The 144,179-nt window shown below is 41.8% G+C and overlaps 4 protein-coding genes across 5 annotated transcripts; 2 read left to right on the forward strand and 2 right to left on the reverse strand.

The window, feature by feature from the left end:
* Positions 1 to 11,505: 11,505 nt before the first annotated feature.
* On the reverse strand, positions 11,506 to 44,884 carry LOC149971467 (UPF0606 protein KIAA1549L-like). Its single transcript, XM_090221654.1, has 8 exons — positions 44,879 to 44,884; positions 41,300 to 41,532; positions 38,142 to 38,274; positions 31,483 to 31,884; positions 31,218 to 31,315; positions 30,482 to 30,852; positions 30,069 to 30,220; positions 11,506 to 15,659 (listed from the first exon to the last, which is right to left on the reverse strand). The coding sequence occupies exons 1-8, from the start codon at positions 44,882 to 44,884 to the stop codon at positions 15,390 to 15,392; spliced, it is 1,665 nt and encodes a 554-aa protein (XP_090077780.1). The 3' UTR covers positions 11,506 to 15,389.
* On the forward strand, positions 43,238 to 62,791 carry LOC149971468 (uncharacterized). Of its 2 annotated transcripts, XM_090222898.1 has the most exons (13): positions 43,238 to 43,372; positions 44,058 to 44,143; positions 57,479 to 57,540; positions 57,915 to 58,205; positions 58,331 to 58,426; positions 59,867 to 60,014; positions 60,118 to 60,419; positions 60,500 to 60,707; positions 60,802 to 60,933; positions 61,024 to 61,166; positions 61,271 to 61,483; positions 61,582 to 61,817; positions 61,976 to 62,791. In XM_090222898.1, exons 3-13 carry the CDS (start codon positions 57,506 to 57,508, stop codon positions 62,608 to 62,610), a joined length of 2,439 nt encoding a protein of 812 aa, XP_090079024.1. In that variant the 5' UTR covers positions 43,238 to 43,372; positions 44,058 to 44,143; positions 57,479 to 57,505; the 3' UTR covers positions 62,611 to 62,791. The 2 variants fall into 2 exon arrangements, with proteins under 2 accessions (XP_090079024.1, XP_090079025.1); XM_090222899.1 differs by lacking the exon at positions 43,238 to 43,372 and having other exon boundaries at positions 44,020 to 44,143.
* Positions 62,792 to 100,274: 37,483 nt separating this feature from the next.
* On the reverse strand, positions 100,275 to 102,337 carry LOC149971469 (uncharacterized). Its single transcript, XM_090222901.1, has 2 exons — positions 102,162 to 102,337; positions 100,275 to 101,615 (listed from the first exon to the last, which is right to left on the reverse strand). The coding sequence occupies exons 1-2, from the start codon at positions 102,238 to 102,240 to the stop codon at positions 100,705 to 100,707; spliced, it is 990 nt and encodes a 329-aa protein (XP_090079027.1). The 5' UTR covers positions 102,241 to 102,337; the 3' UTR covers positions 100,275 to 100,704.
* A 9,226-nt stretch (positions 102,338 to 111,563) lies between these two features.
* On the forward strand, positions 111,564 to 119,903 carry LOC149971470 (uncharacterized). The gene is made up of 11 exons (XM_090222902.1): positions 111,564 to 114,652; positions 115,027 to 115,317; positions 115,443 to 115,538; positions 116,979 to 117,126; positions 117,230 to 117,531; positions 117,612 to 117,819; positions 117,914 to 118,045; positions 118,136 to 118,278; positions 118,383 to 118,595; positions 118,694 to 118,929; positions 119,088 to 119,903. Exons 1-11 carry the CDS (start codon positions 114,618 to 114,620, stop codon positions 119,720 to 119,722), a joined length of 2,439 nt encoding a protein of 812 aa, XP_090079028.1. The 5' UTR covers positions 111,564 to 114,617; the 3' UTR covers positions 119,723 to 119,903.
* The last annotated feature ends 24,276 nt before the right edge of the window (positions 119,904 to 144,179 follow it).

Genomic DNA, 144,179 nt, shown 5'->3' on the forward strand with positions numbered 1-144,179 from the left:
ATGGGGTGGAGGTCAGAGAACTGGCAGTGTGGTGCCAGGACAACAACCTCTCCCTCAATGTGAGCAAGACAATGGAGCGGATCGTGGACTACAGAAAAAGGCGGGCTGAACAGGCCCCCATTAACATCGACGGGTCTGTAGTGGAGCGGGTCGAGAGTTTCAAGTTCCTTGGTGTCCACATCCCCAATGAACTGACATGGTCCAAACATACCAAGACAGTCGTGAAGAGGGCACAACAGGAGACTGAAAATATTTGGCATGTGTCCCCAGATCCTCAAAAGCTTCTACAGCTGCACCATCGAGAGCATCCTGGCCAGTTGCATCACCCACCTGGTATGGCAACTGCTCGGCAGCTGACTGCAAGGCGCTACAGAGGGTAGTGCGAACGGCCCAGTACATGGGGCCATGGCTGGCAACTTTCAGTAAAAAACCCACAGTGTAATCGTACATATAGCACATCAAACGGCCTGTAACAAACGGGTTCCTACCCTCCTGTATGTCCTCAGCTCCAGCAGGCATCTAACAACTCTGCACTATATGTAGTTTAATTTAGACTTCTAACTTTTGCTGATGATTCTTACTTCTTGAGAGACAAATATGTTGATAAAAGTAATCTGGTATGAGTAAATTTAAGGTGTCAAATGATTAACCTATCAGAGTTCTACAGAATACATATTACTAGGAACTGTATCTTTCCTCCTCCACAGACCACACCCCTCCTCTAGTCATGTCTCAACCTGTCCATCCAGTACCCAGTTCATTATTAAGGTGTAAAATTATTAACCTATCAGAGTTCTACAGAATACATAGAACTAGGAACTGTATCTTTCCTCCTCCACAGACCACACCCCTCCTCTAGTCATGTCTCAACCTGTCCATCCAGTACCCAGTTCATGTCTCCTTCTGACCCTGACCTGAACGTTGGAATCCATAGAGGTGAAACTGCCACCTCAGTTTGCGATTTACAACAAAGACATGAATTCAAACAACAAAGACAAAATAAAATTGGAGAGTATGTACTATGATGTATTTATTTTATTTAGATATACATCTTCTTTTAGATGGTAGATCTCATTTAATATTGCAGAGAGATTGTGGCTTCTATCAATGTAATTATCTGCACCATTTCCAATACCCCATATATATATATATATATATATATATATATATATATATATATATATATATATATATGTTTATTGTATTTTATGACTTTATTATTTTCCCCTAAGCCTGCCACCCCACTCCAAATTGGAGTAAACGAATGGACAACTCTACTTCCAGCTTATACATAATATAAACATTTTACATGAGTTATCTTTTTGTCCCACCATTAAGCTACTCAAAACTCCTCTCATCTATCTCTGAAGACCATCACGTTTTCATTTCTATTTGCCATATATTTTTCAACTGTGCTGTGATGTTTTAAGAAGGTTATGAACCTTTCCATTCTCATAGTTTCTACAGATTATCTTTAATGTACAAACATTTTGCTAAAAGTATGTATTATTATATTATTGATTGATTGACTATGACTTTTAAATCAACCAGCAGTGATATTTGCAGAGTTAGCTCCAGGTAGTGGTTCCCGCGGCTATCGATAAGCATCTTGGCTTTGCCGTTTGAGAAGAGAATAAATACTTTTATCCTACCGAGACATGAGAAGGGCGCCAGACAAGTATAGCTGGAGCGTACCTGACTGGTAGGACTAAGCATGAATAGTCATGGAAAATGGTGAAAAACATATCCTACTACTGTACAATCTAATAAAAGTTAGGTGAGAAACAGAGTGTCATATCTGTGTTCTATACAATACATTTCTACATTCTGTAATGTTTTTTTCTTCTAGTAATGATCACATAAGACAAAAACCAGGCTGACACTGACATTTTAGGACTGGAGTTGTGCATCTCTGGTTTAATGCACAAAATCCCCAGGATTAATTGGCACAAGGTCCTCTAGTAATTATAATGATACGATACTGTTACGTTGGACAGTGGTGGACTGGGACACTGTTAACTACATAGAGATTGGTTTGACCTTTGCAGACCAAGGTGCTCTGTCAGTAGTGCATTCTTGTGAATGTCGATCCCAAAGAGTTTGATCTCCTCCTTGATTGTTGTACTTCAAATCTTTGTTTTTAACGAGAACCAGTTGAAATAATTTTATCCTATACAGTGGGGAGAACAAGTATTTGATACACTGCCGATTTTGCAGTCTTTGGAGAAAATCAACACCCTTCATAAAATCTACTGACTTCAATTGTACCTAATGTGTGGTCCAATATTACAATCAGATCATGTTGTTTTCAAACTGCTTGAAATGAGACGTAGAAGACATGGCTGAGCACAGGAAAAGGGAATCTGACTCAGATCTCAATTATCATTGAAGAACATAACAAGGTAAATCACCTCTCAGTCAGTGGATGGAATACCCAGGGCCATTGGAGATGACAACAAAACAGAAGTCAGTCTTTTAGTTGAAATGGAGCTAAGATACTTGGCATCCCTCTACGATGCTTATATATACATTGTGATCTAACCAGAACTCTTCTGAAGTGTTTCGACCTTTGTGCATGAACATATGACGACACCCTCTGCCTCATCAATTGTTGTTCATGTATTGGTTTTGTTTCATACTCCTCTGTGTGTTGCTAAGGTTATTGTCTTGGTTAGAGAAACACTCATCTTTCATTAGTACAAGTCTTTAGATGTGGGAATGACATATGTTCAATGTAAATGAACAGGTGGTGTAATGTAACTTTAGAGTCCTCGTTAAGAAGAGACGACTGACTCCAAAATAAGAGCATGGTCGTGAAACACATCAGAGCAAAGTGGTATTTTCCCACCATGAGAGAAAGACAGTGAGAGAGACAGATAGAGAGAGAGACAGATAGAGACAGAGACAGATAGAGAGAGACAGATAGAGAGAGACAGATAGAGAGAGAGACAGATAGAGAGAGAGACAGATAGAGAGAGACAGATAGAGAGAGAGACAGATAGAGAGAGAGACAGATAGAGAGAGAGACAGATAGAGAGAGAGACAAATAGAGAGAGACAGATAGAGAGAGACAGATAGAGAGAGAGAGGAAAACAGAGAGGCTTTCCACTGTAGAGTTTTTGTCATCTTATCATTGATGAGAATGTCTCAGATGACAACCGAACTGACATTATATTCATTAAGTACCACAGCATATGTTTAACTGGTCGGATTACCAGAATATAGTTCTTTTTTTTTCTTTGTTTCTGGTTATTTTTTTCAAATTCAAAAGGTATTATCATTACTGGATAAGTTTGCTGGGTGAACATTGTCTCTCTTCCACGTATTTCACATATATTCAAATGAGGGAAAACAAGGGAAAATATACACAAGCACATTGGGATCAAACTCACACGAGGAAAGAAATATATATATATATTTTAAATGAATATCTGATTCAAACTGAGCGTTTGAACTCTACTTATGGGTTACTTTAGAATGTGGACATGAGATGTGCATGAGTGTCTGATTCTACACACAACTAATCAAAGAAAGATCAGAAAGAGAAGAGCTGTGTCCACTCAACGCCAGCCATACATTCAGTTCAGAAAACGGTTTCTAAATTACACTGGTTCTGTAAAAAGGCACTGCGTGAAGGCATCTGGTTGAAACAGGCAGACAAACATGGATAACAATAACATTCCATACAGAGGAGAGACCAGTGAGGAGAGGGGAGGTCACATGGGCAATAACAGATAGACAGAGGGGGAAATGGAACCCGTTTCATGTTGAGGATAGGGGAGGTCACATGGGCAATAACAGATAGACAGAGGGGGAAATGGAACCTGTTTCATGTTAACAGACAGAGAGAGAGAGAGAGACAGAGAAAGTATTGTGAACCCAATCCTGCTCAATGGTAGATGAGGAAAGAGCAATATGATATGTTTTTTCAGATCATTATCAATCCCTGATATGGCTCTCTGCAGAGGCCGTCATCAATCAAAGCAAATCAAATTGTATTGGTCACATACACATGGTTAGCAGATGTTAATGCGAGTGTAGCGAAATGCTTGTGCTTCTAGTTCCGACCGTGTAGTAATATCTAACAAGTAATCTAACAATTTCACAACAACTACCTTATACACACAAGGGTAAAGGAATGAATAAGAATATGTACATATAAATATATGGATGAGCGTTGGCCAAACGGCATAGGCAAGATGCAGTAGATGGTATAGAGTACAGTATTTACATATGAGATGACTAATATAGTGCATGTAAACTTTATATAAAGTGCCATTGTTTAAAGTGACTAGGGATACATTTATTACATCCAATTTTGAATTATTAAAGTGGCTAGAGATTTGAGTCAGTATGTTGGCAGCAGCCACTCAATGTTAGTGAGTGGGGTTATAGAAAAAAAGAAGCAAACATGTTTGGTGTTTGCCAAAGGGCATGTGGGAGACTCCCCAAACATATGAAAGAAGGTACTCTGGTCAAATGAGACTAAAATAGAGATTTTTGGCCTTCAAGGAAACCACTATTTCTGGCGCAAACCCAACACCTCTCATCACCCCATAAGAACAACATCCCCAAGGTGAAGCATGGTGGTGGCAGCATCATGCTGTTGGGATGTTTTTCATCGCAGGGTCTGGGAAACTGGTCAGAATTGAAGGAAAGATGGATGGCGCCAAATACAGGGAAATTGGACGGAGGTTCACCTTCCAGCAGGACAATTACCCCAAGCATACTGCTAAAGCAACACTCGAGTGGTTTAAGGAGAAACATTTAAATGTCTTGGAAGGACCTTGTCAAAGCCCAGACCTCAATCCATTTGAGAGTCTGTGGTATGACTTAAAGATTGCTGTACGCCAGCAGAACCCATCCAACTTGAAGGAGCTGGAGCAGTTTTGCCTTGAAGAATGGGCAAAAATCCCAGTGGCTAGATGTGCCAAGCTTATAGACATACCCCAAGAGACTTGCAGCTGTAATTGCTGCAAAAGGTGGCTCTACAAAGTATTGACGTTGGGGGGGGTTAGTTATGCATGCTCAAGTTTTCTGTTTTTTTGTATTATTTATTTTTTGTTTCACAATAAAAAATATTTTGCATATTCAAAGTGGTAGGCATGTTGTGTAAATAAAATGATACACACCCACAAAAATGATATTTTAATTCCAGGTTGTAAGGCAACAAAATAGGAAAAATGCCAAGGGTCAAGTTGGTTAAGACATCTACTTTGTGCATGACACAAGTAATTTTTCCAACAAATGCTTACAGACAGATTATCACTTATAATTGACTGTATCACAATTCCTGTGGGTCAGAAGTTTGCATACACTAAGTTGACTGTGCCTTTAAACAGCTTGGAAAATTCCAGAAAATTATGTCATGGCTTTAGAAGCTTTTGATAGGCTAATTAACATCATTTGAGTCAATTGGAAGTGTACCTGGGGATGTATTTAAAGGCCTACCTTGAACTCAGTGGCTCTTTGCTTGAAATGTAGACCTGCACAAGTCTGATTCATCCTTTGGAGCAATTTCCAAACGCCTGAAGGTACCATGTTCATCTGTACAAACAATAGTATGCAAGTATAAACACCATAGCACCACGTAGCCGTCATACTGCTCAGGAAGGAGACGCGTTCTGTGTCCTAGAGATGAACGTACTTTGGTGTGAAAAGTGCATATATTGACATAACCCGAAAGGCCGCTCAGCAAGGAAGAAGCCACTGCTCCAAAACCGCCATAAAAAGCCAGACTACGGTTTGCAACTGCACATGGGGACAACGATAGTACTTTTTGGAGAAATCTCCTCTGGTCTGATGAAACAAAAATAGAACTGTTTGGCCATAATGACCATCGTTATGTTTGGAGGAAAAAGGGGGAGGTTTGCAAGTCCAAGAACACTATCCCAACCATGAAGCACGGAGGTAACAACATCATGTTGTGGGGGTGCTTTGCTGCAGGAGGGACTGGTGCACTTCACAAAATAGACGACATCATGAGTAAGGAACATTATGTGGATATATTGAAGCAACATCTCAAGGCATCAGTCAGGAAGTGAAAGCATGGTCGCAAATGGGTCTTCCAAATGGACAATGACCCCTCCAAATGGACAATGACCCCAAGCATACTTCCAAAGTTGTGGCAAAATGGCATATGGACTACAAAGTCAAGGTATTGGAGTGGCCATCACTGACCTCAATCCTATAGTACATTTGTGGGTAGAAAAAGCATGTGCAAACAAGGAGGCCTACAAACCTGCCTCAGTTACACCAGCTCTGTCAGGAGGAATGGCCAAAATTCACCCGACTTATTGTGGGGAGCTTGTGGAAGGCTACCCGAAACGTTTAACCCAAGTGAAACAATGTAAATGCAATGCTACCAAATACTAATTGAGTGTATATAAACTTCTGACCAACCGGGAATGTGATGAAAGAAATAAAATATTAAATAAATCATTCTCTCTAATATTATTCTGACACTTCACATTCTTAAATAAAGTGGTGATCCTAACTGACCTAAAACAGGGAATTGTTACTCGGATTAAATGTCAGGAATTGTGAAAAACTGAGTTTAAATGTATTTGGCTAAGGCGTATGTTAACTTCCGACTTCAACTGTACATGTACATATTACCTCAATTACCTCAACTAACTTGTACCCCCGCAAATTGACTCAATATCAGCACCCCCTGTATATAGCCTCGTTATTGTTATTTTATTGTTGCTCATTTATTTTTTGACTTTAGTTTATTTAGTAAGTCTTTTCTTTAACTGCATTTTTGGTTAAGGGCTGGTAAGAATTTGGCGCATGTGACAAATAAAATATGATTTGATGTGTGGCTGTTACCTTTCCTCTCCTCCCTTCCTGAACCACATCCCCCTCTCCTCTCTTGACCCCACCCCAACCCTCTCTCGTCACCCCACTCCCCTCCCCCTCTCCTGACCCCACCCCCCTCTCCTCTCCTCACTCCCTCACCTCACCCCACTCCCCTCCTCCTCTCCTCTCCGGACCCCACCCCACTCTCCTGACCCCACTCCCCTCCTCCTCTCCTGACCCCACCCCCCTCTACTCTCATCACCCCACTCCCCTCCTCCTCTCCTGACCCCAACCCCTCTCCTCACCCCACTCCCCTCCTCCTCCCCTCACCCCACCCCCTTCTCCTAACCCCACTCCCCTCTCCTCACCCCTCATACATGTACAATTGGCCTACATAAACTCCCATCAAAAGGGATTGTATTGTCGCCAACTTGGTTCTCGGTCTCTTTCGTGTGCATGTGAAACAATCTTGGTCACAAGGATTGTGGTGTACACATGCCATCTCTGCTGAAAACATTATGTATTTGATATGGGACAAAAGAAAGCCTGATATTGATTTTTGCATTCACATGTAAGAATACAACCATATTGTAATACATAAAATCAATGATTAGTAGGCATAGGAGATAACAGAGACTCTAAATCCAAAGCATATGAAATGTATTTATTTCAGAGTAGGCCAACAGACTAATGTTTGGATTTGACCCCTTTCACCTGTTATATTCAAAAGAACTGCTTAACCCTGGTCTGTACAGTTAGTCTAGTGCTAAAGTGGTGAGTGTGTATGTGTGTGTACATCAGAGACATGTGTACTTTCGTAGAGCTTATGTCAGCTTTCATGGGAACTCTCTCTTAACCTCAGCTATTCAGTTGGTCTGAAAGAGGGAGAGCATTTCCTGTAAGTGCAAAGTTTCAAAGACCTGTTTCCTCATATTTGTCCTTTGTTAAAGGTTTCATGTCTCCTGAGCAAACAAAGGGTTTATTTATGACCAGAATCCATGCCAGATACGTTTTTAATTAAATATTGGATAACATGACTTCTAAAAAAGTTGGCTGGGGTGCATTTGGTTACTTGGAAGTTCAGGGGATGGTGTTGAAATCTCAAAACACATGTCCACCAGGATTGTGTTAATTATTGTTTATTTAATTAACTAGGCAAGTCAGTTAAGAACAAATTATTGTTTACAATGACAGCCTACCCGAGACGATGCTCTGCAATTGTGCTCCGCCCTATGGGACTCCCATTCATGGCCAGATTGTGACACAGCCTAGAATTGAACCAGGGTCTGTAGTGATATCTCTAGCACTGAGATGCAGTGCCTTAGACCACTGCGCCACTTGGGAGAATCTATTAGAAGCAATGCAGATGAGAGCACTGTTAAGATATTATATGACATTTCCCAATGGTTGTTTTTCATGATTGGGTTTTGTATTTTGGGATTTTCTTTGGTGTATTTCCTATGCTACTATCCTTCCATTTAGTTGAATTGTTGTAGAATTGTGATAAGCAGTGCTCCGTTGGAAAAGAGACCTTGATCTCCTTTGACACTACATTCTGCCAGTGACAGATGTACATAGTAACAACAACAACAACTGACATCGAAACGCCACATACAATAGAATCCAACTTTAGAATCCATTTGTTTTATTGTTGTGACCAAAGTGTTCTTTGAAAAATACATGTCTGACATTGTACTGGCTATAGTTCACAGTTGAAACTTCTTGTCATGGTCCTTGGTCCATTTCATGGGTACATTGAGCTGTGCTTTGTCATTAAAGTGTTTTACTAAACATCTCATGTAAACCATTAGCTATCTAAAAATACAGATGTTTACATTGTCGTGGAAATTCATAGTTGGCTAGCTAGCAAGCAAGGGATAAGAACGTTGCCAGCCAGTATGATAATGGAACATTTAGAACGAACGTCCGAGTCACGTCCATAGATACAGAACAATAAACGACTGGGTCGTGTCTCCAGCAACCAAAACGATACAAATGACCAGCCAGTTCTGGTAGCAACCATAGATTTGTTTCAGGACATTATGAAGTGTAAGTTTGAAGAAATTCATTAAAATAATGTTTTTTATGAAAATATATAAACCTCCACTTTGTTTTGGGCCTAACAACGCCCGTGCCAATATATCCTCCAAACACTTGCTTCTCGGGCATTATCACTTAAGTTACTTTATCAGAATAAAATTTGCAGCAGGGCATCTACATGTAAGACCTGTGGTTTCAGTGATACAGTATTGTAGATAATCCTGACTTTTCTCATAAAGGAAGGAGACATGATGATAAATGATACAGTAGGTCATTGGTGACCTGGAAAACTCATGTAAACTGGATCCTGGACTTCCTGACGGTCCACCCCCAGGTGGTAAGAGTAGGCAACACCAGGTCTGTAGCGCTGATCCTTAACACTGGGGCCTCTCAGGGGTGTGTACTTTGTCCCATCCTGTATTCCCTGTTCACCCACGACTGCGTGGCCAAACACGACTCCAACCCCATCATTAAGGTTGCTGACGACACAACACTGGTAGGCCTGATCACCGACAACGATGAGACGGCCTATGGGGAGGAGGTCAGAGAACTGGCAGTGTGGTGCCAGGACAACAACCTCTCCCTCAATGTGAGCAAGACAATGGAGCGGATCGTGGACTACAGAAAAAGGCGGGCCGAACAGGCCCCCATTAACATCGACGGGTCTGTAGTGGAGCGGGTCGAGAGTTTCAAGTTCCTTGGTGTCCACATCCCCAATGAACTGACATGGTCCAAACATGGTCCGAACTGACATGGTCCATACCAAGACAGTCGTGAAGAGGGCACAACAGGAGACTGAAAATATTTGGCATGTGTCCCCAGATCCTCAAAAGCTTCTACAGCTGCACCATCGAGAGCATCCTGGCCAGTTGCATCACCCACCTGGTATGGCAACTGCTCGGCAGCTGACCGCAAGGCGCTACAGAGGGTAGTGCGAACGGCCCAGTACAATAATTTTGCACGCCCAATTTTTCAGTTTTTGATTTGTTAAAAAAGTTTGAATAATCCAATAAATGTCGTTCCACTTCATGATTGTGTCCCACTTGTTGTTGATTCTTCACAAAAAAATACAGTTTTATGTCTTTATGTTTGAAGCCTGAAATGTGGCAAAAGGTCGCAAAGTTCAAGGGGGCCGAATACTTTCGCAAGGCACTGTATCTGGTTCGGATCCCGGAAAATAAATGAATGTGTTTGTTCAGGAGAGATTGCTCCTTTAACGGACAAATATGACAAAACATGTCTTTGAAAATTAACACTTACAGGAAATGCCCTCACTATCTTTCATTACTCAATATTTGAGATTAAGATAAAGTTGCAAGGACATCTGCTAAAGTTGCTAAAGCAAGGACATCTCCCCCCCCCCCCCCACTAAACAATTATTTATATTATTACACATTAAAGGGGTAAAACACAAATATTAGGCCTACTGTTGGCCTACAAATCTTTAAATAAATACATTGTTCCATATGCTTTGGATTTAGTCTTTCTGTTATCTACCATGCCTACTAATCATTCATATGATCCAGTACAATACGGTTTTATACTTACATTTGAATGCAAAAATCAATATCAGGCTTTCATCTGAATTCATGACCTACTGTTTAATGACATGGTGTGTGTGTGGGTGATTGCATTTATCTTTCATGTACGTGACAAGGCCAGTCTGCCAGGTCTGGTTCGCTGGAACTGCACAGTTCATTTGAATCTAAACCAACAATTCTACAGTTATTGATTAGTGATTCAAAGGAACCTTCTTTTGTTATGTGAAATTCCCTTCTGTGTAATTCCAAAGAATGTCTGTGTTTTACAACAGTAATATTGTGACATGATATCTTTGGCCTCCTGGGTTGTTGACGCTGATCCTCAGTCATTTGAACGTGTTAATGTCATGTGTTTACATATAAATAAATCTTTCAAATCCAAACAAATCTGATTTCATGACCTACTGAAAAGTGAAAACAAGATGAATGCCAACAAATCCAGATTCTTCCCCTCTCTCTATGACCAGTCCAACGCATGCGGGGATATTTGGACCTCCATTTTGCAGGACCATAATCATTGCAATGCGCAGCAGAAGCAGCAGCAGCCTGTTAGAGACACGGAGCGGTGGCCTGACACGGGCATCCTACTGGTGAACAACTACCAACCTCTGGAGGTGTTTAGTCCTCCGACCGGTATCCATGTAGCCAGGAGGAGCGAAATGGACGAAGTCAACGAGCTGGCTATCCTGATGATGGAGTTGGAGTTGGGAGAGCAGATGGGAGAGCCTTTAGATCACGGGAGATGTAAAATACAGCGCTATTTTTTTCATATGACAATCTGACTTCCAACGCGCTGTTTCGTATTGTAGACCTAGTAGGTCTATGTGACAGACAGACAGTTTGGGGCGTCTGATGCTGTTGTCTATTACAATGTTAGACCTCTTTGGAAAATTAGTGCCAACACTTTTATAAATTGATTGATTCTCTTTCCCTCCCATTATAGATTACTTCCTAAACAACCTTCATACATCTGTCATCCAACAACTGAGAAGAGAAGGATTCAAATCAGGGAAAAAACTATAATTATTGTATCAAAATTACCTTGACTAACAACTATTTATGTTCATAAATAAATCATATATTAAAATCACAAACCACATTCTTCATCAAACAGCCAATCTGTCATCCCTTTTATTGAGTTAATCTGCAAAGATTCAGATCACATAATCTGCCATCCTGTTTCTCTCTTCAGACTGATGCATCAGCATTCACATGTGAAAAGTGTTCATTTCATCACAAAACTGGTCAGCATCTACAGAACAGACAGAAAGGGTTTCATTTTACAATACTGCAGCTACATGGTAACATAACCGTCCATCCTCAACCATGAGTGTTGTCAGTCCATCAGCAAAAGAGATGCTGGAAACAGAAAAGCAACAGAGTTCTGGTTTGGAGTTACAGTAAGAGAGAGTATTCCTCTCCTATTTACACTCAGACACACAGGACGGGCTGGAAAACCCAATCTCCCAGGGTGCATCTGAAAACAGAAACTCTACTGTACAGGGGGTCAGTAAAAAAGGAAATCAGGGTGAAAGACTATGACCTACATCTGAAATAATGCAATAATGTGTCGTCATGATAAACACAGAAGGAGAAAATATGTTACATTTTTGGGACAATTCTTCATTTTAACAGTTTATTTTTGTGTTGCAATACCACCTATGATGTGTGAGGTGATATGCTCTTCCACCCATCCTTTGGTATACTGTGACCAAAACGATTACACTCTTCCCCCTCTCACTTGTTCCTCTTATCAAAGATAATCAAACCAGGCTCATCTCAGCCTTGGTTTCCATGTGTAGACTCATGCATGCCATGTCCACCCATTAGAATACCAAGAGCCACTGTATGAATACTGTACTGAAAAGGACCTTCAGACAAGGTGTGTTCCCTCACTGGGAACGAGAGAATAAAAGCCAGAATCCATGGAGAGGACCAAACTTAGGACTGGGAGCTGCCCTAACCTTTTCACCTTCCTGTCCAGCAACAGTTAACATAACAGACATATACCTATAGGATAAAGTGCATTTGAGCTGGTTCTCGTTAAAAATAAAGAGTTACAGTACAATCATCAAGGAGGAGATCAAAGTCATTGGGATCGACATTCACAATATGATGTAAAGAATGCACTGCTGACAGAGCACCTTGGTCTTTAAAGGTCAAACTAACATCTATGTAGTTAACAGTGTCCCAGTCCACCACTGTCCATATGGACTGTATAGTATCATTATCCCTACTAGAGGACCTTGGTCTTCAAAGGTCAAACTAATATCTATGTAGTTAACAGTGTCCCAGTCCACCACTGTCCATATGGACTGTATAGTATCATTATCCCTACTAGAGGACCTTGTGCCAATCAATCCTGGGGATTTTGTGCATTAAACCAGAGATGCACATCTCCAGTCCTAAAATGTCAAAGAGTCAGTCTGCTTTTTGTCTTATCTGATCATTACTAGAAGAAAAAACATTACAGAATGTAGAAATGTATTGTGTAGAACACAGATATGACACTCTGTTATATAGAATCATTACAGTGCAATACATACTTTCTCTAACATTTGCTGAGTGGATTCTGTGGCCAATTTATGATTTCTTTATGATTTCTAAAGATTTGTAAAGAAAAGAGAAATCTAACTGAGCACTGTGTCAGCATTTAAAGTGTCCTCTCTCCTTTCTGTTAAGAAACACATTACATTTACAGTTGTGTTAAACCCAGTCCAACCCAGTGCCCAAGAAAAGGGCTACAGTACTGGATTTCTGATCATGTTCACGTTGTGAAAGGCAGTTTGGAGGCATCGCCAAGAAACAAGTGAAATTGTTGTTGGCATCCTTCAGATTCAAGTGTTTGTCGACACAATAATCACAGTTTATGAGGCACATGTGTTCTGACAGGTGTGTCTTCCAAACATGGTGTCAGATCTCAACTCACCATTCATATCCATTCATATACAATACCAGCACCTCCTTTTCATAGGAGAAAATCAACACCCTTCTTTAAATCTACTGACTTCAATTGTGCCTAATTTGTGGTCCAATGTAATTTGTGGTCATGTTGTTTTCAAACTACTTGAAATTATACTTAGAAGACATGGCTGAGCACAGACAAAGGGAATCTGACTCAGACCTCAATTATCATTGAAGAACATAACAAGGTAAATCCCCTCTCAGTCAGTGGATGGAATACCCAGGGCCATTGGAGATGACAACAAAACAGAAGTCTCTCTTTTAGTTGAAATGAACTTGTTCTATAAAAAGAGCTAAGATACATGGCATCCCTTTACATGCTTATATATACACATTATACAACGGGTGGGTCTAATCCTGAATGCTGATTGGTTAAAACCGCATTCCAGCCAGTGTCTATTCCACAAGTTACCACCGGCTAAATCTATGATGTTAAAATGTCTATTTACTCTGTTCCATATGACTGCGCAATCCACTGTCTCATCATCCCAGCCAAGCAATTTATAAACTTAATCTCCACTATAAAAAGCATCTAGACATGATCTCCCATTTCCTTTAGACTAACATTTAGTTTTCAACAGCAGAGTGTTGTATTAACCTTGCTCTCTGTCTCTCTGACATTTGCAACATTGTTTCAATATTCAAATTCAACCTCCAGCTGTCCCATAGTAATGAACATGTCGGGAGTCGGGACAGGACAGACAGGCAGCGTTTCTCAACAAGTCAAAATTATGAATCAGCTGGTATCGTTTTTATGGATATATACAAAGAAATGTAAATTGAAAAAAGGTCAAATGAAACGAAGTGCAGCTAGTTTGCAGTCTTTCCAGCTTCAGTTTGAAGTGATTGTGTTAGCTGTGTTGTTGGTTAGCCTCTCTGAACAACAGTGTCCTGACAAATGAGCACATTTTGTATGCCAGGACAAATCGAGCCTCAATAGCTCATTGTTATGGATTAATCCTAATAAATATCTCTAGAAAACAGCTAAAACAAATGCAACTACTTTGCTGTTATTCTAGCTGTAAGTTAGTCTTAGTTGGCTAACAGGAAAGAAAAGGATAAGAACGTTGCCAGCCGGCATGGAAACAGAACATTTAGAACAAATGACTGGGTCACATCCATAAATACAGAACAAAAAGACTGAACGACTCTGTGCTTCTCTACTGTAGCAACCGAACTGATAGAACGAACGACAAGCCGGCTAGATTTGTGTCGGGACTATATCTTGTAGAAGGATGTAATAGTATGACTAAATTAATTTTAAAAAATTATAATAATGAACATATGTCAATCATTATTTGAATATGTTGGTAACACTTCGTATAAAAGTGATGCTCTCGAAACCGGTGTTTGGAGAATATAGTGCCACTGTCTGCCTGCCCTCGAAACCAGTGTTTGGAGAATATAGTGCCACGGTCTGCCTGCCCTCGAAACCGGTGTTTGGAGGATTTAGTGCCACGGTCTGCCTGCCCTCGACTTCGTCTCAGGCCTAACAACAACCGTGCCAATATATCCTCCTAAAACCCTTGGCTCGTTATCACTTCATTCTGATGTTCTGAAGTGGTTGGACCTTTGTGCATGAACATGTGACGACTCTCTCTGCCTCATCAATTGTTCTATTGATGTCATGACATACTCCTCTGTGGGTTGCTAAGGTTACTGTCCTGGTTAGAGAAACACTCATCTTTCATTATTACAGGTCTTTAGATGTGGGGATGACATATGTACAATGTAAAGGAACAGGTAATGTAACTATAGAGACATCGTTAAGAAGAGATGACTGACAGTTTGAGATAGAACACTTTCACTCTTCAGTAACTCCAAAATAACAGCATGATGATGAAACACATCAGAGAAACGTGGGATTTTCCCACTTTGAGAGAGGTGGGGGAGAGCGAGAAATAGAAAGAAAGAGGCTTTTATCAGTCTTAATATACAAATGTCAAAAAAGTTGAGTTTGAGAGTTTGTTTTGTCTCTAGTGTTACAGCATGTTCAGAAAAGAGAATGCTGCAATTCCACCTCCCGGCCACTAGAGGGAGGGATTACACCTGGAACTCAAACATGTCTGTCTGCTTCTTGGCCAGCTTTGCCACCTCCTGGCGGATGGCCTGGACCAGGGCGGATGTGGAGAGACTGCTGAGGGGGACTCTGTCTCTGGGCTCCCCCGCATCGGGCAGGCTCTGTTGGGACGCGGCGGTGGTCGGGGTGGGGGGTGGCCCCATGGCCTGGCCGTAGTGTAGGGGGAGTCTGGGGGAGCTGCCTTGAGGGTAGCGGGGATGAGGGAAGGCCTCCACGTACCCTGGGAGAGCCACCTGGAAGAGAGGGTAGGCCAGGTGTCACCAAAACTACCACACAGGGTTTGATACCCACCAACACGACAGGAAATACAGCTGGTGCTTTGTTTTTATTTTCCAAATTCAACAACATATTATCCTTATTGGATCAGTGTGCTGGGTGAACATTGTCTCTCTTCCACATGTATTACACATATTCAAATGGCTGAAAACAAGGGAAAATATACACAAGCACACTTGGACGAAACTCACACAATAAAATAAATTAACAAGTAAAAATTAAAACGGCGATTAAAATATCTGTGACTTTTAAAAATGGACTTTCGATTCAAACCAAGCATTTGAACTCCACTTATGGGTTAGTTTAGAATGTGGACATGAGATGTGTCTGACTCTATACACACAACTAATCATAGAAATACCCAAAAGAAAAAAGAGAAGAGGTGTTCATTTAGGAAATGTGCTCAACTACCCCGGTATTTTGCTGTGTCCACTCAACGCCAGCCATACATTCAGTTCAGCAAATGGTTTCTAAATGACACTGGTTCGGCAAAAAGACACTGCGTGAAGGCATCTGGTTGAAACAGGCAGACAAACAGGGATACAAAGAACATTCCATACAGAGGAGGAAAGGCCAGTGAGGAGAGGGGAGGTCACATGGTCAATAACAGATCTGACAGAGGAGGAAAGGCCAGTGAGGAGAGGGGAGGTCACATGGTCAATAACAGATCTGACAGAGGAGGAAAGGCCAGTGAGGAGAGGGGAGGTCACATGGTCAATAACAGATCTGACAGAGGGGGAAAGGCCAGTGAGGAGAGGGGAGGTCACATGGTCAATAACAGATCTGACAGAGGGGGAAAGGCCAGTGAGGAGAGGGGAGGTCACATGATCAATAACAGATCTGACAGAGGGGGAAAGGCCAGTGAGGAGAGGGGAGGTCACATGATCAATAACAGATCTGACAGAGGAGGAAAGGCCAGTGAGGAGAGGAGAGGTCACATAATCAATAACAGATCTGACAGAGGGGGAAAGGCCAGTGAGGAGAGGAGAGGTCACATGGTCAATAACAGATCTGACAGAGGGGGAAAGGCCAGTGAGGAGAGGGGAGGTCACATGGTCAATAACAGATCTGACAGAGGGGGCAAGGCCAGTGAGGAGAGGGGAGGTCACATGGTCAATAACAGATAGACAGAGGGGGAAAGGCCAGTGAGGAGAGGGGAGGTCACATGGTCAATAACAGATCTGACAGAGGAGGAAAGGCCAGTGAGGAGAGGGGAGGTCACATGGTCAATAACAGATCTGACAGAGGAGGAAAGGCCAGTGAGGAGAGGGGAGGTCACATGGTCAATAACAGATCTGACAGAGGGGGAAAGGCCAGTGAGGAGAGGGGAGGTCACATGGTCAATAACAGATCTGACAGAGGGGGAAAGGCCAGTGAGGAGAGGGGAGGTCACATGATCAATAACAGATCTGACAGAGGGGGAAAGGCCAGTGAGGAGAGGGGAGGTCACATGATCAATAACAGATCTGACAGAGGAGGAAAGGCCAGTGAGGAGAGGAGAGGTCACATAATCAATAACAGATCTGACAGAGGGGGAAAGGCCAGTGAGGAGAGGAGAGGTCACATGGTCAATAACAGATCTGACAGAGGGGGAAAGGCCAGTGAGGAGAGGGGAGGTCACATGGTCAATAACAGATCTGACAGAGGGGGCAAGGCCAGTGAGGAGAGGGGAGGTCACATGGTCAATAACAGATAGACAGAGGGGGAAAGGCCAGTGAGGAGAGGGGAGGTCACATGGTCAATAACAGATAGACAGAGGGGGAAAGGCCAGTGAGGAGAGGGGAGGTCACATGGTCAATAACAGATCTGACAGTGGGGGCAAGGCCAGTGAGGAGAGGGGAGGTCACATGGTCAATAACAGATAGACAGAGGGGGAAAGGCCAGTGAGGAGAGGGGAGGTCACATGGTCAATAACAGATAGACAGAGGGGGAAAGGCCAGTGAGGAGAGGGGAGGTCACATGGTCAATAACAGATCTGACAGAGGGGGAAAGGCCAGTGAGGAGAGGGGAGGTCACATGGTCAATAACAGATAGACAGAGGGGGAAAGGCCAGTGAGGAGAGGGGAGGTCACATGGTCAATAACAGATAGACAGAGGGGGAAAGGCCAGTGAGGAGAGGGGAGGTCACATGGTCAATAACAGATCTGACAGAGGGGGAAAGGCCAGTGAGGAGAGGGGAGGTCACATGATCAATAACAGATCTGACAGAGGGGGAAAGGCCAGTGAGGAGAGGGGAGGTCACATGGTCAATAACAGATCTGACAGAGGGGGAAAGGCCAGTGAGGAGAGGGGAGGTCACATGGTCAATAACAGATCTGACAGAGGAGGAAAGGCCAGTGAGGAGAGGGGAGGTCACATGATCAATAACAGATCTGACAGAGGGGGAAAGGCCAGTGAGGAGAGGGGAGGTCACATGGTCAATAACAGATCTGACAGAGGGGGAAAGGCCAGTGAGGAGAGGGGAGGTCACATGGTCAATAACAGATCTGACAGAGGGGGAAAGGCCAGTGAGGAGAGGGGAGGTCACATGGTCAATAACAGATCTGACAGAGGGGGAAAGGCCAGTGAGGAGAGGGGAGGTCACATGGTCAATAACAGATCTGACAGAGGGGGAAAGGCCAGTGAGGAGAGGGGAGGTCACATGGTCAATAACAGATCTGACAGAGGGGGCAAGGCCAGTGAGGAGAGGGGAGGTCACATGGTCAATAACAGATAGACAGAGGGGGAAAGGCCAGTGAGGAGAGGGGAGGTCACATGGTCAATAACAGATAGACAGAGGGGGAAAGGCCAGTGAGGAGAGGGGAGGTCACATGGTCAATAACAGATCTGACAGTGGGGGCAAGGCCAGTGAGGAGAGGGGAGGTCACATGGTCAATAACAGATAGACAGAGGGGGAAAGGCCAGTGAGGAGAGGGGAGGTCACATGGTCAATAACAGATAGACAGAGGGGGAAAGGCCAGTGAGGAGAGGGGAGGTCACATGGTCAATAACAGATCTGACAGAGGGGGAAAGGCCAATGAGGAGAGGGGAGGTCACATGATCAATAACAGATCTGACAGAGGGGGAAAGGCCAGTGAGGAGAGGGGAGGTCACATGGTCAATAACAGATCTGACAGAGGGGGAAAGGCCAGTGAGGAGAGGGGAGGTCACATGATCAATAACAGATCTGACAGAGGAGGAAAGGCCAGTGAGGAGAGGGGAGGTCACATGGTCAATAACAGATCTGACAGAGGGGGAAAGGCCAGTGAGGAGAGGGGAGGTCACATGGTCAATAACAGATCTGACAGAGGGGGAAAGGCCAGTGAGGAGAGGGGAGGTCACATGGTCAATAACAGATCTGACAGAGGGGGAAAGGCCAGTGAGGAGAGGGGAGGTCACATGGTCAATAACAGATCTGACAGAGGGGGAAAGGCCAGTGAGGAGAGGGGAGGTCACATGGTCAATAACAGATCTGACAGAGGGGGAAAGGCCAGTGAGGAGAGGGGAGGTCACATGGTCAATAACAGATCTGACAGAGGGGGAAAGGCCAGTGAGGAGAGGGGAGGTCACATGGTCAATAACAGATCTGACAGAGGGGGAAAGGCCAGTGAGGAGAGGGGAGGTCACATGATCAATAACAGATCTGACAGAGGAGGAAAGGCCAGTGAGGAGAGGAGAGGTCACATAATCAATAACAGATCTGACAGAGGGGGAAAGGCCAGTGAGGAGAGGAGAGGTCACATGGTCAATAACAGATCTGACAGAGGGGGAAAGGCCAGTGAGGAGAGGGGAGGTCACATGGTCAATAACAGATCTGACAGAGGGGGCAAGGCCAGTGAGGAGAGGGGAGGTCACATGGTCAATAACAGATAGACAGAGGGGGAAAGGCCAGTGAGGAGAGGGGAGGTCACATGGTCAATAACAGATAGACAGAGGGGGAAAGGCCAGTGAGGAGAGGGGAGGTCACATGGTCAATAACAGATCTGACAGTGGGGGCAAGGCCAGTGAGGAGAGGGGAGGTCACATGGTCAATAACAGATAGACAGAGGGGGAAAGGCCAGTGAGGAGAGGGGAGGTCACATGGTCAATAACAGATCTGACAGAGGGGGAAAGGCCAGTGAGGAGAGGGGAGGTCACATGGTCAATAACAGATAGACAGAGGGGGAAAGGCCAGTGAGGAGAGGGGAGGTCACATGGTCAATAACAGATAGACAGAGGGGGAAAGGCCAGTGAGGAGAGGGGAGGTCACATGGTCAATAACAGATCTGACAGAGGGGGAAAGGCCAGTGAGGAGAGGGGAGGTCACATGATCAATAACAGATCTGACAGAGGGGGAAAGGCCAGTGAGGAGAGGGGAGGTCACATGGTCAATAACAGATCTGACAGAGGGGGAAAGGCCAGTGAGGAGAGGGGAGGTCACATGGTCAATAACAGATCTGACAGAGGAGGAAAGGCCAGTGAGGAGAGGGGAGGTCACATGATCAATAACAGATCTGACAGAGGGGGAAAGGCCAGTGAGGAGAGGGGAGGTCACATGGTCAATAACAGATCTGACAGAGGGGGAAAGGCCAGTGAGGAGAGGGGAGGTCACATGGTCAATAACAGATCTGACAGAGGGGGAAAGGCCAGTGAGGAGAGGGGAGGTCACATGGTCAATAACAGATCTGACAGAGGGGGAAAGGCCAGTGAGGAGAGGGGAGGTCACATGGTCAATAACAGATCTGACAGAGGGGGAAAGGCCAGTGAGGAGAGGGGAGGTCACATGGTCAATAACAGATCTGACAGAGGGGGCAAGGCCAGTGAGGAGAGGGGAGGTCACATGGTCAATAACAGATAGACAGAGGGGGAAAGGCCAGTGAGGAGAGGGGAGGTCACATGGTCAATAACAGATAGACAGAGGGGGAAAGGCCAGTGAGGAGAGGGGAGGTCACATGGTCAATAACAGATCTGACAGTGGGGGCAAGGCCAGTGAGGAGAGGGGAGGTCACATGGTCAATAACAGATAGACAGAGGGGGAAAGGCCAGTGAGGAGAGGGGAGGTCACATGGTCAATAACAGATAGACAGAGGGGGAAAGGCCAGTGAGGAGAGGGGAGGTCACATGGTCAATAACAGATCTGACAGAGGGGGAAAGGCCAATGAGGAGAGGGGAGGTCACATGATCAATAACAGATCTGACAGAGGGGGAAAGGCCAGTGAGGAGAGGGGAGGTCACATGGTCAATAACAGATCTGACAGAGGGGGAAAGGCCAGTGAGGAGAGGGGAGGTCACATGATCAATAACAGATCTGACAGAGGAGGAAAGGCCAGTGAGGAGAGGGGAGGTCACATGGTCAATAACAGATCTGACAGAGGGGGAAAGGCCAGTGAGGAGAGGGGAGGTCACATGGTCAATAACAGATCTGACAGAGGGGGAAAGGCCAGTGAGGAGAGGGGAGGTCACATGGTCAATAACAGATCTGACAGAGGGGGAAAGGCCAGTGAGGAGAGGGGAGGTCACATGGTCAATAACAGATCTGACAGAGGGGGAAAGGCCAGTGAGGAGAGGGGAGGTCACATGGTCAATAACAGATCTGACAGAGGGGGAAAGGCCAGTGAGGAGAGGGGAGGTCACATGGTCAATAACAGATCTGACAGAGGGGGAAAGGCCAGTGAGGAGAGGGGAGGTCACATGGTCAATAACAGATCTGACAGAGGGGGAAAGGCCAGTGAGGAGAGGGGAGGTCACATGGTCAATAACAGATCTGACAGAGGGGGAAAGGCCAGTGAGGAGAGGGGAGGTCACATGATCAATAACAGATAGACAGAGGAGGAAAGGCCAGTGAGGAGAGGGGAGGTCACATGGTCAATAACAGATCTGACAGAGGGGGAAAGGCCAGTGAGGAGAGGGGAGGTCACATGATCAATAACAGATCTGACAGAGGGGGAAAGGCCAGTGAGGAGAGGGGAGGTCACATGGTCAATAACAGATCTGACAGAGGAGGAAAGGCCAGTGAGGAGAGGGGAGGTCACATGGTCAATAACAGATCTGACAGAGGGGGAAAGGCCAGTGAGGAGAGGGGAGGTCACATGATCAATAACAGATCTGACAGAGGGGGAAAGGCCAGTGAGGAGAGGGGAGGTCACATGGTCAATAACAGATCTGACAGAGGGGGAAAGGCCAGTGAGGAGAGGGGAGGTCACATGGTCAATAACAGATCTGACAGAGGAGGAAAGGCCAGTGAGGAGAGGGGAGGTCACATGATCAATAACAGATCTGACAGAGGGGGAAAGGCCAGTGAGGAGAGGGGAGGTCACATGGTCAATAACAGATCTGACAGAGGGGGAAAGGCCAGTGAGGAGAGGGGAGGTCACATGGTCAATAACAGATCTGACAGAGGGGGAAAGGCCAGTGAGGAGAGGGGAGGTCACATGGTCAATAACAGATCTGACAGAGGGGGAAAGGCCAGTGAGGAGAGGGGAGGTCACATGGTCAATAACAGATCTGACAGAGGGGGAAAGGCCAGTGAGGAGAGGGGAGGTCACATGGTCAATAACAGATCTGACAGAGGGGGCAAGGCCAGTGAGGAGAGGGGAGGTCACATGGTCAATAACAGATAGACAGAGGGGGAAAGGCCAGTGAGGAGAGGGGAGGTCACATGGTCAATAACAGATAGACAGAGGGGGAAAGGCCAGTGAGGAGAGGGGAGGTCACATGGTCAATAACAGATCTGACAGTGGGGGCAAGGCCAGTGAGGAGAGGGGAGGTCACATGGTCAATAACAGATAGACAGAGGGGGAAAGGCCAGTGAGGAGAGGGGAGGTCACATGGTCAATAACAGATAGACAGAGGGGGAAAGGCCAGTGAGGAGAGGGGAGGTCACATGGTCAATAACAGATCTGACAGAGGGGGAAAGGCCAATGAGGAGAGGGGAGGTCACATGATCAATAACAGATCTGACAGAGGGGGAAAGGCCAGTGAGGAGAGGAGAGGTCACATAATCAATAACAGATCTGACAGAGGGGGAAAGGCCAGTGAGGAGAGGAGAGGTCACATGGTCAATAACAGATCTGACAGAGGGGGAAAGGCCAGTGAGGAGAGGGGAGGTCACATGGTCAATAACAGATCTGACAGAGGGGGCAAGGCCAGTGAGGAGAGGGGAGGTCACATGGTCAATAACAGATAGACAGAGGGGGAAAGGCCAGTGAGGAGAGGGGAGGTCACATGGTCAATAACAGATAGACAGAGGGGGAAAGGCCAGTGAGGAGAGGGGAGGTCACATGGTCAATAACAGATCTGACAGTGGGGGCAAGGCCAGTGAGGAGAGGGGAGGTCACATGGTCAATAACAGATAGACAGAGGGGGAAAGGCCAGTGAGGAGAGGGGAGGTCACATGGTCAATAACAGATAGACAGAGGGGGAAAGGCCAGTGAGGAGAGGGGAGGTCACATGGTCAATAACAGATCTGACAGAGGGGGAAAGGCCAGTGAGGAGAGGGGAGGTCACATGGTCAATAACAGATAGACAGAGGGGGAAAGGCCAGTGAGGAGAGGGGAGGTCACATGGTCAATAACAGATAGACAGAGGGGGAAAGGCCAGTGAGGAGAGGGGAGGTCACATGGTCAATAACAGATCTGACAGAGGGGGAAAGGCCAGTGAGGAGAGGGGAGGTCACATGATCAATAACAGATCTGACAGAGGGGGAAAGGCCAGTGAGGAGAGGGGAGGTCACATGGTCAATAACAGATCTGACAGAGGGGGAAAGGCCAGTGAGGAGAGGGGAGGTCACATGGTCAATAACAGATCTGACAGAGGAGGAAAGGCCAGTGAGGAGAGGGGAGGTCACATGATCAATAACAGATCTGACAGAGGGGGAAAGGCCAGTGAGGAGAGGGGAGGTCACATGGTCAATAACAGATCTGACAGAGGGGGAAAGGCCAGTGAGGAGAGGGGAGGTCACATGGTCAATAACAGATCTGACAGAGGGGGAAAGGCCAGTGAGGAGAGGGGAGGTCACATGGTCAATAACAGATCTGACAGAGGGGGAAAGGCCAGTGAGGAGAGGGGAGGTCACATGGTCAATAACAGATCTGACAGAGGGGGAAAGGCCAGTGAGGAGAGGGGAGGTCACATGGTCAATAACAGATCTGACAGAGGGGGCAAGGCCAGTGAGGAGAGGGGAGGTCACATGGTCAATAACAGATAGACAGAGGGGGAAAGGCCAGTGAGGAGAGGGGAGGTCACATGGTCAATAACAGATAGACAGAGGGGGAAAGGCCAGTGAGGAGAGGGGAGGTCACATGGTCAATAACAGATCTGACAGTGGGGGCAAGGCCAGTGAGGAGAGGGGAGGTCACATGGTCAATAACAGATAGACAGAGGGGGAAAGGCCAGTGAGGAGAGGGGAGGTCACATGGTCAATAACAGATAGACAGAGGGGGAAAGGCCAGTGAGGAGAGGGGAGGTCACATGGTCAATAACAGATCTGACAGAGGGGGAAAGGCCAATGAGGAGAGGGGAGGTCACATGATCAATAACAGATCTGACAGAGGGGGAAAGGCCAGTGAGGAGAGGGGAGGTCACATGGTCAATAACAGATCTGACAGAGGGGGAAAGGCCAGTGAGGAGAGGGGAGGTCACATGATCAATAACAGATCTGACAGAGGAGGAAAGGCCAGTGAGGAGAGGGGAGGTCACATGGTCAATAACAGATCTGACAGAGGGGGAAAGGCCAGTGAGGAGAGGGGAGGTCACATGGTCAATAACAGATCTGACAGAGGGGGAAAGGCCAGTGAGGAGAGGGGAGGTCACATGGTCAATAACAGATCTGACAGAGGGGGAAAGGCCAGTGAGGAGAGGGGAGGTCACATGGTCAATAACAGATCTGACAGAGGGGGAAAGGCCAGTGAGGAGAGGGGAGGTCACATGGTCAATAACAGATCTGACAGAGGGGGAAAGGCCAGTGAGGAGAGGGGAGGTCACATGGTCAATAACAGATCTGACAGAGGGGGAAAGGCCAGTGAGGAGAGGGGAGGTCACATGGTCAATAACAGATCTGACAGAGGGGGAAAGGCCAGTGAGGAGAGGGGAGGTCACATGGTCAATAACAGATCTGACAGAGGGGGAAAGGCCAGTGAGGAGAGGGGAGGTCACATGATCAATAACAGATAGACAGAGGAGGAAAGGCCAGTGAGGAGAGGGGAGGTCACATGGTCAATAACAGATCTGACAGAGGGGGAAAGGCCAGTGAGGAGAGGGGAGGTCACATGATCAATAACAGATCTGACAGAGGGGGAAAGGCCAGTGAGGAGAGGGGAGGTCACATGGTCAATAACAGATCTGACAGAGGAGGAAAGGCCAGTGAGGAGAGGGGAGGTCACATGGTCAATAACAGATCTGACAGAGGGGGAAAGGCCAGTGAGGAGAGGGGAGGTCACATGATCAATAACAGATCTGACAGAGGGGGAAAGGCCAGTGAGGAGAGGGGAGGTCACATGGTCAATAACAGATCTGACAGAGGGGGAAAGGCCAGTGAGGAGAGGGGAGGTCACATGGTCAATAACAGATCTGACAGAGGAGGAAAGGCCAGTGAGGAGAGGGGAGGTCACATGATCAATAACAGATCTGACAGAGGGGGAAAGGCCAGTGAGGAGAGGGGAGGTCACATGGTCAATAACAGATCTGACAGAGGGGGAAAGGCCAGTGAGGAGAGGGGAGGTCACATGGTCAATAACAGATCTGACAGAGGGGGAAAGGCCAGTGAGGAGAGGGGAGGTCACATGGTCAATAACAGATCTGACAGAGGGGGAAAGGCCAGTGAGGAGAGGGGAGGTCACATGGTCAATAACAGATCTGACAGAGGGGGAAAGGCCAGTGAGGAGAGGGGAGGTCACATGGTCAATAACAGATCTGACAGAGGGGGCAAGGCCAGTGAGGAGAGGGGAGGTCACATGGTCAATAACAGATAGACAGAGGGGGAAAGGCCAGTGAGGAGAGGGGAGGTCACATGGTCAATAACAGATAGACAGAGGGGGAAAGGCCAGTGAGGAGAGGGGAGGTCACATGGTCAATAACAGATCTGACAGTGGGGGCAAGGCCAGTGAGGAGAGGGGAGGTCACATGGTCAATAACAGATAGACAGAGGGGGAAAGGCCAGTGAGGAGAGGGGAGGTCACATGGTCAATAACAGATAGACAGAGGGGGAAAGGCCAGTGAGGAGAGGGGAGGTCACATGGTCAATAACAGATCTGACAGAGGGGGAAAGGCCAATGAGGAGAGGGGAGGTCACATGATCAATAACAGATCTGACAGAGGGGGAAAGGCCAGTGAGGAGAGGGGAGGTCACATGGTCAATAACAGATCTGACAGAGGGGGAAAGGCCAGTGAGGAGAGGGGAGGTCACATGATCAATAACAGATCTGACAGAGGAGGAAAGGCCAGTGAGGAGAGGGGAGGTCACATGGTCAATAACAGATCTGACAGAGGGGGAATGGCCAGTGAGGAGAGGGGAGGTCACATGGTCAATAACAGATCTGACAGAGGGGGAAAGGCCAGTGAGGAGAGGGGAGGTCACATGGTCAATAACAGATCTGACAGAGGGGGAAAGGCCAGTGAGGAGAGGGGAGGTCACATGGTCAATAACAGATCTGACAGAGGGGGAAAGGCCAGTGAGGAGAGGGGAGGTCACATGGTCAATAACAGATCTGACAGAGGGGGAAAGGCCAGTGAGGAGAGGGGAGGTCACATGGTCAATAACAGATCTGACAGAGGGGGAAAGGCCAGTGAGGAGAGGGGAGGTCACATGGTCAATAACAGATCTGACAGAGGGGGAAAGGCCAGTGAGGAGAGGGGAGGTCACATGGTCAATAACAGATCTGACAGAGGGGGAAAGGCCAGTGAGGAGAGGGGAGGTCACATGATCAATAACAGATAGACAGAGGAGGAAAGGCCAGTGAGGAGAGGGGAGGTCACATGGTCAATAACAGATCTGACAGAGGGGGAAAGGCCAGTGAGGAGAGGGGAGGTCACATGATCAATAACAGATCTGACAGAGGGGGAAAGGCCAGTGAGGAGAGGGGAGGTCACATGGTCAATAACAGATCTGACAGAGGAGGAAAGGCCAGTGAGGAGAGGGGAGGTCACATGGTCAATAACAGATCTGACAGAGGGGGAAAGGCCAGTGAGGAGAGGGGAGGTCACATGGTCAATAACAGATCTGACAGTGGGGGCAAGGCCAGTGAGGAGAGGGGAGGTCACATGGTCAATAACAGATCTGACAGAGGGGGAAAGGCCAGTGAGGAGAGGGGAGGTCACATGGTCAATAACAGATCTGACAGAGGAGGAAAGGCCAGTGAGGAGAGGGGAGGTCACATGGTCAATAACAGATCTGACAGAGGGGGAAAGGCCAGTGAGGAGAGGGGAGGTCACATGGTCAATAACAGATCTGACAGAGGGGGAAAGGCCAGTGAGGAGAGGGGAGGTCACATGGTCAATAACAGATCTGACAGAGGGGGAAAGGCCAGTGAGGAGAGGGGAGGTCACATGGTCAATAACAGATCTGACAGAGGGGGAAAGGCCAGTGAGGAGAGGGGAGGTCACATGGTCAATAACAGATCTGACAGAGGGGGAAAGGCCAGTGAGGAGAGGGGAGGTCACATGATCAATAACAGATAGACAGAGGAGGAAAGGCCAGTGAGGAGAGGGGAGGTCACATGGTCAATAACAGATCTGACAGAGGGGGAAAGGCCAGTGAGGAGAGGGGAGGTCACATGATCAATAACAGATCTGACAGAGGGGGAAAGGCCAGTGAGGAGAGGGGAGGTCACATGGTCAATAACAGATCTGACAGAGGAGGAAAGGCCAGTGAGGAGAGGGGAGGTCACATGGTCAATAACAGATCTGACAGAGGGGGAAAGGCCAGTGAGGAGAGGGGAGGTCACATGGTCAATAACAGATCTGACAGTGGGGGCAAGGCCAGTGAGGAGAGGGGAGGTCACATGGTCAATAACAGATCTGACAGAGGGGGAAAGGCCAGTGAGGAGAGGGGAGGTCACATGGTCAATAACAGATCTGACAGAGGAGGAAAGGCCAGTGAGGAGAGGGGAGGTCACATGGTCAATAACAGATCTGACAGAGGGGGAAAGGCCAGTGAGGAGAGGGGAGGTCACATGGTCAATAACAGATCTGACAGAGGGGGAAAGGCCAGTGAGGAGAGGGGAGGTCACATGATCAATAACAGATCTGACAGAGGAGGAAAGGCCAGTGAGGAGAGGGGAGGTCACATGATCAATAACAGATCTGACAGAGGGGGCAAGGCCAGTGAGGAGAGGGGAGGTCACATGGGCAATAACAGATAGACAGAGGGGGAAATGGAACCTGTTTCATGTTAACAGACAGAGAGAGAGAGAGACAGAGAAAGTATTGTGAACCCAATCCTTCTCAATGGTAGATGAGGAAAGGCCAGTGAGGAGAGGGGAGGTCACATGGTCAATAACAGATAGACAGAGGGGGAAAGGCCAGTGAGGAGAGGGGAGGTCACATGGTCAATAACAGATCTGACAGAGGGGGAAAGGCCAGTGAGGAGAGGGGAGGTCACATGATCAATAACAGATCTGACAGAGGGGGAAAGGCCAGTGAGGAGAGGGGAGGTCACATGATCAATAACAGATCTGACAGTGGGGGCAAGGCCAGTGAGGAGAGGGGAGGTCACATGGTCAATAACAGATAGACAGAGGGGGAAAGGCCAGTGAGGAGAGGGGAGGTCACATGGTCAATAACAGATCTGACAGAGGGGGAAAGGCCAGTGAGGAGAGGGGAGGTCACATGGTCAATAACAGATCTGACAGAGGGGGAAAGGCCAGTGAGGAGAGGGGAGGTCACATGATCAATAACAGATCTGACAGAGGGGGAAAGGCCAGTGAGGAGAGGGGAGGTCACATGGTCAATAACAGATCTGACAGAGGGGGAAAGGCCAGTGAGGAGAGGGGAGGTCACATGATCAATAACAGATCTGACAGAGGGGGAAAGGCCAGTGAGGAGAGGGGAGGTCACATGGTCAATAACAGATCTGACAGAGGGGGAAAGGCCAGTGAGGAGAGGGGAGGTCACATGGTCAATAACAGATCTGACAGAGGGGGAAAGGCCAGTGAGGAGAGGGGAGGTCACATGATCAATAACAGATCTGACAGAGGGGGAAAGGCCAGTGAGGAGAGGGGAGGTCACATGGTCAATAACAGATCTGACAGTGGGGGCAAGGCCAGTGAGGAGAGGGGAGGTCACATGGTCAATAACAGATCTGACAGAGGGGGAAAGGCCAGTGAGGAGAGGGGAGGTCACATGATCAATAACAGATAGACAGAGGAGGAAAGGCCAGTGAGGAGAGGGGAGGTCACATGGGCAATAACAGATCTGACAGAGGGGGAAAGGCCAGTGAGGAGAGGGGAGGTCACATGGTCAATAACAGATCTGACAGAGGGGGAAAGGCCAGTGAGGAGAGGGGAGGTCACATGGTCAATAACAGATCTGACAGAGGGGGAAATGGAACCTGTTTCATGTTTAACAGACAGAGAGAGACAGAGAGTATTGTACAATAGAAAATTAAGAACCACATTTTGCTTAGTGGTAGATGAGGAATGAGCTCACTGTCAATCCCTGATTAGGCTCTCTGCAGAGGCTGTCATGAAAATGTCTTCATATTCACTGATGAGTCACATTTTGGTGTCTTACAAACATCCAGGAAAACACATTGAGCTCTGTAACTTTCCATTAGTTTACATAACAACTCTAAGACCTGGGGCAGGATTGGGCTTTCCCTTGTGTGTGGTGTGGTTGTGGCTCGAGGTAGAACATACCATTAAGCACAGATTTAGGATCAGAATATTTCACCCCCATCCTAACTTTACCATAAGGTAACGTATCTGTCCCAGGATCAGTGGTGTTAGCAATTTTTGTTACTCTTCAATAACACAAACCCCAAAGCAAATCAAGGGGAGGAAAATAGGTTTATTCAAAGAGGCCAAATCATAGATGTTATGGTCATTCTCCCCTGTCCTCAGTGATTCTCTCCAGTGGTTCTCTCCCCAGAACAAAGGGACAGCATGTAGTTTTATAACCCAGCCCTAGCCTGTGCTTGACCAATTAGAATTCCTTGCAATTAAACTAGCCAATGGCCAAATAACAAGTATCCTATTTCAGAAGACATATTCCTCCCATGTCTCTGAACCATTGAGCAATAATTCCCTATTACGGAAAAAACACTATTCCCTTCATCATTATTACTCTATTGACTTCTCGTCCTTTTGACCTCTCATCCTCTGTCTCTGCGTTGTTTATTTATCTTTGACCTATTCTTACAGTGGGTAGCTACTTCTACCTACGAGGTGAGTGTGGAGAGTAGGGGGGGTTCTTACAGAGTCAGCCCACTGGGGGGGCACGTCCTCAGGCTCGGGGGGGTAGGACATCCAGGATGGGCTGTGGTAGGAGGACGGGGGCGTGGAGGCAAAGTACTCAGAGTAACCCGACCGCGAGGCTGGGATGGCGTACACCGCTGTGATGGGGTTTCCTGTGGGGGGGTTAGGAGGTCGTTATACAGGGGAAATACTACAATGACAACCGCCATTACTAGAAGAAGAATCAAGTTGTTCTACAATTGTGACAAACAACAAAGTTAACCTAGACCTAAACCTAAATCCTAACCCTAATTCTAACTCCTAACCCAAACCCAAACTCCTAACCCAAACTCCTAACCCAAACCCTAACTCCTAACCTAGACCCTCACAAGGATAATAAAATAAATTTCAAAAACAGACAAACAGGTTCTGACCTGAGTAGGTGGACATCGGCTGTTCTGCTGTGACTGAGGGGAGTGCTGCTCTGGAGAGGGGGACTGAGGGGAGTGCTGCTCTGGAGAGGGGGACTGAGGGGAGTGCTGCTCTGGAGAGGGGGACTGAGGGGAGTGCTGCTCTGGAGAGGGGGACTGAGGGGAGTGCTGCTCTGGAGAGGGGGACTGAGGGGAGTGCTGCTCTGGAGAGGGGGACTGAGGGGAGTGCTGCTCTGGAGAGGGGGACTGAGGGGAGTGCTGCTCTAGAGAGAGAGACATAGGGGGCGCTGCTGTCATTATGCTGGGTCTGCATATCCGTCATGTTGGTCCCAGACTCTGAGATCCTGGCCGTGGACCCCAGGTCAGGCGACGAGCTGAGTCAGAGAGAGAGATAATGCTCACGTCGCAAAATCACATTCACATGCAACACATATTCTTCACCACAAGAGGACAGTGGTGCTCCATATAAGACCCACAGTGACACTGGATTCTCATTGCTATTCATGTCATCTTCCTCTGCACTGATTCTGCTTTCAAATGTGCAGTATACACGACTGAGATCAGTCTGGCCACACTGCATTTCCCTGGTGAATATTACCATGTGAATGTTGGGGAGTTCAGTGATTCATTTTTGGTTGAGAGTGAGGTGTTGCAGCTTTGATTCATTCGAGGAAAGAATAGTGTTATGGGGGCTGTGTGTGTGTGTGTGTGTGTGTGTGTGTGTGTGTCCTGGCCGTACCGTCTTAGAGAGGTCCCTGGAGGGGGGCCGGTGCGAGGGGGAATAGGGGGTGGAGGAGAGGTCATAACCATGTCAGGAAGCTGGGTGAACCTAAAGGCCTGGAAGAAGACAAGTCAACACACACATGAATAATATACTGTGGGTTGATGTTTTCTGATAGGAGAAAGTGTCTACTTGTTAAGGTTTAGTCAACTAGAACCAGTACAGTAGTACATTTTGACCTAACATAACCATTCCCAGAGGTTGTATCCTTCCACCCACTCACAGGTTTGGGGAGGCTGCACTGATACATGTCTGCTCCGTACGCCGGCACCCACTGCAGCCCTCCTCCCCGGCCACGGCTCATGGTTCCCGGGGCACTGGTCACCACGTCAGAGTAGGGCAGGGGTGGAGGTCCGGGGCTGTAGTGGCCGTGGTGGTAACCGTGGTGGGGGTGGGGATGATGGGAGTGGTGGTGGCGTCCGGCTGTGGAGGAGTGTCCCCCTGAGGCCAGGCTGAAGGCCTCCTCCAAGAGCAGGTGCATCTGCTGGCGTACCTCGTCGATGGACGGCTGGGAGCTCAACGTGGAGGTCTCTGAGTGACCTTTGACCCCTCTGGGGCAGACATAACCCCCCCGCGGGCCAATCAGACGATCCACGTTGGTCTCCTCAATCAGCTCCGGTTCAGTCTGAAACACAGAGAAAAAGAGGGGAATTGGTTACGCACACACACACACACACACACACACACACTGCCCAGGAGGTTGGTGGCACCTTAATCAGGGAGGACAGGCTTGTGGTAATGACTGGAGCAGAATCAGTGGAATGGTATCAAACACATGAAACACATGGCTCCATTGGCGCCGTTCCAGCCATCATTATGAGCCGTCCTCCCTCAGCAACCTCCACTGATACACTGTTCACACTTCATTTCCAATTAGTACTAGTAGAGCTAATACAGTTCAGACCTATCAGAGTAGAGTCATTGTCTCCCAGACCTATCAGAGTAGAGTGTCATTGCCTCCCAGACCTTTCAGAGTAGTGTCATTGTCTCCCAGACCTATCAGAGTAGAGTGTCAGTGTCTCCCAGACCTATCAGAGTAGAGTGTCATTGCCTCCCAGACCTATCAGAGTAGAGTGTCATTGCCTCCCAGACCTATCAGAGTAGAGTGTCATTGCCTCCCAGACCTATCAGAGTAGAGTGTCATTGTCTCCCAGACCTATCAGAGTAGAGTGTCATATTCTCCCAGACCTATCACAGTAGTGTCATTGTCTCCCAGACCTATCAGAGTAGAGTGTCATTGTCTCCCAGACCTATCAGAGTAGAGTGTCATTGTCTCCCAGACCTATCAGAGTAGAGTGTCATTGTCTCCCAGATCTATCAGAGTAGAGTGTCATTGTCTCCCAGATCTATCAGAGTAGAGTGTCATTGTCTCCCAGATCTATCAGAGTAGAGTGTCATTATCTCCCAGACCTATCAGAGTAGAGTGTCATTGTCTCCCAGATCTATCAGAGTAGAGTGTCATTGTCTCCCAGATCTATCAGAGTAGAGTGTCATTGTCTCCCAGATCTATCAGAGTAGAGTGTCATTGTCTCCCAGATCTATCAGAGTAGAGTGTCATTTTAGTGCTCTCTTAGGCTCAAACAAAAACTCTTCATTCACTTTATTAGCACCCTGCAAACTGGTGATGCTGCCCCGGTTTAGGGAGCCATGTCCTTTACACAGAAACACACCACAACTCCAAAGACACTCGTGCCAAGTACTTTCTCTTTACAGCACTGAAGGACTATCCCACAATGCATTGCAACCCCCCCCCATTTCATGATTTACGAGCACAGTGCTACAACGGTAAATGAACAGTCCCCTGATAGCTGGGTGGAATGCCACTGACTCAACCAGAGATGGTCAGATGAGAAATGTTCAAGTGGCTTTAACGATTCAGGAAGCTATACTAGTTGTTGTTGACAAGATGCTGACTAAGTTAGCCAGAGCTGCTTGATGGTACACTGTAGTCCTGTAATATCTCACATGAATAGGTGTTCAGTATTCCTCCAGTGGAACTGCTGTCTCTCTGGTTGGTCTCTGCAGGGTAGAGTGCTACCGGGACAGTTTTGTATGGAGTGTGAGTTGTGTTTCTGTTTATCTCTCCATCTCCTCCTTCCCTCTCCTTGTCCCGCCCCCCGTAGATTCATTGTGGCGATAAACAATCCGGCAAATCACTGTAGAAGTAATTAAGCACTGCGGTAAACTACTGGAGGTCTGTGTGTGTTAGCCTACTGTTATATCTCTCTCTCACTCTCTCTCACTCTCACTGTCACTCTCTCTCTCACTCTCTCTCCTTTCCTTTTCTCACCCACGCTCTGTGCTCGCTCTGCTCTCTCTATATCCACCTCTCCCTCCTTGCTTTCTCCCTCCAGCCTCTCTCTTCCTCCATCCCACTCTCTCTCAGGGTGATAAATGAGTTGGATCTGAGGGTGCCCTACTTCCTGTGCGAGTGGATGGGAGCAGCCACAGGAGACCTGGCGCAGCCGCCTCATAAATCAGTTCCCTCGCAACACGGACAGGCAGAGACGTGGATCCGCAGTGATATGGCCCGCAGAGCAAGCGTTCCCACTGTTCCGCAGTGATATGGCCCGCAGAGCAAGCGTTCCCACTGTTCCGCAGTGATATGGCCCGCAGAGCAAGCGTTCCCACTGTTCCGCAGTGATATGGCCCGCAGAGCAAGCATTCCCACTGTTCCGCAGTGATATGGCCCGCAGAGCAAGCGTTCCCACTGTAATCAATAGAGCCAGTCCTTCTGCAAGGAGCTGACCGAACACGCTAGCACCGGATTCTTTGCAGGTTGCAGGTTTGACACGGTTGTTACGGTTACTGCAGGGAGGCTATGATTCACTCCCACGGGAGGTAGAGAAGGGAGCAGAACAGTGGAGGGAGGAGGTGGAGGAGGACAGGGAGGAGAACAGTGGAGGGAGGAGGTGGAGGAAGACAAGGAGCAGAACAGTGGAGGGAGGAGGTGGAGGATGACAGGGAACAGAACAGTGGAGGGAGGAGGTGGAGGAAGACAGGGAGCAGAACAGTGGAGGGAGGACATAGAGGAAGACAGGGAGCAGAACAGTGGAGGGAGGAGGTGGAGGAAGACAGGGAGCAGAACAGTGGGGGGAGGAGGTGGAGGAAGACAGGCGGCAGAACAGTGGAGGGAGGAGGTGGAGGAAGACAGGGAGCAGAACAGTGGAGGGAGGACATAGAGGAAGACAGGGAGCAGAAGAGTGGAGGGAGGAGGAGGAAGACAGGGAACAGAACAGTGGAGGGAGGAGGTGGAGGAAGACAGTGAGCAGAACAGTGGAGGGAGGAGGTGGAGGAAGACAGGGAGCAGAACAGTGGAGGCAGGAGGTGGAGGAAGACAGGGAGCAGAACAGTGGAGGGAGGAGGTGGAGGAAGACAGGGAGCAGAACAGTGGAGGGAGGAGGTGGAGGAAGACAGGGAGCAGAACAGTGGAGGGAGGAGGAGGAAGACAGGGAGCAGAACAGTGGAGGGAGGAGGTGGAGGAAGACAGGGAGCAGAACAGTAGAGGGAGGAGGTGGAGGAAGACAGGGAGCAGAACAGTGGAGGGAGGAGGTGGAGGAAGACAGGGAGCAGAACAGTGGAGGGAGGAGGTGGAGGAAGACAGGGAGCAGAACAGTGGAGGGAGGAGGTGGAGGAAGACAGGGAGCAGAACAGTGGAGGGAGGAGGTGGAGGAAGACAGGGAGCAGAACAGTGGAGGGAGGAGGTGGAGGAAGACAGGGAGCAGAACAGTGGAGGGCGGACTAGAGGAAGAGAAGTATGAAGACAGGTTGGTTGGGAGGAAATGATGCTTCTCTATGTAGAGGATATTGACAATAGACTCAAAGAGTTGTTACTGTCTGTGGTAAATGTGATACATATTCTATTAGATGTAATATGTGGTTATTGTTAAAACCAATGTCTGAGATGATTAGATAAAGGAGAGAAAGACACTATGCTGTTCTGTTTGTAAAGTAGGAGCTTACTGTAAAACTACCTCGTTCTCTTTGTTTGTAAATGAAAGGTTAAAGGTTATAAGATATTAACAGTGTCTTAGAGATAATTGTGGTGTTTGTTAAGTAGTGATCTGAAACATGACTTCAGGGAGCTGCTCTTTAGCCTCTTGATATTCTAACTGCATCTGTCCAGCATCATCTACGCAGCAACAGTATCACACCACAGGAGAGGAGAGGAGGGGCGAGGAGGCGGGACGAGGCGAGGCAAGGAAGAGGAGAGGAAGAGGAGAGGAAGAGGAGAGGAGAGGAGGGGCGAGGCGAGGCAGATGAGAGGAAGAGGAGAGGAAGAGGAGAGGAAAGGAGAGGAGGGAAGAGGAGAGGAGAGGCGAGGCGAGGAGAGGAGGGAAGAGGAGAGGAGAGGCAGAGGAGAGGAGAGGAGAGGAGAGGCGAGGCGGAGAGGAGAGGAGAGGAGAGAAGGGAAGAGGAGAGGCGAGGCAGAGGAGAGGAAGAGGAGAGGAGAGGAGGGGAGAGGAGAGGCGAGGCGAGGAGAGGAGAGGAGAGCAACATGTCTGAAAGGTATCATAAACCACAACTATAAAGAACACCTTATGAATCTACCACTATCATCCATTAAGCAACTCCTTCACTGCAGTCTGATGTGCTTAACTTCAACCACACCTGTATGTGGACAGTCCAGTTCCTGTCTGAGACTTTGACCCCTGGAGAGCTCTATTAGGGGTGCATTCAGGATTGCAATATGCTGTGATGTTGAATGGAACTCACCTCTACACCTTAAGACAACTGCCTTGACTGCAACAGTACCCTGCCAGAGGTACTACAAAACAGACAGTTCACTACCCAGTGATGTGTCTGTTGTGAAACATGCACTAGTCTGAATCCTTCCAAGTCCACTTTTTACAGCAAGCAGTGAATGTGTTTGTGTTTATTTTGGCCTCAGCACCATACAAAACATTTGGAGCGTGCAGGTACATTGTTTGTTTGTTTGCAACAGGAAGCTGTTGTCTCCAGTCACCTGGGGATGTTAGCTATTTTTGGATAGTAAATCACCTGTAAAATGAGTGGTTTTAACGACTGTGGACATGTAAGCTACAGATACAGTGTCAGGAAAAAGCATTTGCCCCCTTTTACATTTTCTCTATTTTTGTGTATTTTTGATACTGAATGTTGTCAGATCTTCAGCAAAAAACTAATGTTAGATAAAGGGAACCTGAGTTTACAAATAACAAAATAAACATACTTGCATGCAGGACTGCTTTAACTCAGCAACATTTGTGGGTTTACAAGCATGAACTGCTCGTTTCAACATTGTTTCAAAGCCCACCCATCTGCCACTCCAAACCCCACCCATCTGCCATTCCAACCCCACCCATCTGCCACTCCAAACCCCACCCATCTGCCATTACAACCACGCCCATCTGCCACTCCAAACCCAACCCATCTGCCATTACAACCACGCCCATCTGCCACTCCAAACCCCACCCATCTGCCATTCCAACCCCGCCCATCTGCCACTCCAAACCCCACCCATCTGCCATTCCAACCCCGCCCATCTGCCACTCCAAACCCCACCCATCTGCCATTACAACCACGCCCATCTGCCACTCCAAACCCCACCCATCTGCCATTCCAACCCCACCCATCTGCCATTCCAAACCCCACCCATCTGCCATTACAACCACGCCCATCTGCCACTCCAAACCCCACCCATCTGCCATTCCAACCCCGCCCATCTGCCACTCCAAACCCCACCCATCTGCCATTACAACCATGCCCATCTGCCACTCCAAACCCCACCCATCTGCCATTCCAACCCCGCCCATCTGCCACTCCAAACCCCACCCATCTGCCATTCCAACCCCGCCCATCTGCCACTACAAACCCCACCCATCTGCTATTCCAACCCCGCCCATCTGCCACTCCAAACCCCACCCATCTGCCATTACAATCACGCCCATCTGCCACTCCAAACCCCACCCATCTGCCATTCCAACCCCGCCCATCTGCCACTCCAAACCCCGCACATCTGCCACTCCAAACCCCGCACATCTGCCATTCCAAACCCCGCACATCTGCCACTCCAAACCCCGCACATCTGCCACTCCAAACCCTGCACATCTGCCACTCCAAACCCCGCACATCTGCCACTCCAAACCCCGCACATCTGCCATTCCAAACCCTGCACATCTGCCACTCCAAACCCCGCACATCTGCCACTCCAAACCCCGCACATCTGCCATTCCAAACCCCGCACATCTGCCACTCCAAACCCCGCACATCTGCCATTCCAAACCCCTCCCATCTGCCACTCCAAACCCCGCGCATCTGCCACTCCAAACCTCGCCCATCTGCCACTCCTTACCCCACCGATCTGCCATTCCAAACCCCTCCCATCTGCCATTCCAAACCCCTCCCATCTGCCATTCCAAACCCCACCCATCTGCCACTCCAAACCCTGCCCATCTGCCATTCCAAACCTCACCCATCTGCCATTCCAACCCCACCCATCTGCCATTCCAACCCCGCCCATCTGCCACTCCAAACCCTACCCATCTGCCATTCCAACCCCGCCCATATGCCACTAAAAACCCCACCCTTCTGCAATTCCTTACCCCACCGATCTGCCATTCCAAACCCCTCCCATCTGCCATTCCAAACCCCAACCATCTGCCACTCCAAACCCATCATGCTAGAGCAAATGCTCAAAGTAACTGAAAGATTTGAAATAGTGTTTGAACCCGTCTGCTTCTGAGACCCAGAACACCAGTTCAGATAGGGCCAGTGGGAAAGGACCAGGGTCAGGACCAGGGTCAGGACCAGGGTAAGGACCAGGGTAAGGACCAGGGTCAGGACCAGGGTCAGGACAAGGGTCAGGACCAGGGTAAGGACCAGGGTCAGGACCAGGACCAGGGTCAGGGGAGTGGGACTCACGTCATAGCCGCTATTCCTGATGCCTCTCCTGGGTCTCTCCCTCATAACCAGCAGGTCCATCTCTGTTCCTCCGGTACTCGGGCTGTTCAGGCTCTGCCTGCTCCGATAGGTCCGCTGCCTCACCTGAGAATGTCTGCCAATCACAGGGTGTTACAGAGCTCAAATCAATCAGCCAATAAGAAGAGGAATGTGTTAATCAAATGAGTGCAACAAACCGCCTTAGACAATACAGTTAACTAGGAGAAACTCCTGGTTTCATTATCATTGTCGTGGTCATCGTTTTCTTCGTCATCAACCTCATCATGATCAGCAGCAACTTTGTCATCATGAATCAACATTCTATTATATTCTATAGGCCTTTCCAGCCACACTACCGTTCAACAGTCTGGGGTCACTTAGAAATGTCCTTGTTTTTGAAAGAAAAGCACATTTTCTGGTCCATTAAAATAACATCAAATTGATCAGAAATACAGTGTAGACATTGTTAATGTTGTAAATGACTATTACGGCTGATTTTTAATCAAATATCTACATAATGTCTACATAGGCCCATTATCAGCAACCATCACTCCTGTGTTCCAATGGCACGTTGTGTTAGCTAATCCAAGTTTATCATTTTAAAAGGCTAATTGATGATTAGAAAACCCTTTTGCAATTATGTTAGAACAGCTGAAAACTGTTGTTCTGATTAAAGAAGCAATAAAACTGTCCTTCTTTAGACTAGTTGAGTATCTAGTTGAGTATCTGGAGCATCAGCATTTGTGGGTTCGATTACAGGCTCAAAATGGCCAGAAACAAATAACTCTCTTCTGAAACTCGTCAGTCTATTCTTGTTCTGAAAAATGCTATTCCATGCGAGAAATTGCCAAGAAACTGAAGGTCTCATACAACGCTGTGTACTACTCCCTTCACAGAACAGCGCAAACTGGCTCTAACCAGAATAGAAAGAGGAGTGGGAGGCCCCGGTGCACAACTGAGCAAGAGGACAAGTTCATTAGAGTGTCTAGTTTGAGAAACAGACGCCTCACACGTCCTCAACTGGCAGCATCATTAAATAGTACCCGCAAAACACCAGTCTCAACGTCAACGTTGAAGAAACAACTCTGGGATGCTGGCCTTCTAGGCAGAGTTGCAAAGGAAAAAAACATTTCTCAGACTGGCCAATAAAAAGAAAAGATTAAGATGGGCAAAAGAACACAGACACTGGACAGAGGAATATTGGAAAAAAGTGTTATGGACAGACGAATCTAAGTTTGAGTGTTCAGATCACAAAGAAGAACATTCGAGAGACGTAGAAAAAATGAAAAGATGCTGGAGGCAATGTGATGGTCTGGGGGGCTTTGGCGGTGGTAAAGTGGGAGATCTGTTCAGTGTAAAAGGGATCTTGAAGAAGGAATGGTATCACTCCTATTTGCAGCTCCATGCCATACCCTGTGGACGGCGCTTCATTGGAGCCAATTTCCTTCTACAACAGGACAATGACCTAAAGCACAGGTCCAAACTATGCAAGAACTATTTAGCGAAGAAGCCCTTGTCAACATCTTGACTATATTTCCTATTCATTTTGCAACTCATTTCATGTACTGTATGTTTTCATTGAAAACAAGGACATTTCTAAGTGACCCCAAACTTTTGAACGGTAGTGTATGTCTGAACATAATATCTCCTCTGCCAGATTGATTTGACATAATTGTGTGTTTTTCAATTACTTATCCCTGCCAGCCAATGCTGAAACTCCTAAAACGGCATCATACTGAGGACGTCTTAGAGAGGAGGTAATATGTATGATAATATTGATACATATTTTTCATTCTGTTGAACAAGATGCAGTGATGCAGATCAGTGAACATGCTCTGGGAGTGCTATCTCATCACTCATCACAGTCCTATCAGCAGGCTGAGCATGACTGGAGAGTCTGTCAAACATGTCTCTATGGGAAACTTCACCAGAACCAAAGATGATAGAGACAGGAGAGAGCAGACAGAAGAGAGCAGACAGAAGAGAGGAGACAGAAGAGAGGAGACAGGAGGAGGACACAGGAGACAGAAGAGAGGAGACAGAAGAGAGGAGACAGAAGAGAGGAGACAGGAGAGAGGAGACAGGAGGAGGACACAGGAGACAGGAGAGAGGAGACAGGACACAGGAGAGAGGAGACAGGACACAGGAGACAGGACACAGGAGAGAGGAGACAGGACACAGGAGAGAGGAGACAGGAGAGAGGAGACAGGAGGAGGACACAGGAGACAGGAGAGAGGAGACAGGAGAGAGGAGACAGGAGAGAGGACACAGGGGGAGGAGAGAGGAGACAGGAGAGAAGAAACAGGACACAGGAGAGAGGAGACAGGAGAGAGGAGACAGGAGACGGGACACAGGAGACAGGACACAGGAGAGAGGAGACAGGACACAGGAGAGAGGAGACAGGACGAGGAGGGCAACAAGCAGTGAATATGAAGTTTGGTTCTCCAGAGAAACAGAGCAATGAAAATCACAAAACCATCACCTAAACAGCCAACATCTGCCTTTCCTTTCTCCTCCTGTACAGTGTGTGTGTGTGTTTGTGTGTGTGTGCGTGTGCGTGTGCATGTCTGTGTGCGTGTCTGTGTGCGTGTCTGTGCGTTATGTACGCATATGTGTTTTTCCCTCATCGGCATCCATAACAAACCACAACTATTCTCTCTCTGTCTACATCAGTAGCAAATGATGGCACGACAGAGCAGGGCAGAGCCGTCCCAATGGAGAGCCCCTTATGGGCTCCCCTGCTCTGAGACAAGTACACCAAATCCTCTTATCTCCAGACTGAAGGAGCAGAAAACCAGAGGACCAGGGGCCAGAGCCCAGCACCATCCCAGAGACAGGAGGGGATTAGTCTGATTAAAGAGGCCTGATGAGACCCTCCTCTGGATCACAGAAAGATGATAATGAAACAATTAGACAGACAGACTGCCGTGCTGAGGGAGCATTTATAGAGAGGGAGGGTTAGATGAGGGCATGGAACTGCAGACAGACAACTGGTCAATGAGGCTGCGTGACAGACACAGAGAGAGTGCCAATCAATGTCCTTGAAAAGCTTTGGAGGAGGGACTATTAAACTACCCACCTACAACTCAACATATATCCCCATCCCCTCCTCTTTTCCCTCACACCCTCCCCCATCTCACCTCCTGCTGGACTTGACGTAGGTGGATGCTCGGTCTTCATCAGGCTCCAGTGGTGGGCCATGCTCTCCAGGTGCCCTCTCATGTCCGTGTCTCTGCCTCTGTGCCAGCGCCCTGCTACCACTCCCGCTGCCATCCGCTGAGGGGAAGTCATAGTACCCTTTCCTCTTAGCCTTCAGCCTCAGCTTGTTCCTGTAGTGCTCTATGTCGGACTTCTGCTTCAGAGCTAGGTTCACCTGGAGAAAGAAGGAAGGGAGGGAGGGAGGGAGGGAGGGAGGGAGGCAGGCAGGCAGGCAGGCAGGCAGGCAGGCAGGCAGGCAGGCAGGCAGGCAGGCAGGCAGGTAGGCAGGCAGGCAGGGAGGCAGGGAGGCAGGGAGGCAGGGAGGGAGGGAGGAGAAAAAGCACAGACATGTAAAAAGTGTGTGTGTGTGTGTGTATGTGTGTGTGTGTGTGTGTTGTGTGTGTGTGTCTCACCTCCAGTCCTCTCACCTCTGTAGGTGATATGCCATTCCTCTCTCAAGGTGATGACCATGGGGGGCTATTTAAAGATATTTTTTGGACATTTCGAGATGACAGATGTTTTTGTCTGGTTTAATAAAGTACATGTGAGTTGAAATTTTTATCATTTTTGCATTTTTGACAAAATGAGCCCTCCTGGAATGTGCTAAAAAAGTGATCTAGGTAAATGATCAGCCTAATCTATTTAAAAACACTTTTTCAACATTTCAAGATAGCAGTTAGTTCAGTTTGATCTTAATAAAGACAGCTGCAACTTTTTTTTATTAATTTTCACAAAATTTTTTTGACCAGAAAATATTCTAAGTCAAAACACACTATTTTTGCACTATGTTTGAAGGCTGTCGACCTCAGCTCAGGAGATGATTCCCACTTTCAAGTGGTTGTTGTTGTTTAGCCCCGGTGAGGGCTAGCTCTCCAGCCTAGTCCCACTCAAGGTAAGGGTCGCCTGTGAAGGTGAAGACCAAAAAAATTGGAACATTTTATGGAAATTTTTTTTTTTTTTAACCTATTTTTTTTTTTCATACATTTTTTTTTTTATTATTTTTTTTTTTTTAAATATTTTTTTTTTAACCTATTTTTTTTTTTCATACATTTTTTTTTTTATTATTATTTTTTTTTTTTTATTTTTTTTTTTACCCATTTTTTTTTTCATAATTTTTTTTTTTTTATATATATATTTTTTTTAACCTTTTTTTTTTTTCATACATTTTTTTTTTTTTTTTTTTTTTTTTTTTTTTTTTTAAATAATTTTTTTTATTTTATTTATTCCTGTGGTTGAATTGTTTTTCTAGCCTCAACCGCTGTAACCCAAAAGCACCTTACATTTAGGTCAGGATTAATTCTGGGCCTACTTTTTGGTCTTGGAAGAAAATGGCTGCCTGCTAACTTTATAAACATTTCAAGATGGTAGTTGCTTCAGTCTGATCATCTCATGTACTGCTGGAACTATATTTGGATAATTTTCACGTTTTCATAACATATATATTTTTTTTTTACAAATTCCAGTGTCTCAGTCATTGCACTATGTTGAGCCATGTGTCTGGTATTTGAAAGAGTTACTTTGTGAGTTTTTCAATATGGTTCTTAATGGATTCAGTGCCATGCTGGGTTCAATTGCATGCTAAGAGGCAACCCCCCAGCCGGGTTCAGCCAACAGGGGGTGCACTCACCCCTGTAATAAAACTGACTGTGTATAGGCTGTTAACCTCAACTCAAGAGGTGATTGACTCAGTCTTTCAACCATTGTTAAATGATAGAATGCTTATTTTACACAACATTTCAAGATAGTAGTTAGTTAAGTCTGATCCTTCCATGTTTTGATGTATATTTATTTGATTAATTTTCATTTTTTTTTGCTCCTGTCTACTTTGTGGAACGACAGAGAAGTGGGACTGACAAGCTCTCTCATTGATCTCGGGTTCAGCCACCAGGGGGCACCCACCCTCTATGGCTCAACACCCTGACAAGGTTACCTCATCCCAGGAGATGACTCAACCGTTCAACTGTTTTGAAATGATGGGATGGCTATTGAACACAACTTTAACACCTGGTTTTCTTGTATGTACCGAATTATGAGGGTTGTCTAATCACACATATGACATTTTGGAAAGATGTGACCTTTTTAACCCATCAAAACAACACCTATGACCCCAATGTAAGGCACTTCCGGTTGTCACAGGAAGCTGTAATTAAACACATTTCCTCACTGGGACACCATTTTACATAATCCTGAGTTTCATGTTCATCCTGAGCGTTTATGTTAAAAACTGATTGATTTACAGAGAGGATTGCATACAGTGTTTTGCAAAAACTGTAGGCAGTGAGTTTTCATTATTATTGGGGGGGGGGGGACAAATTCCAGTGTCTCTGTCATTGCACTATGTTGAGCCATGTGTCTGGTAATTGAAAGAGTTACTTTGTGAGTTTTTCAATATGGTTCTTAATGGATTCAGTGCCATGCTGGGTTCAATTGCATGCTAAGAGGCAACCCCCCAGCCGGGTTCAGCCAACACTCACCCCGTGCACTCACCCCATGTAATAAAACTGACTGTGTATAGGCTGTTAACCTCAACTCAAGAGGTGATTCACTCAGTCTTTCAACCATTGTTAAATGATAGAATGCTTATTTTACACAACATTTCAAGATAGTAGTTAGTTAAGTCTGATCCTTCCATGTTTTTATGTATATTTATTTGATTAATTTTCACAATTTTTTCCCCCTGTCTACTTTGTGGAACGACAGAGAAGTGGGACTGACAAGCTCTCTCATTGATCTCGGGTTCAGCCACCAGGGGGCACCCACGCTCTAAGACAACTTAATGTTGATAGGTGGGTTACCTTCTCACAGGAGATGACTCAACCTTTCAACTGTTTTGAAATGATGGGCTGGCTATTGAACACAACTTTAAAACCTGGTTTTCTTGTATGTACCAGTGTATGAGGGTTGCCTAATCACACATATGACATTTTGGAAAGATGTTACCTTTTTAACCCCTCAAAACATCACCTGTGACCCCAATGTAAGGCACTTCCAGTTGTCACAGGAAGCTGTAATTAAACATATTTCCTCACTGGGACACCATTTTACATAACCCCGAGGTTCAAGCCTTTATGTTAAAAACTGATTGATTTACAGAGGGTTGAATACAGGGTTTTGCTCTAACTGTAGACAGTGATTTCAAAACATGTTTTAGGGTCATTGCCAAAGCAAGTGAGGTAGATAATATATAAAGTGAATATATAAAGTGAAATAAACAATAAAAATTAACAGTAAACATTACACATACAGAAGTTTCAAAACAATAAAGACATTACAAATGTGATATTATATATATGCAGTGTTTTAACAATGTACAAATGGTAAAGGACACAAGATAAAATAAATAAGCATAAATATGGGTTGTATTTACAATGGTGTGTGTTCTCCACTGGTTGCCCTTTTCGCTTGGCAACAGGTCACAAATCTTGCTGCTGTGATGGCACACTGTGGAATTTCAACCTTTTTTTTGGCCCATTTCCCCAATCACTAGGCCCAGAGTTGGACCTTTAGGTATTTATGTGTACTCTCATGCCCAGAGAGAGAGGCCTGTTCCTTGATAGGGAGTTATGGCCTTTATGCCTGTATGTGTTCTCTCATACCAGGAGAGAGAGGCCTGTTCCTGGATAGGGAGTTATGGCCTTTAGGCAGGCATGCAAATAGCCTGTAAAACTACAACTCAGTGGTGTGAAATTCTTTACCATGATGATCCTCTGACCTCAACATAACAATGACCTAGGCACCCACCTTGGATGGGCAATCTATGCAAGCAGCATGTACAGGTGAATTCTGAAGACTAAAAGCAAATGTCCTGTCTTAGGTCAGTGTAAACCCAAATAAAACAGGTTTTAAAGTTGTGTTAAATAGCCATTCTATCATTTGAAAATAGTTAAAAGGCTCAGGAACCAGAATTTACAGAATGAAAGGTACCAGGGCTGAGCAGGGACTTCATTTGCATTTGTCCTTTGGTTCTTGGGCCTTTAAGGTCAGAAAGTCCATCAAATTCACATACTTTAGTGTAGACATTCATTTATTTATGATTTCATGACTGTTTGATAGTTGATAGTAAACTTCTGACCCACTGGTTAAGTGATTAAGCAAATCAAGCTGAAATAAATCATTTTCCCCTCTATGCCTAATCACACATATGACATTTTGGAAAGATGTGACCTTTTCAACCCCTCAAAACAGCACCTATGACCTCAATGTAAGGCACTTCCGGTTGTCACAGGAAGCTGTAATTAAACACATTTCCTCACTGGGACACCATTTTACATAATCCTGAGGTTCATGCCTTTATGTTAAAAACTGATTGATTTACAGAGGGTTGAATACAGGGTTTTGCTCTAACTGTAGGCAGTGATTTCAAAACATGTTTTAGGGTCAATTTAACCACTTCCGGTTGCTACAGGAAGCTGGAAATCAACACATGTAATCCTTATACTAGCCTGATTAGTTGTGATTGATGGTAGGTGTGTAGGGTAACCCTAACCCACTTTGTCATCCAGTTGAATTTAGAGCAGCAGGCAATGCATTCCTAAGGGAAGAGAAAGAAGGCACATTTAGGAATATATTCACTGTTAAGGGTTCATGTCAAATGGTCTGAGTAAATAAGGAGGACCTCCTGTTAAATAGTTTAGGCTAGTGTTATCAAAAGAACTCAGTTTTTGAATCCACTAATCTGTCCTTAGTCTGTCTGAGTGTTAAAGACCACACTTTGTTACAACCCTATTCTAGTTGAGTGTATGTAAACTTCTGACCCACTGAGAATGTGATTAAAGAAATACAAGCTGAAATAAATAATTCTCTCTAAATTCTCTCTCTCCTCCTCAAATAGAAGTGTGTTTGTAGCACAATATATCGTACAGATAGGCAGGCCAATTTGACCACATCCGGTTGTTCCAGGAATCTGAAAATCAACACAGCTGCCCCCCCTCTCCAACAGCCATCAGCCATCATCATCATTCACTGTTTGCAAACAATGGCTTCTGCCCTTGCCAGGTCTCAGTTGTAAATGAGAACTTTTTCTCAACTGACTTACCTGGTGAAATAAAAAAATGTAAAAATGATCAAGGTTATATATGATCCTCTTATTATATCAAAACATCTCAGAGAAGCAAGAGAAAAGTAAACACGATTATACTATCGGTAAAATGCACCTAAAATACAGTAAACTGAATACAATTCTGTTATGTTAGGTATACTTTAGAACCTGGTTTTCTTGTATGGACCGGTTTATGAGTGTTGCCTAATCACACATATGACATTTTGGAAAGATGTGACCTTTTTAACCCATCAAAACAGCACCTATGACCCCAATGTAAGGCACTTCCGGTTGTCACAGGAAGCTGTAATTAAACATATTTCCTCACTGGGACACCATTTTACATAACCCCGAGGTTCAAGCCTTTATGTTAAAAACTGATTGATTTACAGAGGGTTGAATACAGGGTTTTGCTCTAACTGTAGGCAGTGATTTCAAAACATGTTTTAGGGTCATTGCCAAAGCAAGTGAGGTAGATAATATATAAAGTGAATATATAAAGTGAAATAAACAATAAAAATTAACAGTAAACATTACACATACAGAAGTTTCAAAACAATAAAGACATTACAAATGTCATATTATATATATACAGTGTTTTAACAATGTACAAATGGTAAAGGACACAAGATAAAATAAATAAGCATAAATATGGGTTGTATTTACAATGGTGTGTGTTTTCCACTGGTTGCCCTTTTCGCTTGGCAACAGGTCACAAATCTTGCTGCTGTGATGGCACACTGTGGAATTTCAACCTTTTTTTTGGCCCATTTCCCCAATCACTAGGCCCAGAGTTGGACCTTTAGGTATTTTTGTGTACTCTCATGCCCAGAGAGAGAGGCCTGTTCCTTGATAGGGAGTTATGGCTTTTATGCCTGTATGTGTTATCTCATACCAGGAGAGAGAGGCCTGTTCCTGGATAGGGAGTTATGGCCTTTAGGCAGGCATGCAAATAGCCTGTAAAACTACAACTCAGTGGTGTGAAATTCTTTACCATGATGATCCTCTGACCTCAACATAACAATGACCTAGGCACCCACCTTGGATGGGCAATCTATGCAAGCAGCATGTACAGGTGAATTCTGAAGACTAAAAGCAAATGTCCTGTCTTAGGTCAGTGTAAACCCAAATAAAACAGGTTTTAAAGTTGTGTTAAATAGCCATTCTATCATTTGAAAATAGTTAAAAGGCTCAGGAACCAGAATTTACAGAATGAAAGGTACCAGGGCTGAGCAGGGACTTCATTTGCATTTGTCCTTTGGTTCTTGGGCCTTTAAGGTCAGAAAGTCCATCAAATTCACAGACTTTAGTGTAGACATTCATTTATTTATGATTTCATAACTGTTTGATAGTTGATAGTAAACTTCTGACCCACTGGTTAAGTGATTAAGCAAATCAAGCTGAAATAAATCATTTTCCCCTCTATGCCTAATCACACATATGACATTTTGGAAAGATGTGACCTTTTCAACCCCTCAAAACAGCACCTATGACCTCAATGTAAGGCACTTCCGGTTGTCACAGGAAGCTGTAATTAAACACATTTCCTCACTGGGACACCATTTTACATAACCCTGAGGTTCAAGCCTTTATGTTAAAAACTGATTGATTTACAGAGGGTTGAATACAGTGTTTTGCTCTAACTGTAGGCAGTGATTTCAAAACATGTTTTAGGGTCAATTTAACCACTTCCGGTTGCTACAGGAAGCTGGAAATCAACACATGTAATCCTTATACTAGCCTGATTAGTTGTGATTGATGGTAGTTGTGTAGGGTAACCCTAACCCACTTTGTCATCCAGTTGAATTTAGAGCAGCAGGCAATGCATTCCTACGGGAAGAGAAAGAAGGCACATTTAGGAATATATTCACTGTTAAGGGTTCATGTCAAATGGTCTGAGTAAATAAGGAGGACCTCCTGTTAAATAGTTTAGGCTAGTGTTATCAAAAGAACTCAGTTTTTGAATCCACTAATCTGTCCTTAGTCTGTCTGAGTGTTAAAGACCACACTTTGTTACAACCCTATTCTAGTTGAGTGTATGTAAACTTCTGACCCACTGAGAATGTGATTAAAGAAATACAAGCTGAAATAAATAATTCTCTCTAAATTCTCTCTCTCCTCCTCAAATAGAAGTGTGTTTGTAGCACAATATATCGTACAGATAGGCAGGCCAATTTGACCACATCCGGTTGTTCCAGGAATCTGAAAATCAACACAGCTGCCCCCCCTCTCCAACAGCCATCAGCCATCATCATCATTCACTGTTTGCAAACAATGGCTTCTGCCCTTGCCAGGTCTCAGTTGTAAATGAGAACTTTTTCTCAACTGACTTACCTGGTGAAATAAAAAAATGTAAAAATGATCAAGGTTATATATGATCCTCTTATTATATCAAAACATCTCAGAGAAGCAAGAGAAAAGTAAACACGATTATACTATCGGTAAAATGCACCTAAAATACAGTAAACTGAATACAATTCTGTTATGTTAGGTATACTTTAGAACCTGGTTTTCTTGTATGGACCGGTTTATGAGTGTTGCCTAATCACACATATGACATTTTGGAAAGATGTGACCTTTTTAACCCATCAAAACAGCACCTATGACCCCAATGTAAGGCACTTCCGGTTGTCACAGGAAGCTGTAATTAAACATATTTCCTCACTGGGACACCATTTTACATAACCCCGAGGTTCAAGCCTTTATGTTAAAAACTGATTGATTTACAGAGGGTTGAATACAGGGTTTTGCTCTAACTGTAGGCAGTGATTTCAAAACATGTTTTAGGGTCATTGCCAAAGCAAGTGAGGTAGATAATATATAAAGTGAATATATAAAGTGAAATAAACAATAAAAATTAACAGTAAACATTACACATACAGAAGTTTCAAAACAATAAAGACATTACAAATGTCATATTATATATATACAGTGTTTTAACAATGTACAAATGGTAAAGGACACAAGATAAAATAAATAAGCATAAATATGGGTTGTATTTACAATGGTGTGTGTTCTCCACTGGTTGCCCTTTTCGCTTGGCAACAGGTCACAAATCTTGCTGCTGTGATGGCACACTGTGGAATTTCAACCTTTTTTTTGGCCCATTTCCCCAATCACTAGGCCCAGAGTTGGACCTTTAGGTATTTTTGTGTACTCTCATGCCCAGAGAGAGAGGCCTGTTCCTTGATAGGGAGTTATGGCTTTTATGCCTGTATGTGTTATCTCATACCAGGAGAGAGAGGCCTGTTCCTGGATAGGGAGTTATGGCCTTTAGGCAGGCATGCAAATAGCCTGTAAAACTACAACTCAGTGGTGTGAAATTCTTTACCATGATGATCCTCTGACCTCAACATAACAATGACCTAGGCACCCACCTTGGATGGGCAATCTATGCAAGCAGCATGTACAGGTGAATTCTGAAGACTAAAAGCAAATGTCCTGTCTTAGGTCAGTGTAAACCCAAATAAAACAGGTTTTAAAGTTGTGTTAAATAGCCATTCTATCATTTGAAAATAGTTAAAAGGCTCAGGAACCAGAATTTACAGAATGAAAGGTACCAGGGCTGAGCAGGGACTTCATTTGCATTTGTCCTTTGGTTCTTGGGCCTTTAAGGTCAGAAAGTCCATCAAATTCACAGACTTTAGTGTAGACATTCATTTATTTATGATTTCATAACTGTTTGATAGTTGATAGTAAACTTCTGACCCACTGGTTAAGTGATTAAGCAAATCAAGCTGAAATAAATCATTTTCCCCTCTATGCCTAATCACACATATGACATTTTGGAAAGATGTGACCTTTTCAACCCCTCAAAACAGCACCTATGACCTCAATGTAAGGCACTTCCGGTTGTCACAGGAAGCTGTAATTAAACACATTTCCTCACTGGGACACCATTTTACATAACCCTGAGGTTCAAGCCTTTATGTTAAAAACTGATTGATTTACAGAGGGTTGAATACATTGTTTTGCTCTAACTGTAGGCAGTGATTTCAAAACATGTTTTAGGGTCAATTTAACCACTTCCGGTTGCTACAGGAAGCTGGAAATCAACACATGTAATCCTTATACTAGCCTGATTAGTTGTGATTGATGGTAGTTGTGTAGGGTAACCCTAACCCACTTTGTCATCCAGTTGAATTTAGAGCAGCAGGCAATGCATTCCTAAGGGAAGAGAAAGAAGGCACATTTAGGAATATATTCACTGTTAAGGGTTCATGTCAAATGGTCTGAGTAAATAAGGAGGACCTCCTGTTAAATAGTTTAGGCTAGTGTTATCAAAAGAACTCAGTTTTTGAAGCCACTAATCTGTCCTTAGTCTGTCTGAGTGTTAAAGACCACACTTTGTTACAACCCTATTCTAGTTGAGTGTATGTAAACTTCTGACCCACTGAGAATGTGATTAAAGAAATACAAGCTGAAATAAATAATTCTCTCTAAATTCTCTCTCTCCTCCTCAAATAGAAGTGTGTTTGTAGCACAATATATCGTACAGATAGGCAGGCCAATTTGACCACATCCGGTTGTTCCAGGAATCTGAAAATCAACACAGCTGCCCCCCCTCTCCAACAGCCATCAGCCATCATCATCATTCACTGTTTGCAAACAATGGCTTCTGCCCTTGCCAGGTCTCAGTTGTAAATGAGAACTTTTTCTCAACTGACTTACCTGGTGAAATAAAAAAATGTAAAAATGATCAAGGTTATATATGATCCTCTTATTATATCAAAACATCTCAGAGAAGCAAGAGAAAAGTAAACACGATTATACTATCGGTAAAATGCACCTAAAATACAGTAAACTGAATACAATTCTGTTATGTTAGGTATACTTTAGAACCTGGTTTTCTTGTATGGACCGGTTTATGAGTGTTGCCTAATCACACATATGACATTTTGGAAAGATGTGACCTTTTTAACCCATCAAAACAGCACCTATGACCCCAATGTAAGGCACTTCCGGTTGTCACAGGAAGCTGTAATTAAACATATTTCCTCACTGGGACACCATTTTACATAACCCCGAGGTTCAAGCCTTTATGTTAAAAACTGATTGATTTACAGAGGGTTGAATACAGGGTTTTGCTCTAACTGTAGGCAGTGATTTCAAAACATGTTTTAGGGTCATTGCCAAAGCAAGTGAGGTAGATAATATATAAAGTGAATATATAAAGTGAAATAAACAATAAAAATTAACAGTAAACATTACACATACAGAAGTTTCAAAACAATAAAGACATTACAAATGTCATATTATATATATACAGTGTTTTAACAATGTACAAATGGTAAAGGACACAAGATAAAATAAATAAGCATAAATATGGGTTGTATTTACAATGGTGTGTGTTTTCCACTGGTTGCCCTTTTCGCTTGGCAACAGGTCACAAATCTTGCTGCTGTGATGGCACACTGTGGAATTTCAACCTTTTTTTTGGCCCATTTCCCCAATCACTAGGCCCAGAGTTGGACCTTTAGGTATTTTTGTGTACTCTCATGCCCAGAGAGAGAGGCCTGTTCCTTGATAGGGAGTTATGGCTTTTATGCCTGTATGTGTTATCTCATACCAGGAGAGAGAGGCCTGTTCCTGGATAGGGAGTTATGGCCTTTAGGCAGGCATGCAAATAGCCTGTAAAACTACAACTCAGTGGTGTGAAATTCTTTACCATGATGATCCTCTGACCTCAACATAACAATGACCTAGGCACCCACCTTGGATGGGCAATCTATGCAAGCAGCATGTACAGGTGAATTCTGAAGACTAAAAGCAAATGTCCTGTCTTAGGTCAGTGTAAACCCAAATAAAACAGGTTTTAAAGTTGTGTTAAATAGCCATTCTATCATTTGAAAATAGTTAAAAGGCTCAGGAACCAGAATTTACAGAATGAAAGGTACCAGGGCTGAGCAGGGACTTCATTTGCATTTGTCCTTTGGTTCTTGGGCCTTTAAGGTCAGAAAGTCCATCAAATTCACAGACTTTAGTGTAGACATTCATTTATTTATGATTTCATAACTGTTTGATAGTTGATAGTAAACTTCTGACCCACTGGTTAAGTGATTAAGCAAATCAAGCTGAAATAAATCATTTTCCCCTCTATGCCTAATCACACATATGACATTTTGGAAAGATGTGACCTTTTCAACCCCTCAAAACAGCACCTATGACCTCAATGTAAGGCACTTCCGGTTGTCACAGGAAGCTGTAATTAAACACATTTCCTCACTGGGACACCATTTTACATAACCCTGAGGTTCAAGCCTTTATGTTAAAAACTGATTGATTTACAGAGGGTTGAATACAGTGTTTTGCTCTAACTGTAGGCAGTGATTTCAAAACATGTTTTAGGGTCAATTTAACCACTTCCGGTTGCTACAGGAAGCTGGAAATCAACACATGTAATCCTTATACTAGCCTGATTAGTTGTGATTGATGGTAGTTGTGTAGGGTAACCCTAACCCACTTTGTCATCCAGTTGAATTTAGAGCAGCAGGCAATGCATTCCTACGGGAAGAGAAAGAAGGCACATTTAGGAATATATTCACTGTTAAGGGTTCATGTCAAATGGTCTGAGTAAATAAGGAGGACCTCCTGTTAAATAGTTTAGGCTAGTGTTATCAAAAGAACTCAGTTTTTGAATCCACTAATCTGTCCTTAGTCTGTCTGAGTGTTAAAGACCACACTTTGTTACAACCCTATTCTAGTTGAGTGTATGTAAACTTCTGACCCACTGAGAATGTGATTAAAGAAATACAAGCTGAAATAAATAATTCTCTCTAAATTCTCTCTCTCCTCCTCAAATAGAAGTGTGTTTGTAGCACAATATATCGTACAGATAGGCAGGCCAATTTGACCACATCCGGTTGTTCCAGGAATCTGAAAATCAACACAGCTGCCCCCCCTCTCCAACAGCCATCAGCCATCATCATCATTCACTGTTTGCAAACAATGGCTTCTGCCCTTGCCAGGTCTCAGTTGTAAATGAGAACTTTTTCTCAACTGACTTACCTGGTGAAATAAAAAAATGTAAAAATGATCAAGGTTATATATGATCCTCTTATTATATCAAAACATCTCAGAGAAGCAAGAGAAAAGTAAACACGATTATACTATCGGTAAAATGCACCTAAAATACAGTAAACTGAATACAATTCTGTTATGTTAGGTATACTTTAGAACCTGGTTTTCTTGTATGGACCGGTTTATGAGTGTTGCCTAATCACACATATGACATTTTGGAAAGATGTGACCTTTTTAACCCATCAAAACAGCACCTATGACCCCAATGTAAGGCACTTCCGGTTGTCACAGGAAGCTGTAATTAAACATATTTCCTCACTGGGACACCATTTTACATAACCCCGAGGTTCAAGCCTTTATGTTAAAAACTGATTGATTTACAGAGGGTTGAATACAGGGTTTTGCTCTAACTGTAGGCAGTGATTTCAAAACATGTTTTAGGGTCATTGCCAAAGCAAGTGAGGTAGATAATATATAAAGTGAATATATAAAGTGAAATAAACAATAAAAATTAACAGTAAACATTACACATACAGAAGTTTCAAAACAATAAAGACATTACAAATGTCATATTATATATATACAGTGTTTTAACAATGTACAAATGGTAAAGGACACAAGATAAAATAAATAAGCATAAATATGGGTTGTATTTACAATGGTGTGTGTTCTCCACTGGTTGCCCTTTTCGCTTGGCAACAGGTCACAAATCTTGCTGCTGTGATGGCACACTGTGGAATTTCAACCTTTTTTTTGGCCCATTTCCCCAATCACTAGGCCCAGAGTTGGACCTTTAGGTATTTTTGTGTACTCTCATGCCCAGAGAGAGAGGCCTGTTCCTTGATAGGGAGTTATGGCTTTTATGCCTGTATGTGTTATCTCATACCAGGAGAGAGAGGCCTGTTCCTGGATAGGGAGTTATGGCCTTTAGGCAGGCATGCAAATAGCCTGTAAAACTACAACTCAGTGGTGTGAAATTCTTTACCATGATGATCCTCTGACCTCAACATAACAATGACCTAGGCACCCACCTTGGATGGGCAATCTATGCAAGCAGCATGTACAGGTGAATTCTGAAGACTAAAAGCAAATGTCCTGTCTTAGGTCAGTGTAAACCCAAATAAAACAGGTTTTAAAGTTGTGTTAAATAGCCATTCTATCATTTGAAAATAGTTAAAAGGCTCAGGAACCAGAATTTACAGAATGAAAGGTACCAGGGCTGAGCAGGGACTTCATTTGCATTTGTCCTTTGGTTCTTGGGCCTTTAAGGTCAGAAAGTCCATCAAATTCACAGACTTTAGTGTAGACATTCATTTATTTATGATTTCATAACTGTTTGATAGTTGATAGTAAACTTCTGACCCACTGGTTAAGTGATTAAGCAAATCAAGCTGAAATAAATCATTTTCCCCTCTATGCCTAATCACACATATGACATTTTGGAAAGATGTGACCTTTTCAACCCCTCAAAACAGCACCTATGACCTCAATGTAAGGCACTTCCGGTTGTCACAGGAAGCTGTAATTAAACACATTTCCTCACTGGGACACCATTTTACATAACCCTGAGGTTCAAGCCTTTATGTTAAAAACTGATTGATTTACAGAGGGTTGAATACATTGTTTTGCTCTAACTGTAGGCAGTGATTTCAAAACATGTTTTAGGGTCAATTTAACCACTTCCGGTTGCTACAGGAAGCTGGAAATCAACACATGTAATCCTTATACTAGCCTGATTAGTTGTGATTGATGGTAGTTGTGTAGGGTAACCCTAACCCACTTTGTCATCCAGTTGAATTTAGAGCAGCAGGCAATGCATTCCTAAGGGAAGAGAAAGAAGGCACATTTAGGAATATATTCACTGTTAAGGGTTCATGTCAAATGGTCTGAGTAAATAAGGAGGACCTCCTGTTAAATAGTTTAGGCTAGTGTTATCAAAAGAACTCAGTTTTTGAATCCACTAATCTGTCCTTAGTCTGTCTGAGTGTTAAAGACCACACTTTGTTACAACCCTATTCTAGTTGAGTGTATGTAAACTTCTGACCCACTGAGAATGTGATTAAAGAAATACAAGCTGAAATAAATAATTCTCTCTAAATTCTCTCTCTCCTCCTCAAATAGAAGTGTGTTTGTAGCACAATATATCGTACAGATAGGCAGGCCAATTTGACCACATCCGGTTGTTCCAGGAATCTGAAAATCAACACAGCTGCCCCCCCTCTCCAACAGCCATCAGTTTAATTCACTGTTTGTAAACAATGGCTTCTGCCCTTGCCAGGTCTCAGTTGTAAATGAGAACTTTTTCTCAACTGACTTACCTGGTGAAATAAAAAAATGTAAAAATGATCAAGGTTATATATGATCCTCTTATTATATCAAAACATCTCAGAGAAGCAAGAGAAAAGTAAACACGATTATACTATCGGTAAAATGCACCTAAAATACAGTAAACTGAATACAATTCTGTTATGTTAGGTATACTTTAGAACCTGGTTTTCTTGTATGGACCGGTTTATGAGTGTTGCCTAATCACACATATGACATTTTGGAAAGATGTGACCTTTTTAACCCATCAAAACAGCACCTATGACCCCAATGTAAGGCACTTCCGGTTGTCACAGGAAGCTGTAATTAAACATATTTCCTCACTGGGACACCATTTTACATAACCCCGAGGTTCAAGCCTTTATGTTAAAAACTGATTGATTTACAGAGGGTTGAATACAGGGTTTTGCTCTAACTGTAGGCAGTGATTTCAAAACATGTTTTAGGGTCATTGCCAAAGCAAGTGAGGTAGATAATATATAAAGTGAATATATAAAGTGAAATAAACAATAAAAATTAACAGTAAACATTACACATACAGAAGTTTCAAAACAATAAAGACATTACAAATGTCATATTATATATATACAGTGTTTTAACAATGTACAAATGGTAAAGGACACAAGATAAAATAAATAAGCATAAATATGGGTTGTATTTACAATGGTGTGTGTTCTCCACTGGTTGCCCTTTTCTCTTGGCAACAGGTCACAAATCTTGCTGCTGTGATGGCACACTGTGGAATTTCAACCTTTTTTTTGGCCCATTTCCCCAATAACTAGGCCCAGAGTTGGACCTTTAGGCATTTATGTGTACTCTCATGCCCAGAGAGAGAGGCCTGTTCCTTGATAGGGAGTTATGGCCTTTATGCCTGTATGTGTTCTCTCATACCAGGAGAGAGAGGCCTGTTCCTGGATAGGGAGTTATGGCCTTTAGGCAGGCATGCAAATAGCCTGTAAAACTACAACTCAGTGGTGTGAAATTCTTTACCATGATGATCCTCTGACCTCAACATAACAATGACCTAGGCACCCACCTTGGATGGGCAATCTATGCAAGCAGCATGTACAGGTGAATTCTGAAGACTACATGCAAATGTCCTGTCTTAGGTCAGTGTAAACCCAAATAAAACAGGTTTTAAAGTTGTGTTAAATAGCCATTCTATCATTTGAAAATAGTTAAAAGGCTTAGGAACCAGAATTTCAAAACAATAAAGACATTACAAATGTGATATTATATATATACAGTGTTTTAACAATGTACAAATTGTAAAGGACACAAGATAAAATAAATAAGCATAAATATGGGTTGTATTTACAATGTTGTGTGTTCTGCACTGGTTGCCCTTTTATCATGGCAACAGGTCACAAATCTTGCTGCTGTGATGGCACACTGTGGAATTTCAGCCAGTAGATATGGGAGTTTTTCAAAATTGGATTTGTCTGTCTGTCTCTCCAGCGCTCTCTCTCTCCTAGATTGCCCATCCAAAGTGGTGTCCAAGGTTATTGTTCTGTTAAAGGTCTCTCAGATTCATTTCACACCTCTGAGTGGGGGTTTCAGTCTACCCTGAATATAAAATGTAAATGTGGAAAAGGGGTGGGCCTATCTGATTGTAAATTTGAAGACATGTTTTTTTCTGACCTCATTCACTACAGACCGCCACAGTGTAAGAACACACTAAGTGGGAGCTGAAGATTAATTATTGCCTTTTTCCATGTTCTGAAACCATTTAATTTAGATTGTACTTCCTTTTCCTTGGAGCAAGATGGCATCTGCAACTGCTACTAGTACTGGTTCAAGGTAAGTTATCTCTAAATCAAGGGAAGAGCACACCTCTCATTTGGCCCTTTCTCTTAAATCCGACCATAAATGAATTGCTTTCTATCATGTTTGACAGAGGGTTAGAGTGTGAGAGTGTGCAGAATGTTTTTGAAATCACATGGCAACTCTTTATTTCTGCGTTTTGTGTCGCGCTGTGAGGGTTGAAAAATGATGTTCTGTGATTCGCCGTAAATCACTTTTTAAATCTGACAACAAGTTTAGCTTTAATTTCGTATATTGACTATTTTCACTGGATGTTTGGCCAGGTGGGACACTACCATCCCACATATCCCAGAGAGGTTTTAAGTAATAACTTCATTACATTTACTAATTGTGCATTCACTGTCTTACAGAAAACAAAGAAGGATCCCTATTGTGTGCAGATTTTGTATAAAGAACCAGGAAAACATATCTATACATCTCACCAGAGTGTGCATGAAGACAGAATCTAAAGAGAAAATTGACCAGGAAGTCGGCAAATCCCGCGACTTGATGATTGAGTATCTTTGGCACTGCAGGATCATTGACTACACACAACTAAGCTCTGTTGTGACACAACAGGATAAACTCCAACCTTTGATTAAAGATCTTGAAAAATTGGGTGGTTTTGTGATCAACAAGCCAGAAGACAAACAAATAACTGGGTAAGCACTGATAAAATAATATATGTGCAAGTTACATGCTATTGGAACTCATTTGAAATGTTGTCCAATTATGTTTGATTGTTAAAATTGTATAAATGTTTTTGTTAATCTGTGTGATATTTCAGCCAAGTGGAAGTTGCTCAAGTGTTACCCCCAGCTAAAGCTGAAAATACAGATGATGAAACAGACATGGACCAAGACCAGTCGGCATTGTACCAACCGTAAGTAAATAAATAGAAATCAACTCATTACAGTTTTTCTCAGTCGCTTTGGTGCATTTTTCGAATCATCCCTAACATGTGCAAAATAATAAGTGCATTTCTCAGAACAATTTGTACAAACTGCAATATACAATAGATATGTTTCTAAAGCTAGTCAGTCACAAAAAATCCCTAGTACATCTTTCAAAAGTAAATATTCATGCCAATGATCATGTCTGTGTCATCAGAATGATAAGTCATTGAGTCATTGTTCACGAACAAGGTCGTCAAAATGTTTAGGCATGTTGTCAATGTAACTGTGTACTTCGACAGTATTACCTGATGTAAACTTAGGCTACAGTTTGGATGACAGTTACTGTATTGAAAATGCACAAGGCTGCACTTCTATGGCCTATATCAATTTCAACAGTACTATTTACATATCACTGTATGTGGGTTATTGATTGAAAGAGACTGGACAACCCAAGGGGCACAAAGGAAAAAAAACTAAATTGGAAATAAACAGGAAACCACCCCTAAGTCTTTCGGCCCACATATTCTCATCCACATCACACCAATATTTTCCCTTCCAATGCAACGTGGAAAGAATCTTTTGGAATGCCTTATCCATCCTCTGCAGGCATCTACTTTGATGTCCTCACATGCTGCATCCATTGCAGCCAGCAGGGTCAAGGCCATGATTGACAACATCGTCTACAATAGTGTCCCTTATGTCATCAGATATGCGCCTATGTCCTCTTCTGCCTCTTCCTCTGTTTTGCCTTCCACCACGCATCCTTGCTCCTCTTCTTCCTCCTCTTGGCTGTTGACCCTGTTCGTTTCCTGGTCCATCCATTATTGGAAAATGGCAACTCTGTGTTGTGGTCTGTCTATATATGCTTGCCAATTGATTCTTCATGAGATGCACCTTAGACAACTGGTTGATTGTTGGTTGAACTAACACTTTACATTCCTTCATGAGTGAGGGTCAATTTCACCTGCATGATTCATCAATTCACGTTTTTGTACAAAAGGTCTAATAGAAATGTGTAAAACTATGCTTGACAGTTTATGACAAATAGTTCAACAATTTTGCATGTAATGGCTTATGCAAGGAACTAATGCCTAGATGTTTTGAGGGGTAAGACTATTGAACAGAGAACCATCTATTTACTATATTTTGATCAACATGACATGAGCAATAGATAATGTGGAAAAAATCTGACACTTGTACATTATCAATTGCAATTTGTTCAAAGGAATAAGAAATTGCTTTAATGATGTGCACAAGTGACTAGATGATTTGGGATTTGTACAAGTAGTATCAAGAATTGCACTTTTCATCTAAGAAATGCACCAAAGCGACTGAGAAAAACTGTAATAACAAGTACTACGTATAAGTATATAAGCAAACATGGATGTATTTTATTTATTCTAATCTGCATACCAAATATTTTCCAGGCCATTGAACCAGTTATGGGACACCAAACTGAGAAAGGGGATGCAAATCAGTGGTTTATACCAAAAGCACCCTCTGGATTGTGATCTGCTGGCTGGATTTGGGAAATTTCTCCGCGACGACAACAACATTCCCAATTTCAAACAGGAGGTATGTACAGAGATTTTACTGTTTACATATTTCAACAAGAATTAATAGATTATAAAGTAGTTATTAACTATGTAATTAATATTATTTGAATTTTCATGTACAGGTTGCAAATGTGTCAAGGTTTTTGTTTTACATGGACTCAAACAAACCATCGCTGGATTTTGTTAATAACTTGGAAAAAAGCAGATCATTTTTTACCAAGCTTGCAGACATTGGACAAAAGAAGCAAACCATTGCCAACTACATGAAGAATCTGAAGAGATTTCTTCGGTACATCATCGCAATTACAAGCCTTATTCAGACAGACAGAGCCTTGTTTGAGCAATGCAAGCATTTCCTCCTATGCTTGAATGAACTGCAGAAGTCCATGAGCAAGCAGGTGTCTAAGGAAATTACTGGGAAAAGGTATATATTTCAAATTGATCCTCACAGAAATGTATTTTAAAATAAGTGTGTATTATTAATGTCTTATTGTTTTTGTGCAGATACACACAGATGGTGACAGTTGCGAAGACACCACATGAATGTTGGGAACTTTTGAGGGTGGCGAAGAACGAATTTCTGTGTATCATTGGGAAGGCCATGAATGAAGAATCCTTGCTGGAAACTGAAAAACTGCACGTTCTGTACTACCTTGAGTCTCTGCTCATGCTGAAACATCTCCAAAGGGCTGGAGTGGTCAAAAACATGACCGTAAGTTAACTAATGTCATATATTTGCTATAATGTTGAATTGTATTTGCTTCTTTGGCATGTGTGTTATTAATATGTCACTGTTCCAAATGCAGCTGGATGAATGGCTCTCAAGGAAACCGTGCAAGTTGCCAGATGGAGAGAATTGGACTGTCATCGGTGTAAAGAAGCACAAAACAGCAACACAGCAAGTTGCAACCATTTCGTTAGATGAGGAGGAAGAGGCAGTAAGTATATTTAATACAATATGTTATTGTGAATGTGATTGATTAAATACAAACCAGTTAAACATATATTAATGTTGTCTATATTTTCAGTGGTTTGACGTGTACTACCGACATGTTCGACCAGCTTTTCTTAAAAACTCTGATGACACGGAAGAAGATGAGACCTTCTTCATTTCCACAACCGGGAAACCGATCTACAACCCATCCAATGACCTACACAGGTTTCATTCCAAGTAAGTACACCACTGTTAAGTAGAACACTGTTTAATCATTCCACAATACTTATTTGACAGTACAGTTTTCTGAAACCAAACTGTTTTTCTTGATCTTTCATCAGATACAACTTGCCCAACATCACGAGCCAGGTAGCAAGACGAGTTATGGAGACAAATACCAAAGCCAGCTTCACAGACCAACAGAAGGCCCTTGTTGCTGACTACTTGGCCCATACAACTGCTACAGCTGAAAAGCATTACCGCATGAAGACACCAGTCAATGCCTGCCTGGGAATGAAGCTGATCACCAAAGTTGCCACGTCCGATGAATCTAAGTAAGTATTTACACAAATTATATAAATTACACTTTACATTGTCTTGTAAATGCTGCTACATAAAGATACAAATGTGTTGTTCTTTTCCCTTTTTCAAGTATTGAGACTGCAGGCCCCTCCAGTGCAAGCACAAGTAGAAAGGGAGCATTGTCCAGCTGCAAAAAGTTGGATGAGGCACAGGCCTTGAATCTCTTCTATGAACACTTCCCTGTCACAATTGATGGACAATCAATCCAGAACAAGGACAGACGACTGATTGTAGGAATGCATGAGAGATATTGCTATGACAAGTGGAGAAGCCAGCAAGTGAAAATGAGACGGGATTATGTGATCGGTACGAAGCAGCTAAAATACCCTAAACTAAATACAATTTTGATATATTAATTATTGCAAAAATGTACTTTATTTAGTCAGTAAATAAAGTAGTACTTGATAAGGGCTTCTACTATTGTATAAATTAAATTATTAATAACACTTTTTTTTTTGTTACAGCACACTTCCCCAGAAGACAACCCACTGCACGTCAAGTAGAGAGATACATTGAAAGGCAGAACTGGCAGAAAAACAAAGTGAAAGTGGAGACTGTCCTTTGTCACTGGCAACCTTCAATTAACACTGACACACCAAAAGACAACAAGGAAATTATGAAGCTGGTGATGTCCCAGAAGTGGAAAGGACTGTACATTGCCAGTGACCCTGATAAAGGAAAAAAGGTAATGACGACACGTCCATTTGCTAAAGGGGAAGTTGTCTGTGACTACCACGGTCTCCCACTCTCAGGGAAGCAGGGGAAAAAATTGTTGGAAGCAACAGAGAATGACGAGATGGGGTTCCTTTACTTCTACAAGGAATCATCAGGGAAAACGTACTGCATAGATGCAAAGACTGTGCCCTGTCCTTGCCACCCAGAGATGGATACATTTGGACGTAGGATAAATCATTCCAGAAAGAGAAGCAACATAAAGGGTCAGCTTCAGCAATTAGAAGAGGGTGGCAAAGTGTGGAACGTCATCCTTTTCATTGCCCTACGAGACATTCAGGTGCAACAAGAACTGTTATTTGACTATGGGGTGTCAAGAAAATCTTTTGGTGGAGAAGGAGAAGATTTGGAATGGCTTGACAACTAGGTCCGTCAGCTTGAAATCTGATGGGACTCAAAACAACCCCCCTTGGGTTGTGCTGTGGCAGAGATAAGAGAGTGACATTTGTGTTCTTCCTAGCCTGTAAACATTTAGTTTTGTTCTGTTGTTATACATATTGAAAGAGAATGTGCAATATTACACAATTAAAATAATAAATCATCACAAACATGGCTTCATCGTTGTTCACAGTTTATTATCATCGTTTTTCATCAGAGAAACGATGTCTGTCTGTCTGTCTGTCTGTCAATTCAATTCAATTCAAGGGCTTTATTGGCATGGGAAACATGGGTTAACATTGCCAAAGCAAGTGAGGTAGATAATATATAAAGTGAATATATAAAGTGAAATAAACAATACAAATTAACAGTAAACATTACACATACAGAAGTTTCAAAACAATAAAGACATTACAAATGTCATATTATATATATACAGTGTTTTAACAATGTACAAATGGTAAAGGACACAAGGTAAAATAAATAAGCATAAATATGGGTTGTATTTACAATGGTGTGTGTTCTTCACTGGTTGCCCTTTTCTCGTGGCAACAGGTCACAAATCTTAATGCTGTGATGGCACACTGTGGAATTTCACCCAGTAGATATGGGAGTTTTTCAAAATTGGATTAGTTTTCGAATTCTTTGTGGATCTGTATAATCTGAGGGAAATATGTCTCAGATTATTTGGATATTGGATTTGTTTTCGAATTCTTTGTGGATCTGTATAATCTGAGGGAAATATGTCTCTCTAATATGGTCATACATTGGGCAGGAGGTTAGGAAGTGCAGCTCGGTTTCCACCTCATTTTGTGGGCAGTGAGCACATAGCCTGTCTTCTCTTGAGAGCCATGTCTGCCTACGGCTGCCTTTCTCAATAGCAAGGCTATGCTCACTGAGTCTGTACATAGTTAAAGCTTTCCTTAATTTTGGGTCAGTCACAGTGGTCAGGTATTCTGCCGCTGTGTACTCTCTGTGTAGGGCCAAATAGCATTCTAATTTGCTCAGTTTTTTTGTTAATTCTTTCCAATGTGTCAAGTAATTATCTTTTTGTTTTCTCATGATTTGGTTGGGTCTAATTGTGCTGCTGTCCTGGGGCTCTGTAGGGTGTGTTTGTGTTTGTGAACAGAGCCCCAGGACCAGCTTGCTTAGGGGACTCTTCTCCAGGTAGCATCTCTCTGTAGGGGATGGCTTTGTTGTGGAAGGTTTGGGAATCACTTCCTTTTAGGTGGTTATAGAATTTAACGTCTCTTTTCTGGATTTTTATAATTAGTGGGTATCGGCCTAATTCTGCTCTGCATGCATTATCTGGTGTTCTACGTTGTACACTGCCTGTATGTGTACTCTCATGCCAGCGAGAGAGGCCTGTTCCTGGAGAGGGAGTGAGGGCCTTTATGCCTGTATGTGTACTCTCATGCCAGGAGAGAGGCCTGTTCCTTGATAGGGAGTTAGGGCCTTTAGGCCTGTATGTGTTCCCTCATACCAGGAGAGAGAGGCCTGTTCCTGGATAGGGAGTTAGGGCCTTCAGGACTGAAGATCCATAGTTCCACTGTCCTTAAGGGGGGCAGATCAGTCAGTGTTTTTTCCTATCAATCACAATCTGCATCCATCGTCATATTTTAAACTGTCCATAAAGCACTCAAGGACGGCCCTGACTGAGAGAGGGCCGTAGTGGGGTGCTCCCATATTGGGCTATAATAATAGAATGACCGGTAAATGCATTTTGAACCGTATTTACATTTTTTGGTTACCAGATGCACGTTTTCAATCACCAGTTGCACGGAGGAAAATCACAATCTGCATCCATCGTAGTATTTTAAACCGTCCATAAAGCACTCAAAGACGGCCAGCACTGAGAGAGGGCCGTAGTAGGGTACTCCCATAGCGGACTATAACAATAGAATGACCGGTAAGTGCATTTAGAACCATATTTTTATTTAAAAAAAACAGTATGTCTATTTCATAAAGTCATCCATTAAGAGAGATAGAGAGAGTGTGTTTACATTCTAGGCCCAGAATGAGGCCTGTCCTGAATTGAATGTGCGTAAATGCATTTAGAAACATATTTATATTTTTACAAATTAATACAAATTCAGCTTGGTAGAAAATCTCCAGCCAACCAATATTTGTAAAACTCCAACCTGGGGGTGTGCTGTTACTGACCCTGAATAGCCTCCACCTTCAGAACAATCCCCTAGGCAACAATATGGAATTTTTTCCCTGTCCAAAAACGGTTGAAAGTCTAAGCGAGTAACCTTTGGAGATAATCTTCCCAGCCTGTCAGCATTTCGTATTCTTCTTCTGGAGAGGGGAGGGGCCAATGTTTACACAAATGGTCTCAAATTGTAGATCTAGATCAACTGGAACAGGGCATGTCAAGTACATCACTGTGACTATCCTAGTTATGTGTGTACATTCTAGGCCCAGAATGAGGCCTGTCCTGAATTTAATGTGCTTAAATGCATTTAGAACCATATTTATATTTTTACAAATTAATACAAATTCAGCTTGGTAGAACATCTCCAGCCAACCAATATCTTGTAAAACTCCATCCTGGGGGTGTGCTGTTACTGACCCTGAATAGCCTCCACCTTCAGAACAATCCCCTAGGCAACAATATGGAATTTTTCCTTGTCCAAAAACGGTTGAAAGTCTAAGCGAGTAACCTTTGGAGATAATCTTCCCAGCCTCTCAGCATTTCGTATTCTTTTTCTGGAGAGGGGAGGGGCCAATGTTTACACAAATGGTCTCAAATTGTAGATCTAGATCAACTGGAACAGGGCATGTCAAGTACATCACTGTGACTATCCTAGTTATGGCTCTATGCACCCTCAAAACTGTCTCGTTTTGGCTGTACGTTTATTTCAGGCCTATTTTTCAAAATTGTCTGGGGATCTATGAGAAGCTCAAAAAAGCTACAATCTTTACAGAAATGGTCTCAAATTGTAGATCTAGATCAACTGGAACAGGGCATGTCAAGTACATCACTGTGACTATCCTAGTTATGTGTGTACATTCTAGGCCCAGAATGAGGCCTGTCCTGAATTTAATGTGCTTAAATGCATTTAGAACCATATTTATATTTTTACAAATTAATACAAATTCAGCTTGGTAGAACATCTCCAGCCAACCAATATCTTGTAAAACTCCAACCTGGGGGTGTGCTGTTACTGACCCTGAATAGCCTCCACCTTCAGAACAATCCCCTAGGCAACAATATGGATTTTTTCCTTGTCCAAAAACGGTTGAAAGTCTAAGCGAGTAACCTTTGGAGATAATCTTCCCAGCCTCTCAGCATTTCGTATTCTTTTTCTGGAGAGGGGAGGGGCCAATGTTTACACAAATGGTCTCAAATTGTAGATCTAGATCAACTGGAACAGGGCATGTCAAGTACATCACTGTGACTATCCTAGTTATGTGTGTACATTCTAGGCCCAGAATGAGGCCTGTCCTGAATTTAATGTGCTTAAATGCATTTAGAACCATATTTATATTTTTACAAATTAATACAAATTCAGCTTGGTAGAACATCTCCAGCCAACCAATATCTTGTAAAACTCCAACCTGGGGGTGTGCTGTTACTGACCCTGAATAGCCTCCACCTTCAGAACAATCCCCTAGGCAACAATATGGAATTTTTCCCTGTCCAAAAACGGTTGAAAGTCTAAGCGAGTAACCTTTGGAGATAATCTTCCCAGCCTGTCAGCATTTCGTTTTCTTCTTCTGGAGAGGGGAGGCTCCAATCTTTACACAAATGGTCTCCAATTGTAGATCTAGATCAACTGGAACAGGGCATGTAAGGTACATCACTGTGACTATCCTAGTTATGGCTCTATGCACCCTCAAAACTGTCTCGTTTTGGCTGTACGTTTATTTCAGGCCTATTTTTCAAAATTGTCTGGGGATCTATGAGAAGCTCAAAAAAGCTCCAATCTTTACAGAAATGGTCTCAAATTGTAGATCTAGATCAACTGGAACAGGGCATGTAAAGTACATCACTGTGACTATCCTAGTTATGTGTGTACATTCTAGGCCCAGAATGAGGCCTGTCCTGAATTTAATGTGCTTAAATGCATTTAGAACCATATTTATATTTTTACAAATTAATACAAATTCAGCTTGGTAGAACATCTCCAGCCAACCAATATCTTGTAAAACTCCATCCTGGGGGTGTGCTGTTACTGACCCTGAATAGCCTCCACCTTCAGAACAATCCCCTAGGCAACAATATGGAATTTTTCCCTGTCCAAAAACGGTTGAAAGTCTAAGCGAGTAACCTTTGGAGATAATCTTCCCAGCCTCTCAGCATTTCGTATTCTTTTTCTGGAGAGGGGAGGGGCCAATGTTTACACAAATGGTCTCAAATTGTAGATCTAGATCAACTGGAACAGGGCATGTCAAGTACATCACTGTGACTATCCTAGTTATGGCTCTATGCACCCTCAAAACTGTCTCGTTTTGGCTGTACGTTTATTTCAGGCCTATTTTTCAAAATTGTCTGGGGATCTATGAACAGCTCAAAAAGGCTCCAATCTTTCCAGAAATGTTCTCAAATTGTAGATCTAGATCAACTGGAACAGGGCATGTAAGGTACATCACTGTGACTATCCTAGTTATGGCTCTATGCACCCTCAAAACTGGCTCGTTTTGGCTGTACATTTATTTCAGGCCTATTTTTCAAAATTGTCTGAGGATCTACGAACAGCTCAAAAATGCTCCAATCTTTACAGAAATGGTCTCCAATTGTAGATCTAGATCAACTGGAACAGGGCATGTCAAGTACATCACTGTGACTATCCTAGTTATGGCTCTATGCACCCTCAAAACTGGCTCGTTTTGGCTGTACATTTATTTCAGGCCTATTTTTCAAAATTGTCTGAGGATCTACGAACAGCTCAAAAATGCTCCAATCTTTACAGAAATGGTCTCCAATTGTAGATCTAGATCAACTGGAACAGGGCATGTCGAGTACATCACTGTGACTATCCTAGTTATGGCTCTATGCACCCTCAAAACTGGCTCGTTTTGGCTGTACATTTATTTCAGGCCTATTTTTCAAAATTGTCTGGGGATCTATGAACAGCTCAAAAATGCTCCAATCTTTCCAGAAATGTTCTCAAATTGTAGATCTAGATCAACTGGAACAGGGCATGTCAAGTACATCACTGTGACTATCCTAGTTATGGCTCTATGCACCCTCAAAACTGTCTCGTTTTGGCTGTACGTTTATTTCAGGCCTATTTTTCAAAATTGTCTGAGGATCTATGAACAGCTCAAAAAGGCTCCAATCTTTCCAGAAATGTTCTCAAATTGTAGATCTAGATCAACTGGAACAGGGCATGTAAGGTACATCACTGTGACTATCCTAGTTATGGCTCTATGCACCCTCAAAACTGGCTCGTTTTGGCTGTACATTTATTTCAGGCCTATTTTTCAAAATTGTCTGAGGATCTACGAACAGCTCAAAAATGCTCCAATCTTTACAGAAATGGTCTCCAATTGTAGATCTAGATCAACTGGAACAGGGCATGTAAGGTACATCACTGTGACTATCCTAGTTATGGCTCTATGCACCCTCAAAACTGGCTCGTTTTGGCTGTACATTTATTTCAGGCCTATTTTTCAAAATTGTCTGAGGATCTACGAACAGCTCAAAAATGCTCCAATCTTTACAGAAATGGTCTCCAATTGTAGATCTAGATCAACTGGAACAGGGCATGTAAGGTACATCACTGTGACTATCCTAGTTATGGCTCTATGCACCCTCAAAACTGGCTCGTTTTGGCTGTACATTTATTTCAGGCCTATTTTTCAAAATTGTCTGAGGATCTACGAACAGCTCAAAAATGCTCCAATCTTTACAGAAATGGTCTCCAATTGTAGATCTAGATCAACTGGAACAGGGCATGTCAAGTACATCACTGTGACTATCCTAGTTATGGCTCTATGCACCCTCAAAACTGTCTCGTTTTGGCTGTACATTTATTTCAGGCCTATTTTTCAAAATTGTCTGAGGATCTACGAACAGCTCAAAAATGCTCCATTCTTTACAGAAATGGTCTCCAATTGTAGATCTAGATCAACTGGAACAGGGCATGTCGAGTACATCACTGTGACTATCCTAGTTATGGCTCTATGCACCCTCAAAACTGGCTCGTTTTGGCTGTACATTTATTTCAGGCCTATTTTTCAAAATTGTCTGAGGATCTACGAACAGCTCAAAAATGCTCCAATCTTTACAGAAATGGTCTCCAATTGTAGATCTAGATCAACTGGAACAGGGCATGTCAAGTACATCACTGTGACTATCCTAGTTATGGCTCTATGCACCCTCAAAACTGGCTCGTTTTGGCTGTACATTTATTTCAGGCCTATTTTTCAAAATTGTCTGAGGATCTACGAACAGCTCAAAAATGCTCCAATCTTTACAGAAATGGTCTCCAATTGTAGATCTAGATCAACTGGAACAGGGCATGTCAAGTACATCACTGTGACTATCCTAGTTATGGCTCTATGCACCCTCAAAACTGGCTCGTTTTGGCTGTACATTTATTTCAGGCCTATTTTTCAAAATTGTCTGAGGATCTACGAACAGCTCAAAAATGCTCCAATCTTTACAGAAATGGTCTCCAATTGTAGATCTAGATCAACTGGAACAGGGCATGTAAGGTACATCACTGTGACTATCCTAGTTATGGCTCTATGCACCCTCAAAACTGTCTCGTTTTGGCTGTACATTTATTTCAGGCCTATTTTTCAAAATTGTCTGAGGATCTACGAACAGCTCAAAAATGCTCCATTCTTTACAGAAATGGTCTCCAATTGTAGATCTAGATCAACTGGAACAGGGCATGTCAAGTACATCACTGTGACTATCCTAGTTATGGCTCTATGCACCCTCAAAACTGGCTCGTTTTGGCTGTACATTTATTTCAGGCCTATTTTTCAAAATTGTCTGAGGATCTACGAACAGCTCAAAAATGCTCCAATCTTTACAGAAATGGTCTCCAATTGTAGATCTAGATCAACTGGAACAGGGCATGTCAAGTACATCACTGTGACTATCCTAGTTATGGCTCTATGCACCCTCAAAACTGGCTCGTTTTGGCTGTACATTTATTTCAGGCCTATTTTTCAAAATTGTCTGAGGATCTACGAACAGCTCAAAAATGCTCCAATCTTTACAGAAATGGTCTCCAATTGTAGATCTAGATCAACTGGAACAGGGCATGTAAGGTACATCACTGTGACTATCCTAGTTATGGCTCTATGCACCCTCAAAACTGTCTCGTTTTGGCTGTAGATTTATTTCAGGCCTATTTTTCAAAATTGTCTGAGGATCTACGAACAGCTCAAAAATGCTCCAATCTTTACAGAAATGGTCTCCAATTGTAGATCTAGATCAACTGGAACAGGGCATGTCAAGTACATCACTGTGACTATCCTAGTTATGGCTCTATGCACCCTCAAAACTGGCTCGTTTTGGCTGTACATTTATTTCAGGCCTATTTTTCAAAATTGTCTGAGGATCTACGAACAGCTCAAAAATGCTCCAATCTTTACAGAAATGGTCTCCAATTGTAGATCTAGATCAACTGGAACAGGGCATGTAAGGTACATCACTGTGACTATCCTAGTTATGGCTCTATGCACCCTCAAAACTGGCTCGTTTTGGCTGTATGTTTATTTCAGGCCTATTTTTCAAAATTGTCTGAGGATCTACGAACAGCTCAAAAATGCTCCATTCTTTCCAGAAATGTTCTCAAATTGTAGATCTAGATCAACTGGAACAGGGCATGTCAGGTACATCACTGTGACTATCCTAGTTATGGCTCTATGCACCCTCAAAACTGGCTCGTTTTGGCTGTACATTTATTTCAGGCCTATTTTTCAAAATTGTCTGAGGATCTACGAACAGCTCAAAAATGCTCCAATCTTTACAGAAATGGTCTCCAATTGTAGATCTAGATCAACTGGAACAGGGCATGTCAAGTACATCACTGTGACTATCCTAGTTATGGCTCTATGCACCCTCAAAACTGGCTCGTTTTGGCTGTACATTTATTTCAGGCCTATTTTTCAAAATTGTCTGAGGATCTACGAACAGCTCAAAAATGCTCCAATCTTTACAGAAATGGTCTCCAATTGTAGATCTAGATCAACTGGAACAGGGCATGTCAAGTACATCACTGTGACTATCCTAGTTATGGCTCTATGCACCCTCAAAACTGGCTCGTTTTGGCTGTACATTTATTTCAGGCCTATTTTTCAAAATTGTCTGAGGATCTACGAACAGCTCAAAAATGCTCCAATCTTTACAGAAATGGTCTCCAATTGTAGATCTAGATCAACTGGAACAGGGCATGTAAGGTACATCACTGTGACTATCCTAGTTATGGCTCTATGCACCCTCAAAACTGTCTCGTTTTGGCTGTAGATTTATTTCAGGCCTATTTTTCAAAATTGTCTGAGGATCTACGAACAGCTCAAAAATGCTCCAATCTTTACAGAAATGGTCTCCAATTGTAGATCTAGATCAACTGGAACAGGGCATGTCAAGTACATCACTGTGACTATCCTAGTTATGGCTCTATGCACCCTCAAAACTGGCTCGTTTTGGCTGTACATTTATTTCAGGCCTATTTTTCAAAATTGTCTGAGGATCTACGAACAGCTCAAAAATGCTCCAATCTTTACAGAAATGGTCTCCAATTGTAGATCTAGATCAACTGGAACAGGGCATGTAAGGTACATCACTGTGACTATCCTAGTTATGGCTCTATGCACCCTCAAAACTGGCTCGTTTTGGCTGTATGTTTATTTCAGGCCTATTTTTCAAAATTGTCTGAGGATCTACGAACAGCTCAAAAATGCTCCATTCTTTCCAGAAATGTTCTCAAATTGTAGATCTAGATCAACTGGAACAGGGCATGTCAAGTACATCACTGTGACTATCCTAGTTATGGCTCTATGCACCCTCAAAACTGGCTCGTTTTGGCTGTACATTTATTTCAGGCCTATTTTTCAAAATTGTCTGAGGATCTACGAACAGCTCAAAAATGCTCCAATCTTTACAGAAATGGTCTCCAATTGTAGATCTAGATCAACTGGAACAGGGCATGTAAGGTACATCACTGTGACTATCCTAGTTATGGCTCTATGCACCCTCAAAACTGGCTCGTTTTGGCTGTATGTTTATTTCAGGCCTATTTTTCAAAATTGTCTGGGGATCTACAAACAGCTCAAAAATGCTCCATTCTTTCCAGAAATGGTCTCCAATTGTAGATCTAGATCAACTGGAACAGGGCATGTCAAGTACATCACTGTGACTATCCTAGTTATGGCTCTATGCACCCTCAAAACTGGCTCGTTTTGGCTGTACATTTATTTCAGGCCTATTTTTCAAAATTGTCTGAGGATCTACGAACAGCTCAAAAATGCTCCAATCTTTACAGAAATGGTCTCCAATTGTAGATCTAGATCAACTGGAACAGGGCATGTCAAGTACATCACTGTGACTATCCTAGTTATGGCTCTATGCACCCTCAAAACTGGCTCGTTTTGGCTGTACATTTATTTCAGGCCTATTTTTCAAAATTGTCTGAGGATCTACGAACAGCTCAAAAATGCTCCAATCTTTACAGAAATGGTCTCCAATTGTAGATCTAGATCAACTGGAACAGGGCATGTAAGGTACATCACTGTGACTATCCTAGTTATGGCTCTATGCACCCTCAAAACTGTCTCGTTTTGGCTGTAGATTTATTTCAGGCCTATTTTTCAAAATTGTCTGAGGATCTACGAACAGCTCAAAAATGCTCCAATCTTTACAGAAATGGTCTCCAATTGTAGATCTAGATCAACTGGAACAGGGCATGTCAAGTACATCACTGTGACTATCCTAGTTATGGCTCTATGCACCCTCAAAACTGGCTCGTTTTGGCTGTACATTTATTTCAGGCCTATTTTTCAAAATTGTCTGAGGATCTACGAACAGCTCAAAAATGCTCCAATCTTTACAGAAATGGTCTCCAATTGTAGATCTAGATCAACTGGAACAGGGCATGTAAGGTACATCACTGTGACTATCCTAGTTATGGCTCTATGCACCCTCAAAACTGGCTCGTTTTGGCTGTATGTTTATTTCAGGCCTATTTTTCAAAATTGTCTGAGGATCTACGAACAGCTCAAATATGCTCCATTCTTTCCAGAAATGTTCTCAAATTGTAGATCTAGATCAACTGGAACAGGGCATGTCAAGTACATCACTGTGACTATCCTAGTTATGGCTCTATGCACCCTCAAAACTGGCTCGTTTTGGCTGTACATTTATTTCAGGCCTATTTTTCAAAATTGTCTGAGGATCTACGAACAGCTCAAAAATGCTCCAATCTTTACAGAAATGGTCTCCAATTGTAGATCTAGATCAACTGGAACAGGGCATGTAAGGTACATCACTGTGACTATCCTAGTTATGGCTCTATGCACCCTCAAAACTGGCTCGTTTTGGCTGTATGTTTATTTCAGGCCTATTTTTCAAAATTGTCTGGGGATCTACAAACAGCTCAAAAATGCTCCATTCTTTCCAGAAATGGTCTCCAATTGTAGATCTAGATCAACTGGAACAGGGCATGTCAAGTACATCACTGTGACTATCCTAGTTATGGCTCTATGCACCCTCAAAACTGGCTCGTTTTGGCTGTACATTTATTTCAGGCCTATTTTTCAAAATTGTCTGAGGATCTACGAACAGCTCAAAAATCCTCCAATCTTTACAGAAATGGTCTCCAATTGTAGATCTAGATCAACTGGAACAGGGCATGTCAAGTACATCACTGTGACTATCCTAGTTATGGCTCTATGCACCCTCAAAACTGGCTCGTTTTGGCTGTACATTTATTTCAGGCCTATTTTTCAAAATTGTCTGAGGATCTACGAACAGCTCAAAAATGCTCCAATCTTTACAGAAATGGTCTCCAATTGTAGATCTAGATCAACTGGAACAGGGCATGTCAAGTACATCACTGTGACTATCCTAGTTATGGCTCTATGCACCCTCAAAACTGGCTCGTTTTGGCTGTACATTTATTTCAGGCCTATTTTTCAAAATTGTCTGAGGATCTACGAACAGCTCAAAAATGCTCCAATCTTTACAGAAATGGTCTCCAATTGTAGATCTAGATCAACTGGAACAGGGCATGTCAAGTACATCACTGTGAATATCCTAGTTATGGCTCTATGCACCCTCAAAAATGGCTCGTTTTGGCTGTACATTTATTTCAGGCCTATTTTTCAAAATTGTCTGAGGATCTACGAACAGCTCAAAAATGCTCCAATCTTTACAGAAATGGTCTCCAATTGTAGATCTAGATCAACTGGAACAGGGCATGTCAAGTACATCACTGTGACTATCCTAGTTATGGCTCTATGCACCCTCAAAACTGGCTCGTTTTGGCTGTACATTTATTTCAGGCCTATTTTTCAAAATTGTCTGAGGATCTACGAACAGCTCAAAAATGCTCCAATCTTTACAGAAATGGTCTCCAATTGTAGATCTAGATCAACTGGAACAGGGCATGTAAGGTACATCACTGTGACTATCCTAGTTATGGCTCTATGCACCCTCAAAACTGGCTCGTTTTGGCTGTACATTTATTTCAGGCCTATTTTTCAAAATTGTCTGAGGATCTACGAACAGCTCAAAAATGCTCCATTCTTTACAGAAATGGTCTCCAATTGTAGATCTAGATCAACTGGAACAGGGCATGTCAAGTACATCACTGTGACTATCCTAGTTATGGCTCTATGCACCCTCAAAACTGGCTCGTTTTGGCTGTACATTTATTTCAGGCCTATTTTTCAAAATTGTCTGAGGATCTACGAACAGCTCAAAAATGCTCCAATCTTTACAGAAATGGTCTCCAATTGTAGATCTAGATCAACTGGAACAGGGCATGTCAAGTACATCACTGTGACTATCCTAGTTATGGCTCTATGCACCCTCAAAACTGGCTCGTTTTGGCTGTACATTTATTTCAGGCCTATTTTTCAAAATTGTCTGAGGATCTACGAACAGCTCAAAAATGCTCCAATCTTTACAGAAATGGTCTCCAATTGTAGATCTAGATCAACTGGAACAGGGCATGTCAAGTACATCACTGTGACTATCCTAGTTATGGCTCTATGCACCCTCAAAAATGGCTCGTTTTGGCTGTACATTTATTTCAGGCCTATTTTTCAAAATTGTCTGAGGATCTACGAACAGCTCAAAAATGCTCCAATCTTTACAGAAATGGTCTCCAATTGTAGATCTAGATCAACTGGAACAGGGCATGTTAAGTACATCACTGTGACTATCCTAGTTATGGCTCTATGCACCCTCAAAACTGGCTCGTTTTGGCTGTACATTTATTTCAGGCCTATTTTTCAAAATTGTCTGAGGATCTACGAACAGCTCAAAAATGCTCCAATCTTTACAGAAATGGTCTCCAATTGTAGATCTAGATCAACTGGAACAGGGCATGTCAAGTACATCACTGTGACTATCCTAGTTATGGCTCTATGCACCCTCAAAACTGGCTCGTTTTGGCTGTACATTTATTTCAGGCCTATTTTTCAAAATTGTCTGAGGATCTACGAACAGCTCAAAAATGCTCCAATCTTTACAGAAATGGTCTCCAATTGTAGATCTAGATCAACTGGAACAGGGCATGTAAGGTACATCACTGTGACTATCCTAGTTATGGCTCTATGCACCCTCAAAACTGGCTCGTTTTGGCTGTACATTTATTTCAGGCCTATTTTTCAAAATTGTCTGAGGATCTACGAACAGCTCAAAAATGCTCCAATCTTTACAGAAATGGTCTCCAATTGTAGATCTAGATCAACTGGAACAGGGCATGTCAAGTACATCACTGTGACTATCCTAGTTATGGCTCTATGCACCCTCAAAAATGGCTCGTTTTGGCTGTACATTTATTTCAGGCCTATTTTTCAAAATTGTCTGAGGATCTACGAACAGCTCAAAAATGCTCCAATCTTTACAGAAATGGTCTCCAATTGTAGATCTAGATCAACTGGAACAGGGCATGTTAAGTACATCACTGTGACTATCCTAGTTATGGCTCTATGCACCCTCAAAACTGGCTCGTTTTGGCTGTACATTTATTTCAGGCCTATTTTTCAAAATTGTCTGAGGATCTACGAACAGCTCAAAAATGCTCCAATCTTTACAGAAATGGTCTCCAATTGTAGATCTAGATCAACTGGAACAGGGCATGTCAAGTACATCACTGTGACTATCCTAGTTATGGCTCTATGCACCCTCAAAACTGGCTCGTTTTGGCTGTACATTTATTTCAGGCCTATTTTTCAAAATTGTCTGAGGATCTACGAACAGCTCAAAAATGCTCCAATCTTTACAGAAATGGTCTCCAATTGTAGATCTAGATCAACTGGAACAGGGCATGTAAGGTACATCACTGTGACTATCCTAGTTATGGCTCTATGCACCCTCAAAACTGTCTCGTTTTGGCTGTACATTTATTTCAGGCCTATTTTTCAAAATTGTCTGAGGATCTACGAACAGCTCAAAAATGCTCCAATCTTTACAGAAATGGTCTCCAATTGTAGATCTAGATCAACTGGAACAGGGCATGTCAAGTACATCACTGTGACTATCCTAGTTATGGCTCTATGCACCCTCAAAACTGGCTCGTTTTGGCTGTACATTTATTTCAGGCCTATTTTTCAAAATTGTCTGAGGATCTACGAACAGCTCAAAAATGCTCCAATCTTTACAGAAATGGTCTCCAATTGTAGATCTAGATCAACTGGAACAGGGCATGTAAGGTACATCACTGTGACTATCCTAGTTATGGCTCTATGCACCCTCAAAACTGTCTCGTTTTGGCTGTACATTTATTTCAGGCCTATTTTTCAAAATTGTCTGAGGATCTACGAACAGCTCAAAAATGCTCCATTCTTTACAGAAATGGTCTCCAATTGTAGATCTAGATCAACTGGAACAGGGCATGTCAAGTACATCACGGTGACTATCCTAGTTATGGCTCTATGCACCCTCAAAACTGGCTCGTTTTGGCTGTACATTTATTTCAGGCCTATTTTTCAAAATTGTCTGAGGATCTACGAACAGCTCAAAAATGCTCCAATCTTTACAGAAATGGTCTCCAATTGTAGATCTAGATCAACTGGAACAGGGCATGTAAGGTACATCACTGTGACTATCCTAGTTATGGCTCTATGCACCCTCAAAACTGTCTCGTTTTGGCTGTACATTTATTTCAGGCCTATTTTTCAAAATTGTCTGAGGATCTACGAACAGCTCAAAAATGCTCCAATCTTTACAGAAATGGTCTCCAATTGTAGATCTAGATCAACTGGAACAGGGCATGTCAAGTACATCACTGTGACTATCCTAGTTATGGCTCTATGCACCCTCAAAAATGGCTCGTTTTGGCTGTACATTTATTTCAGGCCTATTTTTCAAAATTGTCTGAGGATCTACGAACAGCTCAAAAATGCTCCAATCTTTACAGAAATGGTCTCCAATTGTAGGTCTAGATCAACTGGAACAGGGCATGTTAAGTACATCACTGTGACTATCCTAGTTATGGCTCTATGCACCCTCAAAACTGTCTCGTTTTGGCTGTACATTTATTTCAGGCCTATTTTTCAAAATTGTCTGAGGATCTACGAACAGCTCAAAAATGCTCCATTCTTTACAGAAATGGTCTCCAATTGTAGATCTAGATCAACTGGAACAGGGCATGTCAAGTACATCACTGTGACTATCCTAGTTATGGCTCTATGCACCCTCAAAACTGGCTCGTTTTGGCTGTACATTTATTTCAGGCCTATTTTTCAAAATTGTCTGAGGATCTACGAACAGCTCAAAAATGCTCCAATCTTTACAGAAATGGTCTCCAATTGTAGATCTAGATCAACTGGAACAGGGCATGTCAGGTACATCACTGTGACTATCCTAGTTATGGCTCTATGCACCCTCAAAACTGGCTCGTTTTGGCTGTACATTTATTTCAGGCCTATTTTTCAAAATTGTCTGAGGATCTACGAACAGCTCAAAAATGCTCCATTCTTTCCAGAAATGTTCTCAAATTGTAGATCTAGATCAACTGGAACAGGGCATGTCAAGTACATCACTGTGACTATCCTAGTTATGGCTCTATGCACCCTCAAAACTGTCTCGTTTTGGCTGTACATTTATTTCAGGCCTATTTTTCAAAATTGTCTGAGGATCTACGAACAGCTCAAAAATCCTCCAATCTTTACAGAAATGGTCTCCAATTGTAGATCTAGATCAACTGGAACAGGGCATGTCAAGTACATCACTGTGACTATCCTAGTTATGGCTCTATGCACCCTCAAAACTGGCTCGTTTTGGCTGTACATTTATTTCAGGCCTATTTTTCAAAATTGTCTGAGGATCTACGAACAGCTCAAAAATGCTCCAATCTTTACAGAAATGGTCTCCAATTGTAGATCTAGATCAACTGGAACAGGGCATGTAAGGTACATCACTGTGACTATCCTAGGTATGGCTCTATGCACCCTCAAAACTGTCTCGTTTTGGCTGTACATTTATTTCAGGCCTATTTTTCAAAATTGTCTGAGGATCTACGAACAGCTCAAAAATGCTCCATTCTTTACAGAAATGGTCTCCAATTGTAGATCTAGATCAACTGGAACAGGGCATGTCAAGTACATCACTGTGACTATCCTAGTTATGGCTCTATGCACCCTCAAAACTGGCTCGTTTTGGCTGTACATTTATTTCAGGCCTATTTTTCAAAATTGTCTGAGGATCTACGAACAGCTCAAAAATGCTCCAATCTTTACAGAAATGGTCTCCAATTGTAGATCTAGATCAACTGGAACAGGGCATGTAAGGTACATCACTGTGACTATCCTAGTTATGGCTCTATGCACCCTCAAAACTGTCTCGTTTTGGCTGTACATTTATTTCAGGCCTATTTTTCAAAATTGTCTGAGGATCTACGAACAGCTCAAAAATGCTCCATTCTTTACAGAAATGGTCTCCAATTGTAGATCTAGATCAACTGGAACAGGGCATGTCAAGTACATCACTGTGACTATCCTAGTTATGGCTCTATGCACCCTCAAAACTGGCTCGTTTTGGCTGTACATTTATTTCAGGCCTATTTTTCAAAATTGTCTGAGGATCTACGAACAGCTCAAAAATGCTCCAATCTTTACAGAAATGGTCTCCAATTGTAGATCTAGATCAACTGGAACAGGGCATGTCAAGTACATCACTGTGACTATCCTAGTTATGGCTCTATGCACCCTCAAAACTGGCTCGTTTTGGCTGTACATTTATTTCAGGCCTATTTTTCAAAATTGTCTGAGGATCTACGAACAGCTCAAAAATGCTCCAATCTTTACAGAAATGGTCTCCAATTGTAGATCTAGATCAACTGGAACAGGGCATGTCAAGTACATCACTGTGACTATCCTAGTTATGGCTCTATGCACCCTCAAAACTGGCTCGTTTTGGCTGTACATTTATTTCAGGCCTATTTTTCAAAATTGTCTGAGGATCTACGAACAGCTCAAAAATGCTCCAATCTTTACAGAAATGGTCTCCAATTGTAGATCTAGATCAACTGGAACAGGGCATGTCAAGTACATCACTGTGACTATCCTAGTTATGGCTCTATGCACCCTCAAAACTGGCTCGTTTTGGCTGTACATTTATTTCAGGCCTATTTTTCAAAATTGTCTGAGGATCTACGAACAGCTCAAAAATGCTCCAATCTTTACAGAAATGGTCTCCAATTGTAGATCTAGATCAACTGGAACAGGGCATGTAAGGTACATCACTGTGACTATCCTAGTTATGGCTCTATGCACCCTCAAAACTGGCTCGTTTTGGCTGTACATTTATTTCAGGCCTATTTTTCAAAATTGTCTGAGGATCTACGAACAGCTCAAAAATGCTCCAATCTTTACAGAAATGGTCTCCAATTGTAGATCTAGATCAACTGGAACAGGGCATGTCAAGTACATCACTGTGACTATCCTAGTTATGGCTCTATGCACCCTCAAAAATGGCTCGTTTTGGCTGTACATTTATTTCAGGCCTATTTTTCAAAATTGTCTGAGGATCTACGAACAGCTCAAAAATGCTCCAATCTTTACAGAAATGGTCTCCAATTGTAGATCTAGATCAACTGGAACAGGGCATGTTAAGTACATCACTGTGACTATCCTAGTTATGGCTCTATGCACCCTCAAAACTGGCTCGTTTTGGCTGTACATTTATTTCAGGCCTATTTTTCAAAATTGTCTGAGGATCTACGAACAGCTCAAAAATGCTCCAATCTTTACAGAAATGGTCTCCAATTGTAGATCTAGATCAACTGGAACAGGGCATGTCAAGTACATCACTGTGACTATCCTAGTTATGGCTCTATGCACCCTCAAAACTGGCTCGTTTTGGCTGTACATTTATTTCAGGCCTATTTTTCAAAATTGTCTGAGGATCTACGAACAGCTCAAAAATGCTCCAATCTTTACAGAAATGGTCTCCAATTGTAGATCTAGATCAACTGGAACAGGGCATGTAAGGTACATCACTGTGACTATCCTAGTTATGGCTCTATGCACCCTCAAAACTGTCTCGTTTTGGCTGTACATTTATTTCAGGCCTATTTTTCAAAATTGTCTGAGGATCTACGAACAGCTCAAAAATGCTCCAATCTTTACAGAAATGGTCTCCAATTGTAGATCTAGATCAACTGGAACAGGGCATGTCAAGTACATCACTGTGACTATCCTAGTTATGGCTCTATGCACCCTCAAAACTGGCTCGTTTTGGCTGTACATTTATTTCAGGCCTATTTTTCAAAATTGTCTGAGGATCTACGAACAGCTCAAAAATGCTCCAATCTTTACAGAAATGGTCTCCAATTGTAGATCTAGATCAACTGGAACAGGGCATGTAAGGTACATCACTGTGACTATCCTAGTTATGGCTCTATGCACCCTCAAAACTGTCTCGTTTTGGCTGTACATTTATTTCAGGCCTATTTTTCAAAATTGTCTGAGGATCTACGAACAGCTCAAAAATGCTCCATTCTTTACAGAAATGGTCTCCAATTGTAGATCTAGATCAACTGGAACAGGGCATGTCAAGTACATCACGGTGACTATCCTAGTTATGGCTCTATGCACCCTCAAAACTGGCTCGTTTTGGCTGTACATTTATTTCAGGCCTATTTTTCAAAATTGTCTGAGGATCTACGAACAGCTCAAAAATGCTCCAATCTTTACAGAAATGGTCTCCAATTGTAGATCTAGATCAACTGGAACAGGGCATGTAAGGTACATCACTGTGACTATCCTAGTTATGGCTCTATGCACCCTCAAAACTGTCTCGTTTTGGCTGTACATTTATTTCAGGCCTATTTTTCAAAATTGTCTGAGGATCTACGAACAGCTCAAAAATGCTCCAATCTTTACAGAAATGGTCTCCAATTGTAGATCTAGATCAACTGGAACAGGGCATGTCAAGTACATCACTGTGACTATCCTAGTTATGGCTCTATGCACCCTCAAAAATGGCTCGTTTTGGCTGTACATTTATTTCAGGCCTATTTTTCAAAATTGTCTGAGGATCTACGAACAGCTCAAAAATGCTCCAATCTTTACAGAAATGGTCTCCAATTGTAGATCTAGATCAACTGGAACAGGGCATGTTAAGTACATCACTGTGACTATCCTAGTTATGGCTCTATGCACCCTCAAAACTGTCTCGTTTTGGCTGTACATTTATTTCAGGCCTATTTTTCAAAATTGTCTGAGGATCTACGAACAGCTCAAAAATGCTCCATTCTTTACAGAAATGGTCTCCAATTGTAGATCTAGATCAACTGGAACAGGGCATGTCAAGTACATCACTGTGACTATCCTAGTTATGGCTCTATGCACCCTCAAAACTGGCTCGTTTTGGCTGTACATTTATTTCAGGCCTATTTTTCAAAATTGTCTGAGGATCTACGAACAGCTCAAAAATGCTCCAATCTTTACAGAAATGGTCTCCAATTGTAGATCTAGATCAACTGGAACAGGGCATGTCAGGTACATCACTGTGACTATCCTAGTTATGGCTCTATGCACCCTCAAAACTGGCTCGTTTTGGCTGTACATTTATTTCAGGCCTATTTTTCAAAATTGTCTGAGGATCTACGAACAGCTCAAAAATGCTCCATTCTTTCCAGAAATGTTCTCAAATTGTAGATCTAGATCAACTGGAACAGGGCATGTCAAGTACATCACTGTGACTATCCTAGTTATGGCTCTATGCACCCTCAAAACTGTCTCGTTTTGGCTGTACATTTATTTCAGGCCTATTTTTCAAAATTGTCTGAGGATCTACGAACAGCTCAAAAATCCTCCAATCTTTACAGAAATGGTCTCCAATTGTAGATCTAGATCAACTGGAACAGGGCATGTCAAGTACATCACTGTGACTATCCTAGTTATGGCTCTATGCACCCTCAAAACTGGCTCGTTTTGGCTGTACATTTATTTCAGGCCTATTTTTCAAAATTGTCTGAGGATCTACGAACAGCTCAAAAATGCTCCAATCTTTACAGAAATGGTCTCCAATTGTAGATCTAGATCAACTGGAACAGGGCATGTAAGGTACATCACTGTGACTATCCTAGGTATGGCTCTATGCACCCTCAAAACTGTCTCGTTTTGGCTGTACATTTATTTCAGGCCTATTTTTCAAAATTGTCTGAGGATCTACGAACAGCTCAAAAATGCTCCATTCTTTACAGAAATGGTCTCCAATTGTAGATCTAGATCAACTGGAACAGGGCATGTCAAGTACATCACTGTGACTATCCTAGTTATGGCTCTATGCACCCTCAAAACTGGCTCGTTTTGGCTGTACATTTATTTCAGGCCTATTTTTCAAAATTGTCTGAGGATCTACGAACAGCTCAAAAATGCTCCAATCTTTACAGAAATGGTCTCCAATTGTAGATCTAGATCAACTGGAACAGGGCATGTAAGGTACATCACTGTGACTATCCTAGTTATGGCTCTATGCACCCTCAAAACTGTCTCGTTTTGGCTGTACATTTATTTCAGGCCTATTTTTCAAAATTGTCTGAGGATCTACGAACAGCTCAAAAATGCTCCATTCTTTACAGAAATGGTCTCCAATTGTAGATCTAGATCAACTGGAACAGGGCATGTCAAGTACATCACTGTGACTATCCTAGTTATGGCTCTATGCACCCTCAAAACTGGCTCGTTTTGGCTGTACATTTATTTCAGGCCTATTTTTCAAAATTGTCTGAGGATCTACGAACAGCTCAAAAATGCTCCAATCTTTACAGAAATGGTCTCCAATTGTAGATCTAGATCAACTGGAACAGGGCATGTCAAGTACATCACTGTGACTATCCTAGTTATGGCTCTATGCACCCTCAAAACTGGCTCGTTTTGGCTGTACATTTATTTCAGGCCTATTTTTCAAAATTGTCTGAGGATCTACGAACAGCTCAAAAATGCTCCAATCTTTACAGAAATGGTCTCCAATTGTAGATCTAGATCAACTGGAACAGGGCATGTAAGGTACATCACTGTGACTATCCTAGGTATGGCTCTATGCACCCTCAAAACTGTCTCGTTTTGGCTGTACATTTATTTCAGGCCTATTTTTCAAAATTGTCTGAGGATCTACGAACAGCTCAAAAATGCTCCATTCTTTACAGAAATGGTCTCCAATTGTAGATCTAGATCAACTGGAACAGGGCATGTCAAGTACATCACTGTGACTATCCTAGTTATGGCTCTATGCACCCTCAAAACTGGCTCGTTTTGGCTGTACATTTATTTCAGGCCTATTTTTCAAAATTGTCTGAGGATCTACGAACAGCTCAAAAATGCTCCAATCTTTACAGAAATGGTCTCCAATTGTAGATCTAGATCAACTGGAACAGGGCATGTAAGGTACATCACTGTGACTATCCTAGTTATGGCTCTATGCACCCTCAAAACTGTCTCGTTTTGGCTGTACATTTATTTCAGGCCTATTTTTCAAAATTGTCTGAGGATCTACGAACAGCTCAAAAATGCTCCATTCTTTACAGAAATGGTCTCCAATTGTAGATCTAGATCAACTGGAACAGGGCATGTCAAGTACATCACTGTGACTATCCTAGTTATGGCTCTATGCACCCTCAAAACTGGCTCGTTTTGGCTGTACATTTATTTCAGGCCTATTTTTCAAAATTGTCTGAGGATCTACGAACAGCTCAAAAATGCTCCAATCTTTACAGAAATGGTCTCCAATTGTAGATCTAGATCAACTGGAACAGGGCATGTCAAGTACATCACTGTGACTATCCTAGTTATGGCTCTATGCACCCTCAAAACTGGCTCGTTTTGGCTGTACATTTATTTCAGGCCTATTTTTCAAAATTGTCTGAGGATCTACGAACAGCTCAAAAATGCTCCAATCTTTACAGAAATGGTCTCCAATTGTAGATCTAGATCAACTGGAACAGGGCATGTCAAGTACATCACTGTGACTATCCTAGTTATGGCTCTATGCACCCTCAAAACTGGCTCGTTTTGGCTGTACATTTATTTCAGGCCTATTTTTCAAAATTGTCTGAGGATCTACGAACAGCTCAAAAATGCTCCAATCTTTACAGAAATGGTCTCCAATTGTAGATCTAGATCAACTGGAACAGGGCATGTCAAGTACATCACTGTGACTATCCTAGTTATGGCTCTATGCACCCTCAAAACTGGCTCGTTTTGGCTGTACATTTATTTCAGGCCTATTTTTCAAAATTGTCTGAGGATCTACGAACAGCTCAAAAATGCTCCAATCTTTACAGAAATGGTCTCCAATTGTAGATCTAGATCAACTGGAACAGGGCATGTCAAGTACATCACTGTGACTATCCTAGTTATGGCTCTATGCACCCTCAAAACTGGCTCGTTTTGGCTGTACATTTATTTCAGGCCTATTTTTCAAAATTGTCTGAGGATCTACGAACAGCTCAAAAATGCTCCAATCTTTACAGAAATGGTCTCCAATTGTAGATCTAGATCAACTGGAACAGGGCATGTAAGGTACATCACTGTGACTATCCTAGTTATGGCTCTATGCACCCTCAAAACTGTCTCGTTTTGGCTGTACATTTATTTCAGGCCTATTTTTCAAAATTGTCTGAGGATCTACGAACAGCTCAAAAATGCTCCATTCTTTACAGAAATGGTCTCCAATTGTAGATCTAGATCAACTGGAACAGGGCATGTCAAGTACATCACTGTGACTATCCTAGTTATGGCTCTATGCACCCTCAAAACTGGCTCGTTTTGGCTGTACATTTATTTCAGGCCTATTTTTCAAAATTGTCTGAGGATCTACGAACAGCTCAAAAATGCTCCAATCTTTACAGAAATGGTCTCCAATTGTAGATCTAGATCAACTGGAACAGGGCATGTCAAGTACATCACTGTGACTATCCTAGTTATGGCTCTATGCACCCTCAAAACTGTCTCGTTTTGGCTGTACATTTATTTCAGGCCTATTTTTCAAAATTGTCTGAGGATCTACGAACAGCTCAAAAATGCTCCATTCTTTACAGAAATGGTCTCCAATTGTAGATCTAGATCAACTGGAACAGGGCATGTCAAGTACATCACTGTGACTATCCTAGTTATGGCTCTATGCACCCTCAAAACTGGCTCGTTTTGGCTGTACATTTATTTCAGGCCTATTTTTCAAAATTGTCTGAGGATCTACGAACAGCTCAAAAATGCTCCAATCTTTACAGAAATGGTCTCCAATTGTAGATCTAGATCAACTGGAACAGGGCATGTCAAGTACATCACTGTGACTATCCTAGTTATGGCTCTATGCACCCTCAAAACTGGCTCGTTTTGGCTGTACATTTATTTCAGGCCTATTTTTCAAAATTGTCTGAGGATCTACGAACAGCTCAAAAATGCTCCAATCTTTACAGAAATGGTCTCCAATTGTAGATCTAGATCAACTGGAACAGGGCATGTCAAGTACATCACTGTGACTATCCTAGTTATGGCTCTATGCACCCTCAAAACTGGCTCGTTTTGGCTGTACATTTATTTCAGGCCTATTTTTCAAAATTGTCTGAGGATCTACGAACAGCTCAAAAATGCTCCAATCTTTACAGAAATGGTCTCCAATTGTAGATCTAGATCAACTGGAACAGGGCATGTCAAGTACATCACTGTGACTATCCTAGTTATGGCTCTATGCACCCTCAAAACTGGCTCGTTTTGGCTGTACATTTATTTCAGGCCTATTTTTCAAAATTGTCTGAGGATCTACGAACAGCTCAAAAATGCTCCAATCTTTACAGAAATGGTCTCCAATTGTAGATCTAGATCAACTGGAACAGGGCATGTCAAGTACATCACTGTGACTATCCTAGTTATGGCTCTATGCACCCTCAAAACTGGCTCGTTTTGGCTGTACATTTATTTCAGGCCTATTTTTCAAAATTGTCTGAGGATCTACGAACAGCTCAAAAATGCTCCAATCTTTACACAAATGGTCTCCAATTGTAGATCTAGATCAACTGGAACAGGGCATGTAAGGTACATCACTGTGACTATCCTAGTTATGGCTCTATGAACCCTCAAAACTGTCTCGTTTTGGCTGTACATTTATTTCAGGCCTATTTTTCAAAATTGTCTGAGGATCTACGAACAGCTCAAAAATGCTCCAATCTTTACACAAATGGTCTCCAATTGTAGATCTAGATCAACTGGAACAGGGCATGTAAGGTACATCACTGTGACTATCCTAGTTATGGCTCTATGCACCCTCAAAACTGTCTCGTTTTGGCTGTACATTTATTTCAGGCCTATTTTTCAAAATTGTCTGAGGATCTACGAACAGCTCAAAAATGCTCCATTCTTTACAGAAATGGTCTCCAATTGTAGATCTAGATCAACTGGAACAGGGCATGTCAAGTACATCACTGTGACTATCCTAGTTATGGCTCTATGCACCCTCAAAACTGGCTCGTTTTGGCTGTACATTTATTTCAGGCCTATTTTTCAAAATTGTCTGAGGATCTACGAACAGCTCAAAAATGCTCCAATCTTTACAGAAATGGTCTCCAATTGTAGATCTAGATCAACTGGAACAGGGCATGTCAAGTACATCACTGTGACTATCCTAGTTATGGCTCTATGCACCCTCAAAACTGTCTCGTTTTGGCTGTACATTTATTTCAGGCCTATTTTTCAAAATTGTCTGAGGATCTACGAACAGCTCAAAAATGCTCCAATCTTTACACAAATGGTCTCCAATTGTAGATCTAGATCAACTGGAACAGGGCATGTAAGGTACATCACTGTGACTATCCTAGTTATGGCTCTATGCACCCTCAAAACTGTCTCGTTTTGGCTGTACATTTATTTCAGGCCTATTTTTCAAAATTGTCTGAGGATCTACGAACAGCTCAAAAATGCTCCATTCTTTACAGAAATGGTCTCCAATTGTAGATCTAGATCAACTGGAACAGGGCATGTCAAGTACATCACTGTGACTATCCTAGTTATGGCTCTATGCACCCTCAAAACTGGCTCGTTTTGGCTGTACATTTATTTCAGGCCTATTTTTCAAAATTGTCTGAGGATCTACGAACAGCTCAAAAATGCTCCAATCTTTACAGAAATGGTCTCCAATTGTAGATCTAGATCAACTGGAACAGGGCATGTCAAGTACATCACTGTGACTATCCTAGTTATGGCTCTATGCACCCTCAAAACTGGCTCGTTTTGGCTGTACATTTATTTCAGGCCTATTTTTCAAAATTGTCTGAGGATCTACGAACAGCTCAAAAATGCTCCAATCTTTACAGAAATGGTCTCCAATTGTAGATCTAGATCAACTGGAACAGGGCATGTCAAGTACATCACTGTGACTATCCTAGTTATGGCTCTATGCACCCTCAAAACTGGCTCGTTTTGGCTGTACATTTATTTCAGGCCTATTTTTCAAAATTGTCTGAGGATCTACGAACAGCTCAAAAATGCTCCAATCTTTACACAAATGGTCTCCAATTGTAGATCTAGATCAACTGGAACAGGGCATGTAAGGTACATCACTGTGACTATCCTAGTTATGGCTCTATGAACCCTCAAAACTGTCTCGTTTTGGCTGTACATTTATTTCAGGCCTATTTTTCAAAATTGTCTGAGGATCTACGAACAGCTCAAAAATGCTCCATTCTTTACAGAAATGGTCTCCAATTGTAGATCTAGATCAACTGGAACAGGGCATGTCAAGTACATCACTGTGACTATCCTAGTTATGGCTCTATGCACCCTCAAAACTGGCTCGTTTTGGCTGTACATTTATTTCAGGCCTATTTTTCAAAATTGTCTGAGGATCTACGAACAGCTCAAAAATGCTCCAATCTTTACAGAAATGGTCTCCAATTGTAGATCTAGATCAACTGGAACAGGGCATGTCAAGTACATCACTGTGACTATCCTAGTTATGGCTCTATGCACCCTCAAAACTGGCTCGTTTTGGCTGTACATTTATTTCAGGCCTATTTTTCAAAATTGTCTGAGGATCTACGAACAGCTCAAAAATGCTCCAATCTTTACAGAAATGGTCTCCAATTGTAGATCTAGATCAACTGGAACAGGGCATGTCAAGTACATCACTGTGACTATCCTAGTTATGGCTCTATGCACCCTCAAAACTGGCTCGTTTTGGCTGTACATTTATTTCAGGCCTATTTTTCAAAATTGTCTGAGGATCTACGAACAGCTCAAAAATGCTCCAATCTTTACACAAATGGTCTCCAATTGTAGATCTAGATCAACTGGAACAGGGCATGTAAGGTACATCACTGTGACTATCCTAGTTATGGCTCTATGAACCCTCAAAACTGTCTCGTTTTGGCTGTACATTTATTTCAGGCCTATTTTTCAAAATTGTCTGAGGATCTACGAACAGCTCAAAAATGCTCCATTCTTTACAGAAATGGTCTCCAATTGTAGATCTAGATCAACTGGAACAGGGCATGTCAAGTACATCACTGTGACTATCCTAGTTATGGCTCTATGCACCCTCAAAACTGGCTCGTTTTGGCTGTACATTTATTTCAGGCCTATTTTTCAAAATTGTCTGAGGATCTACGAACAGCTCAAAAATGCTCCAATCTTTACACAAATGGTCTCCAATTGTAGATCTAGATCAACTGGAACAGGGCATGTAAGGTACATCACTGTGACTATCCTAGTTATGGCTCTATGAACCCTCAAAACTGGCTCGTTTTGGCTGTACATTTATTTCAGGCCTATTTTTCAAAATTGTCTGAGGATCTACGAACAGCTCAAAAATGCTCCATTCTTTACAGAAATGGTCTCCAATTGTAGATCTAGATCAACTGGAACAGGGCATGTCAAGTACATCACTGTGACTATCCTAGTTATGGCTCTATGCACCCTCAAAACTGGCTCGTTTTGGCTGTACATTTATTTCAGGCCTATTTTTCAAAATTGTCTGAGGATCTACGAACAGCTCAAAAATGCTCCAATCTTTACACAAATGGTCTCCAATTGTAGATCTAGATCAACTGGAACAGGGCATGTCAAGTACATCACTGTGACTATCCTAGTTATGGCTCTATGCACCCTCAAAACTGGCTCGTTTTGGCTGTACATTTATTTCAGGCCTATTTTTCAAAATTGTCTGAGGATCTACGAACAGCTCAAAAATGCTCCAATCTTTACAGAAATGGTCTCCAATTGTAGATCTAGATCAACTGGAACAGGGCATGTAAGGTACATCACTGTGACTATCCTAGTTATGGCTCTATGCACCCTCAAAACTGTCTCGTTTTGGCTGTACATTTATTTCAGGCCTATTTTTCAAAATTGTCTGAGGATCTACGAACAGCTCAAAAATGCTCCATTCTTTACAGAAATGGTCTCCAATTGTAGATCTAGATCAACTGGAACAGGGCATGTCAAGTACATCACTGTGACTATCCTAGTTATGGCTCTATGCACCCTCAAAACTGGCTCGTTTTGGCTGTACATTTATTTCAGGCCTATTTTTCAAAATTGTCTGAGGATCTACGAACAGCTCAAAAATGCTCCAATCTTTACAGAAATGGTCTCCAATTGTAGATCTAGATCAACTGGAACAGGGCATGTAAGGTACATCACTGTGACTATCCTAGTTATGGCTCTATGCACCCTCAAAACTGTCTCGTTTTGGCTGTAGATTTATTTCAGGCCTATTTTTCAAAATTGTCTGAGGATCTACGAACAGCTCAAAAATGCTCCAATCTTTACAGAAATGGTCTCCAATTGTAGATCTAGATCAACTGGAACAGGGCATGTCAAGTACATCACTGTGACTATCCTAGTTATGGCTCTATGCACCCTCAAAACTGGCTCGTTTTGGCTGTACATTTATTTCAGGCCTATTTTTCAAAATTGTCTGAGGATCTACGAACAGCTCAAAAATGCTCCAATCTTTACAGAAATGGTCTCCAATTGTAGATCTAGATCAACTGGAACAGGGCATGTAAGGTACATCACTGTGACTATCCTAGTTATGGCTCTATGCACCCTCAAAACTGGCTCGTTTTGGCTGTATGTTTATTTCAGGCCTATTTTTCAAAATTGTCTGAGGATCTACGAACAGCTCAAAAATGCTCCATTCTTTCCAGAAATGTTCTCAAATTGTAGATCTAGATCAACTGGAACAGGGCATGTCAAGTACATCACTGTGACTATCCTAGTTATGGCTCTATGCACCCTCAAAACTGGCTCGTTTTGGCTGTACATTTATTTCAGGCCTATTTTTCAAAATTGTCTGAGGATCTACGAACAGCTCAAAAATGCTCCAATCTTTACAGAAATGGTCTCCAATTGTAGATCTAGATCAACTGGAACAGGGCATGTAAGGTACATCACTGTGACTATCCTAGTTATGGCTCTATGCACCCTCAAAACTGGCTCGTTTTGGCTGTATGTTTATTTCAGGCCTATTTTTCAAAATTGTCTGGGGATCTACAAACAGCTCAAAAATGCTCCATTCTTTCCAGAAATGGTCTCCAATTGTAGATCTAGATCAACTGGAACAGGGCATGTCAAGTACATCACTGTGACTATCCTAGTTATGGCTCTATGCACCCTCAAAACTGGCTCGTTTTGGCTGTACATTTATTTCAGGCCTATTTTTCAAAATTGTCTGAGGATCTACGAACAGCTCAAAAATGCTCCAATCTTTACAGAAATGGTCTCCAATTGTAGATCTAGATCAACTGGAACAGGGCATGTCAAGTACATCACTGTGACTATCCTAGTTATGGCTCTATGCACCCTCAAAACTGGCTCGTTTTGGCTGTACATTTATTTCAGGCCTATTTTTCAAAATTGTCTGAGGATCTACGAACAGCTCAAAAATGCTCCAATCTTTACAGAAATGGTCTCCAATTGTAGATCTAGATCAACTGGAACAGGGCATGTCAAGTACATCACTGTGACTATCCTAGTTATGGCTCTATGCACCCTCAAAACTGGCTCGTTTTGGCTGTACATTTATTTCAGGCCTATTTTTCAAAATTGTCTGAGGATCTACGAACAGCTCAAAAATGCTCCAATCTTTACAGAAATGGTCTCCAATTGTAGATCTAGATCAACTGGAACAGGGCATGTAAGGTACATCACTGTGACTATCCTAGTTATGGCTCTATGCACCCTCAAAACTGTCTCGTTTTGGCTGTACATTTATTTCAGGCCTATTTTTCAAAATTGTCTGAGGATCTACGAACAGCTCAAAAATGCTCCATTTTTTACGGAAATGGTCTCCAATTGTAGATCTAGATCTACTGGAACAGGGCATGTCAAGTACATCACTGTGACTATCCTAGTTATGGCTCTATGCACCCTCCAAACTGGCTCGTTTTGGCTGTACATTTATTTCAGGCCTATTTTTCAAAATTGTCTGAGGATCTACGAACAGCTCAAAAATGCTCCATTCTTTACAGAAATGGTCTCCAATTGTAGATCTAGATCAACTGGAACAGGGCATGTCAAGTACATCACTGTGACTATCCTAGTTATGGCTCTATGCACCCTCAAAACTGGCTCGTTTTGGCTGTACATTTATTTCAGGCCTATTTTTCAAAATTGTCTGAGGATCTACGAACAGCTCAAAAATGCTCCAATCTTTACAGAAATGGTCTCCAATTGTAGATCTAGATCAACTGGAACAGGGCATGTCAAGTACATCACTGTGACTATCCTAGTTATGGCTCTATGCACCCTCAAAACTGGCTCGTTTTGGCTGTACATTTATTTCAGGCCTATTTTTCAAAATTGTCTGAGGATCTACGAACAGCTCAAAAATGCTCCAATCTTTACACAAATGGTCTCCAATTGTAGATCTAGATCAACTGGAACAGGGCATGTAAGGTACATCACTGTGACTATCCTAGTTATGGCTCTATGAACCCTCAAAACTGGCTCGTTTTGGCTGTACATTTATTTCAGGCCTATTTTTCAAAATTGTCTGAGGATCTACGAACAGCTCAAAAATGCTCCATTCTTTACAGAAATGGTCTCCAATTGTAGATCTAGATCAACTGGAACAGGGCATGTCAAGTACATCACTGTGACTATCCTAGTTATGGCTCTATGCACCCTCAAAACTGGCTCGTTTTGGCTGTACATTTATTTCAGGCCTATTTTTCAAAATTGTCTGAGGATCTACGAACAGCTCAAAAATGCTCCAATCTTTACACAAATGGTCTCCAATTGTAGATCTAGATCAACTGGAACAGGGCATGTCAAGTACATCACTGTGACTATCCTAGTTATGGCTCTATGCACCCTCAAAACTGGCTCGTTTTGGCTGTACATTTATTTCAGGCCTATTTTTCAAAATTGTCTGAGGATCTACGAACAGCTCAAAAATGCTCCAATCTTTACAGAAATGGTCTCCAATTGTAGATCTAGATCAACTGGAACAGGGCATGTAAGGTACATCACTGTGACTATCCTAGTTATGGCTCTATGCACCCTCAAAACTGTCTCGTTTTGGCTGTACATTTATTTCAGGCCTATTTTTCAAAATTGTCTGAGGATCTACGAACAGCTCAAAAATGCTCCATTCTTTACAGAAATGGTCTCCAATTGTAGATCTAGATCAACTGGAACAGGGCATGTCAAGTACATCACTGTGACTATCCTAGTTATGGCTCTATGCACCCTCAAAACTGGCTCGTTTTGGCTGTACATTTATTTCAGGCCTATTTTTCAAAATTGTCTGAGGATCTACGAACAGCTCAAAAATGCTCCAATCTTTACAGAAATGGTCTCCAATTGTAGATCTAGATCAACTGGAACAGGGCATGTAAGGTACATCACTGTGACTATCCTAGTTATGGCTCTATGCACCCTCAAAACTGTCTCGTTTTGGCTGTAGATTTATTTCAGGCCTATTTTTCAAAATTGTCTGAGGATCTACGAACAGCTCAAAAATGCTCCAATCTTTACAGAAATGGTCTCCAATTGTAGATCTAGATCAACTGGAACAGGGCATGTCAAGTACATCACTGTGACTATCCTAGTTATGGCTCTATGCACCCTCAAAACTGGCTCGTTTTGGCTGTACATTTATTTCAGGCCTATTTTTCAAAATTGTCTGAGGATCTACGAACAGCTCAAAAATGCTCCAATCTTTACAGAAATGGTCTCCAATTGTAGATCTAGATCAACTGGAACAGGGCATGTAAGGTACATCACTGTGACTATCCTAGTTATGGCTCTATGCACCCTCAAAACTGGCTCGTTTTGGCTGTATGTTTATTTCAGGCCTATTTTTCAAAATTGTCTGAGGATCTACGAACAGCTCAAAAATGCTCCATTCTTTCCAGAAATGTTCTCAAATTGTAGATCTAGATCAACTGGAACAGGGCATGTCAAGTACATCACTGTGACTATCCTAGTTATGGCTCTATGCACCCTCAAAACTGGCTCGTTTTGGCTGTACATTTATTTCAGGCCTATTTTTCAAAATTGTCTGAGGATCTACGAACAGCTCAAAAATGCTCCAATCTTTACAGAAATGGTCTCCAATTGTAGATCTAGATCAACTGGAACAGGGCATGTAAGGTACATCACTGTGACTATCCTAGTTATGGCTCTATGCACCCTCAAAACTGGCTCGTTTTGGCTGTATGTTTATTTCAGGCCTATTTTTCAAAATTGTCTGGGGATCTACAAACAGCTCAAAAATGCTCCATTCTTTCCAGAAATGGTCTCCAATTGTAGATCTAGATCAACTGGAACAGGGCATGTCAAGTACATCACTGTGACTATCCTAGTTATGGCTCTATGCACCCTCAAAACTGGCTCGTTTTGGCTGTACATTTATTTCAGGCCTATTTTTCAAAATTGTCTGAGGATCTACGAACAGCTCAAAAATGCTCCAATCTTTACAGAAATGGTCTCCAATTGTAGATCTAGATCAACTGGAACAGGGCATGTCAAGTACATCACTGTGACTATCCTAGTTATGGCTCTATGCACCCTCAAAACTGGCTCGTTTTGGCTGTACATTTATTTCAGGCCTATTTTTCAAAATTGTCTGAGGATCTACGAACAGCTCAAAAATGCTCCAATCTTTACAGAAATGGTCTCCAATTGTAGATCTAGATCAACTGGAACAGGGCATGTCAAGTACATCACTGTGACTATCCTAGTTATGGCTCTATGCACCCTCAAAACTGGCTCGTTTTGGCTGTACATTTATTTCAGGCCTATTTTTCAAAATTGTCTGAGGATCTACGAACAGCTCAAAAATGCTCCAATCTTTACAGAAATGGTCTCCAATTGTAGATCTAGATCAACTGGAACAGGGCATGTAAGGTACATCACTGTGACTATCCTAGTTATGGCTCTATGCACCCTCAAAACTGTCTCGTTTTGGCTGTACATTTATTTCAGGCCTATTTTTCAAAATTGTCTGAGGATCTACGAACAGCTCAAAAATGCTCCATTTTTTACGGAAATGGTCTCCAATTGTAGATCTAGATCTACTGGAACAGGGCATGTCAAGTACATCACTGTGACTATCCTAGTTATGGCTCTATGCACCCTCCAAACTGGCTCGTTTTGGCTGTACATTTATTTCAGGCCTATTTTTCAAAATTGTCTGAGGATCTACGAACAGCTCAAAAATGCTCCATTCTTTACAGAAATGGTCTCCAATTGTAGATCTAGATCAACTGGAACAGGGCATGTCAAGTACATCACTGTGACTATCCTAGTTATGGCTCTATGCACCCTCAAAACTGGCTCGTTTTGGCTGTACATTTATTTCAGGCCTATTTTTCAAAATTGTCTGAGGATCTACGAACAGCTCAAAAATGCTCCAATCTTTACAGAAATGGTCTCCAATTGTAGATCTAGATCAACTGGAACAGGGCATGTCAAGTACATCACTGTGACTATCCTAGTTATTGCTCTATGCACCCTCAAAACTGGCTCGTTTTGGCTGTACATTTATTTCAGGCCTATTTTTCAAAATTGTCTGAGGATCTACGAACAGCTCAAAAATGCTCCAATCTTTACAGAAATGGTCTCCAATTGTAGATCTAGATCAACTGGAACAGGGCATGTAAGGTACATCACTGTGACTATCCTAGTTATGGCTCTATGCACCCTCAAAACTGTCTCGTTTTGGCTGTACATTTATTTCAGGCCTATTTTTCAAAATTGTCTGAGGATCTACGAACAGCTCAAAAATGCTCCATTTTTTACAGAAATGGTCTCCAATTGTAGATCTAGATCAACTGGAACAGGGCATGTCAAGTACATCACTGTGACTATCCTAGTTATGGCTCTATGCACCCTCCAAACTGGCTCGTTTTGGCTGTACGTTCATTTCAGGCCTATTTTTCAAAATTGTCTGGGGATCTACGAACAGCTCAAAAATGCTCCAATCTTTACAGAAATGGTCTCCAATTGTAGATCTAGATCAACTGGAACAGGGCATGTAAGGTACATCACTGTGACTATCCTAGTTATGGCTCTATGCACCCTCAAAACTGTCTCGTTTTGGCTGTACATTTATTTCAGGCCTATTTTTCAAAATTGTCTGAGGATCTACGAACAGCTCAAAAATGCTCCATTTTTTACAGAAATGGTCTCCAATTGTAGATCTAGATCAACTGGAACAGGGCATGTCAAGTACATCACTGTGACTATCCTAGTTATGGCTCTATGCACCCTCCAAACTGGCTCGTTTTGGCTGTACGTTCATTTCAGGCCTATTTTTCAAAATTGTCTGGGGATCTACGAACAGCTCAAAAATGCTCCAATCTTTACAGGAATGGTCTCCAATTGTAGATCTAGATCAACTGGAACAGGGCATGTCAAGTACATCACTGTGACTATCCTAGTTATGGCTCTATGCACCCTCAAAACTGGCTCGTTTTGGCTGTACATTTATTTCAGGCCTATTTTTCAAAATTGTCTGAGGATCTACGAACAGCTCAAAAATGCTCCAATCTTTACAGAAATGGTCTCCAATTGTAGATCTAGATCAACTGGAACAGGGCATGTCAAGTACATCACTGTGACTATCCTAGTTATGGCTCTATGCACCCTCAAAACTGGCTCGTTTTGGCTGTACATTTATTTCAGGCCTATTTTTCAAAATTGTCTGAGGATCTACGAACAGCTCAAAAATGCTCCAATCTTTACAGAAATGGTCTCCAGTTGTAGATCTAGATCAACTGGAACAGGGCATGTAAGGTACATCACTGTGACTATCCTAGTTATGGCTCTATGCACCCTCAAAACTGTCTCGTTTTGGCTGTACATTTATTTCAGGCCTATTTTTCAAAATTGTCTGAGGATCTACGAACAGCTCAAAAATGCTCCATTTTTTACAGAAATGGTCTCCAATTGTAGATCTAGATCAACTGGAACAGGGCATGTCAAGTACATCACTGTGACTATCCTAGTTATGGCTCTATGCACCCTCCAAACTGGCTCGTTTTGGCTGTACGGTCATTTCAGGCCTATTTTTCAAAATTGTCTGGGGATCTACGAACAGCTCAAAAATGCTCCAATCTTTACAGGAATGGTCTCAAATTGTAGATCTAGATCAACTGGAACAGAGCAGATTTTCAATTTGTTTCTACTCCTACTACGCACAACGATACAAAGGTTCAAATTAGCTTCGATTTTAATGCAACCCTATGGGAGTACAGAATTGGGAAAATATTATTTAAAAATAGTTCCCAATATGCAATTGCGTTGAGTTTTATCTCTAAAGTTACACAACGTTGTCCTCTAAATGACAGTGAAGGCAAAGCGTTTGCATCATTTGTCGTTTGCCCGGTACCGGTTCCCGAATAAATTAGTGCGGGTCATCTCAGGCCAGAGTAACATTATGAAATCATCATAAATCACCCAAAAATGCGTTCAAACTAGTTAAAATTGGTGTAGAGTCTTGCAAGCACTAGACCATCGTTTCCAATAAAAAAAAAATGATTTCTGAGCAGTATTTCCTGAGATATAACATTTTTATCACATTCTCTCAAGAGGTGAAACTCAGGGCTAGGTAAAAATAATAACACTAAAATATTAATAAAACGTTGAAAAAGTGTCGGAATTGAAATTTTTTTTCGGCCTTGCTCATTTTAGAGGATGGCCTATTACAGTAAAAAGTTTTTTTTTCAAAATTCCAATGGGAAATAAATTGTTGAGAAAAGGATTTCTGTTGAGAATTGATTGGAAATGGTGAGAAACTAGGCGAAACGTTGTCATTGTAACCGACGGGTATAAATTTGATATCGGCGCGTTCGGAATCCAATTAGGCTCGAGAATATATAAAAACCTTTCGCCTACGACCAAAAATGAATTATAACATTTTAGGGGATCTCGCCTCGAGAGGCGATACTTTGTTAAAAGGGGACCCCAAAATTTTCCATACAAAACTTATGGGCTCATATGAAAGAGTAGGTAAAATAAATGATATCTAGGGTCAAAGGTCAAAATTCCAGGTAGTCAAGGTCAGGGTGTTGAGTTTTATCTGACCACGTGTCCTGATAAGGAAATACTGATCTGGACCCTAGTAATATGATCTAACTGGGCCCTAGTAATATGATCTAACTGGCCCCTAGTAATAGGATCTATCTGCACCCTAGTAATATGATCTAACTGGCCCCTAGTAATAGGATCTAACTGGCCCCTAGTAATAGGATCTAACTGGCCCCTAGTAATAGGATCTAACTGGCCCCTAGTAATAAGATCTATCTGGACCCTAGTAATAGGATTTATCTGGACCCTAGTAATAGGATTTATCTGGACCCTAGTAATAGGATCTATCTGGACCCTAGTAATAGGGTCTATCTGGACCCTAGTAATAGGATATAACTGGACCCTAGTAATAGGGTCTATCTGGACCCTAGTAATAGGATATAACTGGACCCTAGTAATAGGGTCTATCTGGACCCTAGTAATAGGATATAACTGGACCCTAGTAATAGGGTCTATCTGGACCCTAGTAATAGGGTCTATCTGGACCCTAGTAATAGGGTCTATCTGGACCCTAGTAATAGGATATAACTGGACCCTAGTAATAGGGTCTATCTGGACCCTAGTAATAGGGTCTATCTGGACCCTAGTAATAGGGTCTATCTGGACCCTAGTAATAGGGTCTATCTGGACCCTAGTAATAGGGTCTATCTGGACCCTAGTAATAGGGTCTATCTGGACCCTAGTAATAGGGTCTATCTGGACCCTAGTAATAGGATATAACTGGACCCTAGTAATAGGATATAACTGGACCCTAGTAATAGGATATAACTGGACCCTAGTAATAGGGTCTATCTGGACCCTAGTAATAGGATATAACTGGAACCTAGACTTTGTCCTGGTCAAGTTGCATGGTCAGAAAAACCTACTAGCTGTTTCATATTTAGCATGGAGAATGTCATACTAATAACAAGTGTGTTTATTACCGCTCTGCACTAGGAAATATGTAGCCTGAGTGACGGTCTGTGCCATCATGCCAACTCCTTAACATTTGTTTGGCTTGAGAAGGAACAATGGAATTGCCCAGAGCACAAAACCAGTGGAAGCAGAATAGCCCCAAAACATATTGATCCACCACCATTTCTTTACAGTAGGGGGTTATTTTCTGTTTATGCATCTTTCTTTCAACACCAAATCCACCACTGGTGTGCGTGAACAAAGAGATTTATTTCATGTCATACAAGAGCGTTTGCTGACAGGGATTTTGCTAAACGGCATTGGTACTTGGACTGGAACCGGAGTTACGGTCAGATAACATTAAAATCTATCTCCTTGGCCACGCAAACCGGTGGTGGGTATGGTGTTGAAATAAGGAAGCTGTGCCGCTCCCTCCCAGGTATGAAGTCAGTGGCATTCATGAGACCACATACAACAGCATCATGAAGTGACACTGACATCAGTAAGGACCTGTACTCCAACAACATTCTATATGGTGGTACCACCATGTACCCTGGTCTCCAGCACCATTAAAATCAAGGTAAATGGCTGGGAACAGGCCTACGATACACACACACACACGGGGGGGCACAGGACCTGACATTTGAGCTATTTCTTATGATTACAAAACTACATGAAAGAATGAAACTGAAGAAAGGACATGTAAAATAGAGAGAACTTTCAAACATATGGAACGCTGCTCTCTAAACCTCCCCCTCGTGTAGATGATTGACCCCCCCTGAGAATAAGTGCTCAGTCTGGGTCGGTGGATCCATCTTTTCCTCCCTGTCCACCTTCCAGCGAATGTGGATCAGTAAGGATGAATACAAGGAGGCTAGAGCTTCCATCGTCCACAGGAAGTGCTTCTAACCACCATTCCCTGCACCCCTGTATCCCACTCCAACCAGCATATGACCCCACCATCCTCCTGATAGAGGGGGTCATTTTGCTGAAGTTGTGAAGTTTCCCCTAGCTACAGATCTAGGATCAGCTTCCCCTTCCCCAATCGTAAGTGCAAAACTGACCCAAGATCAGTGTCTAGGGGCACACCCTACCCCTTAATACACCGTCCCATGACCTTCCACTCTAGTGACCTCTTGACACCCACCGTCTTAAAAACACACTCTTTGGCCACAAATACGAGTATAAGACGAGTCAACAACATTATTTGGACATGAGTTAATAGAAAATGAACTTTTAAAAGTGAGATTTTGACTGGGCAGTTATTTAAAAAGGTCCAACATTCAGATTTGTAAAGCTTTCTTTATTGATGAACAGACTGGGATTCTCAGTGTTACACACAAATCATTCATCATTTGATTTTATTTCTATTACTGTACTAAAGTTGTTCTAAATCACATTTGACACAATGAGATATAATACCTTATAAGCCCTTGAAACAGTCAGAAAAAAGATACATCTCCTGCTAAAATGTAATGCTTGTCACGCCCTGACCTTAGAGAGCTTTTTATGTCTCTATTTTGGTTTGGTCAGGGTGTGATTTGGGTGGGCATTCTATGTTCTATTTTCTATGTTTTGGTATTTCTTTGTTTTGGCCTGGTATGGTTCTCAATCAGGGACAGCTGTCTATCGGGAACCATACATAGGTAGCCCTTTTCCCTCCTTTCTGTGTGGGAAGTTAACTTTGTTTATTGTTTTTGTTGGCGTCACCTGAATAAAGGAATATGTACGCTCATGTCCACTTCCTTTGACGGCTGTGACAATACTAAAATGTAATACCATAATTCAACTGTGAATTAATTGGAAAGAACATTAAAGTCAACTTTAAAACATTTCTAAATGATCTATGACAGTGAGTTGATGACATAAAAGCTAACATTCAGTTTAATTTAATTACACATTTTTTTCAGAACGATAATACAAAATTAAACAGAAAATAGACAGAGAAATTGCCATGCAAAAGCTAGCATCTGGCACATTTTTACTGTGACTGCCTCTCCACCTCAGGTTTTTACTTGCCATACCAGAGGAAGAGGGGCACACCGTTGTTGCCAGAATTCAGACTTTTTTCAATGAAGACCAAGCCGGCCTCCTCATAAGGACCGTCTGCCTTGGGGTTGGATGTAATGGTCAAGGCCTTGATAGGGAGAGATCCATCTTTCTTGAGCCAGACAAACACTGGCCGACCGGATGTTCCCTCGTTGAGGTTAACATTCACCACGGAGAAACCACGCTGCTGTAGGCTGAAATCCTGCTCATGGTTGATGGAGACATTCACCCTGGTGACCCCGCAGCCCTGATCAGTGGATTGACGATACCAGAGGAAGATCCAGCTTCCTCCAGCACCTCTATTGAGATCTTCATCCATCCGGATGTAGCCCTTGTTGAAAAGGTTGATGTCTTCTTGGAATGAGGTGGTGGCAGCAACGTCACAGATGTAGGTCTCACTCTCTCTCTTCACCCAGAGGTTGATGTGATCTCCTGAGTTACCGCGGTTCAGATCACATGGTAGCCTTTCCCAGCCGTATTTGAATTGAGCGGCCTCTGCATTCACATTAGTGGTGAGTAGCAGATCTACAATGGGAATGTCATACTTAGGGCTTGCACCACTAAAGTACCACAGATGGATGACATTTCCCTTTGCTCCAGAGTTGATGTTTTCTGGGAGCTCAGTGTACCCTGCACTCCTTGGGCCATCTTTCATTCCATCATTGAATGAGAACTGGACTCTGGTGATGGGTTCTTCATTGCCCTTTTTGTACCACATGTAAACTCTGGTGGTGGATGAATTGCCTTGGTTGAGGTTTACATCCATCATGTGAAAGCCTTGGCCACGAAGCTGTTCTTCCTTTTTAGAGTCAATGGAGATTTCAATTTCTGTGATGTATTTAGAAGCCATTTTATGTAGTTGGAGACAAGCGTCTGTAAAGTACGAATACATAGTGGCATTGGTCAACACCTCATATGATGCAAGAAACAACACTAAACACACCAAAGACCAGGACATTTGATGAGTATAAAGTATGAAAAAATTAACGGCTAGCATTGTCTCCAGCTGTTCTAAAGGGGAAACATGGCTTGTCAAAATGATAACTTCAAGGATGCACGAAAAATGCCCTGAACAGATACTAAAACAGAAACATGGGCTCGGCTGAGTCTAATTAATAATTATACAAATATATTAATTTATAAGTTAACTGAAAAAGAAAAAGAACCACTACAACACATAATCACATAAACCAGGAGCGGTAACAACGCCCCCTAGAGGACAGCATTGACCACATTTGTTTTGCTCCTCAGCTTTACATCAATTATGATCTAAATTGAAGACTATGATTCTTTGATCATCTGAATCAGGTGTTACGGTGCTAGTGGAGCAAGTGTGCATCCCATGTATCCCACCACCACCTAACACACAGACATACTCATATTCACATCAGGACCCTTAATTGCAAGTAATTTCGTTACCAGTGATGTTGTGCTCTTCCTCTGTTCTGGAGTGTCTTCTCTGGGAGAAAGTGTCTTCTCTGGGAGAAAGTGTACACATCAAAGAGCTGAGTGTCTCTTTTATACAGTTTGTCCAGTTAAGGTGGCAAATTATTAACCTATCAGAGTTCTACAGAATAAATATTACTAGGAACTGTATCTTTTCTCCTCTACAGACCACACCCCTCCTCTAGTCATGTCTCAACCTGTCCATCCAGTACCCAGTTCATTATTAAGGTGTAAAATTATTAACCTATCAGAGTTCTACAGAATACATATTACTAGGAACTGTATCTTTCCTCCTCCACAGACCACACCCCTCCTCTAGTAATGTGTCAACCTGTCCATCCAGTACCCAGTTCATGTCTCCTTCTGACCCTGACCTGAACGTTGGAATCCATAGAGGTGAAACTGCCACCTCAGTTTGCGATTTACAACAAAGACGTTAATTCAAACAACAAAGACAAAATAAAATTGGAGAGTATGTACTATGATGTATTTATTTTATTTAGATATACATCTTCTTTTAGATGGTAGATCTCATTTAATATTGCAGAGAGATTGTGGCTTCTATCAATGTAATTATCTGCACCATTTCCAATACCCCATATATATATGTTTATTGTATTTTCTGACTTTATTATTTTCCCCTAAGCCTACCACCCCACTCCAAATTGGAGTAAACTAATGGACAACTCTACTTCCAGCTTATAATATAAACATTTTACATGAGTTATCTTTTTGTCCCACCATTAAGCTACTCAAAACTCCTCTCATCTATCTCTGAAGACCATCACATTTTCATTTCTATTTGCCATATATTTTTCAACTGTGCTGTGATGTTTGATGAAGGTTATGAACCTTTCCATTCTCATAGTTTCTACAGATTATCTTTAATGTACAAACATTTTGCTAAAAGTATGTATTATTATATTATTGATTGATTGACTATGACTTTTAAATCAACCAGCAGTGATATTTGCAGAGTTAACTCCAGGTAAATGTTGCAAACCTTCAGCCATTCCTGAACTTGTGACCAAAAACAAGCTACATATGGGCAGTACCAAAAATAAGTTATATTATGATTGTCTCTACGCAGCAAATTCTGCAGAGCTGGGATGGTTGTATTCCCCATATATATATAACACTCTACTGTTTGCAATAATTTTGTATAATCATTTAAATTGAAAAACTCAAAGTGTTTAATCCAGCGTCATTTTATGTATCAGTTCATAAACCATGTTCCATGGAATCGGTACACCCCAGACAACTTTTTTAGATGAGACAAAATACATAATGTTATCCAATGTTTGATTACAAACTTACAGTGCCTTGCGAAAGTATTCGGCCCCCTTGAACTTAGACCTTTTGCCACATTTCAGGCTTCAAACATAAAGATATAAAACTGTATTTTTTTGTGAAGAATCAACAACAAGTGGGACACAATCATGAAGTGGAACAACATTTATTGGATATGTCAAACTTTTTTAACAAATCAAAAACTGAAAAATTGGGCGTGCAAAATTATTCAGCCCCCTTAAGTTAATACTTTGTAGCGCCACCTTTTGCTGCGATTACAGCTGTAAGTCGCTTGGGGTATGTCTCTATCAGTTTTGCACATCGAGAGACTGACATTTTTTCCCATTCCTCCTTGCAAAACAGCTCGAGCTCAGTGAGGTTGGATGGAGAGCATTTGTGAACAGCAGTTTTCAGTTCTTTCCACAGATTCTCGATTGGATTCAGGTCTGGACTTTGACTTGGCCATTCTAACACCTGGATATGTTTATTTTTGAACCATTCCATTGTAGATTTTGCTTTATGTTTTGGATCATTGTCTTGTTGGAAGACAAATCTCCGTCCCAGTCTCAGGTCTTTTGCAGACTCCATCAGGTTTTCTTCCAGAATGGTCCTGTATTTGGCTCCATCCATCTTCCCATCAATTTTAACCATCTTCCCTGTCCCTGCTGAAGAAAAGCAGGCCCAAACCATGATGCTGCCACCACCATGTTTGACAGTGGGGATGGTGTGTTCAGCTGTGTTGCTTTTACGCCAAACATAACGTTTTGCATTGTTGCCAAAAAGTTCAATTTTGGTTTCATCTGACCAGAGCACCTTCTTCCACATGTTTGGTGTGTCTCCCAGGTGGCTTGTGGCAAACTTTAATCGACACTTTTTATGGATATCTTAAGAAATGGCTTTCTTCTTGCCACTCTTCCATAAAGGCCAGATTTGTGCAATATACAACTGATTGTTGTCCTATGGACAGAGTCTCCCACCTCAGCTGTAGATCTCTGCAGTTCATCCAGAGTGATCATGGGCCTCTTGGTTGCATCTCTGATCAGTCTTCTCCTTGTATGAGCTGAAAGTTTAGAGGGACGGCCAGGTCTTGGTAGATTTGCAGTGGTCTGATACTCCTTCCATTTCAATATTATCGCTTGCACAGTGCTCCTTGGGATGTTTAAAGCTTGGGAAATCTTTTTGTATCCAAATCCGGCTTTAAACTTCTTCACAACAGTATATCGGACCTGCCTGGTGTGTTCCTTGTTCTTCATGATGCTCTCTGCGCTTTTAACGGACCTCTGAGACTATCACAGTGCAGGTGCATTTATACGGAGACTTGATTACACACAGGTGGATTGTATTTATCATCATTAGTCATTTAGGTCAACATTGGATCATTCAGAGATCCTCACTGAACTTCTGGAGAGAGTTTGCTGCACTGAAAGTAAAGGGGCTGAATAATTTTGCACGCCCAATTTTTCAGTTTTTGATTTGTTAAAAAAGTTTGAAATATCCAATAAATGTCGTTCCACTTCATGATTGTGTCCCACTTGTTGTTGATTCTTCACAAAAAAATACAGTTTTATATCTTTATGTTTGAAGCCTGAAATGTGGCAAAAGGTCGCAAAGTTCAAGGGGGCCGAATACTTTCGCAAGGCACTGTATCTGGTTCGGATCCCGGCAAATAAATGAATGTGTTTGTTCAGGAGAGATTGCTCCTTTAACGGACAAATATGACAAAACATGTCTTTGAAAATTAACACTTACAGGAAATGCCCTCACTATCTTTCATTACTCAATATTTGAGATTAAGATAAAGTTGCAAGGACATCTGCTAGGACCCCCCCCCCCCCCCCCCCCCCCCCCCCACTAAACAATTATTTATATTATTACACATTAAAGGGGTAAAACACAAATATTAGGCCTACTGTTGGCCTACAAATCTTTAAATAAATACATTGTTCCATATGCTTTGGATTTAGTCTTTCTGTTATCTACTATGCCTACTAATCATTCATATGATCCAGTACAATACGGTTTTCTACTTACATTTGAATGCAAAAAATCAATATCAGGCTTTCATCTGAATTCATGACCTACTGTTTAATGACATGGTGTGTGTGTGGGTGGCTGCATTTATCTTTCATGTACGTGACAAGGCCAGTCAGCCAGGTCTGGTTCGCTGGAACTGCACAGTTCATTTGAATCTAAACCAACAATTCTACAGTTATTGATTAGTGATTCAAAGGAACCTTCTTTTATTGTTATGTGAAATTCCCTTCTGTGTAATTCCAAAGAATGTCTGTGTTTTACAACAGTAATATTGTGACATGATATCTTTGGCCTCCTGGGTTGTTGACGCTGATCCTCAGTCATTTGAACGTGTTAATGTCATGTGTTTACATATAAATAAATCTTTCAAATCCAAACAAACCTGATTTCATGACCTACTGAAAAGTGAAAACAAGATGAATGCCAACAAATCCAGATTCTTCCCCTCTCTCTATGACCAGTCCAACGCATGCGGGGATATTTGGACCTCCATTTTGCAGGACCATAATCATTGCAATGCGCAGCAGAAGCAGCAGCAGCCTGTTAGAGACACGGAGCGGTGGCCTGACACGGGCATCCTACTGGTGAACAACTACCAACCTCTGGAGGTGTTTAGTCCTCCGACCGGTATCCATGTAGCCAGGAGGAGCGAAATGGATGAAGTCAACGAGCTGGCTATCCTGATGATGGAGTTGGAGTTGGGAGAGCAGATGGGAGAGCCTTTAGATCACGGGAGATGTAAAATACAGCGCTATTTTTTTCATATGACAATCTGACTTCCAACGCGCTGTTTCGTATTGTAGACCTAGTAGGTCTATGTGACAGACAGACAGTTTGGGGCGTCTGATGCTGTTGTCTATTACAATGTTAGACCTCTTTGGAAAATTAGTGCCAACACTTTTATAAATTGATTGATTCTCTTTCCCTCCCATTTTAGATTACTTCCTAAACAACCTTCATACATCTGTCATCCAACAACTGAGAAGAGAAGGATTCAAATCAGGGAAAAAACTATAATTATTGTATCAAAATTACCTTGACTAACAACTATTTATGTTCATAAATAAATCATATATTAAAGTCACAAACCACATTCTTCATCAAACAGCCAATCTGTCATCCCTTTTATTGAGTTAATCTGCAAAGATTCAGATCACATAATCTGCCATCCTGTTTCTCTCTTCAGACTGATGCATCAGCATTCACATGTGAAAAGTGTTCATTTCATCACAAAACTGGTCAGCATCTACATAACAGACAGAAAGGGTTTCATTTTACAATACAGCAGCTACATGGTAACATAACCGTCCATCCTCAACCATGAGTGTTGTCAGTCCATCAGCAAAAGAGATGCTGGAAACAGAAAAGCAACAGAGTTCTGGTCTGGAGTTACAGTAAGAGAGAGTATTCCTCTCCTATTTACACTCAGACACACAGGACGGGCTGGAAAACCCAATCTCCCAGGGTGCATCTGAAAACAGAAACTCTACTGTACAGGGGGTCAGTAAAAAAGGAAATCAGGGTGAAAGACTATGACCTACATCTGAAATAATGCAATAATGTGTCGTCATGATAAACACAGAAGGAGAAAATATGTTACATTTTTGGGACAATTCTTCATTTTAACAGTTTATTTTTGTGTTGCAATAGCACCTATGATGTGTGAGGTGATATGCTCTTCCACCCATCCTTTGGTATACTGTGACCAAAACGATTACACTCTTCCCCCTCTCACTTGTTCCTCTTATCAAAGATAATCAAACCAGGCTCATCTCAGCCTTGGTTTCCATGTGTAGACTCATGCATGCCATGTCCACCCATTAGAATACCAAGAGCCACTGTATGAATACTGTACTGAAAAGGACCTTCAGACAAGGTGTGTTCACTCACTGGGAACGAGAGAATAAAAGCCAGACTCCATGGAGAGGACCAAACTTAGGACTGGGAGCTGCCCTAACCTTTTCACCTTCCTGTCCAGCAACAGTTAACATAACAGACATATACCTATAGGATAAAGTGCATTTGAGCTGGTTCTCGTTAAAAATAAAAAGTTACAGTACAATCATCAAGGAGGAGATCAAAGTCATTGGGATCGACATTCACAATATGATGTAAAGAATGCACTGCTGACAGAGGACCTTGGTCTTTAAAGGTCAAACTAACATCTATGTAGTTAACAGTGTCCCAGTCCACCACTGTCCATATGGACTGTATAGTATCATTATCCCTACTAGAGGACCTTGGTCTTCAAAGGTCAAACTAATATCTATGTAGTTAACAGTGTCCCAGTCCACCACTGTCCATATGGACTGTATAGTATCATTATCCCTACTAGAGGACCTTGGTCTTCAAAGGTCAAACTAATATCTATGTAGTTAACAGTGTCCCAGTCCACCACTGTCCATATTAACTGTATAGTATCATTATCCCTACTAGAGGGCCTTGGTCTTCAAAGGTCAAACTAATATCTATGTAGTTAACAGTGTCCCAGTCCACCACTGTCCATATGGACTGTATAGTATCATTATCCCTACTAGAGGACCTTGTGCCAATCAATCCTGGGGATTTTGTGCATTAAACCAGAGATTCACATCTCCAGTCCTAAAATGTCAAAGAGTCAGTCTGCTTTTTGTCTTATCTGATCATTACTAGAAGAAAAAACATTACAGAATGTAGAAATGTATTGTGTAGAACACAGATATGACACTCTGTTATATAGAATCATTACAGTGCAATACATACTTTCTCTAACATTTGCTGAGTGGATTCTGTGGCCAATTTATGATTTCTTTATGATTTCTAAAGATTTCTAAAGAAAAGAGAAATCTAACTGAGCACTGTGTCAGCATTTAAAGTGTCCTCTCTCCTTTCTGTTAAGAAACACATTACATTTACAGTTGTGTTAAACCCAGTCCAACTTTACAGTGCCCAGGAAAAGGGCTACAGTACTGGATTTCTGATCATGTTCACGTTGTGAAAGGCAGTTTGGAGGCATCGCCAAGAAACAAGTGAAATTGTTGTTGGCATCCTTCAGATTCAAGTGTTTGTCGACACAATAATCACAGTTTATGAGGCACATGTGTTCTGACAGGTGTGTCTTCCAAACATGGTGTCAGATCTCAACTCACCATTCATATCCATTCATATACAATACCAGCACCTCCTTTTCATAGGAGAAAATCAACACCCTTCTTTAAATCTACTGACTTCAATTGTGCCTAATTTGTGGTCCAATGTAATTTGTGGTCATGTTGTTTTCAAACTACTTGAAATTATACTTAGAAGACATGGCTGAGCACAGACAAAGGGAATCTGACTCAGACCTCAATTATCATTGAAGAACATAACAAGGTAAATCCCCTCTCAGTCAGAGGATGGAATACCCAGGGCCATTGGAGATGACAACAAAACAGAAGTCAGTCTTTTAGTTGAAATGAACTTGTTCTATAAAAAGAGCTAAGATACATGACATCCCTTTACATGCTTATATATACACATTATACAACGGGTGGGTCTAATCCTGAATGCTGATTGGTTAAAACCGCATTCCAGCCAGTGTCTATTCCACAAGTTACCACCGGCTAAATCTATGATGTTAAAATGTCTATTTACTCTGTTCCATATGACTGCGCAATCCACTGTCTCATCATCCCAGCCAAGCAATTTATAAACTTAATCTCCACTATAAAAAGCATCTAGACATGATCTCCCATTTCCTTTAGACTAACATTTAGTTTTCAACAGCAGAGTGTTGTATTAACCTTGCTCTCTGTCTCTCTGACATTTGCAACATTGTTTCAATATTCAAATTCAACCTCCAGCTGTCCCATAGTAAAATAGTAGTAAAATAGTTAAAAGGCTCAGGAACCAGAATTTACAGAATGAAAGGTACCAGGGCTGAGCAGGGACTTCATTTGCATTTGTCCTTTGGTTCTTGGGCCTTTAAGGTCAGAAAGTCCATCAAATTCACAGACTTTAGTGTAGACATTCATTTATTTATGATTTCATAACTGTTTGATAGTTGATAGTAAACTTCTGACCCACTGGTTAAGTGATTAAGCAAATCAAGCTGAAATAAATCATTTTCCCCTCTATGCCTAATCACACATATGACATTTTGGAAAGATGTGACCTTTTCAACCCCTCAAAACAGCACCTATGACCTCAATGTAAGGCACTTCCGGTTGTCACAGGAAGCTGTAATTAAACACATTTCCTCACTGGGACACCATTTTACATAACCCTGAGGTTCAAGCCTTTATGTTAAAAACTGATTGATTTACAGAGGGTTGAATACAGTGTTTTGCTCTAACTGTAGGCAGTGATTTCAAAACATGTTTTAGGGTCAATTTAACCACTTCCGGTTGCTACAGGAAGCTGGAAATCAACACATGTAATCCTTATACTAGCCTGATTAGTTGTGATTGATGGTAGTTGTGTAGGGTAACCCTAACCCACTTTGTCATCCAGTTGAATTTAGAGCAGCAGGCAATGCATTCCTACGGGAAGAGAAAGAAGGCACATTTAGGAATATATTCACTGTTAAGGGTTCATGTCAAATGGTCTGAGTAAATAAGGAGGACCTCCTGTTAAATAGTTTAGGCTAGTGTTATCAAAAGAACTCAGTTTTTGAATCCACTAATCTGTCCTTAGTCTGTCTGAGTGTTAAAGACCACACTTTGTTACAACCCTATTCTAGTTGAGTGTATGTAAACTTCTGACCCACTGAGAATGTGATTAAAGAAATACAAGCTGAAATAAATAATTCTCTCTAAATTCTCTCTCTCCTCCTCAAATAGAAGTGTGTTTGTAGCACAATATATCGTACAGATAGGCAGGCCAATTTGACCACATCCGGTTGTTCCAGGAATCTGAAAATCAACACAGCTGCCCCCCCTCTCCAACAGCCATCAGCCATCATCATCATTCACTGTTTGCAAACAATGGCTTCTGCCCTTGCCAGGTCTCAGTTGTAAATGAGAACTTTTTCTCAACTGACTTACCTGGTGAAATAAAAAAATGTAAAAATGATCAAGGTTATATATGATCCTCTTATTATATCAAAACATCTCAGAGAAGCAAGAGAAAAGTAAACACGATTATACTATCGGTAAAATGCACCTAAAATACAGTAAACTGAATACAATTCTGTTATGTTAGGTATACTTTAGAACCTGGTTTTCTTGTATGGACCGGTTTATGAGTGTTGCCTAATCACACATATGACATTTTGGAAAGATGTGACCTTTTTAACCCATCAAAACAGCACCTATGACCCCAATGTAAGGCACTTCCGGTTGTCACAGGAAGCTGTAATTAAACATATTTCCTCACTGGGACACCATTTTACATAACCCCGAGGTTCAAGCCTTTATGTTAAAAACTGATTGATTTACAGAGGGTTGAATACAGGGTTTTGCTCTAACTGTAGGCAGTGATTTCAAAACATGTTTTAGGGTCATTGCCAAAGCAAGTGAGGTAGATAATATATAAAGTGAATATATAAAGTGAAATAAACAATAAAAATTAACAGTAAACATTACACATACAGAAGTTTCAAAACAATAAAGACATTACAAATGTCATATTATATATATACAGTGTTTTAACAATGTACAAATGGTAAAGGACACAAGATAAAATAAATAAGCATAAATATGGGTTGTATTTACAATGGTGTGTGTTCTCCACTGGTTGCCCTTTTCGCTTGGCAACAGGTCACAAATCTTGCTGCTGTGATGGCACACTGTGGAATTTCAACCTTTTTTTTGGCCCATTTCCCCAATCACTAGGCCCAGAGTTGGACCTTTAGGTATTTTTGTGTACTCTCATGCCCAGAGAGAGAGGCCTGTTCCTTGATAGGGAGTTATGGCTTTTATGCCTGTATGTGTTATCTCATACCAGGAGAGAGAGGCCTGTTCCTGGATAGGGAGTTATGGCCTTTAGGCAGGCATGCAAATAGCCTGTAAAACTACAACTCAGTGGTGTGAAATTCTTTACCATGATGATCCTCTGACCTCAACATAACAATGACCTAGGCACCCACCTTGGATGGGCAATCTATGCAAGCAGCATGTACAGGTGAATTCTGAAGACTAAAAGCAAATGTCCTGTCTTAGGTCAGTGTAAACCCAAATAAAACAGGTTTTAAAGTTGTGTTAAATAGCCATTCTATCATTTGAAAATAGTTAAAAGGCTCAGGAACCAGAATTTACAGAATGAAAGGTACCAGGGCTGAGCAGGGACTTCATTTGCATTTGTCCTTTGGTTCTTGGGCCTTTAAGGTCAGAAAGTCCATCAAATTCACAGACTTTAGTGTAGACATTCATTTATTTATGATTTCATAACTGTTTGATAGTTGATAGTAAACTTCTGACCCACTGGTTAAGTGATTAAGCAAATCAAGCTGAAATAAATCATTTTCCCCTCTATGCCTAATCACACATATGACATTTTGGAAAGATGTGACCTTTTCAACCCCTCAAAACAGCACCTATGACCTCAATGTAAGGCACTTCCGGTTGTCACAGGAAGCTGTAATTAAACACATTTCCTCACTGGGACACCATTTTACATAACCCTGAGGTTCAAGCCTTTATGTTAAAAACTGATTGATTTACAGAGGGTTGAATACATTGTTTTGCTCTAACTGTAGGCAGTGATTTCAAAACATGTTTTAGGGTCAATTTAACCACTTCCGGTTGCTACAGGAAGCTGGAAATCAACACATGTAATCCTTATACTAGCCTGATTAGTTGTGATTGATGGTAGTTGTGTAGGGTAACCCTAACCCACTTTGTCATCCAGTTGAATTTAGAGCAGCAGGCAATGCATTCCTAAGGGAAGAGAAAGAAGGCACATTTAGGAATATATTCACTGTTAAGGGTTCATGTCAAATGGTCTGAGTAAATAAGGAGGACCTCCTGTTAAATAGTTTAGGCTAGTGTTATCAAAAGAACTCAGTTTTTGAATCCACTAATCTGTCCTTAGTCTGTCTGAGTGTTAAAGACCACACTTTGTTACAACCCTATTCTAGTTGAGTGTATGTAAACTTCTGACCCACTGAGAATGTGATTAAAGAAATACAAGCTGAAATAAATAATTCTCTCTAAATTCTCTCTCTCCTCCTCAAATAGAAGTGTGTTTGTAGCACAATATATCGTACAGATAGGCAGGCCAATTTGACCACATCCGGTTGTTCCAGGAATCTGAAAATCAACACAGCTGCCCCCCCTCTCCAACAGCCATCAGTTTAATTCACTGTTTGTAAACAATGGCTTCTGCCCTTGCCAGGTCTCAGTTGTAAATGAGAACTTTTTCTCAACTGACTTACCTGGTGAAATAAAAAAATGTAAAAATGATCAAGGTTATATATGATCCTCTTATTATATCAAAACATCTCAGAGAAGCAAGAGAAAAGTAAACACGATTATACTATCGGTAAAATGCACCTAAAATACAGTAAACTGAATACAATTCTGTTATGTTAGGTATACTTTAGAACCTGGTTTTCTTGTATGGACCGGTTTATGAGTGTTGCCTAATCACACATATGACATTTTGGAAAGATGTGACCTTTTTAACCCATCAAAACAGCACCTATGACCCCAATGTAAGGCACTTCCGGTTGTCACAGGAAGCTGTAATTAAACATATTTCCTCACTGGGACACCATTTTACATAACCCCGAGGTTCAAGCCTTTATGTTAAAAACTGATTGATTTACAGAGGGTTGAATACAGGGTTTTGCTCTAACTGTAGGCAGTGATTTCAAAACATGTTTTAGGGTCATTGCCAAAGCAAGTGAGGTAGATAATATATAAAGTGAATATATAAAGTGAAATAAACAATAAAAATTAACAGTAAACATTACACATACAGAAGTTTCAAAACAATAAAGACATTACAAATGTCATATTATATATATACAGTGTTTTAACAATGTACAAATGGTAAAGGACACAAGATAAAATAAATAAGCATAAATATGGGTTGTATTTACAATGGTGTGTGTTCTCCACTGGTTGCCCTTTTCTCTTGGCAACAGGTCACAAATCTTGCTGCTGTGATGGCACACTGTGGAATTTCAACCTTTTTTTTGGCCCATTTCCCCAATAACTAGGCCCAGAGTTGGACCTTTAGGCATTTATGTGTACTCTCATGCCCAGAGAGAGAGGCCTGTTCCTTGATAGGGAGTTATGGCCTTTATGCCTGTATGTGTTCTCTCATACCAGGAGAGAGAGGCCTGTTCCTGGATAGGGAGTTATGGCCTTTAGGCAGGCATGCAAATAGCCTGTAAAACTACAACTCAGTGGTGTGAAATTCTTTACCATGATGATCCTCTGACCTCAACATAACAATGACCTAGGCACCCACCTTGGATGGGCAATCTATGCAAGCAGCATGTACAGGTGAATTCTGAAGACTAAAAGCAAATGTCCTGTCTTAGGTCAGTGTAAACCCAAATAAAACAGGTTTTAAAGTTGTGTTAAATAGCCATTCTATCATTTGAAAATAGTTAAAAGGCTTAGGAACCAGAATTTCAAAACAATAAAGACATTACAAATGTGATATTATATATATACAGTGTTTTAACAATGTACAAATTGTAAAGGACACAAGATAAAATAAATAAGCATAAATATGGGTTGTATTTACAATGTTGTGTGTTCTGCACTGGTTGCCCTTTTATCATGGCAACAGGTCACAAATCTTGCTGCTGTGATGGCACACTGTGGAATTTCAGCCAGTAGATATGGGAGTTTTTCAAAATTGGATTTGTCTGTCTGTCTCTCCAGCGCTCTCTCTCTCCTAGATTGCCCATCCAAAGTGGTGTCCAAGGTTATTGTTCTGTTAAAGGTCTCTCAGATTCATTTCACACCTCTGAGTGGGGGTTTCAGTCTACCCTGAATATAAAATGTAAATGTGGAAAAGGGGTGGGCCTATCTGATTGTAAATTTGAAGACATGTTTTTTTCTGACCTCATTCACTACAGACCGCCACAGTGTAAGAACACACTAAGTGGGAGCTGAAGATTAATTATTGCCTTTTTCCATGTTCTGAAACCATTTAATTTAGATTGTACTTCCTTTTCCTTGGAGCAAGATGGCATCTGCAACTGCTACTAGTACTGGTTCAAGGTAAGTTATCTCTAAATCAAGGGAAGAGCACACCTCTCATTTGGCCCTTTCTCTTAAATCCGACCATAAATGAATTGCTTTCTATCATGTTTGACAGAGGGTTAGAGTGTGAGAGTGTGCAGAATGTTTTTGAAATCACATGGCAACTCTTTATTTCTGCGTTTTGTGTCGCGCTGTGAGGGTTGAAAAATGATGTTCTGTGATTCGCCGTAAATCACTTTTTAAATCTGACAACAAGTTTAGCTTTAATTTCGTATATTGACTATTTTCACTGGATGTTTGGCCAGGTGGGACACTACCATCCCACATATCCCAGAGAGGTTTTAAGTAATAACTTCATTACATTTACTAATTGTGCATTCACTGTCTTACAGAAAACAAAGAAGGATCCCTATTGTGTGCAGATTTTGTATAAAGAACCAGGAAAACATATCTATACATCTCACCAGAGTGTGCATGAAGACAGAATCTAAAGAGAAAATTGACCAGGAAGTCGGCAAATCCCGCGACTTGATGATTGAGTATCTTTGGCACTGCAGGATCATTGACTACACACAACTAAGCTCTGTTGTGACACAACAGGATAAACTCCAACCTTTGATTAAAGATCTTGAAAAATTGGGTGGTTTTGTGATCAACAAGCCAGAAGACAAACAAATAACTGGGTAAGCACTGATAAAATAATATATGTGCAAGTTACATGCTATTGGAACTCATTTGAAATGTTGTCCAATTATGTTTGATTGTTAAAATTGTATAAATGTTTTTGTTAATCTGTGTGATATTTCAGCCAAGTGGAAGTTGCTCAAGTGTTACCCCCAGCTAAAGCTGAAAATACAGATGATGAAACAGACATGGACCAAGACCAGTCGGCATTGTACCAACCGTAAGTAAATAAATAGAAATCAACTCATTACAGTTTTTCTCAGTCGCTTTGGTGCATTTTTCGAATCATCCCTAACATGTGCAAAATAATAAGTGCATTTCTCAGAACAATTTGTACAAACTGCAATATACAATAGATATGTTTCTAAAGCTAGTCAGTCACAAAAAATCCCTAGTACATCTTTCAAAAGTAAATATTCATGCCAATGATCATGTCTGTGTCATCAGAATGATAAGTCATTGAGTCATTGTTCACGAACAAGGTCGTCAAAATGTTTAGGCATGTTGTCAATGTAACTGTGTACTTCGACAGTATTACCTGATGTAAACTTAGGCTACAGTTTGGATGACAGTTACTGTATTGAAAATGCACAAGGCTGCACTTCTATGGCCTATATCAATTTCAACAGTACTATTTACATATCACTGTATGTGGGTTATTGATTGAAAGAGACTGGACAACCCAAGGGGCACAAAGGAAAAAAAACTAAATTGGAAATAAACAGGAAACCACCCCTAAGTCTTTCGGCCCACATATTCTCATCCACATCACACCAATATTTTCCCTTCCAATGCAACGTGGAAAGAATCTTTTGGAATGCCTTATCCATCCTCTGCAGGCATCTACTTTGATGTCCTCACATGCTGCATCCATTGCAGCCAGCAGGGTCAAGGCCATGATTGACAACATCGTCTACAATAGTGTCCCTTATGTCATCAGATATGCGCCTATGTCCTCTTCTGCCTCTTCCTCTGTTTTGCCTTCCACCACGCATCCTTGCTCCTCTTCTTCCTCCTCTTGGCTGTTGACCCTGTTCGTTTCCTGGTCCATCCATTATTGGAAAATGGCAACTCTGTGTTGTGGTCTGTCTATATATGCTTGCCAATTGATTCTTCATGAGATGCACCTTAGACAACTGGTTGATTGTTGGTTGAACTAACACTTTACATTCCTTCATGAGTGAGGGTCAATTTCACCTGCATGATTCATCAATTCACGTTTTTGTACAAAAGGTCTAATAGAAATGTGTAAAACTATGCTTGACAGTTTATGACAAATAGTTCAACAATTTTGCATGTAATGGCTTATGCAAGGAACTAATGCCTAGATGTTTTGAGGGGTAAGACTATTGAACAGAGAACCATCTATTTACTATATTTTGATCAACATGACATGAGCAATAGATAATGTGGAAAAAATCTGACACTTGTACATTATCAATTGCAATTTGTTCAAAGGAATAAGAAATTGCTTTAATGATGTGCACAAGTGACTAGATGATTTGGGATTTGTACAAGTAGTATCAAGAATTGCACTTTTCATCTAAGAAATGCACCAAAGCGACTGAGAAAAACTGTAATAACAAGTACTACGTATAAGTATATAAGCAAACATGGATGTATTTTATTTATTCTAATCTGCATACCAAATATTTTCCAGGCCATTGAACCAGTTATGGGACACCAAACTGAGAAAGGGGATGCAAATCAGTGGTTTATACCAAAAGCACCCTCTGGATTGTGATCTGCTGGCTGGATTTGGGAAATTTCTCCGCGACGACAACAACATTCCCAATTTCAAACAGGAGGTATGTACAGAGATTTTACTGTTTACATATTTCAACAAGAATTAATAGATTATAAAGTAGTTATTAACTATGTAATTAATATTATTTGAATTTTCATGTACAGGTTGCAAATGTGTCAAGGTTTTTGTTTTACATGGACTCAAACAAACCATCGCTGGATTTTGTTAATAACTTGGAAAAAAGCAGATCATTTTTTACCAAGCTTGCAGACATTGGACAAAAGAAGCAAACCATTGCCAACTACATGAAGAATCTGAAGAGATTTCTTCGGTACATCATCGCAATTACAAGCCTTATTCAGACAGACAGAGCCTTGTTTGAGCAATGCAAGCATTTCCTCCTATGCTTGAATGAACTGCAGAAGTCCATGAGCAAGCAGGTGTCTAAGGAAATTACTGGGAAAAGGTATATATTTCAAATTGATCCTCACAGAAATGTATTTTAAAATAAGTGTGTATTATTAATGTCTTATTGTTTTTGTGCAGATACACACAGATGGTGACAGTTGCGAAGACACCACATGAATGTTGGGAACTTTTGAGGGTGGCGAAGAACGAATTTCTGTGTATCATTGGGAAGGCCATGAATGAAGAATCCTTGCTGGAAACTGAAAAACTGCACGTTCTGTACTACCTTGAGTCTCTGCTCATGCTGAAACATCTCCAAAGGGCTGGAGTGGTCAAAAACATGACCGTAAGTTAACTAATGTCATATATTTGCTATAATGTTGAATTGTATTTGCTTCTTTGGCATGTGTGTTATTAATATGTCACTGTTCCAAATGCAGCTGGATGAATGGCTCTCAAGGAAACCGTGCAAGTTGCCAGATGGAGAGAATTGGACTGTCATCGGTGTAAAGAAGCACAAAACAGCAACACAGCAAGTTGCAACCATTTCGTTAGATGAGGAGGAAGAGGCAGTAAGTATATTTAATACAATATGTTATTGTGAATGTGATTGATTAAATACAAACCAGTTAAACATATATTAATGTTGTCTATATTTTCAGTGGTTTGACGTGTACTACCGACATGTTCGACCAGCTTTTCTTAAAAACTCTGATGACACGGAAGAAGATGAGACCTTCTTCATTTCCACAACCGGGAAACCGATCTACAACCCATCCAATGACCTACACAGGTTTCATTCCAAGTAAGTACACCACTGTTAAGTAGAACACTGTTTAATCATTCCACAATACTTATTTGACAGTACAGTTTTCTGAAACCAAACTGTTTTTCTTGATCTTTCATCAGATACAACTTGCCCAACATCACGAGCCAGGTAGCAAGACGAGTTATGGAGACAAATACCAAAGCCAGCTTCACAGACCAACAGAAGGCCCTTGTTGCTGACTACTTGGCCCATACAACTGCTACAGCTGAAAAGCATTACCGCATGAAGACACCAGTCAATGCCTGCCTGGGAATGAAGCTGATCACCAAAGTTGCCACGTCCGATGAATCTAAGTAAGTATTTACACAAATTATATAAATTACACTTTACATTGTCTTGTAAATGCTGCTACATAAAGATACAAATGTGTTGTTCTTTTCCCTTTTTCAAGTATTGAGACTGCAGGCCCCTCCAGTGCAAGCACAAGTAGAAAGGGAGCATTGTCCAGCTGCAAAAAGTTGGATGAGGCACAGGCCTTGAATCTCTTCTATGAACACTTCCCTGTCACAATTGATGGACAATCAATCCAGAACAAGGACAGACGACTGATTGTAGGAATGCATGAGAGATATTGCTATGACAAGTGGAGAAGCCAGCAAGTGAAAATGAGACGGGATTATGTGATCGGTACGAAGCAGCTAAAATACCCTAAACTAAATACAATTTTGATATATTAATTATTGCAAAAATGTACTTTATTTAGTCAGTAAATAAAGTAGTACTTGATAAGGGCTTCTACTATTGTATAAATTAAATTATTAATAACACTTTTTTTTTTGTTACAGCACACTTCCCCAGAAGACAACCCACTGCACGTCAAGTAGAGAGATACATTGAAAGGCAGAACTGGCAGAAAAACAAAGTGAAAGTGGAGACTGTCCTTTGTCACTGGCAACCTTCAATTAACACTGACACACCAAAAGACAACAAGGAAATTATGAAGCTGGTGATGTCCCAGAAGTGGAAAGGACTGTACATTGCCAGTGACCCTGATAAAGGAAAAAAGGTAATGACGACACGTCCATTTGCTAAAGGGGAAGTTGTCTGTGACTACCACGGTCTCCCACTCTCAGGGAAGCAGGGGAAAAAATTGTTGGAAGCAACAGAGAATGACGAGATGGGGTTCCTTTACTTCTACAAGGAATCATCAGGGAAAACGTACTGCATAGATGCAAAGACTGTGCCCTGTCCTTGCCACCCAGAGATGGATACATTTGGACGTAGGATAAATCATTCCAGAAAGAGAAGCAACATAAAGGGTCAGCTTCAGCAATTAGAAGAGGGTGGCAAAGTGTGGAACGTCATCCTTTTCATTGCCCTACGAGACATTCAGGTGCAACAAGAACTGTTATTTGACTATGGGGTGTCAAGAAAATCTTTTGGTGGAGAAGGAGAAGATTTGGAATGGCTTGACAACTAGGTCCGTCAGCTTGAAATCTGATGGGACTCAAAACAACCCCCCTTGGGTTGTGCTGTGGCAGAGATAAGAGAGTGACATTTGTGTTCTTCCTAGCCTGTAAACATTTAGTTTTGTTCTGTTGTTATACATATTGAAAGAGAATGTGCAATATTACACAATTAAAATAATAAATCATCACAAACATGGCTTCATCGTTGTTCACAGTTTATTATCATCGTTTTTCATCAGAGAAACGATGTCTGTCTGTCTGTCTGTCTGTCAATTCAATTCAATTCAAGGGCTTTATTGGCATGGGAAACATGGGTTAACATTGCCAAAGCAAGTGAGGTAGATAATATATAAAGTGAATATATAAAGTGAAATAAACAATACAAATTAACAGTAAACATTACACATACAGAAGTTTCAAAACAATAAAGACATTACAAATGTCATATTATATATATACAGTGTTTTAACAATGTACAAATGGTAAAGGACACAAGGTAAAATAAATAAGCATAAATATGGGTTGTATTTACAATGGTGTGTGTTCTTCACTGGTTGCCCTTTTCTCGTGGCAACAGGTCACAAATCTTAATGCTGTGATGGCACACTGTGGAATTTCACCCAGTAGATATGGGAGTTTTTCAAAATTGGATTAGTTTTCGAATTCTTTGTGGATCTGTATAATCTGAGGGAAATATGTCTCAGATTATTTGGATATTGGATTTGTTTTCGAATTCTTTGTGGATCTGTATAATCTGAGGGAAATATGTCTCTCTAATATGGTCATACATTGGGCAGGAGGTTAGGAAGTGCAGCTCGGTTTCCACCTCATTTTGTGGGCAGTGAGCACATAGCCTGTCTTCTCTTGAGAGCCATGTCTGCCTACGGCTGCCTTTCTCAATAGCAAGGCTATGCTCACTGAGTCTGTACATAGTTAAAGCTTTCCTTAATTTTGGGTCAGTCACAGTGGTCAGGTATTCTGCCGCTGTGTACTCTCTGTGTAGGGCCAAATAGCATTCTAATTTGCTCAGTTTTTTTGTTAATTCTTTCCAATGTGTCAAGTAATTATCTTTTTGTTTTCTCATGATTTGGTTGGGTCTAATTGTGCTGCTGTCCTGGGGCTCTGTAGGGTGTGTTTGTGTTTGTGAACAGAGCCCCAGGACCAGCTTGCTTAGGGGACTCTTCTCCAGGTAGCATCTCTCTGTAGGGGATGGCTTTGTTGTGGAAGGTTTGGGAATCACTTCCTTTTAGGTGGTTATAGAATTTAACGTCTCTTTTCTGGATTTTTATAATTAGTGGGTATCGGCCTAATTCTGCTCTGCATGCATTATCTGGTGTTCTACGTTGTACACTGCCTGTATGTGTACTCTCATGCCAGCGAGAGAGGCCTGTTCCTGGAGAGGGAGTGAGGGCCTTTATGCCTGTATGTGTACTCTCATGCCAGGAGAGAGGCCTGTTCCTTGATAGGGAGTTAGGGCCTTTAGGCCTGTATGTGTTCCCTCATACCAGGAGAGAGAGGCCTGTTCCTGGATAGGGAGTTAGGGCCTTCAGGACTGAAGATCCATAGTTCCACTGTCCTTAAGGGGGGCAGATCAGTCAGTGTTTTTTCCTATCAATCACAATCTGCATCCATCGTCATATTTTAAACTGTCCATAAAGCACTCAAGGACGGCCCTGACTGAGAGAGGGCCGTAGTGGGGTGCTCCCATATTGGGCTATAATAATAGAATGACCGGTAAATGCATTTTGAACCGTATTTACATTTTTTGGTTACCAGATGCACGTTTTCAATCACCAGTTGCACGGAGGAAAATCACAATCTGCATCCATCGTAGTATTTTAAACCGTCCATAAAGCACTCAAAGACGGCCAGCACTGAGAGAGGGCCGTAGTAGGGTACTCCCATAGCGGACTATAACAATAGAATGACCGGTAAGTGCATTTAGAACCATATTTTTATTTAAAAAAAACAGTATGTCTATTTCATAAAGTCATCCATTAAGAGAGATAGAGAGAGTGTGTTTACATTCTAGGCCCAGAATGAGGCCTGTCCTGAATTGAATGTGCGTAAATGCATTTAGAAACATATTTATATTTTTACAAATTAATACAAATTCAGCTTGGTAGAAAATCTCCAGCCAACCAATATTTGTAAAACTCCAACCTGGGGGTGTGCTGTTACTGACCCTGAATAGCCTCCACCTTCAGAACAATCCCCTAGGCAACAATATGGAATTTTTTCCCTGTCCAAAAACGGTTGAAAGTCTAAGCGAGTAACCTTTGGAGATAATCTTCCCAGCCTGTCAGCATTTCGTATTCTTCTTCTGGAGAGGGGAGGGGCCAATGTTTACACAAATGGTCTCAAATTGTAGATCTAGATCAACTGGAACAGGGCATGTCAAGTACATCACTGTGACTATCCTAGTTATGTGTGTACATTCTAGGCCCAGAATGAGGCCTGTCCTGAATTTAATGTGCTTAAATGCATTTAGAACCATATTTATATTTTTACAAATTAATACAAATTCAGCTTGGTAGAACATCTCCAGCCAACCAATATCTTGTAAAACTCCATCCTGGGGGTGTGCTGTTACTGACCCTGAATAGCCTCCACCTTCAGAACAATCCCCTAGGCAACAATATGGAATTTTTCCTTGTCCAAAAACGGTTGAAAGTCTAAGCGAGTAACCTTTGGAGATAATCTTCCCAGCCTCTCAGCATTTCGTATTCTTTTTCTGGAGAGGGGAGGGGCCAATGTTTACACAAATGGTCTCAAATTGTAGATCTAGATCAACTGGAACAGGGCATGTCAAGTACATCACTGTGACTATCCTAGTTATGGCTCTATGCACCCTCAAAACTGTCTCGTTTTGGCTGTACGTTTATTTCAGGCCTATTTTTCAAAATTGTCTGGGGATCTATGAGAAGCTCAAAAAAGCTACAATCTTTACAGAAATGGTCTCAAATTGTAGATCTAGATCAACTGGAACAGGGCATGTCAAGTACATCACTGTGACTATCCTAGTTATGTGTGTACATTCTAGGCCCAGAATGAGGCCTGTCCTGAATTTAATGTGCTTAAATGCATTTAGAACCATATTTATATTTTTACAAATTAATACAAATTCAGCTTGGTAGAACATCTCCAGCCAACCAATATCTTGTAAAACTCCAACCTGGGGGTGTGCTGTTACTGACCCTGAATAGCCTCCACCTTCAGAACAATCCCCTAGGCAACAATATGGATTTTTTCCTTGTCCAAAAACGGTTGAAAGTCTAAGCGAGTAACCTTTGGAGATAATCTTCCCAGCCTCTCAGCATTTCGTATTCTTTTTCTGGAGAGGGGAGGGGCCAATGTTTACACAAATGGTCTCAAATTGTAGATCTAGATCAACTGGAACAGGGCATGTCAAGTACATCACTGTGACTATCCTAGTTATGTGTGTACATTCTAGGCCCAGAATGAGGCCTGTCCTGAATTTAATGTGCTTAAATGCATTTAGAACCATATTTATATTTTTACAAATTAATACAAATTCAGCTTGGTAGAACATCTCCAGCCAACCAATATCTTGTAAAACTCCAACCTGGGGGTGTGCTGTTACTGACCCTGAATAGCCTCCACCTTCAGAACAATCCCCTAGGCAACAATATGGAATTTTTCCCTGTCCAAAAACGGTTGAAAGTCTAAGCGAGTAACCTTTGGAGATAATCTTCCCAGCCTGTCAGCATTTCGTTTTCTTCTTCTGGAGAGGGGAGGCTCCAATCTTTACACAAATGGTCTCCAATTGTAGATCTAGATCAACTGGAACAGGGCATGTAAGGTACATCACTGTGACTATCCTAGTTATGGCTCTATGCACCCTCAAAACTGTCTCGTTTTGGCTGTACGTTTATTTCAGGCCTATTTTTCAAAATTGTCTGGGGATCTATGAGAAGCTCAAAAAAGCTCCAATCTTTACAGAAATGGTCTCAAATTGTAGATCTAGATCAACTGGAACAGGGCATGTAAAGTACATCACTGTGACTATCCTAGTTATGTGTGTACATTCTAGGCCCAGAATGAGGCCTGTCCTGAATTTAATGTGCTTAAATGCATTTAGAACCATATTTATATTTTTACAAATTAATACAAATTCAGCTTGGTAGAACATCTCCAGCCAACCAATATCTTGTAAAACTCCATCCTGGGGGTGTGCTGTTACTGACCCTGAATAGCCTCCACCTTCAGAACAATCCCCTAGGCAACAATATGGAATTTTTCCCTGTCCAAAAACGGTTGAAAGTCTAAGCGAGTAACCTTTGGAGATAATCTTCCCAGCCTCTCAGCATTTCGTATTCTTTTTCTGGAGAGGGGAGGGGCCAATGTTTACACAAATGGTCTCAAATTGTAGATCTAGATCAACTGGAACAGGGCATGTCAAGTACATCACTGTGACTATCCTAGTTATGGCTCTATGCACCCTCAAAACTGTCTCGTTTTGGCTGTACGTTTATTTCAGGCCTATTTTTCAAAATTGTCTGGGGATCTATGAACAGCTCAAAAAGGCTCCAATCTTTCCAGAAATGTTCTCAAATTGTAGATCTAGATCAACTGGAACAGGGCATGTAAGGTACATCACTGTGACTATCCTAGTTATGGCTCTATGCACCCTCAAAACTGGCTCGTTTTGGCTGTACATTTATTTCAGGCCTATTTTTCAAAATTGTCTGAGGATCTACGAACAGCTCAAAAATGCTCCAATCTTTACAGAAATGGTCTCCAATTGTAGATCTAGATCAACTGGAACAGGGCATGTCAAGTACATCACTGTGACTATCCTAGTTATGGCTCTATGCACCCTCAAAACTGGCTCGTTTTGGCTGTACATTTATTTCAGGCCTATTTTTCAAAATTGTCTGAGGATCTACGAACAGCTCAAAAATGCTCCAATCTTTACAGAAATGGTCTCCAATTGTAGATCTAGATCAACTGGAACAGGGCATGTCGAGTACATCACTGTGACTATCCTAGTTATGGCTCTATGCACCCTCAAAACTGGCTCGTTTTGGCTGTACATTTATTTCAGGCCTATTTTTCAAAATTGTCTGGGGATCTATGAACAGCTCAAAAATGCTCCAATCTTTCCAGAAATGTTCTCAAATTGTAGATCTAGATCAACTGGAACAGGGCATGTCAAGTACATCACTGTGACTATCCTAGTTATGGCTCTATGCACCCTCAAAACTGTCTCGTTTTGGCTGTACGTTTATTTCAGGCCTATTTTTCAAAATTGTCTGAGGATCTATGAACAGCTCAAAAAGGCTCCAATCTTTCCAGAAATGTTCTCAAATTGTAGATCTAGATCAACTGGAACAGGGCATGTAAGGTACATCACTGTGACTATCCTAGTTATGGCTCTATGCACCCTCAAAACTGGCTCGTTTTGGCTGTACATTTATTTCAGGCCTATTTTTCAAAATTGTCTGAGGATCTACGAACAGCTCAAAAATGCTCCAATCTTTACAGAAATGGTCTCCAATTGTAGATCTAGATCAACTGGAACAGGGCATGTAAGGTACATCACTGTGACTATCCTAGTTATGGCTCTATGCACCCTCAAAACTGGCTCGTTTTGGCTGTACATTTATTTCAGGCCTATTTTTCAAAATTGTCTGAGGATCTACGAACAGCTCAAAAATGCTCCAATCTTTACAGAAATGGTCTCCAATTGTAGATCTAGATCAACTGGAACAGGGCATGTAAGGTACATCACTGTGACTATCCTAGTTATGGCTCTATGCACCCTCAAAACTGGCTCGTTTTGGCTGTACATTTATTTCAGGCCTATTTTTCAAAATTGTCTGAGGATCTACGAACAGCTCAAAAATGCTCCAATCTTTACAGAAATGGTCTCCAATTGTAGATCTAGATCAACTGGAACAGGGCATGTCAAGTACATCACTGTGACTATCCTAGTTATGGCTCTATGCACCCTCAAAACTGTCTCGTTTTGGCTGTACATTTATTTCAGGCCTATTTTTCAAAATTGTCTGAGGATCTACGAACAGCTCAAAAATGCTCCATTCTTTACAGAAATGGTCTCCAATTGTAGATCTAGATCAACTGGAACAGGGCATGTCGAGTACATCACTGTGACTATCCTAGTTATGGCTCTATGCACCCTCAAAACTGGCTCGTTTTGGCTGTACATTTATTTCAGGCCTATTTTTCAAAATTGTCTGAGGATCTACGAACAGCTCAAAAATGCTCCAATCTTTACAGAAATGGTCTCCAATTGTAGATCTAGATCAACTGGAACAGGGCATGTCAAGTACATCACTGTGACTATCCTAGTTATGGCTCTATGCACCCTCAAAACTGGCTCGTTTTGGCTGTACATTTATTTCAGGCCTATTTTTCAAAATTGTCTGAGGATCTACGAACAGCTCAAAAATGCTCCAATCTTTACAGAAATGGTCTCCAATTGTAGATCTAGATCAACTGGAACAGGGCATGTCAAGTACATCACTGTGACTATCCTAGTTATGGCTCTATGCACCCTCAAAACTGGCTCGTTTTGGCTGTACATTTATTTCAGGCCTATTTTTCAAAATTGTCTGAGGATCTACGAACAGCTCAAAAATGCTCCAATCTTTACAGAAATGGTCTCCAATTGTAGATCTAGATCAACTGGAACAGGGCATGTAAGGTACATCACTGTGACTATCCTAGTTATGGCTCTATGCACCCTCAAAACTGTCTCGTTTTGGCTGTACATTTATTTCAGGCCTATTTTTCAAAATTGTCTGAGGATCTACGAACAGCTCAAAAATGCTCCATTCTTTACAGAAATGGTCTCCAATTGTAGATCTAGATCAACTGGAACAGGGCATGTCAAGTACATCACTGTGACTATCCTAGTTATGGCTCTATGCACCCTCAAAACTGGCTCGTTTTGGCTGTACATTTATTTCAGGCCTATTTTTCAAAATTGTCTGAGGATCTACGAACAGCTCAAAAATGCTCCAATCTTTACAGAAATGGTCTCCAATTGTAGATCTAGATCAACTGGAACAGGGCATGTCAAGTACATCACTGTGACTATCCTAGTTATGGCTCTATGCACCCTCAAAACTGGCTCGTTTTGGCTGTACATTTATTTCAGGCCTATTTTTCAAAATTGTCTGAGGATCTACGAACAGCTCAAAAATGCTCCAATCTTTACAGAAATGGTCTCCAATTGTAGATCTAGATCAACTGGAACAGGGCATGTAAGGTACATCACTGTGACTATCCTAGTTATGGCTCTATGCACCCTCAAAACTGTCTCGTTTTGGCTGTAGATTTATTTCAGGCCTATTTTTCAAAATTGTCTGAGGATCTACGAACAGCTCAAAAATGCTCCAATCTTTACAGAAATGGTCTCCAATTGTAGATCTAGATCAACTGGAACAGGGCATGTCAAGTACATCACTGTGACTATCCTAGTTATGGCTCTATGCACCCTCAAAACTGGCTCGTTTTGGCTGTACATTTATTTCAGGCCTATTTTTCAAAATTGTCTGAGGATCTACGAACAGCTCAAAAATGCTCCAATCTTTACAGAAATGGTCTCCAATTGTAGATCTAGATCAACTGGAACAGGGCATGTAAGGTACATCACTGTGACTATCCTAGTTATGGCTCTATGCACCCTCAAAACTGGCTCGTTTTGGCTGTATGTTTATTTCAGGCCTATTTTTCAAAATTGTCTGAGGATCTACGAACAGCTCAAAAATGCTCCATTCTTTCCAGAAATGTTCTCAAATTGTAGATCTAGATCAACTGGAACAGGGCATGTCAAGTACATCACTGTGACTATCCTAGTTATGGCTCTATGCACCCTCAAAACTGGCTCGTTTTGGCTGTACATTTATTTCAGGCCTATTTTTCAAAATTGTCTGAGGATCTACGAACAGCTCAAAAATGCTCCAATCTTTACAGAAATGGTCTCCAATTGTAGATCTAGATCAACTGGAACAGGGCATGTAAGGTACATCACTGTGACTATCCTAGTTATGGCTCTATGCACCCTCAAAACTGGCTCGTTTTGGCTGTATGTTTATTTCAGGCCTATTTTTCAAAATTGTCTGGGGATCTACAAACAGCTCAAAAATGCTCCATTCTTTCCAGAAATGGTCTCCAATTGTAGATCTAGATCAACTGGAACAGGGCATGTCAAGTACATCACTGTGACTATCCTAGTTATGGCTCTATGCACCCTCAAAACTGGCTCGTTTTGGCTGTACATTTATTTCAGGCCTATTTTTCAAAATTGTCTGAGGATCTACGAACAGCTCAAAAATCCTCCAATCTTTACAGAAATGGTCTCCAATTGTAGATCTAGATCAACTGGAACAGGGCATGTCAAGTACATCACTGTGACTATCCTAGTTATGGCTCTATGCACCCTCAAAACTGGCTCGTTTTGGCTGTACATTTATTTCAGGCCTATTTTTCAAAATTGTCTGAGGATCTACGAACAGCTCAAAAATGCTCCAATCTTTACAGAAATGGTCTCCAATTGTAGATCTAGATCAACTGGAACAGGGCATGTCAAGTACATCACTGTGACTATCCTAGTTATGGCTCTATGCACCCTCAAAACTGGCTCGTTTTGGCTGTACATTTATTTCAGGCCTATTTTTCAAAATTGTCTGAGGATCTACGAACAGCTCAAAAATGCTCCAATCTTTACAGAAATGGTCTCCAATTGTAGATCTAGATCAACTGGAACAGGGCATGTCAAGTACATCACTGTGAATATCCTAGTTATGGCTCTATGCACCCTCAAAAATGGCTCGTTTTGGCTGTACATTTATTTCAGGCCTATTTTTCAAAATTGTCTGAGGATCTACGAACAGCTCAAAAATGCTCCAATCTTTACAGAAATGGTCTCCAATTGTAGATCTAGATCAACTGGAACAGGGCATGTCAAGTACATCACTGTGACTATCCTAGTTATGGCTCTATGCACCCTCAAAACTGGCTCGTTTTGGCTGTACATTTATTTCAGGCCTATTTTTCAAAATTGTCTGAGGATCTACGAACAGCTCAAAAATGCTCCAATCTTTACAGAAATGGTCTCCAATTGTAGATCTAGATCAACTGGAACAGGGCATGTAAGGTACATCACTGTGACTATCCTAGTTATGGCTCTATGCACCCTCAAAACTGGCTCGTTTTGGCTGTACATTTATTTCAGGCCTATTTTTCAAAATTGTCTGAGGATCTACGAACAGCTCAAAAATGCTCCATTCTTTACAGAAATGGTCTCCAATTGTAGATCTAGATCAACTGGAACAGGGCATGTCAAGTACATCACTGTGACTATCCTAGTTATGGCTCTATGCACCCTCAAAACTGGCTCGTTTTGGCTGTACATTTATTTCAGGCCTATTTTTCAAAATTGTCTGAGGATCTACGAACAGCTCAAAAATGCTCCAATCTTTACAGAAATGGTCTCCAATTGTAGATCTAGATCAACTGGAACAGGGCATGTCAAGTACATCACTGTGACTATCCTAGTTATGGCTCTATGCACCCTCAAAACTGGCTCGTTTTGGCTGTACATTTATTTCAGGCCTATTTTTCAAAATTGTCTGAGGATCTACGAACAGCTCAAAAATGCTCCAATCTTTACAGAAATGGTCTCCAATTGTAGATCTAGATCAACTGGAACAGGGCATGTCAAGTACATCACTGTGACTATCCTAGTTATGGCTCTATGCACCCTCAAAAATGGCTCGTTTTGGCTGTACATTTATTTCAGGCCTATTTTTCAAAATTGTCTGAGGATCTACGAACAGCTCAAAAATGCTCCAATCTTTACAGAAATGGTCTCCAATTGTAGATCTAGATCAACTGGAACAGGGCATGTTAAGTACATCACTGTGACTATCCTAGTTATGGCTCTATGCACCCTCAAAACTGGCTCGTTTTGGCTGTACATTTATTTCAGGCCTATTTTTCAAAATTGTCTGAGGATCTACGAACAGCTCAAAAATGCTCCAATCTTTACAGAAATGGTCTCCAATTGTAGATCTAGATCAACTGGAACAGGGCATGTCAAGTACATCACTGTGACTATCCTAGTTATGGCTCTATGCACCCTCAAAACTGGCTCGTTTTGGCTGTACATTTATTTCAGGCCTATTTTTCAAAATTGTCTGAGGATCTACGAACAGCTCAAAAATGCTCCAATCTTTACAGAAATGGTCTCCAATTGTAGATCTAGATCAACTGGAACAGGGCATGTAAGGTACATCACTGTGACTATCCTAGTTATGGCTCTATGCACCCTCAAAACTGGCTCGTTTTGGCTGTACATTTATTTCAGGCCTATTTTTCAAAATTGTCTGAGGATCTACGAACAGCTCAAAAATGCTCCAATCTTTACAGAAATGGTCTCCAATTGTAGATCTAGATCAACTGGAACAGGGCATGTCAAGTACATCACTGTGACTATCCTAGTTATGGCTCTATGCACCCTCAAAAATGGCTCGTTTTGGCTGTACATTTATTTCAGGCCTATTTTTCAAAATTGTCTGAGGATCTACGAACAGCTCAAAAATGCTCCAATCTTTACAGAAATGGTCTCCAATTGTAGATCTAGATCAACTGGAACAGGGCATGTTAAGTACATCACTGTGACTATCCTAGTTATGGCTCTATGCACCCTCAAAACTGGCTCGTTTTGGCTGTACATTTATTTCAGGCCTATTTTTCAAAATTGTCTGAGGATCTACGAACAGCTCAAAAATGCTCCAATCTTTACAGAAATGGTCTCCAATTGTAGATCTAGATCAACTGGAACAGGGCATGTCAAGTACATCACTGTGACTATCCTAGTTATGGCTCTATGCACCCTCAAAACTGGCTCGTTTTGGCTGTACATTTATTTCAGGCCTATTTTTCAAAATTGTCTGAGGATCTACGAACAGCTCAAAAATGCTCCAATCTTTACAGAAATGGTCTCCAATTGTAGATCTAGATCAACTGGAACAGGGCATGTAAGGTACATCACTGTGACTATCCTAGTTATGGCTCTATGCACCCTCAAAACTGTCTCGTTTTGGCTGTACATTTATTTCAGGCCTATTTTTCAAAATTGTCTGAGGATCTACGAACAGCTCAAAAATGCTCCAATCTTTACAGAAATGGTCTCCAATTGTAGATCTAGATCAACTGGAACAGGGCATGTCAAGTACATCACTGTGACTATCCTAGTTATGGCTCTATGCACCCTCAAAACTGGCTCGTTTTGGCTGTACATTTATTTCAGGCCTATTTTTCAAAATTGTCTGAGGATCTACGAACAGCTCAAAAATGCTCCAATCTTTACAGAAATGGTCTCCAATTGTAGATCTAGATCAACTGGAACAGGGCATGTAAGGTACATCACTGTGACTATCCTAGTTATGGCTCTATGCACCCTCAAAACTGTCTCGTTTTGGCTGTACATTTATTTCAGGCCTATTTTTCAAAATTGTCTGAGGATCTACGAACAGCTCAAAAATGCTCCATTCTTTACAGAAATGGTCTCCAATTGTAGATCTAGATCAACTGGAACAGGGCATGTCAAGTACATCACGGTGACTATCCTAGTTATGGCTCTATGCACCCTCAAAACTGGCTCGTTTTGGCTGTACATTTATTTCAGGCCTATTTTTCAAAATTGTCTGAGGATCTACGAACAGCTCAAAAATGCTCCAATCTTTACAGAAATGGTCTCCAATTGTAGATCTAGATCAACTGGAACAGGGCATGTAAGGTACATCACTGTGACTATCCTAGTTATGGCTCTATGCACCCTCAAAACTGTCTCGTTTTGGCTGTACATTTATTTCAGGCCTATTTTTCAAAATTGTCTGAGGATCTACGAACAGCTCAAAAATGCTCCAATCTTTACAGAAATGGTCTCCAATTGTAGATCTAGATCAACTGGAACAGGGCATGTCAAGTACATCACTGTGACTATCCTAGTTATGGCTCTATGCACCCTCAAAAATGGCTCGTTTTGGCTGTACATTTATTTCAGGCCTATTTTTCAAAATTGTCTGAGGATCTACGAACAGCTCAAAAATGCTCCAATCTTTACAGAAATGGTCTCCAATTGTAGATCTAGATCAACTGGAACAGGGCATGTTAAGTACATCACTGTGACTATCCTAGTTATGGCTCTATGCACCCTCAAAACTGTCTCGTTTTGGCTGTACATTTATTTCAGGCCTATTTTTCAAAATTGTCTGAGGATCTACGAACAGCTCAAAAATGCTCCATTCTTTACAGAAATGGTCTCCAATTGTAGATCTAGATCAACTGGAACAGGGCATGTCAAGTACATCACTGTGACTATCCTAGTTATGGCTCTATGCACCCTCAAAACTGGCTCGTTTTGGCTGTACATTTATTTCAGGCCTATTTTTCAAAATTGTCTGAGGATCTACGAACAGCTCAAAAATGCTCCAATCTTTACAGAAATGGTCTCCAATTGTAGATCTAGATCAACTGGAACAGGGCATGTCAGGTACATCACTGTGACTATCCTAGTTATGGCTCTATGCACCCTCAAAACTGGCTCGTTTTGGCTGTACATTTATTTCAGGCCTATTTTTCAAAATTGTCTGAGGATCTACGAACAGCTCAAAAATGCTCCATTCTTTCCAGAAATGTTCTCAAATTGTAGATCTAGATCAACTGGAACAGGGCATGTCAAGTACATCACTGTGACTATCCTAGTTATGGCTCTATGCACCCTCAAAACTGTCTCGTTTTGGCTGTACATTTATTTCAGGCCTATTTTTCAAAATTGTCTGAGGATCTACGAACAGCTCAAAAATCCTCCAATCTTTACAGAAATGGTCTCCAATTGTAGATCTAGATCAACTGGAACAGGGCATGTCAAGTACATCACTGTGACTATCCTAGTTATGGCTCTATGCACCCTCAAAACTGGCTCGTTTTGGCTGTACATTTATTTCAGGCCTATTTTTCAAAATTGTCTGAGGATCTACGAACAGCTCAAAAATGCTCCAATCTTTACAGAAATGGTCTCCAATTGTAGATCTAGATCAACTGGAACAGGGCATGTAAGGTACATCACTGTGACTATCCTAGGTATGGCTCTATGCACCCTCAAAACTGTCTCGTTTTGGCTGTACATTTATTTCAGGCCTATTTTTCAAAATTGTCTGAGGATCTACGAACAGCTCAAAAATGCTCCATTCTTTACAGAAATGGTCTCCAATTGTAGATCTAGATCAACTGGAACAGGGCATGTCAAGTACATCACTGTGACTATCCTAGTTATGGCTCTATGCACCCTCAAAACTGGCTCGTTTTGGCTGTACATTTATTTCAGGCCTATTTTTCAAAATTGTCTGAGGATCTACGAACAGCTCAAAAATGCTCCAATCTTTACAGAAATGGTCTCCAATTGTAGATCTAGATCAACTGGAACAGGGCATGTAAGGTACATCACTGTGACTATCCTAGTTATGGCTCTATGCACCCTCAAAACTGTCTCGTTTTGGCTGTACATTTATTTCAGGCCTATTTTTCAAAATTGTCTGAGGATCTACGAACAGCTCAAAAATGCTCCATTCTTTACAGAAATGGTCTCCAATTGTAGATCTAGATCAACTGGAACAGGGCATGTCAAGTACATCACTGTGACTATCCTAGTTATGGCTCTATGCACCCTCAAAACTGGCTCGTTTTGGCTGTACATTTATTTCAGGCCTATTTTTCAAAATTGTCTGAGGATCTACGAACAGCTCAAAAATGCTCCAATCTTTACAGAAATGGTCTCCAATTGTAGATCTAGATCAACTGGAACAGGGCATGTCAAGTACATCACTGTGACTATCCTAGTTATGGCTCTATGCACCCTCAAAACTGGCTCGTTTTGGCTGTACATTTATTTCAGGCCTATTTTTCAAAATTGTCTGAGGATCTACGAACAGCTCAAAAATGCTCCAATCTTTACAGAAATGGTCTCCAATTGTAGATCTAGATCAACTGGAACAGGGCATGTCAAGTACATCACTGTGACTATCCTAGTTATGGCTCTATGCACCCTCAAAACTGGCTCGTTTTGGCTGTACATTTATTTCAGGCCTATTTTTCAAAATTGTCTGAGGATCTACGAACAGCTCAAAAATGCTCCAATCTTTACAGAAATGGTCTCCAATTGTAGATCTAGATCAACTGGAACAGGGCATGTCAAGTACATCACTGTGACTATCCTAGTTATGGCTCTATGCACCCTCAAAACTGGCTCGTTTTGGCTGTACATTTATTTCAGGCCTATTTTTCAAAATTGTCTGAGGATCTACGAACAGCTCAAAAATGCTCCAATCTTTACAGAAATGGTCTCCAATTGTAGATCTAGATCAACTGGAACAGGGCATGTAAGGTACATCACTGTGACTATCCTAGTTATGGCTCTATGCACCCTCAAAACTGGCTCGTTTTGGCTGTACATTTATTTCAGGCCTATTTTTCAAAATTGTCTGAGGATCTACGAACAGCTCAAAAATGCTCCAATCTTTACAGAAATGGTCTCCAATTGTAGATCTAGATCAACTGGAACAGGGCATGTCAAGTACATCACTGTGACTATCCTAGTTATGGCTCTATGCACCCTCAAAAATGGCTCGTTTTGGCTGTACATTTATTTCAGGCCTATTTTTCAAAATTGTCTGAGGATCTACGAACAGCTCAAAAATGCTCCAATCTTTACAGAAATGGTCTCCAATTGTAGATCTAGATCAACTGGAACAGGGCATGTTAAGTACATCACTGTGACTATCCTAGTTATGGCTCTATGCACCCTCAAAACTGGCTCGTTTTGGCTGTACATTTATTTCAGGCCTATTTTTCAAAATTGTCTGAGGATCTACGAACAGCTCAAAAATGCTCCAATCTTTACAGAAATGGTCTCCAATTGTAGATCTAGATCAACTGGAACAGGGCATGTCAAGTACATCACTGTGACTATCCTAGTTATGGCTCTATGCACCCTCAAAACTGGCTCGTTTTGGCTGTACATTTATTTCAGGCCTATTTTTCAAAATTGTCTGAGGATCTACGAACAGCTCAAAAATGCTCCAATCTTTACAGAAATGGTCTCCAATTGTAGATCTAGATCAACTGGAACAGGGCATGTAAGGTACATCACTGTGACTATCCTAGTTATGGCTCTATGCACCCTCAAAACTGTCTCGTTTTGGCTGTACATTTATTTCAGGCCTATTTTTCAAAATTGTCTGAGGATCTACGAACAGCTCAAAAATGCTCCAATCTTTACAGAAATGGTCTCCAATTGTAGATCTAGATCAACTGGAACAGGGCATGTCAAGTACATCACTGTGACTATCCTAGTTATGGCTCTATGCACCCTCAAAACTGGCTCGTTTTGGCTGTACATTTATTTCAGGCCTATTTTTCAAAATTGTCTGAGGATCTACGAACAGCTCAAAAATGCTCCAATCTTTACAGAAATGGTCTCCAATTGTAGATCTAGATCAACTGGAACAGGGCATGTAAGGTACATCACTGTGACTATCCTAGTTATGGCTCTATGCACCCTCAAAACTGTCTCGTTTTGGCTGTACATTTATTTCAGGCCTATTTTTCAAAATTGTCTGAGGATCTACGAACAGCTCAAAAATGCTCCATTCTTTACAGAAATGGTCTCCAATTGTAGATCTAGATCAACTGGAACAGGGCATGTCAAGTACATCACGGTGACTATCCTAGTTATGGCTCTATGCACCCTCAAAACTGGCTCGTTTTGGCTGTACATTTATTTCAGGCCTATTTTTCAAAATTGTCTGAGGATCTACGAACAGCTCAAAAATGCTCCAATCTTTACAGAAATGGTCTCCAATTGTAGATCTAGATCAACTGGAACAGGGCATGTAAGGTACATCACTGTGACTATCCTAGTTATGGCTCTATGCACCCTCAAAACTGTCTCGTTTTGGCTGTACATTTATTTCAGGCCTATTTTTCAAAATTGTCTGAGGATCTACGAACAGCTCAAAAATGCTCCAATCTTTACAGAAATGGTCTCCAATTGTAGATCTAGATCAACTGGAACAGGGCATGTCAAGTACATCACTGTGACTATCCTAGTTATGGCTCTATGCACCCTCAAAAATGGCTCGTTTTGGCTGTACATTTATTTCAGGCCTATTTTTCAAAATTGTCTGAGGATCTACGAACAGCTCAAAAATGCTCCAATCTTTACAGAAATGGTCTCCAATTGTAGATCTAGATCAACTGGAACAGGGCATGTTAAGTACATCACTGTGACTATCCTAGTTATGGCTCTATGCACCCTCAAAACTGTCTCGTTTTGGCTGTACATTTATTTCAGGCCTATTTTTCAAAATTGTCTGAGGATCTACGAACAGCTCAAAAATGCTCCATTCTTTACAGAAATGGTCTCCAATTGTAGATCTAGATCAACTGGAACAGGGCATGTCAAGTACATCACTGTGACTATCCTAGTTATGGCTCTATGCACCCTCAAAACTGGCTCGTTTTGGCTGTACATTTATTTCAGGCCTATTTTTCAAAATTGTCTGAGGATCTACGAACAGCTCAAAAATGCTCCAATCTTTACAGAAATGGTCTCCAATTGTAGATCTAGATCAACTGGAACAGGGCATGTCAGGTACATCACTGTGACTATCCTAGTTATGGCTCTATGCACCCTCAAAACTGGCTCGTTTTGGCTGTACATTTATTTCAGGCCTATTTTTCAAAATTGTCTGAGGATCTACGAACAGCTCAAAAATGCTCCATTCTTTCCAGAAATGTTCTCAAATTGTAGATCTAGATCAACTGGAACAGGGCATGTCAAGTACATCACTGTGACTATCCTAGTTATGGCTCTATGCACCCTCAAAACTGTCTCGTTTTGGCTGTACATTTATTTCAGGCCTATTTTTCAAAATTGTCTGAGGATCTACGAACAGCTCAAAAATCCTCCAATCTTTACAGAAATGGTCTCCAATTGTAGATCTAGATCAACTGGAACAGGGCATGTCAAGTACATCACTGTGACTATCCTAGTTATGGCTCTATGCACCCTCAAAACTGGCTCGTTTTGGCTGTACATTTATTTCAGGCCTATTTTTCAAAATTGTCTGAGGATCTACGAACAGCTCAAAAATGCTCCAATCTTTACAGAAATGGTCTCCAATTGTAGATCTAGATCAACTGGAACAGGGCATGTAAGGTACATCACTGTGACTATCCTAGGTATGGCTCTATGCACCCTCAAAACTGTCTCGTTTTGGCTGTACATTTATTTCAGGCCTATTTTTCAAAATTGTCTGAGGATCTACGAACAGCTCAAAAATGCTCCATTCTTTACAGAAATGGTCTCCAATTGTAGATCTAGATCAACTGGAACAGGGCATGTCAAGTACATCACTGTGACTATCCTAGTTATGGCTCTATGCACCCTCAAAACTGGCTCGTTTTGGCTGTACATTTATTTCAGGCCTATTTTTCAAAATTGTCTGAGGATCTACGAACAGCTCAAAAATGCTCCAATCTTTACAGAAATGGTCTCCAATTGTAGATCTAGATCAACTGGAACAGGGCATGTAAGGTACATCACTGTGACTATCCTAGTTATGGCTCTATGCACCCTCAAAACTGTCTCGTTTTGGCTGTACATTTATTTCAGGCCTATTTTTCAAAATTGTCTGAGGATCTACGAACAGCTCAAAAATGCTCCATTCTTTACAGAAATGGTCTCCAATTGTAGATCTAGATCAACTGGAACAGGGCATGTCAAGTACATCACTGTGACTATCCTAGTTATGGCTCTATGCACCCTCAAAACTGGCTCGTTTTGGCTGTACATTTATTTCAGGCCTATTTTTCAAAATTGTCTGAGGATCTACGAACAGCTCAAAAATGCTCCAATCTTTACAGAAATGGTCTCCAATTGTAGATCTAGATCAACTGGAACAGGGCATGTTAAGTACATCACTGTGACTATCCTAGTTATGGCTCTATGCACCCTCAAAACTGTCTCGTTTTGGCTGTACATTTATTTCAGGCCTATTTTTCAAAATTGTCTGAGGATCTACGAACAGCTCAAAAATGCTCCATTCTTTACAGAAATGGTCTCCAATTGTAGATCTAGATCAACTGGAACAGGGCATGTCAAGTACATCACTGTGACTATCCTAGTTATGGCTCTATGCACCCTCAAAACTGGCTCGTTTTGGCTGTACATTTATTTCAGGCCTATTTTTCAAAATTGTCTGAGGATCTACGAACAGCTCAAAAATGCTCCAATCTTTACAGAAATGGTCTCCAATTGTAGATCTAGATCAACTGGAACAGGGCATGTCAGGTACATCACTGTGACTATCCTAGTTATGGCTCTATGCACCCTCAAAACTGGCTCGTTTTGGCTGTACATTTATTTCAGGCCTATTTTTCAAAATTGTCTGAGGATCTACGAACAGCTCAAAAATGCTCCATTCTTTCCAGAAATGTTCTCAAATTGTAGATCTAGATCAACTGGAACAGGGCATGTCAAGTACATCACTGTGACTATCCTAGTTATGGCTCTATGCACCCTCAAAACTGTCTCGTTTTGGCTGTACATTTATTTCAGGCCTATTTTTCAAAATTGTCTGAGGATCTACGAACAGCTCAAAAATCCTCCAATCTTTACAGAAATGGTCTCCAATTGTAGATCTAGATCAACTGGAACAGGGCATGTCAAGTACATCACTGTGACTATCCTAGTTATGGCTCTATGCACCCTCAAAACTGGCTCGTTTTGGCTGTACATTTATTTCAGGCCTATTTTTCAAAATTGTCTGAGGATCTACGAACAGCTCAAAAATGCTCCAATCTTTACAGAAATGGTCTCCAATTGTAGATCTAGATCAACTGGAACAGGGCATGTAAGGTACATCACTGTGACTATCCTAGGTATGGCTCTATGCACCCTCAAAACTGTCTCGTTTTGGCTGTACATTTATTTCAGGCCTATTTTTCAAAATTGTCTGAGGATCTACGAACAGCTCAAAAATGCTCCATTCTTTACAGAAATGGTCTCCAATTGTAGATCTAGATCAACTGGAACAGGGCATGTCAAGTACATCACTGTGACTATCCTAGTTATGGCTCTATGCACCCTCAAAACTGGCTCGTTTTGGCTGTACATTTATTTCAGGCCTATTTTTCAAAATTGTCTGAGGATCTACGAACAGCTCAAAAATGCTCCAATCTTTACAGAAATGGTCTCCAATTGTAGATCTAGATCAACTGGAACAGGGCATGTAAGGTACATCACTGTGACTATCCTAGTTATGGCTCTATGCACCCTCAAAACTGTCTCGTTTTGGCTGTACATTTATTTCAGGCCTATTTTTCAAAATTGTCTGAGGATCTACGAACAGCTCAAAAATGCTCCATTCTTTACAGAAATGGTCTCCAATTGTAGATCTAGATCAACTGGAACAGGGCATGTCAAGTACATCACTGTGACTATCCTAGTTATGGCTCTATGCACCCTCAAAACTGGCTCGTTTTGGCTGTACATTTATTTCAGGCCTATTTTTCAAAATTGTCTGAGGATCTACGAACAGCTCAAAAATGCTCCAATCTTTACAGAAATGGTCTCCAATTGTAGATCTAGATCAACTGGAACAGGGCATGTCAAGTACATCACTGTGACTATCCTAGTTATGGCTCTATGCACCCTCAAAACTGGCTCGTTTTGGCTGTACATTTATTTCAGGCCTATTTTTCAAAATTGTCTGAGGATCTACGAACAGCTCAAAAATGCTCCAATCTTTACAGAAATGGTCTCCAATTGTAGATCTAGATCAACTGGAACAGGGCATGTAAGGTACATCACTGTGACTATCCTAGGTATGGCTCTATGCACCCTCAAAACTGTCTCGTTTTGGCTGTACATTTATTTCAGGCCTATTTTTCAAAATTGTCTGAGGATCTACGAACAGCTCAAAAATGCTCCATTCTTTACAGAAATGGTCTCCAATTGTAGATCTAGATCAACTGGAACAGGGCATGTCAAGTACATCACTGTGACTATCCTAGTTATGGCTCTATGCACCCTCAAAACTGGCTCGTTTTGGCTGTACATTTATTTCAGGCCTATTTTTCAAAATTGTCTGAGGATCTACGAACAGCTCAAAAATGCTCCAATCTTTACAGAAATGGTCTCCAATTGTAGATCTAGATCAACTGGAACAGGGCATGTCAAGTACATCACTGTGACTATCCTAGTTATGGCTCTATGCACCCTCAAAACTGTCTCGTTTTGGCTGTACATTTATTTCAGGCCTATTTTTCAAAATTGTCTGAGGATCTACGAACAGCTCAAAAATGCTCCAATCTTTACACAAATGGTCTCCAATTGTAGATCTAGATCAACTGGAACAGGGCATGTAAGGTACATCACTGTGACTATCCTAGTTATGGCTCTATGAACCCTCAAAACTGGCTCGTTTTGGCTGTACATTTATTTCAGGCCTATTTTTCAAAATTGTCTGAGGATCTACGAACAGCTCAAAAATGCTCCATTCTTTACAGAAATGGTCTCCAATTGTAGATCTAGATCAACTGGAACAGGGCATGTCAAGTACATCACTGTGACTATCCTAGTTATGGCTCTATGCACCCTCAAAACTGGCTCGTTTTGGCTGTACATTTATTTCAGGCCTATTTTTCAAAATTGTCTGAGGATCTACGAACAGCTCAAAAATGCTCCAATCTTTACAGAAATGGTCTCCAATTGTAGATCTAGATCAACTGGAACAGGGCATGTCAAGTACATCACTGTGACTATCCTAGTTATGGCTCTATGCACCCTCAAAACTGGCTCGTTTTGGCTGTACATTTATTTCAGGCCTATTTTTCAAAATTGTCTGAGGATCTACGAACAGCTCAAAAATGCTCCAATCTTTACACAAATGGTCTCCAATTGTAGATCTAGATCAACTGGAACAGGGCATGTAAGGTACATCACTGTGACTATCCTAGTTATGGCTCTATGAACCCTCAAAACTGTCTCGTTTTGGCTGTACATTTATTTCAGGCCTATTTTTCAAAATTGTCTGAGGATCTACGAACAGCTCAAAAATGCTCCAATCTTTACACAAATGGTCTCCAATTGTAGATCTAGATCAACTGGAACAGGGCATGTAAGGTACATCACTGTGACTATCCTAGTTATGGCTCTATGCACCCTCAAAACTGTCTCGTTTTGGCTGTACATTTATTTCAGGCCTATTTTTCAAAATTGTCTGAGGATCTACGAACAGCTCAAAAATGCTCCATTCTTTACAGAAATGGTCTCCAATTGTAGATCTAGATCAACTGGAACAGGGCATGTCAAGTACATCACTGTGACTATCCTAGTTATGGCTCTATGCACCCTCAAAACTGGCTCGTTTTGGCTGTACATTTATTTCAGGCCTATTTTTCAAAATTGTCTGAGGATCTACGAACAGCTCAAAAATGCTCCAATCTTTACAGAAATGGTCTCCAATTGTAGATCTAGATCAACTGGAACAGGGCATGTCAAGTACATCACTGTGACTATCCTAGTTATGGCTCTATGCACCCTCAAAACTGTCTCGTTTTGGCTGTACATTTATTTCAGGCCTATTTTTCAAAATTGTCTGAGGATCTACGAACAGCTCAAAAATGCTCCAATCTTTACACAAATGGTCTCCAATTGTAGATCTAGATCAACTGGAACAGGGCATGTAAGGTACATCACTGTGACTATCCTAGTTATGGCTCTATGCACCCTCAAAACTGTCTCGTTTTGGCTGTACATTTATTTCAGGCCTATTTTTCAAAATTGTCTGAGGATCTACGAACAGCTCAAAAATGCTCCATTCTTTACAGAAATGGTCTCCAATTGTAGATCTAGATCAACTGGAACAGGGCATGTCAAGTACATCACTGTGACTATCCTAGTTATGGCTCTATGCACCCTCAAAACTGGCTCGTTTTGGCTGTACATTTATTTCAGGCCTATTTTTCAAAATTGTCTGAGGATCTACGAACAGCTCAAAAATGCTCCAATCTTTACAGAAATGGTCTCCAATTGTAGATCTAGATCAACTGGAACAGGGCATGTCAAGTACATCACTGTGACTATCCTAGTTATGGCTCTATGCACCCTCAAAACTGGCTCGTTTTGGCTGTACATTTATTTCAGGCCTATTTTTCAAAATTGTCTGAGGATCTACGAACAGCTCAAAAATGCTCCAATCTTTACAGAAATGGTCTCCAATTGTAGATCTAGATCAACTGGAACAGGGCATGTCAAGTACATCACTGTGACTATCCTAGTTATGGCTCTATGCACCCTCAAAACTGGCTCGTTTTGGCTGTACATTTATTTCAGGCCTATTTTTCAAAATTGTCTGAGGATCTACGAACAGCTCAAAAATGCTCCAATCTTTACACAAATGGTCTCCAATTGTAGATCTAGATCAACTGGAACAGGGCATGTAAGGTACATCACTGTGACTATCCTAGTTATGGCTCTATGAACCCTCAAAACTGTCTCGTTTTGGCTGTACATTTATTTCAGGCCTATTTTTCAAAATTGTCTGAGGATCTACGAACAGCTCAAAAATGCTCCATTCTTTACAGAAATGGTCTCCAATTGTAGATCTAGATCAACTGGAACAGGGCATGTCAAGTACATCACTGTGACTATCCTAGTTATGGCTCTATGCACCCTCAAAACTGGCTCGTTTTGGCTGTACATTTATTTCAGGCCTATTTTTCAAAATTGTCTGAGGATCTACGAACAGCTCAAAAATGCTCCAATCTTTACAGAAATGGTCTCCAATTGTAGATCTAGATCAACTGGAACAGGGCATGTCAAGTACATCACTGTGACTATCCTAGTTATGGCTCTATGCACCCTCAAAACTGGCTCGTTTTGGCTGTACATTTATTTCAGGCCTATTTTTCAAAATTGTCTGAGGATCTACGAACAGCTCAAAAATGCTCCAATCTTTACAGAAATGGTCTCCAATTGTAGATCTAGATCAACTGGAACAGGGCATGTCAAGTACATCACTGTGACTATCCTAGTTATGGCTCTATGCACCCTCAAAACTGGCTCGTTTTGGCTGTACATTTATTTCAGGCCTATTTTTCAAAATTGTCTGAGGATCTACGAACAGCTCAAAAATGCTCCAATCTTTACACAAATGGTCTCCAATTGTAGATCTAGATCAACTGGAACAGGGCATGTAAGGTACATCACTGTGACTATCCTAGTTATGGCTCTATGAACCCTCAAAACTGTCTCGTTTTGGCTGTACATTTATTTCAGGCCTATTTTTCAAAATTGTCTGAGGATCTACGAACAGCTCAAAAATGCTCCATTCTTTACAGAAATGGTCTCCAATTGTAGATCTAGATCAACTGGAACAGGGCATGTCAAGTACATCACTGTGACTATCCTAGTTATGGCTCTATGCACCCTCAAAACTGGCTCGTTTTGGCTGTACATTTATTTCAGGCCTATTTTTCAAAATTGTCTGAGGATCTACGAACAGCTCAAAAATGCTCCAATCTTTACACAAATGGTCTCCAATTGTAGATCTAGATCAACTGGAACAGGGCATGTAAGGTACATCACTGTGACTATCCTAGTTATGGCTCTATGAACCCTCAAAACTGGCTCGTTTTGGCTGTACATTTATTTCAGGCCTATTTTTCAAAATTGTCTGAGGATCTACGAACAGCTCAAAAATGCTCCATTCTTTACAGAAATGGTCTCCAATTGTAGATCTAGATCAACTGGAACAGGGCATGTCAAGTACATCACTGTGACTATCCTAGTTATGGCTCTATGCACCCTCAAAACTGGCTCGTTTTGGCTGTACATTTATTTCAGGCCTATTTTTCAAAATTGTCTGAGGATCTACGAACAGCTCAAAAATGCTCCAATCTTTACACAAATGGTCTCCAATTGTAGATCTAGATCAACTGGAACAGGGCATGTCAAGTACATCACTGTGACTATCCTAGTTATGGCTCTATGCACCCTCAAAACTGGCTCGTTTTGGCTGTACATTTATTTCAGGCCTATTTTTCAAAATTGTCTGAGGATCTACGAACAGCTCAAAAATGCTCCAATCTTTACAGAAATGGTCTCCAATTGTAGATCTAGATCAACTGGAACAGGGCATGTAAGGTACATCACTGTGACTATCCTAGTTATGGCTCTATGCACCCTCAAAACTGTCTCGTTTTGGCTGTACATTTATTTCAGGCCTATTTTTCAAAATTGTCTGAGGATCTACGAACAGCTCAAAAATGCTCCATTCTTTACAGAAATGGTCTCCAATTGTAGATCTAGATCAACTGGAACAGGGCATGTCAAGTACATCACTG

The sequence above is a fragment of the Oncorhynchus mykiss genome, chromosome 26, assembly GCF_057628025.1.
Source record: "Oncorhynchus mykiss isolate SJ-2025 chromosome 26, ASM5762802v1, whole genome shotgun sequence".
In the NCBI taxonomy this organism is placed as follows: Eukaryota; Metazoa; Chordata; class Actinopteri; order Salmoniformes; family Salmonidae; genus Oncorhynchus; species Oncorhynchus mykiss.

Bases quoted from the DNA above. Each gene is read 5' to 3' on its own strand.
- LOC149971467 (XM_090221654.1), bottom strand. The intron at 31,885-38,141 runs GTGAGTCCCACT...TCTGTGTTTCAG, and splicing joins TCAGGAATAGCGGCTATGAC to ACTGAACCGGAGCTGATTGA. The intron at 30,853-31,217 runs GTACGGCCAGGA...TCTCTGACTCAG, and splicing joins CCAGGGACCTCTCTAAGACG to CTCGTCGCCTGACCTGGGGT.
- LOC149971468 (XM_090222898.1), top strand. From the start codon at position 57,506: ATGGCATCTGCAACTGCTACTAGTACTGGTTCAAG. The intron at 60,934-61,023 runs GTAAGTATATTT...CTATATTTTCAG, and splicing joins TAGATGAGGAGGAAGAGGCA to TGGTTTGACGTGTACTACCG. The intron at 61,484-61,581 runs GTAAGTATTTAC...CCCTTTTTCAAG, and splicing joins GCCACGTCCGATGAATCTAA to TATTGAGACTGCAGGCCCCT.
- LOC149971469 (XM_090222901.1), bottom strand. From the start codon at position 102,240: ATGTGTACACTTTCTCCCAGAGAAGACACTTTCTCCCAGAGAAGACAC. The intron at 101,616-102,161 runs GTAACGAAATTA...CGTACTTTACAG, and splicing joins GGAAGAGCACAACATCACTG to ACGCTTGTCTCCAACTACAT.
- LOC149971470 (XM_090222902.1), top strand. From the start codon at position 114,618: ATGGCATCTGCAACTGCTACTAGTACTGGTTCAAG. The intron at 118,596-118,693 runs GTAAGTATTTAC...CCCTTTTTCAAG, and splicing joins GCCACGTCCGATGAATCTAA to TATTGAGACTGCAGGCCCCT. The intron at 118,930-119,087 runs GTACGAAGCAGC...TTTTTGTTACAG, and splicing joins GAGACGGGATTATGTGATCG to CACACTTCCCCAGAAGACAA.